The 144179-nt window shown below is 42.8% G+C and overlaps 1 protein-coding gene across 3 annotated transcripts; it reads left to right on the forward strand.

Moving 5' to 3' along the window:
• Positions 1 to 29721: 29721 nt before the first annotated feature.
• On the forward strand, positions 29722 to 115492 carry MFSD2A (MFSD2 lysolipid transporter A, lysophospholipid). Of its 3 annotated transcripts, none has more exons than XM_070764658.1 (14): positions 29722 to 30465; positions 36870 to 36995; positions 41401 to 41525; positions 67777 to 67900; positions 70241 to 70319; positions 76390 to 76562; positions 80576 to 80666; positions 85726 to 85847; positions 90369 to 90452; positions 101373 to 101456; positions 103846 to 103958; positions 107790 to 107933; positions 109269 to 109445; positions 114738 to 115492. In XM_070764658.1, the coding sequence occupies exons 1-14, from the start codon at positions 30376 to 30378 to the stop codon at positions 114796 to 114798; spliced, it is 1593 nt and encodes a 530-aa protein (XP_070620759.1). In that variant the 5' UTR covers positions 29722 to 30375; the 3' UTR covers positions 114799 to 115492. The 3 variants fall into 3 exon arrangements, with proteins under 3 accessions (XP_070620759.1, XP_070620762.1, XP_070620761.1); XM_070764661.1 differs by lacking the exon at positions 29722 to 30465 and adding an exon at positions 30811 to 30979; XM_070764660.1 differs by lacking the exon at positions 29722 to 30465 and adding an exon at positions 30915 to 30997.
• Positions 115493 to 144179: the final 28687 nt, after the last annotated feature.

Here is a 144179-nt window from a genome sequence, read left to right on the forward strand (position 1 = left end):
CTCCCAGGGGAGTTGGTTCCAGAGGGTCGGGGCCCGCCAAACAACATTGTTTAGTCCAGAGGTCCCCAACCGCCGGTCCGCGGACCGGCACCGGGCCGTTGGGGGTTTTCAGCCGGTCCGCGGCGCCAGGGCCCCCTCGGCCTTTCCGCACCACCAGCGGCGCTCCCCCCGCCAGCCAGCCAAGCCCCGCACCCGCCGGAACCGGCTCCTCGCTCTCCCCCCGCCGCCCGCCGCGTTTGCAGGAGGTGGGGAGGGTCGGGCGGCCCGCCAAGGCCAGGAGGGACGCCGCTGCCCCCCCTTCCCTCTCTCCACCCGCCGCTGCGCCTCCTTGACGCCGAGAGGAAATGCCGGCAAAGGCTTTTCTCAGCGGAGGTCTTCAATGTCGGGGGCGCACGGGCGGTTGCACGCGCTCCCTATCTCCCTGCTAGCCCACTCGGAGTATTCAAAATAAGAAAAACCTTTGCCGGCGAAGGCTTTTCTTATTTTGAATATTCCGAGTGGGCTAGCAGGGAGATAGGGAGCGCGTGCAACCACCTGTGCGCCCCCGACATTGAATATCACCTTCGCCGGCCCCACCTCTCCTGCAAACCCCCTTGCTGAGAGCCCGGGGCGAAAGTGCTCTCGCAAAGGTGAGGCGGGCAGGGCGTGCGCGCGTCACCGCTGAGAAGAACGGAGAACGAGAGTGAGTGAGAGCAACAGACAGCAAGATAGAGAGAAAGTGAGAAAGAGAGAGTGAGAGAAAGGGGGGGAGAAAGTGAGAAAGAAAACAAGAAAGAGTGAGAGAGAGAGAAAGCAAAAGAGACAGAAAGAAAACAAGAGAAAGTGAGAAGAAGAGAGAGAAAGAGGGGGAGAGAGAGAGAAAGAGAGGGAGAGGGAGAAAGAGAGAGGGAGAGGGGGGAGAGATAGCAAGAGAGGGAGAGAGAGAAAGAGAGAGGGAAAGGGGGAGAGATAGCAAGAGAGGGAGAGAGAGAAAGAGAGAGGGAAAGGGGAGAGAGGGGGGAGAGAAAGAGAGAGGGAGAGAGAGAGGAGATAAAGGAAGAGGAGAGAGAGAAAGGAAGGAAGAGAAAGAAAGAAAGAGGGATAGAAAGAGAGAGAGAGTGAGAGATGCTCAGTGAGCCTTTCTTTGAAGTTGCCTTTCTTTCTTTCTTTCTTTCTTTCTTTCTTTCTTTCTTTCTTTCTCTTTCTTGCTTTCTTTCTTGCTCTTTTTCTTTCTCTCTTTTACCTTCCCTTCCTCTATTTCTTCTTTTCTTTCTCCTTCCTACCTTCTTCCCTTACTCTCCCCTTTCATAAGTTTCCTTGCTTCCTTCCTCTGTTCCTGTCCCTTCCCCCTTCTTTCTTTCTTTCCTTCCTTCCTTTCCTCCCTCCATTTCTTGCTTTCCTTTTCCTTCCTCCCTTCTTTCCTCCCTCATTCCCTTCTTTCACTCCTTCCTCTCTTACTCTCCCCTTTCACACCTTTCCTTGCTTCCTTTGCACCCTTCTTCTGTTCCTGTCCCTTCCCTCTTTCCTTCCTTCCTTCCCACCCTCCGTCCATTCATTCACCCATTCCTCTCTTGATCGCCCCTTTTACGGCGCCGCTGACAGCTAGCTCTCCTCCCCCCACCGGGCCATGGAAAACTGGTCTAGCTTAAAGCCGGTCCCTGGTGCAAAAAAGGTTGGGGACCTCTGGTTTAGTCGACGGGACCCGGAGAAGGCCAACTCTGTGGGACCTTATCGGTCGCTGGGATTCGTGCGGTAGCAGGCGGTTCCGGAGGTAATCTGGTCCAATGCCATGTAGGGCTTTAAAGGTCATGACCAACACTTGGAATTGTGACCAGAAACTGATCAGCAGCCACTGCAAGCCACGGAGTGTTAAGAAACGTGGGCGAATCTTGGAAGCCCCACGATGGCTCTCGCGGCTACGGAAAAACATCTTCCCTACAGACACAATCTGTTCTCCGACATTCCCAAGAACAATTTTTCAAGCTATACCACATTTTCCCTCATCTCGATCTCTTGACTCATCAACTGAAACCAGTTTGTTCACCAGGAAGAGGCTGTGAGAATTAAGCAAGCTTTATGTCATAAAGCGTGAGCATAAGGGAGGGTCAGTGCTGTTGAACAAGCTAAGATTGTTCAATATTCAAAGTTGCAGGAAGGGAGGCATTTGAATCTGGAAAAAGTTAGAATGTGAAGAGTGAAAGCTGCACAATAAGAGCATAGTCTTGCTAAGGGAGTGGAAAATCTTTTGTCAACAGCAAAAGAGGTGAACATATCTTGCACAGTCTAGACCGGTGTGTCTATGTTTCCTTGAAGGAGAAGCTAATCGGTTTTCAAGTTGGAATGTTATTGATTGTTACATATCTTGAAGTGTACTACAAACCCAATTTCCTGGGAAATGTTCACATCAGACAGAAGGACCAAAGTCTACGGAGTCTACGGAGAGGGGTGGCATACAAATCTAATTAATAATAATAATAATAATAATAATAATAATAATAATAATAATAATAATAATAGATGGATAGATGATAAATTGGACTATTTATTCACAGTCTAAGACTAAGCATCAAACATAACAGTTAAAATACATATTAAAGCCCACTGCAACAATATCGCCAAAAAGGCTTCTAGAGTTGTTAACCTGATCCTACGTAGCTTCTGCTCCGGCAATCTCACACTACTCACAAGAGCCTACAAAACTTTTGCCAGACCCATCCTTGAATACAGCTCATCTGTCTGGAACCCATATCACATCTCGGACATCAACATCCTTGAAAACGTCCAAAGATATTTCACCAGAAGAGCCCTTCACTCCTCCACTCGAAACAGAAGACCCTACGAAAATAGACTAACAATCCTGGGTCTAGAAAGCTTAGAACTACGGCGCCTAAAACACGATTTAAGTATTGCCCACAAGATCATATGCTGCAACGTCCTACCGGTCAATGACTACTTCAGCTTCAACCGCAACAACACAAGAGCACACAACAGATTCAAACTTAATATTAACCACTCCAAACTTGACTGTAAAAAAATATGATTTTAACAATCGAGTTGTCGAAGCATGGAACTCGTTACCGGACTCAATAGTGTCAACCCCTAACCCACAACATTTCTCCCTTAGACTATCCATGATTGACCTCTCCAGGTTCCTAAGAGGTCAGTAGGGGGCGTACATAAGTGTACTAGTGTGCCTTTCGTCCCCTGTCCAATTGTCTTTCCTTTATCTCATATATCATATATATTTTCTTCCTTTCATATATCTTCTGCTCTATTTTTACATATTATCTTTATATATATTACTTCATGTCTATTCTCTTCCATATGTATTGTGTATTGGAGAAATGAATAAATAAATAAAAATAAATAATGAAAATGACATTTTAAAAAGAAGAAATGCACAACAAGCTGAAACCCTTATATAAGGGAGACATTAAAATGGTCACAAAATGAGGAGAATTGTCACATTTGGAATACTGGGTTCAGTTCTGGAGACCTCACCTACAAAAAGATATTGACAAAATTGAACGGGTCCAAAGAGGGGCTACAAAAATGGTGGAAGGTCTTAAGCATAAAACGTATCAGGAAAGACTTCATGAACTTGATCTATATAGTCTGGAAGACAGAAGGGAAAGGGGGGACATGATTGAAACATTTAAATATGTTAAAGGGTTAAATAAGGTTCAGGAGGGAAGTGATTTTAATAGGAAAGTGAACACAAGAACAAGGGGGCACAATCTGAGGTTAGTTAGGGAAAAGATCAGAAGCAACGTGAGAAAATATTATTTGACTGAAAGAAGAGTAGATGCTTGGAACAAACTTCCAGCACACGTGGTTGGTAAATCCACAGTAACTGAATTTAAACATGCCTGGGATAAATATATATCCATCCTAAGATAAAATACAGAAAATAGTATAAGGGCAGACTAGATGGACCAGGAGGTCTTTTTCTGCCATCAATCTTTTATGTCTATGTCATAAAAGGAACCACATTTTCTAACAATAGGTTTGTAAGATCTGTTTGCCATTGTGTATGGAGAAGGCTGTGGCCTAAAATGTCATAAGTCTCTAATCACTGCCTTTTGGTGGATACCAATTTGGGTATGTTCTTTGGCCTCTCCAACTTGTCATCATCCATAAACACCTTATATTTTTATAACTGTTTAACATAATACTGTACTCCTTTATATAGATTTATTGTTTCCTTTTTTCTACCCAATTATAAAATTCCTTCCATGCTTTATAATATTTAGATTCATCCTTATTTTTTAATTCTTGTGTCGTTTTATCTAATTCTGCAGCAGAGATTTTTTTAATAGGCTTAATACTGTTGGTACAATTAATTAATGCACTGAATAAGGTAGGTGATATGATGACTGTGATTCTGATTCCCTGCCCTACATGATTTGATTTTATTCTAAATTCTTTTTCCTTTTAGAATGAATGCATATATATCAGAAGCTGGCCTTCTGCAAAGCAAAATGCAATGAGTATCTTTCTCCCTTTAAATCAGTGATGAAATCCTTTTTTTCCTTACTACCGGTTGTGTGGGCGTGGCTTGGTAAGCGTGATGTGGTTTAGAGGGCGTGGCTTGCTGAATGTGGCGGGGGAAGGATACTGCAAAATCTCCATTCCCTTCCCACTTTGGGTCCAGCCAGAGGTGATATTTGCCAGTTCTCTGAATTACTCAAAATTTCTGCTACCGGTTCTCCAGAACCTGTCAGAACCTGCTGGATTTCAGCCCTGCTCCAAATGCTTCTGGGCTTACATGCCCCTCAGAGGCATTTTTAGGTAATAAAACTGTAGTTAGTTATAGCCCGGGCTAAGAGGAACACATTCTCTAAAGAGGGGAGAATGGCCATGAACATCCCACCCTCTGGTCCAGGGAATCCCAACCATGGCAACTTTAAGATGTGTGCACTTCAACTCCCGGAATCCTAAAACTCAAATCCTACTCCTCCTCCTAAAACTCAAATCCTATGGCATCTCAGGATCCCTCCACAGCTGGATTACAGCATTCCTGTCAAACAGGCAACAAGTGGTCAAAATAGGAAGCACCATATCCACCTCCGTCCCAGTTAAAAGCGGTGTTCCCCAAGGTAGTGTACTGGGACCAACGCTCTTCATTCTCTACATCAATGACCTTTGTGATTACATCACAAGCAACTGTGTCCTTTTTGTTGACGATGTAAAACTCTTCAACATAACACAACTACAGTGGTACCTCATGATACGAACCCCTCGTCTTACGAACAACCCGAGATACGAACCCGGGGTTCAGAAATTTTTGCCTCTTCTTACGAACTTTTTTCTTCTTACGAACCCGCCGCCGCCGCCGAGAAGCCCCGCCGCCCAGCTGTCACCTTTTAAAACAGCCGGGGGGCTTCCCAGCAGCCTCCTGAACCCGAACGCCAAACCCGAACTTCTGGGTTCGGCGTTCGGGAGGCCGCTGAGAAGCCCCCCGGCTGTTTTAAAAGGTGACAGCTGGGCGGTGGGGCTTCCCAGCGGCCTCCCGAACCCGAACTTTTGCCGAACTTCCGGGTTTGGGGTTCGGGAGGCCGCTGGGAAGCCCCGCAGCCCGGCTGTCATCTTTTAAAACAGCCGTGGGGCTTCTCAGAGGCCTCCCGAACACCAAACCCGGAAGTTTGGGTTTGGTGTTCGGGTTCAGGAGGCTGCTGGGAAGCCCCCCGGCTGTTTTAGAAGGTGACAGCCGGGCTGCGGGGCTTCCCAGCATCCTCCTGAACCCGAACTTTTGCCGAACTTCCGGGTTTGGGGTTCGGGAGGCCGCTGGGAAGCCCCGCAGCCTGGCTGTCATCTTTTAAAACAGCCGGGGGGCTTCTCAGAGGCCTCCCGAACGCCAAACCCGGAAGTTTGGGTTTGGTGTTCGGGTTCAGGAGGCTGCTGGGAAGCCCCCCGGCTGTTTTAGAAGGTGACAGCCAGGCTGTGGGGCTTCCCAGCATCCTCCTGAACCCGAACTTTTGCCGAACTTCCAGGTTCGGGGTTCGGGAGGCCGCTGGGAAGCCCCGCAGCCCGGCTGTCACCTTTTGTAACAGCCGGGGGGCTTCTCAGCAGCCTCCTTAACGCCGAACCCAGAAGTTCAGGTTTGGCGTTCGGGTTTAGGAGGCTGCTGGGAAGCCCCCCGGCTGTTTTAGAAGGTGACAGCCGGGCTACGGGGCTTCTCAGCGGCCTCCCGAACCCGAACTTTTGCCGAACCTCCAAGTTCGGGGTTCGGGAGGCCGCTGGGAAGCTCCGCCGCCCAGCTGTCACCTTTTAAAACAGCCGGGGGACTTCTTGGCAGCCTCCCGAACGCCGAACCTGGAAGTTCGGGTTCGGCGTTCGGGAGGCTGCTGGGAAGGCCCCCGGCTGTTTCAAAAGGTGACAGCCGGGGGCGGCGGTTTTTTTTGCAGGGATTTTTTTTGGTTGCACGGATTAATTGACTTTACATTGGAAACAATGTTTCGTCTTACGAACTTTTCGTCTTACGAACCTCCCCCGGGAACCAATTAGGTTCATAAGACGAGGTATTACTGTACTCTCCAAAAAGACCTGAACTCTGTTTCTGAGTGGCCTAACACATGGCAACTCCAAATCTCAACTAGCAAATGCTCTGTCCTACACATTGGGAAGAAGAATCTGAACTCCAAATGCGAACTGAATAATCAAATAATTACAGTTAACCCTCACTCGGTTAAAGACCTCAGTATACTAATAACAAAAGATTTAAGTGCCAAAGCCCACTGCAACAACATAGCCAAGAAGGCTTCAAGAGCTGTAAACCTAATCCTATGTAGCTTCTACTCTGGCAATCTCTTACCAAAGCTTACAAAACGTTCGCCAGACCCATCCTTGAATACAGCTCATCTGTTTGGAACCCATATCACATCTCAGACATTAACATTCTTGAAAATGTCCAAAGATACCTCACCAGAAGAGCCCTTCACTCCTCCACTCGAAACAGAATACCTACGAGACTAGATTTTCAATCCTGGGCCTAGAAAGCTTAGAACTAAGACGCCTAAACAAGATCTAAGACGCCTTAAACAAGATCCACAAGATCATATGCTGCAACGTCCTGCCTGTCGGCGACTACTTCAGCTTCAACCACAACAACACAAGAGCACACAACAGATTTAAACTTAATATTAACTGCTCCAAACTTGACTGTAAAAAATATGACTTCAGTAACCGAGTTGTCGAAGCGTGGAACTCATTACCGGACTCCATAGTGTCATCCCCAAACCCCCAACACTTTACCCTTAGATTATCTACTGTTGACCTATCCAGATTCCTAAGAGGTCAGTAAGGGGCGAGTACAAGTGCACTAGAGCAGTGTTTTTCAACCAGTGTGCCATGAGACATGGTCAGGTGTGCCGCGAAGCTCAGAGAGAAAGAAAGCAAGAGAGAGAGAAAGCAAGAGAGAAAGAAAGCAAGAGAGAGAGAAAGAGAGAAAGAAAGCAAGAGAGAAGGAAAGAGAACGAGAAAGCAAGAGAGAGAGAGAGAGCAAGAGAGAGAGAGTAAGCAAGATAGAGAGAGTAAGAGAGGGAGGGAAGGAGAGAGAAAGACATAGAGGGACATAGGGAGGGAGAGAGAAAGAGAGCAAAAAAGAGAGGAAGGAAGGAAGAGAAAGAAAGAGGGATGGAGAGAGAGAGAAAGAAAGAGGAAGGAAGGGAGAGAAAGAGGGAGGGAGAAAGAAATAAAGCAAAGGGGAGGAAGAGAGAGAGAGAATTATTTTGTCCAAACTTTTTTTAGCCCCCCCCCCCTCAATGTGCCCCAGGGTTTCGTAAATGTAAAAAATGTGCCGCGGCTCAAAAAAGGTTGAAAATCACTGCACTAGAGTGCCTTCCGTCCCCTGTCCTATTGCTCTCCTATATCTCCTACACCTTTCTTCTATTCCTATATCTCTTCTTCTATTCTTTCATTGATATGTTTTATTCTTATATCTTCTCTTCTATTCTTTCTTAGATATATTTTACTATGAGTATCTCCTCCATAACCTTCATTATGTATTTTACTATGTGTATACCCACTAAAACCCTCATTGTGTATTGGACAAAATCAATCAATCAATAAACAATAAACAATAAATCCCCCTGCCAGCAGATCCTACAAGGGTTGGTTCCACTTTCCTTCTCTATCAATTTGCATCACGTCGGAAGTATGTGTGCCTATGTGATGCCAGGGAAATTTTATTTATTTATTTATTTATTTATTTATTTATTTATTTATTTATTTGTTTGTTTGTTTGTTTGTTTGTTTGTTTATTTATTCCAATACACAATGAGGGTTTTAATGGGTATATATCTATATACACATAGTAAAATACATGATGAAGGTTATAGAAGAGATACTCATAGTAAAATATATCTAAGAAATAATAGAAAAGAAGATATAGGAATAGAACATATCAATGAAAGAATAGAAGAAGAGATATAGGAATAGAAGAAAGGTATAGGAGACATAGGAGAGCAATAGGACAGGGAACGGAAGGCACTCTAGTGCACTTGTACTCGCCCCTTAGGAATCTGGATAGGTCAACCATAGATAATCTAAGGGTAAAGTGTTGGGGGTTTGGGGATGACACTATGGAGTCCGGTAATGAGTTCCACGCTTCGACAACTCGGTTACTAAAGTCATATTTTTTACAGTCAAGTTTGGAGCGATTAATATTAAGTTTAAATCTGTTGTGTGCTCTTGATGAAATGATCCTCTGAGCATGTGCAGAAGCCTTTGCGCATGTACAGAGGGTTCTTTGCCAACCACTTTCAAAGAGCGGCAACCAGAGGACTGGTTCGGGGGAATGGCCAGCCAGCCATCGCTGCCGGTTCCGTGAGCGGGGGCAAATTTCCACCACCAGTTCGGGCAACCCATTGTCCTACCCTTGTGAAGGGTCAGATCAGATTGCCCAATAGAAAAGTCGTACAATTTCTCTGCAAGGCTGATTCACTGGTGATCATCCAGATAGTAAACATTCCTTCCCGTCCTCTGGACTACATAAAGATATACATAAATAGTGTTCTTTTCATCTCGTCTTCTGCTTGGAAATCTGCACCTTTTCTTTCAGTGCCGGGAACGTGCAAGATCGGTAGTAACGATATTCTTATTTCCTGCATTACGACAATGGGACACACGTTATGTAAATCTACAACTTCTTCCTTTTGGTGACGTCTTTGCCCAATACCCATTTAGCAGGAAATGCTTAAAATATTCCATCGCAGAGAGGATGAGAGGTCTGATTTTTAACTTCCTGCCTGTATCCCTTCCTTTCCTCTCATTTGTTTGATGTTTCTACCTAGCAATATATTCTGATTTCTGCACCAAACATTCACTTGGCAGTACAGTGGGGCCTCTACTTAAGAACTTAATTCGTTCTGTGACCTGGTTCTTAAGTAGAAACTTTCTTAAGGAGAAGCAATTTTTCTCATAGGAATCAATGTAAAAGCAAATAATGCATGCAAACCCATTAGGAAAGAAATAAAAGCTCGGAATTTGGGTGGGAGGAGGAGGAAGAAGAGGAGGAGGACTGTCGCTGCTGAAGAAAGAAGGTGAGGTGAGGAGAATCAAAAAAAAAATCCAAAACTTTAAGGCTTAAAAAAAAAAGAGGGACTCTGAGGCAGCACCCAAAGAAAGGAAAATGCTCCGTTTGCTCTGGGCTGATGAGAGCGAAGGGAATGTTTATTTTCTCTGGGCCCTGGCAGAGGTTTATTCCCTCTCCAAGCACCCAGAGAAAGGAAAATGCTTTGTTCGCTCTAGACTGCCAAAGCCTCCTTAAGCGCCACTGAAAGGCTCCTATGGCAGCCCAGAAAAGACCGAGATGGCTGGGATTAAAGGGGGAAGGGCAGGAAACTGGCCGGGCCTTTGTGCTGCTCTCAAATTTCCTGGGAATTTTTTCCGGGCTTGGGTTCTTAAGTAGAAAATGGTTCTTAAGAAGAGGCAAAAAAATCTTGAACACCTGGTTCTTATCTAGAGCGGTTCTTAAGTAGAGGCGTTCTTAGGTGTTCCATTGTATTATTATTGTTGTTGTTGTTGTTGTTGTTGCTATTATTGTTGTTGTTGTTATTATTATTATTATTATTATTATTATTATTATTATTATTATTATGTCAATACAACACAGCAAATGAGATCACTATGCTGGATTTCGTATTTCATCACCAGTCGGGCGCTTCCCAAGCACCTAGGACTGCGTGATGTAGCGGCGAATTATGTTTGCCAATCCCAGTAAAGCGGCCTTTTGCAACTGACAGATGGAGATTTTGTCAATTCCGATGGTTTTCAAATGGCTGCCGAGATCCTTTGGCACTGCGCCCAGCGTGCCAAGTACCATTGGGATCACTTTCACTGGTTATGCCAGAGTCGTTGCAGCTCGATTTTTAGATCTTCATATTTCACTAATTTCTCTAGCTGCTTCTCCTCAATTCTGCTGTCTCCTGGGATTGCGATGTCGATGATCCATACTTTCTTTTTCTCCACAATCAGGATGTCTGGTGTGTTATGCTTCAGAATTCGGTCAGTCTGAAGTCAGAAGTCCCACAGTAGTTTTGTTTGCTCATTTTTTACCACTTTGTCGGGCTTATGATCCCACCAGTTCTTTGCCACTGGTAAATGGTAGTTCCGGCACAAGTTCCAGTGGATCATCTGTGCCACAGCATCATGTCTATGCTTCTAGTCAGTCTGTGCGATCTTTTTGCAGCAGCTGAGTATCTGATTATTATTATTATTATTATTATTATTATTATTATTATTATTATTATTATTATTATTTTTAAAACTCCTTAAAACCCACCTTTGTCGTCATGCATGGAGGAACTGAAATATCTCCCCTGGGCCTATACAATTTATGTATGGTATGCTTGCATGTATGTCTGCTTAATAATGGGGTTTTTTTTTAATATCTTAAATTGTAAATTATTAGATTTGTTATAAACTGTTTTTTATTGTGTTGTGAGCCGCCCCGAGTCTGCGGAGAGGGGCAGCATGCAAATCTAATAAACATAAACACAAACATAAACATATTATTATTATTATTATTATTATTATTATTATTATTATTATTATTATTATTATTTTCCAGGCAGAATGGTGCTGCCTTCTCTTCTCTCCAGACAAAAATCTGAAGGATTGTTTGGAGGAACAACTGCTGGGAAAGAGAAGAGCCCAGCTGGGTGACAAAAGGTCAAATGGAAATTCAGACTCCCTAAGGGAAGTGACATATCCATATGAGAAAAGGCATCCGATCTCTAAGCCCAACAGGTGGAAGGAGAATCGATAGGATCACCAAGTTTCAAAGATCTAGGCTGAAAGATCACCCAAGTCAAGCTCTTCACTCAGATTCTTGGGCTCTAATCCATCTGTCAGCCCTCAACATTTTCCAGATAGGATTTTGATGCTTAACTCATTGAAAAGGCAGGCCCAGGGTTACTCCCAATTCAGAGTACCATATTTTTCGGAATACAAGAGGCGCCTTAGTTTTTGGGGAGGAAAACAAAGAAAAAAGCCCTCTGCCTCCCAGCAATTTGCCAAACAGCAAACAGTACAGATGAGATACACTATTTGCTGTGTATTTCTGTGCATGTCTGCTTGACCCATAGAAATAGCAAAGAATTAGAGAAATGTACATTATGGCAGTATATTAATGCCAGAAAGTTTTCTTAAATGTAATGACACTAATTCCTCCCAATTATTTAAATAGATCTATTCCAAACATGATTATGTCAGTTGATCCCTCTGGAATCAACCCCCCCCCCCGGAGATTAGGAATGCCCCCACCCTCCTTGCCTTTCGCAAACTCCTAAAAACCCATCTTTGCCGCCAGGCATGGGGAAATTGATTCCCCTCGGCCCCTCCGTTTTATGTATGGTTTGTTTGGGTTGTATGAGTCAAGGGTTTTTAACTGTTTTGCTTTTCTAATCATTGGATTTTGAATTTTTTTGCTGTTGTGAGTGGCTCTGAGTGTTCGGAGCGAGGCGGCATACAAATTTAATTAATAATAATAGTAATAGTAATAATAATAATAATAATAATAATAATAATAATAATAATAATAGTGTTCTGTCGGGCTCTCTGGTACACTCCTCCCAAAAATTCGCAGGTACAAATTTCAGACACACACACGTTTGAAAATTCAAAACAATGTTCTTTATAATGAAAATTCACTTAACCTAAGCCCTCTTTTGGGATAGCAAAGAGCACTGGTCTCCAAACAAACTGGTAATTTGTACAAGTCCCTTATCAGTTCTGTGATACTTAGCTTGCAGCTGTGAGGCAATTCATAGTGCTTCTTCTTTCACAAAGTGAAACACACTTTGCTCTGGTTTAGTTTCAAAGCGGAGAAAAATCAGCACACAAAGTTCGAAGTCAGCAAAGCAGGCACGAAACACCAGGATCAGATAATCTTCCAGAATGGCCAAACCCACAGGCTGGTATTTATAGCAGCCTCACTAATTACCAGAGCCCCACCCAACCACAGGTGGCCTCATTTTCTTTGATAATAATCTCTCATTTGTTGTTGCCTATGCATCGCTCTCCTCATGCGTGGCTGTATCATTAACTCTTGTTCCGAATCCAAGGAGGAGCTAGATAATTGATCTCCTTCTGAGCTGTCTGCCCCACTCTCCTCCTCCCTGTCACTCATGTCTTCTTGGTCAGAGGAGCCTTCATCAGCAGATTCCACCGGAGGCAAAACAGGCCTGCAGCACGTGGATGTCTCCCCCACATCCACAGTCCTTGGGGCAGGAGCTGGGCCAGAGCTAACCACAACACAAGCCGAGCAGCAATGGGTTAGTGCAACGCACAGTAAGAGCCACTAAAGAAGCCCTGGGACGAATAGGCCCAAATGACTGGCAAGCCCAAATTGACAAACTTTTAGCAACTCAATAAATAACCTCTAGCACAACCACGGGCAAAAGCCGAGCTCCTAATGGGTAGGAAGCTCTTGTCTGTCCTGGATAGATTAAACAAAAATTACCACAACATAAGCTCCTGGCAGGAAGAAAATCAGAACATTCCAAATAAGTGATCTAATTTACGCAAGGAATTTTGCCACGGGGCTCCTATGGCTACCTGGGGAGACTGCTGAGGAATGGCACAAAATGGCGGCGGCATGTGGACCAATTACAAGGCCGCCACCTGCTTAACAATGACTGGGAAAGAGGCCCGAATCCTAACCATTTCCTTCCTACAGCTATAACTGAAATCCGACAGCTGTAGCAACAATGATGAGCCCAGTCCAGCCGAGGCCAATGCCTCAAACTCGATGTTTCAGCAAGTTCTACAGAGGGAGCCCGAGAGAGAAAACACGTCCTCTACGAATCTAGCCAACGTCCAGCCAACGCGCAGGTCAACTAGAGCAGTATCGTGCCCCACATACCTAAATGATTACGTATGCAAAATTATGCGCTGAACTAAAGTGGGACGGATGTTATGTCCTAAGAAGCTGGGGAGCTTTCACTCCAGTCCGACCGGGAACTCAAGCAGGTAAATTCTGATTGGCTCCTGAGTTAAAGACAGTGTGGGCTCCTATGGGTATGGTCAGGTACACAAAACCAGTAGAAAACTTTTGATTTTTTTCCCTTTTTTTCCCTTCTGGGCTCTGGGTATGTGTTTCCTATCACAGTAAATGAGCTTGAATGTGTGTAATTTTAGAAGATCTGTGCGTGCGTCTGTGTATATACACATCCAGTTTATATAGTAGATAATGTATATTTTTGTGTGCCTGTGTGTAATATGTATGTACACATATGGCATATATACATAGAATTAAATAGTATATTTTGGATGTTCAGTAATAGTAAATAGAGAGGGAAATTGTATCTCTTTGAGCGAGGAGAGGCCAGGCACCCTAACCCAAACCTTTGACGTGAGTGACGTCAAGTTGGCCACCTTTAAGCCAGTCACATGACCTTTAAGCCACTCCCAGTCACATGGTCGTCAAGCCACTCCCACCTGGTCACATGGCTAGCAAGCCACACCCACAAAATAAGCCATATCCACTGTGTAGTAAAAAGTTTGCAGCCCTTAACTGGTTAAAGGGCTCCCTATTTAAACCTCTGCCTATAGCAGGACCTCACTGATGTTTGCTCACTATGACAATAAAGAACTAAACCATCTCCTGCCTCTTCGGCAGAGGGACTTAACAATTACCACATTAGGGACTGGAAAACTCACTGTTAGTGCAGATTTAAATGATTTTACAAGCTTTCTTTCTTTCTTTCTTTCTTTCTTTCTTTCTTTCTTTCTTTCTTTCTTTCCTTTCTTTCTTTCTTTCTATCTTTCTTTCTTTCTTTCTTTCTTTCTATCTTTGTTTGTTTGTTTGTTTGTTTGTTTGTTTGTTTGTTTGTTTCTTTCCTTTCTTTCTTTTTTGGCCATGATCTTTAAGCAAATTACATGGTTCCCCCAACTGATCAGCCAGCAATAAGAAATATCCCTCTGCAGCAGTTTACAGACTCCAAAATTCACAACAGAAGCAATAAGTGTAAATATAGTCAAACCAGTGGAACAGTGATTTTTTTTCAAGAATGGACAGATTCAGAAATGATGGAGAAATTGATACTGATGTGTAGCAATGGACAAATATGTTGTCTGTCCACATTTGAATTAGTTACAGTAGACAAAGGGACACGCAAGGGAAAAATATCATACAGAGAGCATTCCTTTTGAAATACGGAGTGACATTATTTCTTTACATTTGTTATAGCAAAACGTACGCAAACTCAGGGCAGCTTACAAAATCCAGATACTGTACAGTAAAAGCTGCTTAAAGCATAAAATAAGAATCTGGACTGAACCCAGGATGGGGCCCCCCAGAAATGCATCAATCCCAGGCCTGAGACCAACGCCAGATCTTAATTGTGCTGTCCTGCGAGAGAAGGTGCCTCCATATCATACCTCCGGAACCGCCTGCTACCGCACGAATCCCAGCGGCCGATAAGGTCCCACAGAGTTGGCCTTCTCCGGGTCCCGTCGACCAAACAATGTCATTTGGCGGGCCCCAGGGAAAGAGCCTTCTCTGTGGCAGCCCCGGCCCTCTGGAATCAACTCCCCCCAGAGATTAGAACGGCCCCCACCCTGCTTGCCTTTCGCAAATTACCCAAGACCCACCTTTATCGCCAGGCATGGGGGAACTGAGACATCCTCCCCCAGGCGTTTATATTTTATGTTTGGTATGTATGTGTTGTATGGTTTTAAATTGCTGGGGTTTTAGATATGTTTTATTTTAATATTAGATTTGTTTCACTGTTATATTGTTTCTATTACTGTTGTGAGCCGCCCCGAGTCTTTGGAGAGGGGCGGCATAGAAATCTAATAAATAATAATAATAATATCAGGGGTGGGGCTGCTGAGGGTTCGCAGGGGGTCGGGAGAACCCCTAGTTAAGATTCTGTGCAGTTTGGAGAGCCCCTGAATTCCACTCCTGGCTCTCCCCTCCCCCCCCAGTGCCTCCCCACCCCTGGCCTTTCCAGGAGTCCCCAAACAGCCTGTTTTGGATGCAGGCAGCGGTGGGCAGTAGGCAGGATGGGGTGGAACGCAGTTCCACCAGCGGAAATGAAGTTGTGTGTCCAGCTCCAACTGACTATACCCCCTCCCATCCTCATTCTCCACCTCGGAAAGAGGCAGGGAGACCAGCACCGGCAGGAGTTGCAGGGGGCCCATTTCCTCCCAAATCTTTTCTCAACAGCTGATCGACACCCGTTCGCCTAGCTACTCAACCCAGCCTGCGGAGGGGGGGGTGCCACCGAGGAAGGAGAGGACACGAAATGCGAAGCAAATTGTCACCCCAGAGAGCGACACTGGTGACGTTGTTAGTCGAGGACTTAACAGTTCACTTGAACGATGATGATCGCTCAAGCCACTCCCACCTGGCCATGTGACCATCAAGCCACACCCACAAAATAAGCCACACCCACAGTGTGGCAGTAAAAATTTTGGCTGCCTATTACTGGATGCAGGTGAGTGTACATGGGCAAAAAACAGGGCTACCGGAAGTTCAGGAAGACCGGAAATTGGCCGTTTTTGGCCTCCGGAGGACTTCCAGAGCCTGGGGAGGCTGTTTTTACCCTCCTGGAGGCTCGAAGAAACACTCTGGAGTCCAGCGAGGCCAAAAATGCCTCCCCCAATGATGCAGGATGCTGATTAGGCCATGCCCACCATGGCCAAGCAACCAGACATGGAACACCTTGCTAAAATTTTTGATGTCCACCAGGGGCGGATAGCCATTACTGCCACTACCGATGCGCTGCATGTGCAGCTTCAGTTCTTTTGCATAGGGCATGCGTGTCCCAGCGTGTTTTTGCTTCTGCGTATGTGCAGGAAGTAAAATCTCACGAGGGGATGCACGTGTGTGAGATTTCACCGATTTTTTGGCTTCTGTGCATGCATACGAGCAAAAAAAAAATAGCTGAAATTTCTCTCGTGCACATCCCCTCATAAGATTTTGCTTCCTGCGCATGCGCAGAAGCACAAACAGGCTGGGACACTCGCATGATATGCATGTGCATGAACCAAAAATACGGAAAAAAAGATGGTGACGCCCACAGGACTGGCACTGTAGCGGCCATGTCAGGGGTGGGCAGCAGGCAGAACAGGGTAGAACACAGTTCCACTGGAGGAAATGAAACTGTATGCACAGCTCCAGCTGACCGGCGGCAGTAACTTCCTGGATTACTGGTCTCAGCTTGGCTCTCCTTTTTTCCCCCTGCTGCTGCTGCTGTGTGCTCCTCGCTTTTCTCCTCTTTCCTCCTTCCTGGCCTCAGACGAGCTTCCCTCTCTCTTGCCCAGCTCCCCTCCAGCCTCACATGGCCACTTCCCAAGGCCAGGAGAGCCGCGCCATGCAGTCTGGGCTGCGGTCTTTTTCTTCTCGCGAAGCCCTCACTCTGCCCATCGCTAAGATGAAAAGGCATCCTGCGGCAATGACAGTTCACTTGAATGATGATGATCATTCAAGCCACTCCCACCTGATCACATGGCTGTCAAGCCACTCCTACCCAGTCACGTGACCATCAAGCCTCACCCACAAAATAAGCCACACCCACAGTGTAGCAGTAAAAATTTTGGCAGCCCATTACTGGGCCACATCCAAATTGCACAATCTGGTAGCTGCTCCCGGTTCGCCGTCCCCTACTGCAGGGTTTCCCAACCTTGGCAACTTGAAGATATCTGGACTTCAACTCCCAGAATTCCCCAGCCAGCATTTGCTGGCTGGGGAATTCTGGGAGTTGAAGTCCAGATATCTTCAAGTTGCCAAGGTTGGGAAACACTGCCCTACTGTACCGGTAGTAACCCACTGCTGAAGCCCACCCGTGCTCCATATCTCAACCACAACGCCTGAGGTCAAAGCAATAATCTCAACTGATTTTAAAAAAAACACTAACCAGCAGAGCTCGCTTAACCTCTTACCACAAGCACCTGAGGGATATTTCAGTGGTCTTTGATGTCTTATGAAAACCGTAAGAGGATCAAACCATCTCGATTTCCAGAGGGACATTGTTCCAGAGGACAGGCACTGCCCTGAGAAATAAATCACAATTCCTGGATGTTTTCCATTTCTCTTTGCCAAGGGTTTGTCCACGTCACCCCTTAAATCATTGTTTCTCACATGCAGCAACTTTACTTATGACTGTACGATGGTAACTTGTTGCTTGTATCCTTAAGATTTTTATTCATATTGATTGTTTCCTGGTGGCTTATTTGACCCCTATGACAATCATTAAGTGTCAATATAGATTGACAAATCTATATTTTCTTTTATGAACCCTGAGAGCCTATGCACCAAGACAAATTCCTTGTGTGTCCAATCACACTTGGCCAATGAAGAATTCTAGTCTAGTCTAGTCTAGTCTATATTCTATTCTATTCTATTCTATTCTTATTTATTTATTTATTTATTTATTTATTTATTTATTTATTTATTTATTTTGTCCAATACATAATACATATTGAAGAGAAAGATATGTAATAATATAAGTAAAGAAAAGAATAGAAGAAAAGATATAAAAGTATAGGTGAACATATTTGAAAGGAAGAAAAGATAAATGAGATAAGGAGAGGCAATTGGACAGGGGACGGAAGGCACACTGGTGCACTTATGCACGCCCCTTCCTGACCTCTAAGGAACCTGGAGAGGTCAATCGTGGAGAGTCTAAGGGAATTAATTTTGAATCTGTTCCATGCTCTTGTGTTGTTGTGATTGAAGCTGAAATAGTCACTGACAGGTAGAATGTTGCAGCATATGATCTTGTGGGCAATACTTAGATCGTGTTTTAGGCGACGTAGTTCTAAGCTTTCTAGACCTAGGATTGATAGTCTGCTTTCGTAGGGTATTCTGTTTCGAGTGATATTCTATTCTACTTGCTGGTGGGAATCCAACTTCCAGAATCTGCCAGCTTTAAATTTGCATAGGTTGAGAAACACTGCCTTAACAGCGCTTGCCCCAGAAAGATCTAGGGCTCAGGCAAAAAACAACTTTAAAGTTGGCATAAAGGGTTTGACACAACCCACTTGTCCAACATTCATCTAAGGAAAGAGGTGGTGGAAGAGAATGTTCCCAGATCCAGGTGTCCCAAGAAAGAAGGATAGTCTCTATTGATAAAAGACCATTTCTCAAGGACATCACATTGTTTAGGATACTATTTCTCAACCTTGGCAATTTTAAGATTTATTTGTTTGTTTGTTTGTTTGTTTGTTTGTTTACTTACTTACTTACTTACTTACTTACTTACTTACTTACTTATTTACTTTTTCGATTTCTAGGCCGCCCTTCTCCAGAGATTCAGGAAGGCTTACAACATAAACATACAAAAACAGGACACAATAGAAATCGAAGTTAAACTAAACCAATCTAAAATTAAAATCCTAAAAACCAGTAGGTGTACCAAAATCCAATTCAACAGACCTAAGAAACCCCATATTGTTTTAAACCATTCAATAACATTTATCCATGTCCCTGTTATAAGATGGGGAGCACTTCAACTTATTTGTTTGTTGTTTGTTTGTTTGTTTATTTATTGTGCTTACACGCCACCCAACTCCCAAAGGGCTCTGGCCGGCTTCCAACAAGCAAAAACAATTCTTAAAATGACATAAACATTCATTGAGCAATTCTAAGAAACAACATTACAAAGGCTAGTTAAAAACCCTGCTAAAACCCACACACTCTCTCTGTCATTCATCATTCATGGCCAGATCTAGGTCTCAATCAATGGCCTTGGGCCTGATGGAAGAACCAGGTCTTTATAGCCCTGCAGACGCCCGGTAAGGTGGGGAGGACATGAATCTCTGGAGGCAATTGGTTCCATAAGGGCCGGAGCTGTCACAAAGAAGGCTCTTCCCTGGGGGCCCGCCAGTCGACATTGTTCGGCTGACGGGACCCAGAGAAGGCCGAGTCTGTTGGTTCTTATTGGTCGCTGGAGACATGCTGGCCAGGGAATTCTGGGAGTTGTAGTCAATAGAATAGAATAGAATAGAACACAACACAACACAATACAATTCTTTATTGGCCAAGTGTGATTGGACACACAAGGAATTTGTCTTGGTGCATACGCTCTCAGTGTACATAAAAGAAAAAGATACACTTGTCAAGAATCCTGTGGTACAACACTTAATGATTGTCATAAGCGTCAAATAAGCAATGAAGAAACAAAATATTAATAAAAATCTTAGGATACAATACATCATAAAGTTGCCAAAGTTTTCTGGCTGAGGAATTCTGGGAGTTGAAGTCCATACATCTTAAAGTAGAGGTCTCCAAACTTAGCAACTTTAAGACTTGTGAATGTCGATTCCAATAGCTGGCTGGAGAATTCTTGGAGTCGAAGTCCACAAGTCTTAAAATTGCCAAGTTTGAGGAGCCCTGTCTTAAAGTTACCAAAATTGAGAAACATTGTTTTAGGATCTTGTGCATCACAAGCAAATCCTGAAGTTGACTTAGTTGGCATGATGCAACTTGCACATGGCCAGGTACCAGACTGCCATATTCTGCTCATCCTCCAGACCAAGGCAACCTCGCATTAAGAAGTTAATTATAGGCCACTGCATCAGGAGTGACCTTGAGCATTGGAAAATGCCTGCCACCTTTCTTCTCTGTCGCTCAGTTCCTTCCAGTCTATCATATGTCTACATCAAATGCCTCTAGTATTTACCCTTGCTGATCACAGCCCAAAGGAAAAATCAGCCCTTTTTTTTTGTTGTAGGGCTGAATTCTGTGGAACTTAGTAACTATCTCCAGATTCAAAATCCAAAGGTATCTTTTCTTTCTTCCTCCCAGTCTATATAGCTTTGCTATTTCTACATTATCAGGGGGGAAACTGTTGCCTTAATTATTCTGATTGCCATGGAAATAATCTGTTTCCTTTCTGATCTTGTCAAATTTGTCCTTGTCTCTTTTTTTAAAATCTTCCAGTACCTTCTTCTCTCTCTGCACCTTATCTAGTCTTCAGCCCAGGAAAACAAAATTATCTACTATCTTTGCTTCTTTACTATCAATTTTAATTCATTAAAAGGTTGGTTTTACCTTCATTGTTTTTATATTTAACCAACCCCATGTTTGGGTTTTTTTGGCTTTACATTTTCACTCTCCAAAAAAAGGAATTATCATCAGCTTTATCTCAATTTTTTAGGATTCTGGCATCCAATTCTGACAAGTTGTCATCGCTTCCTGTTTTGTAATTGTTATATTTGCCGAAGAAGACAACATGCCTTTCTTATCTACTATCTCCCTATTTTTAAATGCTTTTTTGCCCAATTCTTTACATTGTGAAGATTCCTCAAAAGAATAATCAAGACTTCTGACATTAGAAACCTACAAACCTAGAAGATTGAAGGCAGAAAAAGACCTCATGGTCCATCTAGTCTGTCCTTATACTATTTCCTGTATTTTATCTTAGGATGGATATATGTTTATCCCAGGCATTTTTAAATTCAGTTACTGTGGATTTACCAACCACGTCTGCTGGAAGTTTGTTCCAAGCATCTACTACTCTTTCAGTAAAATAATATTTTAGTCCATTAGTCCTATATCTCAAATTTTGGCAGCTAGTCCTCAACTATATGCAATGAAGTCACTCATTTAGTGACCTTTCAGAGTTATAATTGCCCTGGAAAAAGTGACCTATGACCGGTCCTCACACTTAGGCCTGTTGCAGCATAGTTGCAGGTGTGTAATAAAAATTCATATTTATGATGACTGCAGCATCCTAAGGTTATTACTTGATCACTATTTGCAACCTTCCCAGCTGGCTTTCCACAAGCAAAGTCAATGGGAGAAGTCAGATGACTGCGTGGTTCGCTTAACAACTGTGGCAAAACAGGGTTCCATCCTGGGCCCTGTACTCTTCAATATTTTCTTTTTTTTTTAAAGTATTTTTTAATTATATTTTCACATTGAAGAAAATTCAGATCACATTTTGTTCCGTTTTTACAGATCACAAACCTTCTTTGTTAGTGAGTTACATTATTTTTTAACCTACTAAATTCATTAGTGGGCATTATTTCTTATACATTTGTTGTCTAATATTTATTACAATTCCTGAATGATAAATAAAAATATTTACAAGGTATCTGTCGTTCATTTCAATTGTACTGTTGCCTGTTATTATATTATTTCTCTATTCTCTTTTGAATCCATTCATGCCATTTTTGCCATGTTCTTTTTTTTTGATTTGTTGATTTTATTTCCCTTAATTGAATTAGTAATTTCGTCCATTTCCACACAATTCTATATTTTATCTATTATTAAATTTTCCGTTGGGGTCTGTTCGTTCTTCCATAATTGTGCTATTGCTAATCTTGTTGCTGTGCTTATATGGGTTATAAGAAGTAAGGTTTGTTTGGAGTAATGTCTCCTCCAGATTCCTAACAACATACCTTCTGGGGTATATTCTATTTCTTCTTTGATTATCTCAGTGAGCCAGTTATGAATTATTTTCCAATTTTTTTGTATTTTAGGGCATGACCACCACATATGAAAAAAGGTGCCTTTTTCGTTTTTACATTTCCAATACTCTTCAATATTTTCATTAATGACCTGGACGTGGGAGTAGAATGGGAACTAATCAAATTCGCAGATGACACCAAGCTGGCAGGGGTAGCCAACACCCTACAGCAGTGGTCCCCAACGTTTTTTCCACCAGAGACCAGTTTCAGCAAGACAATTTTTCTATGGCCCAGTGGGGGCGGAAAGGGGCGTGGTTGGGGGCGGGATTAAGCATAGGGGTGCTGGTCCTCCCTACCCCTCTTTCCCGCCATCGTCCTGTGGCCGGCAGAACCTGCCTCCCAAGCCCTCTTGCCCAGCGGGAGCTAAGCGCTGGAGAGAGGGGGTCAGGCTGTCCCTCCTGCCTCCCCCCAGCCAAAAACGCAAAAGCGCCCCGCGGCAGAAGCCAAAAGAGGCTTGAGTCTCTCGGTCCTTCCCGCCCCTCTGTCCCATCCATCGTCCTGTGGCTGGCAGAACCTGCCTCCCGAGGCCTCTTGCCCGGCGGGAGGCGAAGCGCTGCAGGGAGGGGGTGGCGGCATGAGGGCCGGCAGCTGCTGACTCCACGGACCAGTGCAACATGCCCCGCGGCCCGGTATTGGTCCGCGGCCTGGTGGTTGGGGACCCCTGCCCTAGAGGACAGGCTCAAAATACAGAAAGATCTAGACAGATTAACACTATGGGCCCACAATAACAACATGATGTTAACGTCGACAAGAGCAAAGTCCTTCACCTTGGTAAAAAAAAAACCTAGACACACATACAGCCTGGGAAAACCCCCACTTAGCAGCAGTAACTGCAAAAGAGATCTTGGAGTCTTGGTGGATAATCAACTAAACATGAGCCAGCAATGTGCAGCAGCGGCCAAAAAAGCCAACACCATCCTAAGCGGACTCAACAGAGGGATACACTCCAAGACCAGGGAAGTATTAATACCACTCTACTACGCCCTGGTCAGACCACATCTGGAGTAGTGCATCCAGTTCTGGTCACCACACTTCAAAAGAGACATTGAAACTCTGGAGAAGGTGCAGAAAAGAGCAACCAAAATGATTAGGGGACTTGAAACCAAGACTTACGAAGGGAGACTGCGGGAACTGGGCATGGATAGCCTTGAGAAAAGGAGGGCCAGAGGGGACAGGATAGCTGTATACAGATATATGAGGGGTTGCCACAGAGAGGAGGGGTTGCCACTCTATTCTCCAGAGCACCAGAGGGCCGAACGAGGAACAACGGCTGGAAGCTGACCAAGGAGAGATTCAACCTAGAAGTAAGGAAGAACTTCCTGACGGTCAGAGCGATCAACCATTGGAACAACCTGCCTGCGGCGGTTGTGAACTCCCCAACTCTGGACACTTTCAAGAGGAGATTGGACTGCCCTTTGGCTGGGGTGCTTTAGGCTTCCTGCTCAGGCAGGGGGTTGAACTTGATGACCTGCATGGTCCCTTTCAACTCTAACAATAAATAAATAAATAAAGAACATTCCTAAAATTGAATGTGATCCACTTAACAATTGCTTCGCTTAGAAATAAAACTTCTGTGCTTTTTTTGTGTGATTTTAAACAAAGGGTTACTTGTACCGAATCCAAGGCCTTGGTGTGGCCAACGAAGCACAGGAAATGTATTCTCTTGCTCTTTCCATTATCTCTCTTATTTTAGCTGTCATCTTGATTTCTCCCTTCAAGTCTCGGAAAGGAATTAATTGAAGGTGACCTTCTAAGGTCATCTAATCCAATTCCTTACCTAGAGTGAGAATCCAGGAGCACGGTGACCAGCCTCTGTCCCAACCTCGCTGCTTCAAAACACAGAATGTTCCATTGTTACACAACTCACATTATTCACTATTTTTTCTTGAAGTCTAATCATACCTTGTAATTCAAACCCCTCATTTCTTGACCTTCCTTGTGGAATGATTCTGAACAACTCCACTCTTCTCCCTGACACACTTTCAGATGCTAGAAGGCTGGGATCAATCATCAATCATCTGGATTCTTCTCCTCTCCAGATGAAGTCGTTCCTGATTCTAGGCAGTTGTACTCATCTCTGTTTCTACGCCGAAGAGCCAGTGCTGTCCGAAGACGTCTCCGTGGTCATGTGGCTAGCGTGGCTAAGTGCCAAAGGCACACAGAACGCTGTTACCTTCCCACCAAAAGTGGTCCCTATTTTTCTACTTGCATTTTTATGTGCTTTCAAGCTGCTAGGTTGGCAGAAGTTGGGACAAGTGATGGGAACTCACTCCGTTACGCAGCGCTAGGATTCGAACCGCCGAATTACCAGCCTTCGGATTGACAACCTCAGTGTCTTAACCACTAAGCCACTGAGCCAGACTAATAATAATAATAATGATGATAATGATAATGATAATGATAATGATAATGATAATGATAATGATAATGATAATGATAATGATAACGATGATAACGATGATAACGATGATAACGATGATAACGCTAACAACGCTAACAACGCTAACAACGCTAACAACGCTAACAACGCTAACAACGATAACAACGATAACAACGATAACAACGATAACAATGATAACAATGATAACAATGATGATGCTGATAATAATAATAATAATAATAATAATAATAATAATATAATAGATTTGTATGCCGCCCCTCTCCAAAGACTCAGGGCGGCTCACAACAATAATAAAAACAATGTTATAGCGAAACAAATCTAATATTAAAAAAGAAGCATATAAAACCCTATCATATTTAAAAACCAAACAACACATACATACCAAACATAAAATATAAAGAGCCTGGGGGAAAGGTGTCGGTGGGTCTTGAGTAGTTTATGAAAGACAAGGAGGGTGGGGGCAGTTCTAATCTCCGGGGGGAGTTGATTCCAGAGGGCCGGAGTCGCCACAGAGAAGGCTCTTCCCCTGGGGCCCGCCAAACGACATTGTTTGGTCGACGGGACCTGGAGAAGGCCAACTCTGTGGGACTTTATCGGCCGCTGGGATTCGTGTGGTTGCAGGTGGTTCCGGAGGTAATCTGGTCCAATGCCATGTAGGGCTTTAAAGGTCATAACCAACACTTTGAATTGTGACCGGAAACTGATCGGCAGCCAATGCAGGCCACAGAGTGTTGTAAAAACGTGGGCAAATCTGAGAAGCCCCACGCTGGTTCTCGCAGCTGCATTCTGCACGATCTGAAGTTTCCGAACACTTTTCAAAGGTAGCCCCATGTAGAGAGTATTGCAGTAATTGAACCTCGAGGTGATGAGGGCATGAGCGACTGTGAGCAATGACTCCCTGTCCAAATAGGGCCACAACTGGTGCACCAGGCGAACCTGGGCAAACGCCCTCCTCGCCACAGCCGAAAGATGATGTTCCAATGTCAGCTGTGGATCGAGGAGGACGCCCAAGTTGCGAACCCTCTCTGAGGGGGTCAGTAGTTCCCCCCCAGGGTGATGGACGGACTGATGGAATTGTCCTTGGGAGGCAAGATCCACAGCCACTCCGTCTTGTCTGGGTTGAGTTTGAGTTTGTTGACACCCATCCAGGCCCCAACAGCCTCCAGGCACCGGCACATCACTTCCACTGCTTCGTTGACTGGACATGGGGTGGAGATGTATAACTGGATTAAACATAATCCAGACTAAATATAATAGCAATAGCACTTATATACTACTTCACAGTGCTTTACAGCCCTCTCTAAGCGGTTTACAAAGTCACCATATCGCCTCCAACAATCTGGGTCCTCATTTTACCCACCTCGGAAGGATGGAAGGCTGAGTCAACATTGAGCTTAGTAAGATTTGAACTGGCGAACTACAGCCAGCAGTCATCAGAAGCAGATTGCAGTACTGCGCTCTAACCACTGCGCCACCAAGGCTCATAATCCAACTGTTCTTCATAAGGTGCCTCATCCTACCCCCTAAAGAGCAAATTTAACATTAAAATTAACAACTGTTAATGTTCTTCCAAAAATGGAGTGCCTTGAATTGGCCTCAAAATTCTGAATGTGGCTGAACTACTGCAGAATGGAGAAGATCAGTGACTCGCTTGAATTTGAGATTATGCTTCTGCTGACACAACTGAGAACCTTTTTTAAAATCATCTAATCATCCTATTGATTTTGGTTCCATAAAAGACCCCAAGATCCTGTTCTGTCGGGCTCTCTGATAGACTCATCCCGAAAATTCACAAGTACAAATTTCAGACACACACACGCTTGAAAATTCAAAACAATGTTCTTTATAATGAAAATTCACTTAAACCAAGCCTTCTTTTGGTATAGCAAAGAGCACTGGTCTCCAAACAAACTGGTAATTTGTACAAGTCCCTTATCAGTTCTGAGATACTTTGCTTGCAGCTGTGAGGCAATTCACAGTCCTTCTTCTTTCACAAAGTGATACACACTTTGCTCTGGTTTAGTTTCAAAGTGGGGAAAAATCAGCACACAAAAGGTCAAAGTCAGTAAAGAAGTCACGAAACACAAGGATCAGATAATCCTCCACAATGGCCAAACCCACAGGCTGCTATTTATAGCAGCCTCACTAATTACCACAGTCCCACCCAACCACAGGTGGCCTCATTTTCTTTGATAATAATCTCTCAGTTGTTGCTGCCTATGCATCACTCTCCGCATGCGTGGCTGTATCATTAACTCTTGTTCTGAATCCAAGGAGGAGCTAGAAAATTGATTTCCTTCTGAGCTGTCTGCCACACTCTCCTCCTCTCTGTCACTCATGTCTTCTTGGTCAGAGGAGCCTTCATCAGCAGATTCCATTGGGGGCAAAACAGGCCTCCAGCATGTGGATGTCTCCCCCACATCCACAGTCCCTGGGGCAGGAGCTGGGCCAGAGCTAACCACAACAGATCCTTTCTTCAAAGATTGGCATCCAATTTAGTCCAACCAATTCTATAATGATGCATTTGACGTTCCCTCCTTAAAAGTTGAGTTTTGTTTTTCCCTTGTTGAATTCTACCTTCCTACTGTTTGTCCAATGTTCCAGCTTGTCAAGATCCCTCCAACCTGTTTGCTCCCCTTGTTTTTATGTTTCCTGCAAATTTTATAATCGTGTTTTTCGAATTCCACGTCCAAGTCACTTATAAATAGAGGCAGAAAAATATCTAATATTACATATTACGACTGCAACCAGAATTACCTTTGCCCAATATTGGAAAAATACAGAAATCCCCTCAGAAAAAGCAATAATTAATAAAATATATAATTGTCCTGAAGTGAATGGAATTGAGGGGCCAAAAAGATTCTGAGTATCATGAAATAGGGGCAAAATGGCACAGATGGATTGAGTTAAGAAATAGAAATAAAAATATCACAAAACATATATAACGATTAGTAAAATAAAGAATATAAATTTGTAAATATGAATGATTTGAATAGGGACTTTGTGATTGTGTGAAATAATATGAATATTACTATAATTAATTAATATGCATATTATTTTAGGATTTAATGACATATCTGATGTAGAAAATGCAGAAATACTGAATGTTTGCTGATATCACAATTTTTGTTGTTGTTGCTGTTGTTTCCCCCCCCCCTTTGTCTGTCTTTTGTTGGTATTTATTTGTCTGTTTTAAAATATATTCGAAAGCTAATTACTTACTTGATTTATGACCATTGGTTTAACGACAGTTGGAAATTACAATGGCACTGAAAAAAGTGACTTATAGCCAGTCCTCTCATTTATGTCTGGCTCTGTTAAATGTGCTATTGCTAACATTTCTTCGGAGAGGGGCGGCATACAAATCTAATAAATTATTATTATTATTATTATTATTATTATTATTATTATTATTATTATTTTGTTGTTGTTGTTGTTGTAAGCCGCCCTGAGACTAAGGAGAAGGTCGGCATAAAAATAAAATCAATCAATAAATAAAATAAATACTTATACACACCAAGCATTCTAATAGAGCCAGGGTGGCGCAGCAGGTAGAGTGCTGTACTGCAAGCCACTGAAGCTGACTGTAGATCTGAAGGTCAGCGGTTCAAATCTCATCACTGGCTCAAGGTTGACTCAGCCTTCCATCCTTCTGAGGTGGGTAAAATGAGGACCCGGATTGTGGGGGCAATATATATGCTGGCTCTGTTAAGAAGTGCTATTGCTAACATGTTGTAAGCCACCCTGAGTCTAAGGAGAAGGGCGGCATAAAAATCAAATGAATGAATGAATGAATGAATAAAAAAGAAAGAAAGAAAGAAAGAAAGAAAGAAAGAAAGAAAGAAAGAAAGAATTCGGCCATGACTACATTTAGTTAACTCTCATGGCCCCCGGGCCTGTCAGTAAAGTCAGGTCTTCAAGGTCTTTCGAAAGCCAGTAGAGTGGGAGCAGTACGGTCAAGGATGATCTGTACACTGCGACTTAACTCTATAATGTATATTCAATGCTTCCTTCCAGCTTGACACAGAACAAGTGATGGGGATAATGGAGCAACCAACTCTGTATTCATTTAATGGTAGCATAATCCAGTCCACATTTGACTATGTTCTCTCCTAGGATTTCAGCAGATGGCTTTACCATGGTGGCGCAGCAGTTAGAATGTGGTGTTGCAGGCTAACTTTGCATTCCTACTGCCAAGAGTTTGATCCTGACCGGCTTGAGGTTGACTCACCCTTCCATCCTTCTGAGGTGGGTAAAATGAGGATCCAGATTGTTGGGGGCAGGAGGATGACTCTGTAAACCACTTAGAGAAAGAAAGAAAGAAGGAAAGAAAGAAAGAAATCTTTAAGACTTGTGGACTTCAACTACTTCAGCTTCAACCACAACAACAAAAGAGCACACAACAGATATAAGCTTAATATTAACCACTCCAAATTGGACTGTAAAAAATATGACTTTAGTAATCGTGTTGTCGAAGCATGGAACTCATTACCGGACTCCGTAGTATCTTCCCCTAACCCACAACATTTTACCCTCAGACTATCCACAGTTGACCTCTCCAGATTCCTAAGAGGTCAGTAAGGGTCGTGCATAAGTGCACTAGCATGCCTCCCGTCCCCTGTCCTATTGTCTCTCCTATATCTCATATATCATATCTACTATTCTTCTATTCTAATCCTCTTATACTACTCTCTAATATCCTTCTATTCTCTAATTGATATTCTATTCCTAAATTTTCACTTCTATTCTTTCTCTAATATATTTTACTCCAGTATAACCTCTATAGCAGTGCTTCCCAATCCTGGCAACTTGAAGATATCTGGACTTCAACTCCCAGAATTCCCCAGCCAGCGTTTGCTGGCTGTGGAATTCTGGGAGTTGAAGTCCAAGTATCTTCAAGTTGCCAAGGTTAGGAAACACTGCTCTATAGCCTTCATTGTGTATTGGACAAAATAAATAAAATAAATAAAATAAATAAAATAAATAAAATAAATAAAATAAATAAAATAAATAAAATAAATAAAATAAATAAAATAAATAAAATAAATAAAATAAATAAAATAAATAAAATAAATAAAATAAATAAAATAAATAAAATAAATAAAATAAATAAAATAAATAAAATAAATAAAATAAATAAAATAAATAAAATAAACTCCCGGAATTCTCCAGCCAGCTTTGCTGTCCCTTTGAACAGTCACTAAAGGAACTGTTATAAGTGGAGGACTCCCTACCTCTCAGAAAAGGCTGCATTCTTTGCATTTTTTTTAAAAAAAGGCAAAAGCCAGAAAGGAGAAGTCACATTTTTTGCAAGGCGAGACGCGCCAGCTGTCCGAAGTGGGAAAGGCGAGGGTGTTTTCAGTGGCGCAGCTCCTGATTGGTTGTCTTAAACACATCTAAATTTTTTTGGGGGGGGAGGAGGAGGGGGTGTTTCTAATTCGGGCCGAGCCGAGTGGGCCGGGCCACCAGCGCCCTCCCCCGTTCCTGGGGAGGAGGGGCCCCGGCTGGGCCACGCGAAAGAAATCCCGTCCGCCTGAGAAAGGGGCGCATTCATTCATTCATTCTGCCTCCCGCTCAGGCCGGGCCGTTCGGGGCGCGTCAACCTTCCTGCCCACCCGCCCGCCTGGACTGTCCCGCCGCTGCTCTCGCCAGGAGAGAGTCAGGCTTCCCGCGCCGGGACAGAAACGCCTGCAAGCGAATCGAGGAGAGGAAAAAAAGAAAGGAAGGAGGGAAAAGAGGAGAAAGAGGAAAAGGAAAGACAGAAGGGGAAAAGGAAGGAAACTTTCCAGTGGATTAACCCAACCCGATCCCCTGGAGGAAAAGAAAGGGAAAGGCAGAAGAAGGGAAAGAGGAAAGGAAAGGAAACTTTTGAGCGCGGAGATCAAGTGGATTAATCGGACCCGATCCCCTGGAGGAAAGGAAAAGGAAAGGGAAAGGGGGAAGCAAAGGAGGGGAAGAGAAAGGAGAGGAAAGAAGGAAAGGAAAGGAAGGAAAGGAAAAGAAAGGGAAGGGAAACTTTCGAGCGCGGAGACCGAGTGGATTAACCGGAGCCGATCCCTTGGGGCTTGCCAATGGCCAAAGGAGAAGGAGCGGAGAGCGTCTCGTCGGCTGGCCTCTTGCAACCGATCATTTTAAACCCGGAGGACCGGATCCGAGCCAAGGTAAGGCGAAAAGTCAGCGGCGACAGCGGGAGAAGGCGAAAAAAGAGGGGGGGGGGAACGAGTGTGAACCAAGGCGCAGAGGGGGCTGGAAACCGCGCGCAAAGCTGGCTCCGCTTGGGAGCCAGAGCAGATTTCCTCCCGTGGAAGCCCGGCTAGAAAGCTTTGGCGACCCACGTGCAGTCGATCCACCGGGGAGGGATCCCCAGAGATCCCAGAAAGCCCCGAATGGATCTCTGTGTGTGTGTGTGTGCGCGCGCTGCTCGCTCCCCCCTCTTCCCAAGCAGAACCGGGGGGAAGGACATGAAACGCCCCGTCCCCAAAATCCAAACGGGGGTCCATGGAAGCCAAGTTCGGCGGGAGATCCCTCCGGATCCCCGGTCCGGATCGGGGCGGAGGTGGGCGGGAGGAGCCTTCCCTTATAAGGCTGGGAGCCCTTCAAACGAGAGCGGGCTCGTGGGAGCGATCCACCATGGCTGCGCTGCAGACGCTGGCCGGCCTCTGGCGTCGGCTCAAGGTGAGACCTGCCCGGGAGGTAAGGTCGGGGCAGCGAGAGAGTAGCCAAGGGGACGGAGGAGAGAGAGAGAGGGAGGGAGAAGAGGGCTTGACTTACACCCCGCCAGGAAGACCCTTTGCCTTTTTTTAAAAAAAAAAATTAAAAGCCCCCGAGTTTTGGGGCGAGTCCGCCTTGGAGTTGGTCCTCCCGCCTGTGCGAAGTGAGCTTTGCCCTGTTTTACAACTTTCCCCGGTGCCGTTGTTAAGAGAAGTTGAACCATCGCAGTTGAGAAGTTAGTAACCTCGCTCGTTACGAGGCCTCGTGCAGTTCAAGTTCATTCATAAACGGGGAGAGGAAGGTACGGCCCCCTCGGCGCCACTTCCTCTTTGGAAAAAATATACATGTACATATATAAAGCAGAAAAGCGCAAATGAGGGCTACTCGGCTTGTTTTTTCTCCCCAGCCCGTTTATTTAAAAAGTGGGCAATTTTTCCCCTTGGAAGTCCCTTTTTTCAAGCTTCGTGGCTGTGTGTGTGTGTGTGAGAGAGAGAGAGTGAGTGGGCTTGTGTGTCTTTCTGCCTCTTTAAGAAACAACTCAGTCTAGCACTGAGAAAGATATACAGTACAGTATATTGAAACTATTGAAGGGGGCAGTTTACCCCCTTTTTCAAGCTTTGTGGTTCTGTTTCTCTCTCTCTGTGTGTGTGTGTGTGTCTGTGTGTGTGTCTGTGTGTTTCTGCCTCTTTTAAGAAACAACTCAGTACAGAGAAGTCTGCAGCTGTTCCAGAAAGATATACAGTATATTGAAATTATTGAAGGGGGCAGTTTCTCCCCTTTTTCAAGCTTTGTGGCTCTGTTGTGTCTGTGTGTGTTTGCGTGTCTGTGTGTGTGTTTGTCTGTGTGTGTGTGTCTGTGTGTTTCTGCCTCTTTTAAGAAACAACTCAGTACAGAGAAGTCTGCAGCTGTTCCAGAAAGATATATATTGAAATTATTGAAGGGGGCAGTTTCCCCCCTTTTTCAAGCTTTGTGGTTCTGTTGTGCCTGTGTGTGTGTTTGTGTGTCTGTGTCTGTCTGTGTTTCTGCCTCTTTTAAGAAACAACTGTGGAGCATTAACAGAGAAATCTGCGGCTCTTCCAGAAAGACTTGGGGTGAGGCTTCAAGGCGAAGGTGGCTTCTCAGAGTTTGGCTGCTTCCCTTGGGGCTGTGGGTGGCCCGAATGCCTGGAGCTTTTTCTCGCGTCAGGTAGGGAAGTTACACCTGGGAGAATGGGAGCCTGGGACCTGGAGCTCTTTGGAAGAAGGGATGGATGGATTTCAGGGCTGAAAATCGTCTCTTGCCCAGTTTCCAACTTCTGACCAGGATGATCTAGAAACAAACCATCATAGAAAAGGACAATTCAAGTCTGGGGCTTCTCTCTTAAGACTTGAATAGAAGTCTTTGGGGAAGTCAATGACTATTTCAGCTTCAACCGCAACAACACAAGAGCATGCAACAGATTCAAACTTAATATTAACCGCTCCAAACTTGACTGTAAAAAATATGACTTCAGCAACCGAGTTGTCGAAGCGTGGAACTCATTACCTGACTCAGTAGTGTCAACCCCTAACCCCCAACATTTCTCCCTTAGACTATCCACGATTGACCTCTCCAGGTTCCTTAGAGGTCAGTAAGGAGCGTACATAAGTGCACCAGTGTGCCTTCCGTCCCCTGTCCAATTGTCTCTCCTTATCTCATTTATCTTTTCTTCCTTTCAAATATGTTCACCTATACTTTTATATCTTTTCTTCTATTCTTTTCTTTACTTATATTATTACATATCTTTCTCTTCAATGTGTATTATGTATTGGACAAAATAAAATAAATAAATAAATAAATAAATAAGTCTCTTCTGTTCTCTCAGGCTTATTGATTTATTGATTTATTGATTTATTGATTTATTTATTGATTGATTGATTGATTGATTGATTGATTGATTGATTGGATTTGTATGCCGCCCCTCTCCGAAGACTCGGGGCGGCTAACAGCAATAATAAGACAGCATATAATAATAATCCATGCTTGCTGTTGGTCATCTGTAACCAGAGCACTGAATAATGGTGGGATTTTGAGGAAGAGTTTCTTGGGGTCTGTTAGAAGGATTTAGGGTGACCACATTATGGCTTAAAGTGAATGGCCTGTTTCAGGGGTGGGTTCTAATTTACCTCGCTGCCAGTTTGGTTCCTCCCGTGCCACGTGGGCACCCCATGCACAGTGGCAATTAAAAAAAATTAAAAATTCAACCAACCAACACCCCCCAACCCCCCCCTACAAGATGGTGATGCATGTGCAGTGCCGGAAACTTGTTTTCTGTGTATGTTCAGAAGGGGGGAAAAACCTGGGAACCCCCCCCCCCCAAAAAAAAAAAATTCAAAAAATAAATCCGAAAAAATGTATTTAAAAAAAGATGGTGGAGCCTACAGGATTGAAAGGGTTCTGGGACATCATCGTGGCATCACCAGCAGTTTGCTACCAGTCAAACTGATCCGAACTGGGAGGAACCCACCTCTGGCCTGTTTCATACAAAAGGCTAAACAATAGCTAGATTCACCAAATGACTGAACATATAACTGCACTTTAGTCTAGCCATGCAAACATGGTGTAACCATTGAATGTAAGCCAGAGTTCAGGGCAGAGCACTTGGTTAGGCCAGGGGTCTGCAACTGGAGCTGCATGTGGCTCTTTCATCCCTCTGCTGCCGCTCCCTGTCACTCAAAATATGCATCACAACTGTCAATGTCGACACCCACCAGCATGCAATTTATTGAGCTTTTTGATCCATCTTTTTTTCGGAGTTCAAAATGTTTTTGTTGCATGCAGAAATCAAAATTTGCTTTCTCTGTAGCAGTTCATTGATTTCACAAATGCAACACATTAGAGGTTCTTTTATACTTAGCATAAAGGTAAAAAGCAATATATATACAGGGTTGTCTTCATTTTAGATGTCAAGCGGGTTTTGTGGCTCCTGGTGTTTTCTTTTTTGTGTGAAATGGCTCTTTGAGTGTTTACGTTTGCTGACCCCTGAGCTATGCATTACGGTACCACCTGGTATTTTGAATTTAAATACCCATTCAGCCTTAGCCAACAAGTACAGTGGCAAGAGAATGCAGGACTGTGTCCAAAATACCTGGAGAACATCCAATTGTCCACCTCTGATTAAGAATGGTGTGAAGATAGTCTTTGTGTCTGGATGTCTCTCGTTGTAACACACCTTTGCAGTAGTAGGATCTCACTACTCTCTCACTTGTAACATGCCTTTGCAGTAGTAAAAACTGAGCTGTTTTTAATAGGAAAGTGAACACAAGAACAAGGGGACACAATCTGAAGTTAGTTGGGGGTAAGATCAAAAGCAACGTGAGAAAATATTATTTCACTGAAAGAGTAGTAGATCCTTGGAACAAACTTCCAGCAGACGTGGTTGGTAAATCCACAGTAACTGAATTTAAACATGCCTGGGATAAACATATATCCATCCTAAGATAAAATACAGAAAGTGGTATAAGGCAAACTAGATGGATCATGAGGTCTTCTATGTTTCTGTTTCTATGAGCTGAATTTCAGGAAAGAAGTCTAGTTAAATCAGGAATTGCAAACTGTTTCATAACAATGCACAGTAGCATGGATTGAGTCTAAAAAGCACTCCCCTGATTTCCACTGATATATTTATGATGATCAAATGCAAGGTCACATCGCTTGCATTCCACCAGCTGGTTTCATTGGGTGTGTGATTACTGCAGCTTATTGGAGATGGTGCACAATTGCTTTGCTCACCCAATATACATAATCAACTCTGGTAAAAAAATCTAGTGGTGTTCAAAAACCTCAGCTTTAATTTCTTGATTAGATCCAACAGGGGGGAAGAGGACCTCAAAGCTGAATGATTTAATGCAACATCTCAACTTTTTCAGTTGTAATAATTATTGATAGCACTTCCAGAATTGTTTGAGTGGGTGGGGAGGGCTATTACACACATACACCTTCCTGACAGTGTGAGAAAGTCTTCCATTGTTGTTGTTTCACCCCAATTGGGTTGAAAGCTTAAACAAGCACCACATTTTTTTTTTGGACTAGTTTCTACTTTCTGTCCTTGGTGGGATTTATCGCCTGTTTGAGCTGGGATGTTTGCTAAGGATGAACAAAGAAAGTTGTTGCTAGAAAGCAGGAGTGATAAATACCTCGGGAAGATATGTGCAAATACTGCTAAGGAGTCTAGATTAGAAGGTGCAAAATTCTCCCTTGCTGAAACTAAGTACAGACCAAAGCACTGGGTCAATTTCTTGTTCAGTGTATTGTGTGAATCCATAAAAAGAAGTTAATTCCATAAACTGGGATGGGTGAGTTTAAAGATGGATTGAATTTGTGGAGCATAGAGCAGTCAACCTTGGTAACTTTAAGACAGAGGTATATAAGTATATTATTTTTCATGATTTTTCTTTAAAAAAAAACACATAAAGAAACTTAATTAATAATTTTAATTTTAAAAATTTATAACTAAACTTAACAATAATGTAATCTTCAAGTGTGGTTTTTCTGCTTAGATCTGATAATAGTTAGAGTTTTTTATATTTTGTATTAGTTAGACTTCTATGATAAGCGGAGCAATGGTAGCTCCTTAAATGTTCAATGTTGTATGTCTTTGTTTGTTTTCTTTTGAAAATAATAAAAAATATTTTTTTAAAAAAATAAGACAGAGGTCTTCAAACTCTCAGAATTTTGGTGGTTAAGAATCCACAAGTCTTAATGTTGCCAAGTTTGGGGGGGGGGCTTGATTTTAACTCCCAGAATTTCCCAGCCAACTTATTTTTATTTTTATTTATTTATTTATTTTATTTATTAGATTTGTATGCCGCCCCTCTCCAAAGACTCGGGGCGGCTAACAACAATGAAAAGACAATGAAAACAAACCTAATATTAAAAATAATCTTTAAAAACCCCAATTTAAAGAACCACTCATACATACAAGCATACCATGTATAAATTCTATAAGCCTAGGGGGAAGAGAAATTTCAATTCCCCCATGCCTGACGACAGAGGTGGGTTTTAAGGAGCTTGCGAAAGGCAAGGAGGGTGGGGGCAACTCTGATATCTGGGGGGGAGCTGGTTCCAGAGGGTCGGGGCCGCCACAGAGAAGGCTCTTCTCCTGGGTCCCACCAAACGACATTGCTTAGTCGATGGGACCCGGAGAAGGCACACTCTGTGGGACCTAACCGGTCGCTGGGATTCCCGCACATCTTAAAAGTTGCCAAGGCTCAAGGATTATCTACGCGCAAAACTGGAAAGGGGAAGATATCCCCAAAGAAGAGGGAGTTATTGCAAAAATATTAGACTGCGCGGAAATGGACATGATGACAAGACGCTTGAATGATCAGGAAGAAACCAAATTTTATGAAACATGGAACAATGTTTATGAATGGATAGATAAGAATAAAAAATAAAGAAAGAAGAGTAATAATAAGTATAGATACTTTAGATAATTTTTTTTCATTGAGATTTATATTAGATTTAGTTTATATATATAGAATATAAATTTTCTTTTTTTTTAAAGATTTTTTGACTTGAAACTAGTTAGAAATTTTTTCATGATATCAATTTTTTCTATTAGATATTTTTTGTATTAGTAGCATTGAATTAGGTATCTAATCATGTATTCCTTTTTCTGTATCTGCATTTATACTTTTGAGAAAAGCAGGGATGATACATCCCTACACTGTATGTTAAATGTTTGTAAGTCTGTATGTTATTTTAAAGAAAATTAATAAAAAAAATTTTTTTTAAAACAAAGTTGCCAAGGCTGAGACCCACTGAGGCAGAGCGAGTCCTTGTTTGATTGTCCTTCTGGAGCTCTTGACCATTGTTTCCAAATTCTCTTTTCCAGAGAGAAAGCAAAGCGAGGCTATCGATATGCAGCAAAGTATGTTACGCCATTGGTGGAGCTCCCTATCAGATCACTGGTTGCGCCTTGGGATTCTTTCTCCAGATTTACTTACTGGATGTGGTGCAGGTAAGTCTTAACATGGCTTTGGACCTTTCTTTGAGGCTGGGGGCTGGTGGTCAAATCAAAACTTATTATTATTATTATTATTATTATTATTATTATTATTTATTAGATTTGTATGCCGCCCCTCTCCATAGACTTGGGGCGGCTCACAACACAATAACAAATCTACTAATTTACAATTTAAAATATTTAAAAAACCCCATTATTAAGCAGACATACATACAAACATACCGTACATAAATTGTATAGGCCCGGGGGAGATATCTCAGTTCCCCCATGCCTGACGACAAAGGTGGGTTTTGAGGAGTTTACGAAAGGCAAGGAGGGTAGGGGCAGTTCTAATCTCTGGGGGGAGCTGGTTCCAGAGAGTCGGGGCCGCCACAGAGAAGGCTCTTCCCCTGGGGCCCGCCAACCGACATTGTTTAGTTGACGGGACCCGGAGAAGGCCCACTCTGTGGGACCTAATCGGTCGCTGGGATTCGTGCAGCAGAAGGCGGTCTTGGAGATACAGTATTGGGAACTCCTGTTGGAGTCAACTCTAGGCTGTGCCACGTCTAAAGATTTGTACCCACTATAGATTTTCTTTAAGAGCTGTTTTCTTTGGGTTATTTATTCATTTTATTTATTTATTCTATTTTTATGCCGCCCTTCTCCTTAGACTCAGGGCGGCTTACAACATGTTAGCAATAGCACTTTGTAACAGAGCCAGTATATTGCTCCCACAATCTGGGTCCTCATTTTACCCACCTTGGAAGGATGGAAGGCTGAGTCAACCTTGAGCCGGTGATGAGATTTGAACCGCTGACCTACAGATCTACAGTCAGCTTCAGTGGCCTGCAGTACAGCACTCTATCTGCTGCACCACCCCCAAAGTTCCCCAAAGTTTTTCTTGCATTGCCAAATTTCCTACATGGTCCACTCTGTGTAGAACCACCATCCCTTTTCAAGGAAGCTTCTTGCCCTAGCCAAGTGATGGTGAACCTTTTTTTCCCTCTGGTGCCAAAAAAATGTGTGTGCGCGCTGTGGTGCATGCACGAGTGCCCACACCCATAATTCAATGCCTCAGGAGGGTGAACAACAGCAGCAACAACAACAACAACAACAATAATAATAAGCCGTTCTGGCTAGCAGACCACCACCAACCCTATGGACAGCCCACCTTCATGCAACCCCTTGTTGAGCTCAGGCTCCAAGGTTCTCTGCTGGGTAAAGGTAGCCTTCGACTTAAACTGCTCTGGGAGGGCGTTTTTGGCTTCCAGGGAGCCTCCAGGGGAAATGGGGGAGGGCGTTTTTACCCTCCCCCAGCCTCAGGGAAGCCTTTGGAGCTTGGGGAGGATGAAACACAAGCCTACTGGACCTACCAGAAGTTGGGAAACAATCTGTTTTGGTCCTCTAGAGGGGCTCTGGGGGTGGGGGGCGCTGTTTTCGCCCTCCCCAGGCATTGAATTATGGGTGTGGGCACTCACACATGCACGATAGTGCACACACGTGCTCTTTCAGCACCCAAGGAAAAAAGGTTCACCATCACTGGTGTAGGGACTTCTGTTTAAGTTGGGAGTTGGACTAGATGACCCAAACTTGACAACTTTAAGACCTTGTGGACTTTTGAAGACCTCTGTCTTAAAGTTATCAAAAAGTTGAGAAATACTCCAGCAGAGGTGGCTGGAGAATTCTGGGAGTTGAAGTCCATAAAGGTTGCCAAGTTTGAAGACCTCTGACCTCCTGTGAACCCAACCAAGTGCCCCACTTCTAGCCTGATACACGCCCAGATTGTTGAAGGCATTGTTCCGTCCATTTTTACACGCTCCTGGCAACTGTTCTCAAATTAAGAACATCTTGTTTTCTCGTGGTGCATCGCTTGCCTCGATTATATGTTCTCGGTGGCATTTTGCTTTCAGTAAATAACTCCTGCTGAGAACAGCGGCACATTTTCTATTGCTTGGTAACTCATTGACTTGGAGTTCGCACCATCCCACAAAGCCCTGGTTTTGCTTGAACAGTAATTTGTTAAATAAACCACACTGGTTTGGTTCGACAGTCCTCCAAGCTCAATGAATGATATGTACAACTTTTGACATGTGCTTGTGGCCCCTGGAATGTCCCTGGAAACCTGCATAGCATTTCGAAGTTCATAACTTCAGGTGAAGAAATCAGCTACTCAACATTTCAAAATTTGAGGGGTGGCGGACCTAAAAAAAATGCAATTAATGGGATCATGGAGATTCTCAAATCATCCAGGCCACAGTTGTCCTAAAAGGCAGCTAGATTTTCTTGGAGGGTTTTTAGTCTTTGAAAACTTTTCGCTTCTCATTCAAAAGAGGTTCGCCTGGTGCACCAGTTGCGGCCCTATCTGGACCGAGACTCACTGCTCACAGTCGCTCATGCCCTCATCACCTCGAGGCTCGACTACTGCAACGCTCTCTACATGGGGCTACCTTTGAAAAGTGTTCGGAAACTTCAGATCGTGCAGAATGCGGCCGCGAGAGCTATCATGGGGCTTCCCAGATTCGCCCACGTCTCTCCAACACTCCGTGGTCTGCACTGGCTGCCGATCAGTTTCCGGTCACAATTCAAAGTGTTGGTAATGACCTTTAAAGCCCTACATGGCATTGGACCAGAATACCTCCGGGAACCGCCTTCTACCGCACGAATCCCAGCGGCCGATAAGGTCCCACAGAGTTGGCCTTCTCCAGGTCCCGTCGACCAAACAATGTCATTTGGCAGGCCCCAGGGGAAGAGCCTTCTCTGTGGCGGCCCCGGCCCTCTGGAACCAACTCCCCCCGGAGATCAGAACGGCCCCCGCACTCCTTGTCTTTCGCAAGTTACTCAAGACCCACCTGTATCGCCAGGCATGGGGGAACTAAGACAACTTCCCCAGGCTTTTTATATTTCATCTTTGGTATGTATGTGCTGTATGATTTTTAATTGTTGGGATTTTTATATATTTTTTATTATTAGATTTGTCCCATTGTTACACTGTTTCTTATTACTGTTGTAAGCCACCCCAAGTCTTCGGAGAGGGGCGGCATACAAATCTAATTAATAATAATAATAATAATAATAATAATAATAATAATAATAATAAAGCTCATCCAAAACTGAAGAAGATAATTGGATTTAGAAGTGAAACATTTTTAAGGGGGAATCGCAAGAAAATCCAGTTGTTATTTTTCTTTCTTTCTTTCTTTCTTTCTTTCTTTCTTTCTTTCTTTCTTTCTTTCTTTCTTTAAAAAAAGCACATTTGGGATGATTAATGGAACTTCCCTGTCTGATACAGCCTCTCCAAGGTTCCTCAATTCCAGGCTTTAGCTAGAAACGAATTTGAACCACTTAGAGAAACTCAAGAGAAAAATATCAAAACCACAGAGTGAGTCACGCAGGTAGCCATGGTGGCACAGTGGTTAGAGTACAGCCCTGCAGGCTACTTCTGCTAAACAATGCCGGCTGGCAGGACCCAGGGGAAGAGCCTTCTCTGTGGTGGCCCTGGCCCTCTGGAATCAGCTCCCTCCAGAGATTAGGGCTGCCCCCACCCTCCTTGCCTTTCGAAAGCTCCTGAAAACCCACCTATGTCGCCAGGCATGGGGAAACTGATATACCCCTTAGCTACTATGGTTTTTTATGTATGGTGTGCTAGGTTGTGTGATTGTATTTTATAATAAGTGTTTTAAATTGTTTTTTAATATTAGATTTGTACATTGTGTGTTACTGTTGTGCGCCGCTCTGAGTCCTCAGAGAGGGGCGGCATACAAATCTAATAAATAATAATAGAAACATAGAAACATAGAAGACTGATGGCAGAAAAAGACCTCATGGTCCATCTAGTCTGCCCTTATACTATTTTCTGTATTTTATCTTAGGATGGATATATGTTTATCCCAGGCATGTTTAAATTCAGTTACTGTGGATTTATCTACCATGTCTGCTGGAAGTTTGTTCCAAGCATCTACTCCTCTTTCAGTAAAATAATATTTTCTCACGTTGCTTCTGATCTTTCCCCCAACTAACCTCAGATTGTGCCCCCTTGTTCTTGTGTTCACTTTCCTATTAAAAACACTTCCCTCCTGGACCTTATTTAACCCTTTAATATATTTAAATGTTTCGATCATGTCCCCCCTTTTCCTTCTGTCCTCCAGACTATACAGATTGAGTTCATTAAGTCTTTCCCGATATGTTTTATGCTTAAGACCTTCCACCATTCTTGTAGCCCGTCTTAATAATAATAATAATAATAATTGTTGTTGTTGTTGTTGTTGTTGTTGTTGTTATTATTATTATTATTATTATTATTATTATTATTATTATTACCACCGTTCCGGTAGAAGGCCATCACTGGACTTACGGTGAGAGAATGAACTCTTGTGCTCGAGTTGATCGGAGGTTCTTCCCTTCTCCTTCTTCTTTTTAACAGATGGACCCCTTCTACGCATCCATCATCCTTTTCGTGGGACGGGCGTGGGATGCCATCACTGACCCCCTGGTGGGTTTCTTCATCAGTAAAAGCTCCTGGACTTGCTTTGGACGCCTGATGCCCTGGTAAGCATGCCCGGATGCAGTCTGGTGGGGGCCACTCTCGAGCAGAATTTCACGATGTAATGCAGGGGGGGTCAAACTCATTGAGGGCTGCATCAGGACTCTGGTTGACCTTGGGGGGGACCGTCTTGGTGGGTGTGGCCAGCTTGACCCCATTCCCCAATTGCTGACATGTTTCCTCTTTGCGTTGGGTAGACGCAAGGCGACAACGGGCCAACCCGCTACATTTCCCAGGACAGCCCCCATGGGCCGGAGAGTATCATGTTGTTGACCAGGGGGCTTCTGTTTGACACCCCTGATGCAGGGTGACATCTGTAGAGTTTTCTAGTTACAATTTTCTGGTGGCAGGGGTAGTTTTTTCATCACTTTATCCAATAGCCTGGTGTCTCTTGGGTACGAGAACGAGCCAGCCTTGTTTAGCTTTTGGAAGACCAACCAAGGTTGCCTCGCTTCCTCGGCTTCCTGTGATGAAACTTAAGGAAGCTCAATTACAGCTGGTCACAAGAGCACATTTTTGTGCTGTTCTTGGTAACAAAAGAGGTTTGTCCATTACTTTGTGGGATGTTTTATATTTTCCAATACCCAGAACCAGTCTTCACTTTGGAAAGCTGGACAGAGATGCTTCTGTAGCCGTTAATAGAATAGAATAGAATAGAATAGAATTTTTATTGGCCAAGTGTGATTGGACACACAAGGAATTTGTCTTGGTGCATATGCTCTCAACGTACATAAAATAAAATATACATTTGTCAAGAATCATGTGGTACAACACTTAATGATTGTCATAGGGGTCAAATAAGCAATGAAGAAGCAATATTAATAAAAAATCTTAGAGTATACGCAACAAGTTTCAGTCATACAGTCAACATGGGAGGAAATGGGTGATAGGAATTATGAGAAAAACTAGTAGAATAGAAGTGCAGATTTAGTAGAAAGTCTGACAGTGTTGAGGGAATTATTTGTTTAGTAGAGTGATGGCGTTCGGGAAAAAACTGTTCTTGTGTCTAGTTGTCTTGGTGTGCAGTGCTCTGTAGCGACGTTTTGAGGGTAGGAGTTGAAACAATTTGTGTCCAGGATGTGAGAGGTCAGTAAATATTTTACCCGCCCTCTTTTTGACTCGTGCAGTATACAGGTCCTCAATGGAAGGCAGATTGGCAGCAATTGTTTTTTCTGCAATTCTGATTATCCTCTGAAGTCTGTGTCCGTCCTGTTGGGTTGCAGCACCAAACCAGACAGTTATAGAGGTGCAGATGACAGACTCAATGATTCCTCTGTAGAACTGAATCAGCAGCTCCTTGGGCAGTTTGAGCTTCCTGAGCTGGCGCAGAAAGAACATTCTTTGTTGTGCTTTTTTGATGATGTTTTTGATGTTAGGTGACCATTTTAGGTCTTGAGATATGATAGAACCTAGAAATTTGAAGGCCTCTACTGTTGATACTGTGTTGTCTAGTATTGTGAGAGGTGGAAGGGTGGAAGGGTTTCTCTTAAAGTCTACCACCATTTCTACGGTTTTGAGTGTGTTCAGTTTTAGATTGTTCTGGTCACACCACAAGGATAGTTGTTCAACTTCCCGTCTGTATGCGGATTCATCATTGTCTCGAATGAATCCGATCACTGTTGTATCATCTGCAAACTTCAGTAGTTTAACAGATGGATCGTTAAGTCAAGGTCACTTAAAATCAGTCTCGACTTAGCCCAGTGTTTCTCAATTATTATCTGTTACCCCCACCCCACCCCCCAGTAAGAAGTAAATATTTTGTGCACCCCAGAACTCTCCACTGGGACAATTGTGTGCAATATTTGGCATGTTTTAGCTGAAAAATCTCAAACATGATTGGAGTCTATTGTGTTTAAGTGACAGTGGTACCTCTACTTAAGAACTTAATTTGTTCCGTGACCAGGTTCTTAAGTAGAAACATTTTTAAGTAGAAGCAATTTTTCCCATAGGAATCAGTGTAAAAGCAAATAATGCGTGCAAACCCATTAGGAAAGAAATCAAAGCTCAGAATTTGGGTGGGAGGAGGAGGAGAGTTGCTGCTGAAAGAAAAAGGTGAGGTGAGGGGAATAAAAAAATCCAAAACTTTAAGGCTTAAATATATCAGGCTGCAAGGAGGAGCACGCGCCTCCAATACACCCAGCACGAAGCTGTCTCCCATACACTGCCTCCCATACACTGGCGGCTGCTGCTGCTACCTGCTTCCTTCCCATGCTGAAGGACTCCCCACTCCTCTCGCTCGCTCTGTAGCCGGCACCTTTCCTTCACTGTGGTGACTCCTCGGCTGCCCAGAGCAAAGGGAGCGTTTCTTTTCTCTGGGTGCTGGCAGAGGTTTATTCCCTGTCCAAGCGCCCAGAGAAAGGAAAATGCTTTGTTCGCTCTGGACTTCCAAAGCCCCCTTAAGCGCAACGCAGATTATTATTATTATTATTATTATTATTATTATTATTATTATTTATTAGATTTGTATGCCACCCCTCTCTGTAGACTCGGGGTGGCTAACAACATGGTCGGGATTAAAGGGGGAATGGCAGGAAACTGGCCAGGCCTTTATGCCGCTCTCACATTTCCTGGGAAATTTTTCCGGGCTCGGGTTCTTAAGTAGAAAATGGTTCTTAAGTAGAGGCAAAAAAAATCTTGAACATCCGGTTCTTATCTAGAAAAATTCTTAAGTAGAGGTACCAGTGTATTTGGCTTCATGCTGTCCGCTGCCAACATTTTTTAGACACAGTAAATATACCGGTCTTTCCTTGTCTCCCACTGTAGTCACAGTGAAGCCAAGCGCTACATATACTTAATCATATTTCCTCATCGTAACTTTTGGGAGACTTACGTTTGTCTCATGATCTCCGTCTCTCTCCTCCTTTCTTTTCATCCCTGTTAAATATTTTTCCATGTGGTTTCTTAAGGGTTTGTTATTTGCACTTCATATCTCCTGCTGTGTGCTGTTGTTTGGTACTTACATACTCCCTGCGGCAAAAAAAAAAAAAAAGCAACATGTTCCCTGGGGGTCACGTGCCCACCTCGGCGTCGCTTTGCGCCTCCCCAGGAGGACTCGCCCAAGTATTTGAGAAGCACTGACTTAGTCACAAGTGCTGGGGATTGGATTTATAGACAGATTTGTATCCCTGTTGTTTGCACTTCTTGATTGGAGAATGTCAAAAGCCCCAGGAGGGTTTAGATTCCTGGTGACTTGATGAGTTGGAAAATTGGACTAACTGCAGGTCCCTTTCTCCACTTGGGCTGTTAGAGGAAACTTATTAAAAGTGGAGGAAGCGGCGTTGGTGCGTATCCTAAGTGAGCAACATTCAAGGGGTGGATTTGAGGGTACCAGTAATACTGGCAGTCCTCGGAGAGGGGCGGCATACAAACCTAATAAATAATAATAATAAAATAATTATGTCTCCTAGTTTTGTGACTGTGGCATTGTGCCTTCTGCCGCACGAATCCCAGCAACCAGTTAGGTCCCGTCAACTAAACAATGTCGTTTGGCAGGATCCAGGCGAAGAGCCTTCTCTGTGGCGGCCCCGGCCCTCTGGAACCAACTCCCCCCAGAGATTAGAATAGCCCCCACCCTCCTTGCCTTTCATAAGCTCCTTAAAACCCACCTCTGCCGTCAGGCATGGGGGAACTGAGATATTCTCTTCGCTTCTACAATTTATGCATGGTATGTTTGTATGTATGATTGGTTTTATAACAAGGGTTTTTAGCTGTTTTAGTATTGGATTTTTACATGCTGTTTTTATCATTGTTGTTAGCTGCCCTGAGTCTACGGAGAGGGGCGGCATACAAATCCAATAAATAAATAAATAAATTGTGGATCAATTCTGCTTCTTCCTGGGAGATAATTTTGGAGTCCTTGTAGAACTATAGGAAGAAGGTGACTTGGTGGAATTGAGACATCTATTGCATGGTTTGAGCTTGTGACACAAAAAGTCTGTAGATGTTCTCAGCCATCCAGGTCATGGTTGTTCCAAAGATACATTTTTCAGGAGGCAACTGGACTTTCTCGGGGGGTTTTCTTGACTTCTCATCCAAGAGCTCTTCAGCTCTGACTGGATGGTGGGCAACGGGAGGATTATATCTAGTGATGGGCTCCTACAGGTACGGTCAGGTACGCAGAACCGATAGAAAAAGTTTGAATTTGTTTTCTTTTTTTCCCTTCTGGGCTCTGGCCGTGTTTTTCCTATCGCAGTAAATGAGGTTGAATGTGTATAATTTTAGAAGAACTGGGCATGTGTGTGTGTGTACATACACATAGAGTTTATATAGTAGATAATGTATATTTTCTGTGTGCCTGTGTGTAATACATATGTACACATATGGCATATATACATAGAATTAAAGAGTATATTTTGGATGTTTAGTCTTCTGCCGCATGAATCCCAGCGGCCGATAAGGTCCCACAGAGTTGGCCTTCTCTGGGTCCCGTCGACCAAACAATGTCGTCTGGCGGGCCCCAGGGGAAGAGCCTTCTCTGTGGCAGCCCCGGCCCTCTGGAATCAACTCCCCCTAGAGATTAGAACTGCCCCCACCCTCCTTGTCTTTCGTGAATTGCTTAAGACCCACCTATATCGCCAGGCATGGGGGAATTAAGACATCTCCCCCAGTCTTATATAGTTTTATGTATGGTATGCTTGTGCTGCATGTTTGGGGTTTTAATGTGTTTTCTTTTAAACATCAGATTTGTCACATTGTGCATTGTTTTATTATTGTTGTGAGCTGCCCCGAGTCTGCGGAGAGGGGCAGCATACAAATCTAATAAATTATTATTATTATTAATAGTAAATAGATTGGGAAATTGTTTCTCTTTGAGGCAAGGAGAGGCCAGGCACCCTAAACCTAACCCAAACCCTTGATGTGAGTGACGTCAAGTTGGCCACCTTTAAACCAGTCACAGGACCTTTAAGCCACCCCTTTGTCACATGATCATCAAGCCACTCCCATTTGATCCCAGGGCCAGCAAGCCACACCCACAAAATAAGCCAGCCCACAGTGTGGTAGTAAAAAAAGTTTTGCAGCCCTTCACTGATTATATTCTTTGCAGATACAGTGATCCCCCGATTATCGCGAGGGTTCCGTTCCAAGACCCCTCGCGATAATCGATTTTTCGGGATGTAGTGGTGCGGAAGTAAAAACACCATCTGCGCATGCGCACCCCTTTTTCCATGGCCGCACATGCGCAGATGGTGGAGTTTGCGTGTGGGCAGCGGGGAAGACCCAGGGAAGGTTCCTTCGGCCGCCCAACAGCTGATCTGCTCCGCAGCGCGGCAGCAGCGAGGAGCCGAAGATGGGGTTTCCCCGTTGCCCAGGCAACGGGGAAACCCCATCTTCGGCTCCTCGCTGCTGCCGCGCTGCGGAGCAGATCAGCTGTTGGGCCGCCGAAGGAACCTTCCCTGGGTCTTCCCGCCGCCCAGGCAAAGGGGAAACCCCAAGATCGCTTGCCGCTTGCCCGTTCACCCGCCCGCCCGGCTGCTCGCTTGCCCGTTCACCTGCCCACCCGGCTGCTCGCTTGCCCGTTCGCCCGCCCGGCCGCTCCGCTTGCCCGTTTGCCCGCCTGCCCGGCTGCTCGCTTGCCCGTTCACCCGCCCGCCCGGCCGCTCCGCTTGCCCGTTCACCCACCCGCCCGGCTGCTCGCTTGCCGCTCGAGAGCAAGAGGGGGAGAGATAGAGAAAGAGAGAGAAGGAAAGAAAGAGATGAGAGAGGGAGGAAGAGAGTGTGAGAGAGGAAGAAGCAAGATAGAGAAAGAGAGAGAGAAAGAAAGATGAGAAAGGAAGGGAGTGTCGTCATCGGGTGGAAAAATCGCGATATAGCGTTTCGCAAAGATCGAGATCGCGAAACTCGGGAGATCACTGTAGTTGGTAATTTGCATCTTTAGAAGGTTGTTGAAGCACTTGGAGGTTTATCTGTATCCTCAGGGTCACCTGATTACTGCTCCTCATTCCTGGTTGAGAAGCAAAGGTTGTGTTTTGGTGGGTCTTAAGGAAGTGGTCAGCTAGCCCTCGTCCATGAAAGTTTTGTACGTGTAGATATATTTTTAAAACCACAATAGGTAACACATTTGTTCAAGCTACATTTTCTTCCTGGATATTCCATTCTTCCTCCGATGTTTGCTCACCACCCCCATTTCAGCTGTTGGTGAGCATTTTAGAGATAGCAGTGCCCCAAGATAGCCTGGGGAACACCTGTTTTCTTAATTTATAGCAAGCATGGTGGGCAGAAGACTTTTCAGGATTGTTCCAGATCTGGAAATCCATCTTGTTGACCATATTCATGCTGGTTGGAAAATGGCCTACAATGGTGTTGTTTAACCTCAGCAACTTTTAAGATGTGTGGACTTCAACTCCCAGAATTCCCCAGGAAACATGCTGCGAGTTTATTTTATTTATTTATTTATTTTGTCCAATGCACAATAATACACAATGAAGGTTATAGAGGATATAGTAGAGAAGAAATAAGAGATATAGGAGAGACTATAGGACAGGGGACGGAAGGCACTCTAGTGTGCTTATGCACGCCCCTTACTGAATCTGGAGAGGTCAACCGTGGATAGTCTAAGGGTAAAATGTTGGGGGTTAGGGGATGATACTACGGAGTCTGGTAATGAGTTCCACGCTTCAACAACCCCTATTATTAAAGTCATATTTTTTACAGTCAAGTTTGGAGCGGTTAATGTTAAGCTTGAATCTGTTGTGTGCTCTTGTGTTGTTGTGGTTGAAGCTGAAGTAGTCTTTGACAGGCAGGACATTGCAACATATGATCTTGTGGGCAATACTTAGATCATGTTTAAGGCGTCGTAGTTCTAAGCTTTCAAGACCCAGGATTGTAAGTCTAGTTTCGTTGGGTATTCTGTTTCGAGTGGAGGAATGAAGGGCTCTTCTTGTGAAGTATCTTTGGACATTTTCAAGGGTGTTAATGTCTGAGATGTGATATGGGTCCCAAACAGATGAGCTGTATTCGAGGATGGGTCTGGTGAAAGTTGAAGTTGAAATTCAGGCATCTTAAAGTTGCTTAAGGTTGAGATACATTGATCTAGCCGAATCACTTGCTCAATTCAGAATCCACTAGATTCTAGATCAATAGTTCTCAATCTAGGGTTCAGGATCCCTTCGGGGTTCGAATGACTGTTTCACAGGGGTTGCCTAAGACCAAGGGAAAAGACAAAATTCCCATGGTGTTAGGAACTAAAGCTTCTATTCTGGCCCCTTGGAACATATTTTAACAATCCGACCAATCAGGCGTTTACAGTGGGCATGTCCATCTGACCTTCCTGCCAATCAGCTTAAAGCTCTTTTGGGAGATTTGGTGCTAGACTTATGGTTGAGGGTCACCATAACATGAGGAACTGTATTAAGGGGTTGCGGCATTAGAAAGGTTGAGAACCATTGTTCTGGATTCTAGAACATCTGAAAGTTGACCAGCCAACACTTAATTTGAACCCTGAAAGAAAAGATAATTCTTAATTTCACGAGACAATCTTCCCTTGATTGACAGCTGATCCAAGTCAGGAAATTTGTTCTGATATCTACCTGGAGAGGTCTGTAAATGGTATAAAGAGTATGACTCAAAGAATGAGAAAGTAAGCGAGAAAACCTCCACAGGATATTATAAAATGGGAATGTACAATGCCAAGTGATCCTATGGTTGTAGTCCAAAAATTGTTGCTTGATGCCAAGACAGTCAAACTTAGAGCTGATTTAAATTACCTTTATATAATTGAAACTTATAGTTCAGAACAATCAGCAGAGAGAAAATTTGCCCATTCGGCATGAAGATTAACTATTGGTAAGAAATGGCCCACGATATTTTGTAATCATAATTGATCCAGAAATTATGGATTTGTTGGGGGTCATAAATTAAAAGCATCATGTTACTATTTATAAAATGGTCAGATTTTTTTTAAGGCTCAGCATGTGTTTGATCTCAAAAGCCTGAGATTTCCACTGTTCAGCCAGCAAAGCGGGAACTTTTCATAATTGGCTGGAATAATTTAGTTGTCTGGCAAGAGTCATGTGTGTTTTCTTTGCATAAATTGGCCTTTAAAAGGAAAAAATTATAAGAGCAAAGAGAGTGTGAATAAATGAGCTCATTCAGCCAAGCTTTAGGGATTCTTTTTGAGAGGAGTTTTTTTGTGAAAGCTTTTCCTGACTCTGGGTTCAGACAATCACAAACACTGGAATCCTATCATACGCAAACCCTCACCTAACCCCAAAAATGAATTGCGTTTTATTTATGTTGGCTTGGGAAATCTGGGAGTTGAAATCCATGTGGCTAAAGGTTTGTTTGTTTATTTATTATTTATTATTTATTATTTATTATTTATTATTTATTATTTATTATTTATTATTTATTATTTATTATTTATTATTTATTATTTATTATTTATTATTTATTATTTATTATTTATTATTTATTATTTATTATTTATTATTTATTATTTATTTATTATTTATTATTTATTATTTATTATTTATTATTTATTATTTATTATTTATTATTTATTATTTATGTATTCATTCATTCATTCATTCATTCATTCATTCGTTTATTTATTATTCATTCATTCATTCATTCATTCATTTATTTGATTTCTATGCCTCCCCTCTCCGAATACTCGGGCCGGCTTACAACATGTAATAAAAACAATAAAATACAATGGCAAATCCAATTAATTAACTAAATAACTGACCTAAAAACCCTAATATTTTAAAAATCAATCGTACACATTCAGACCTCAGCCATACATAACATTCATCGGCCAGGGGGCCTGAGATTTAATGGCCCCAAGCCTGGTGATATAAATGAGTTTTAAAACTGTTACAGAAGGCAAGGAGGGTGGGGGCAGTGTGAATCTCCGGGTGAAACTGATTCCAGAGGGCCGGGGCCTCCACAGAGAAGGCTCTTCCCCTAGGCCCTGCCAAGTGACATTGTCTGGTTGACGGGCCCTGGAGGAGGCTGACTCTTTGGGACCTAACTGGCCGCTGGGACTCATGCGGCAGAAGGCAGTCCTGTAAATAATCTAGTCCGATGCCATGTAGGGCTTTATAGGTCATTGTTAATATTCTGAATTTTGTCCGGAAACCAATCGACAATGCAGTCCAAGGAGTCTTGGAGAAATATGGGTATGTCTGGGTAGCCCATAACCGCTCATGTGGCTGCATTTTGCATGATTTGAAGTTTCCGAACACTCTTCAAAGATTGATGAAATACTGGTCTTACAGATAGACCACAACCATTTCTTTAGCAAAAAATGACATAAGACTGGTTAAGATGGTCACTTGCGTGACCATCGCAACATCCCCATGGCCAAGTGAGGATTGCACTCGGGCAGTGATGCAAACCTTTTTTGGTTCATGTACCAAAAGGAGGGAGCCTGGGGGGGATCACAGGTGCATGTGGCCACACCCATAATTCCATGTGCCCCCCTGTGCTTGCGTGTGTGACACACACACACACACACTGCTGGCACGCGATGACACACCCATTTCCCCCTCTCCTTAGCTTCAGAGGCTTTCTAGGAGCCTGGGGAAGGTAAAAAAAGCCTTCCCCATCCCCACCTGGAGGCCCTCTGGAGGTCAGAAATGGCCCATTTCCCAACTTGAAAGGGGCCATTTCTGGCCTCCGGAGGCCCTCCGGGGAGGTTGGGGAAAGCTGTTTTCACCTTCTGCAGGCTCCTAGATAAGTTCTGAAGCTTGGGGGAGGAAAAAAACAACAACCAGGACTTCCAGTCCAACCAGAAGTTGGCAAACGGGCCATTTCTAGACTCTGTAGGATCTCCGGTGAGTGGGAGAGGCCATTTTTGCCCTCCCCAGGCTCCTAGAAAGGCTCTGGAGCCTGGGGAGAGCAAAAAACTGGCCTCTACCACCCCCTCAGGAGGCTGGAAACAGCCTGTTTCCCGACTCCCAGTGGACCCAGAAGGCCCCAAAATCAACTGGCTGGCATGCGCCTGTGCGCTGGACCTGAGCTCGTGTGCCCACTGATGTCATTTGTCATGTCATGTCATTTGTGGCACGCGTGCCCTCGTTTCGCCATCACTGCACCAGGGGTAATCGGCACGTATTTACAATCTTGGCATTCGCCCAGGGTTCTTGTTGGCAGAGTTGCCTCCTCTGGAAGGCCTGAAATAGCCCCCTTACCAGCTGCTAAATTTAGTGTCCCCTGACGCAAGAAGAATCTGGGATTTTAGGAGGTTGTGTCCTCAGGCCTCTGCTCAAGTGGCTGTCCTTAGCTCTGCAGGACACCTTGATGCACGTTGCAGCCCAATCCTTTGAGAACGGCCACCAGCTCGGTTTTTTCTCCTCCTCTTCCTGCAATTCAACCATGCCAGGGTTTTTTTGCAGCACTTTCAGGTGCATATTCCTCAAAGTTACTGTATTTTTTAAGTTGCACCTTTCCCCCCCCTAAAAGAGGCTGAAAATTTGGTTGTATCTGTATGTAGCTTTTACTAAGCTTTTTTTAGCCCTAACAAGGTGCTAATGCAATCTTCCGTGCTTTGCTAGCTAAGCAATCTTCCCTTTGCCTGCTTCCTTCACTGCTGCTCCCTCCAACAATCAGCTGAGCCTTTTTTCAGCCCTAACCAGGTGCTAACAGTGAAGCCATCTTCTGTGCTTTGCTAGCAAACGATCTCCTATTGGCCTGATTTTCTCATTGTTTCTCTCTCTGAAGAGAGAGAGAAAAGTGAAGTGTTTTAGAAACTGTTTTTCATCCCTAACCAGGGGCTAAAAAGCAAACAGGTGAGCTCAAAACTAGCAAACTAATCAATTTTTTTTACTACCACACTGTGGGTGTGGTTTATTTTGTGGGTGTGCTTTCCAGCCATGTGACTAGGTGGGAGTGGCTTGATGATCATGTGATCGGGGGTGGCTTAAAGGTCATGTGACTGGCTTAAAAGTGGCCAACTTGGCGTCACTCACATCAAGGGTTTGGGTTAGGGTGCCTGGCCTCTCCTCGCCTCAAAGAAACACAATTTCCCTATCTATTTACTATTACAGTGGTACCTTGTGATACGAACCCCTCGTGATACGAACCCCTTGTGATACGAACCCGGGGTTTGGAAATTTTTTGCCTCTTCTTATGAACTTTTTTCTGCTTACGAACCCACCGCAGATCGCAAAATGGCACTTCTCTGGGCAGCGGTGCCCGGCTGTCACCTTTTAACACAGCCGGGGGGCTTCTCGACATTCTCCCGAACCCAAACTTTTCGGGTTCGGGAGGCCGCCGAGAAGCGCCGCCGCCCGGCTGTCACCTTCTGAAACAGCCGAGGGGCTTCTTGGCGTTCTCCCGAATGCCGAACTCGGAAGTTTGGGTTCGGGTTCCAGAGGCTGCTGAGAAGCGCCTGGCTGTTTCAGAAGGTTACAGCCGGGCGGCGGCGCTTGGCGGAGCGTCGTTTTTGTGATCGGTGGCGGTGTTTTCGGCCGATCTGGAGGCTGGAAAGGAGGTGGGGAATCCCAATAGGGAATTCCATGGGTGGAACTTTGACGTTTGGGTTCGGGTTCGGGTTTGGGAGAATGCCGAGAAGCCCCCCGGCTGTTTTAAAAGGTGACAGCCGGGCAGCGGCACCCAGCGGAGCGCCATTTTGCGATTTTTTTTTCTTTTTGCACACATTAATCGCTTTTACATTGTTTCCTATGGGAAACAATGTTTCGTCTTACGAACTTTTCGCCTTACGAACCTACTTCCGGAACCAATTAAGTTCGTAAGACGAGGTATTACTGTATATCCAAAATACACTATTTAATTCTATGTATATAATGCCAGACGTCTACATACATATTACACACTGGCACACAAAAAAAATACTTTATGTATTATATAAATTGTATGTGTATGTACACACACACACACAGCTGTTCTAAAATTATACACATTCAACCTCATTTACTATCATAGGAAAAACATAACAAGAGTCCAGAAGGGGGAAAAAAATTTTCCTACCAATTCTGCGTACCTGACCAAAATGTTTCTACTGGTTCTGCGTATCTGACCTTACCCGTAGGAGCCCATCACTGATAATGTGATGAAGCTGACAAGACTAAGGACTAGCCACATGAATACCTGGTAGGCAGATTATTTTTTCCCTATCTTCCTCCCAATAACTAAGGTGCATCTTATACTCTGAAAAATACTGTAGTTTGCCCTCCCATCACAGGTCGTCCTGCACTTACACTGTAATTGAGCCCACAGGTCGTGAAGATGGTTCTGAGATTGATCCAGGTTTATGACCTTTTCTTTTTGTGGAGGCCATAAAGCAAATCCATTGTCCTCTACGGGGCGTCGTTTTGCCGGTTTCCGGCAAAAATGTCATCAATTACAGCCGTGTGACTGTGGGAGGCTGCAAACAGCCATTAAGGCCGGTCAGTTGCCGAACATTCCAGAGATGACAGCTGCCCACCCTGGTCATGTGAAACAGCCCCCTTAATCACAGGACTAGGGTGATCAGCTGTGAAAACTTCAAATCTGGATCGTAAGTGGCTATTTTGCATTCCACGGAATTTTATTTTATTTTTAAAATATATTTTATTGGTTTTTGCAGACACATAACACAATACAAACAACAGACAACAGTGCTCTGTGCATGTGTCCCATCACCCGACTAAACATACATTCCCCACCACCAATTGGGGGGGTTCAATTATTTATGAGTATATATAGAAACATAGAAACATAGAAGACTGATGGCAGAAAAAGACTTCATGGTCCATCTAGTCTGCCCTTATACTATTTCCTGTGTTTTATCTTAGGATGGATATATGTTTATCCCAGGCATGTTTAAATTCAGTTACTGTGGATTTACCAACCACGTCTGCTGGAAGTTTGTTCCAAGGATCTACTACTCTTTCAGTGAAATAATATTTTCTCACGTTGCTTTTGATCTTTCCCCCAACTAACTTCAGATTGTGTCCCCTTGTTCTTGTGTTCACTTTCCTATTAAAAACACTTCCCTCCTGAACCTTATTTAACCCTTTCACATATTTAAATGTTTCGATCATGTCCCCCCTTTTCCTTCTGTCCTCCAGACTATACAGATTGAGTTCATTCAGTCTTTCCTGATACGTTTTATGCTGAAGACCTTCCACCATTCTTGTAGCCCGTCTTTAGACCCGTTCAATTTTGTCAATATCTTTTTGTAGGTGAGGTCTCCAGAATTGAACACAGTATTATTCCAAATGTGGTCTCACCAGCATTCTATATAAGGGGATCGCAATTTCCCTCTTCCTGCTTGTTATACCTCTAGCTATGCAGCCAAGCATCCTACTTGCTTTTCCTACTGCCCGACCACACTGCTCACCCATATTCTGTTATTTCCTCAGCTCTGATTTGCATTTATTTACAATTCAAAGAGTGATTTGAGTTTATTTTTCACCTTTTCGTCGCAAATTTTACTTAACATATAATCCCTCACCTTGTCCCATCGTTCCATCAGTTTCTCCAGTTTGTTTTCATTAAAGTTGTTTAATCTTATTTCCATCATTTCAAAGTGAATGTGATCCACCATGTACCAGTACCAATTCTGTAATGCCTCTTTCCAACCCAATACCACTACTGCTTGAGCGCTTGCCAGTGCTGCAGTTTTAATTTCTTTAAAATCTCTCCGTTCTCTTGGTTTAACTAATACCGCTATTTCTTTTGTAATTATCCACTTAATGTTTAACATCTTGTTTATTTCATTCTGCACTTCCTTCCATGGAATTTTGAAAAAGTTTCTAACCAAGGTCAAGAACTACCTGTACATGGGGGGAGACATTATTCCATTCCGGTAACAAAAATTAATTAATTAATTTTAATCAAATTTATTCGTTTGTTTGTTTGTTTGTTTTTTTATTTTTGATTTGTATGCCGCCCCTCTCCCAGGTCATCAGCGGGTGGGCACATGCGTAGGAGCAAATCTCACACGAGGACACATGGGAGTGCGAGATTTCAGTGATTTTCACCAATTTTTTCTTTCCATCCATGCATGGAAGCAAAAAAAAAATCACCTAAAATCACCAAAATCTCACGCTCGCACGCGTCCTCATACGCATATTCAGGAAGCAAATCTCGCTCTGACGTTTATTTATTTATTTTATTTATTTATTGGATTTGTATGCCGCCCCTCTCCGTGGACTCGGGGCGGCTAGCAACAGTGATAAAAACAGCATGTAACAATCCAATACTAAAACAACTAAAAAACCCATACAAGCATACCATGCATAAATTGTAGAGGCCTAGGGGGGGGAAATATCTCAGTTCCCCCATGCCTGACGGCAGAGGTGGGTTTTAAGGAGCTTACGAAAGGCGAGGAGGGTGGGGGCAATTCTAATCTCTGGGGGGAGTTGGTTCCAGAGGGCCGGGGCCGCCACAGAGAAGGCTCTTCCCCTGGGTCCCGCCAAACAACATTGTTTATAGTTGACGGGACCCGGAGAAGACCCACTCTGTGGGACCTAACTGGTCACTGGGATTCATGCGGCAGAAGGCGGTCCCAGAGATAATCTGGTCTGGTGCCATGAAGGGCTTTATAAGTGATGACCAACACTTTGAATTGTGACCGGAAACTGATCGGCAACCAATGCAGACTGCGGAGTGTTGGTGTGACATGGGCATATTTAGGGAAGCCCATGATTGCTCTCGCAGCTGCATTCTGCACGATCTGAAGTTTCTGAACACTTTTCAAAGGTAGCCTCATGTAGACATGCACACATCAGGGTTTCAGAGCTGCGCAGGAAGTGCACCAGTAGCAACAGGAAGTAGAATCCGCCCCTGCTGTGTGCATGTTCTTTCTGAGATACTTGGATCAAAGCGAGTGGACCAACAGAGCACCCTTGCCAGGATATTTCATGCTCTTTTGTGGTGTGCAAAAGTTTTGCAACGGTTTCAAGGAAGCCCAGGCAGGTTGCTTCTTTGTCAGACAAGGATAAGGAGAGGCATCCAGGCTGTGGAAACTCAGTGGTGAGGTTTGCACAACCTGCTAGACCTGGTTATGGTTTTATGGGTGGATACGTACCAGTAGTAGGTTTCACTTACCTTCGCTACCAGTTTGAATCTCTGAACGCATGCGCAGGGTGCTTCTGCGCATGCATAGATAGTCCGTGATGATGTCCAGACAGATGGGAGGAGCCTCCTGCCATTGCCGCTACCAGTTCGCCCAATTTGGGGCGAACTGGTAGCAACCCACCACTGATATGTACCCAGTTGGCCATTCACGTTATTGAGTGGTTTAGAGCAGTGTCCCCAACGTTTTTTCCACCAGGGACCAGTTTCAGCAAGGCAATTTTTCTATGGCCCGGTGGGGGCAGAAAAGGGTATGGTTGGGGGCGGGATTAAGCATGGGGGTGCTGGTCCTTCCCGCCCCTCTTTCCCGCCATCGCCCTGTGGCCGGCAGAACCTGCCTCCCAAACCCTCTTGCCCGGCGGCAGGTGAAGCGCTGGAGGGAGGGGGTCAGGCCGGCCCTCCTGCCTCCCCCCCCAGCCAAAAACGCAAAGGCGTGCCACGGCAGAAGCCAAAAGAGGCTTGAGCCTCCCGGTCCTTCCCGCCCCTCTGTCCCGTCCATCGTCCTGTGGCCGGCGGAACCTGCCTCCCGAGGCCTCTTTCCCAGCGGGAGATGAAGCACTGGAGGGAGGGGGCGGCGGCAGGAGGACTGGCAGCTGCTGACTCCACGGACCGGTGCAACATGCCCCGCGGCCCAGTACTGGTCCGCGGCCCGGTGGTTGGGGACCCCTGGTTTAGAGCACAAGGTGTTTGTTTGTTTGTTTGTTTATTTATTTATTTGTTTGTTTGTTTGTTTATTTAGTCCAATACATAATACACATTGAAGAGAATAGATATGTAGCAATATAACTAAAGAAACGAAGAAAAGATATAAAAGTATAGGTGAACATATTAGAAAGGAAGAAAAGATAAATGAGATAAGGAGAGACAATTGGACAGGGGACGGAAGGCACACTGGTGCACTTATGCACGCCCCTTACTGACCTCTAGGGAACCTGGAGAGGTCAATCGTGGATAGTCTAAGGGAAAAATGTTGGTGCTTAGGGGTTGACACTACTGAGTCAGGTAATGAGTTCCACGCTTCAACAACTCGGTTACTGAAGTCATATTTTTTACAGTCAAGTTTGGAGCGGTTAATATTAAGTTTGAATCTGTTGCGTGCTCTTGTGTTGCTGCGATTGAAGCTGAAGTAGTCATTGACAGGTAGAACGTTGCAGCATATGATCTAGTGGGCAATACTTAGATCGTGTTTTAGGCGTCGTAGTTCTAAGCTTTCAAGACCAAGGATTGATAGTCTGCTTTCGTAGGGCATTCTCTATTATGTGTGACGCAATCCCCAATGGGGGAAATTCACTCAACGTGTTGTTTGAATCTGGTTACTGAACAAAGCCTTTGTTGTGGGAATTGAAACTGGAGGTTGCAGAGTTAAGGACATTGCCTTGAGCTCTTGAAGGAAAGACCAGAAATAAATCCAGCCATGAGTTGCTTTTTCTTCCCACTTCCGTTTTACACGGAAGACTTTAGCATTAAAAGTTTCCAAGCCGTTGTTATGCAAGCCATGGAGCTTTTGGCATTTTAAAGTTCTTTTATGATTCCCTCAGCCCTTTGTGCATTGTAGTCCAGTTCGTCAAAATTAGGAGAAAAGGCCAGTTGTTGGGCATGGAGAAAAAGGAGAAGAAGGAAGGAATGAAGGATAGGCGTCTCGAGGGAAAAATTAGCCCAGCCCGTGCCAGGATATCTCACTGCAAATCCCGTGGCTTATGACATCCTTGTATCCAGACTACTAAGGTGGAACCGTGACATGTGCTCGCCCCTGTAGCTTTGAGTGCTAGTGGAGTCCAGCACAATTCTGCTACTGCACCTGGGCAGGTAGCGAAATCGTGCGCGGACACATGGACATGCAGCCTAGAACTGTGTTGGCTTTTTTGGCAACTGCTGCACACGGCTGGCTCATTTTTAAATGGTTGTCGACTAGGACTCCAAGATCCCTCTCCCAGTTACTACTGTTGAGCAATGTACCCCATATTACTCTACCTGTGCATTTTGTTCTTCTTGCCTAAATGTAGAACCTTATATTTTTCACCATTGAATTTCATTTTGTTAGATAGCGCCAATTGTTCATGTCTGTCAAGATCCTTCTGTATTTTGTGCATATCTTCTGGAGTGTTGGCTATTCCTTCCAGTTCGGTGACATCTGCAAATTTGATAATTCAATTCAATTCAATTCAATTTATTAGATTTGTATGCCGCCCCTCTCCGAAGACTTGGGGCGGCTCACAACAATAATAAAAACAATATTCCAGCGAAAACAAATCTAATTTTAATATTAGTTCCCCATCTATCCCCTCGCCCAAGTCATTGATGAAGATGTTGAAGAGTACAGTGGTACCTCTACTTAAGAACTTAATTCGTTCCGTGACCAGGTTCTTAAGTAGAAAAGTTTGTAAGTAGAAGCAATTTTTCCCATAGGAATCAATGTAAAAGCAAATAATGCGTGCAAACCCATTAGGAAAGAAATAAAAGCTCAGAATTTGGGTGGGAGGAGGAAGAGGAAGAGGAGGAGGACAGTCGCTGCCCAGAGCGAAGGGAGCGTTTCTTTCCTTGGCCACTGGCAGAGGTTTATTCCCTATCCAAGCACCCAGAGAAAGGAAAATGCTTTGTTCTCTCTGGACTGCCAAAGCCTCCTTAAGCGCCACCAAAAGGCTCCTCTGGCAGCCCAGAAAAGCCCGAGATTGCGGAATTAAAGGGGGAATGGCAGGAAACTGGCTGGGCCTTCATGCTGCTCTCAAATTTCCTGGGAAATTTTTCCAGGCTCAGGTTCTTAAGTAGAAAATGGTTCTTAAGAAGAGGCAAAAAAAAATCTTGAACACCCGGTTCTTATCTAGAAAAGTTCTTAAGTAGAGGCGTTCTTAAATAGAGGCACCACTGTACTGGGCCCAAAACAGAGCCATGGGCTACTCCACTGCATACATCCCCTCTTCAGTTTTCAGCCTTCCTTTGGAGCTGTGCACCGCTTCCCTTTCCCAGGACGGGAAACAGTTAAAGGCGGCAAAGTTATGCAAGGGGTGTGTGCGGGGAGAGAGAATTGTGGTGCAGGAAGGGGGGCCGTGTGTGTAAAACACACCATCCCCAAACAGCCAATGGGGAGGCAGGGCGTAGTGTGCATGCTAACATTCCATCTGGCTTCCTTCCTCCTCCGGCGGGACTCCGAGCCACGCCTAGGAGGTTACTCCGAGTCAAATGATTCAGTCACCCTTGTGGGGTGAGTGGGATGGAAGACGGGCTGGGCTGGGTTGGGCTGCAATTTGCTCTCCTTTTCTCTCTCTCTCTTTTTTCCTTTAATTAAAACTGTCTAATAGAAGTGAAAATAAAAATAATGGGCAGGTGAGAAAACGGAAGAGGAAGAAGGGGGAGAAAAAAACCACCATGGAATTCCAACTTTTTTCAGCGGCGTCAGAATTTGTACTGCTTCAGCATTTTGTATCAGCGTAATAAATCCTAATCATTTCTACGGTTAGAATGCAGCCTTGCGGGCAAATAAATCAAGCAATTAAGGAGAAGCTTCCTAACAGTGGGAATAATTAACCAGTGGAACAGCTTTGCCTTCAGAAGTTGTGGGGGCTTCATCCCTGGAGGCATTTGAGAAATTTTGGACAGACACTTGTCTGAAATGGTGTAGAGCAGAGCAGTAGAGGTTTCTAAAACCCATTACGCACGCACTTGCTACCGGTTCTAAGAACCGGGCCGAACTGGGAGTAACCCACCACTGGAGGGATCTCCAACCTTGGCAACTTTAAGACTTGTGGACTTCAATTCCTAGAATTCCTCAGCCAGCTTTGGAATTCTGGGAGTTGAATTCCACAAATCATAAAGTGGCTGAGGTTGGAGAGCCCTGGTATAGGGTCTGCGGCTTGAGCAGAGAGTTGGTCTAGAAAAACATCAAGGTTTCTTCCAACCCTATTTCGGACTCTGCCCATAACCTAAAATTCAGTCCTGATGGGGCTCAAGGTTGACCCAACCTTCTATCCTTTCGAGGTTTATTTGTTCATTCGTTCATTCATTCATTACTGCAACGCTATCTACATGGGGCTACCTTTGAAAAGTGTTCGGAAACTTCAGATCGTGCAGAACGCAGCCGCTAGAGCCATCGTGGGGTTTCCAAGATTCGCCCACGTTTCTTCAATACTCCATGGCTTGCATTGGCTGCTGATCAGTTTCTGGTCACAATTCAAAGTGTTGGTCATGACCTTTAAAGCCCTACATGGCATGGGACCAGATTACTTCCGGAACCGCCTGCTACCGCACGAATCCCAGCAACCGATAAGGTCCCACAGAGTTGGCCTTCTCCGGGTCCCGTCGACTAAACAATGTCGTTTGGCGGGCCCCAGGGGAAGAGCCTTCTCTGTTGTGGCCCCAGCCCTCTGGAACCAATTCCCCCCGGAAATTAGAACTGCCCCCACCCTCCCTGTCTTTTGTAAACTACTCAAGACTCATTTATGCCGCCAGGCATGGGGGAGGTAAGATATTCCTTCCCCCTAGGCCATTACAAGTTATGCATGGTATGTTTGTGTGTATGTTTGGTTTTATTATAAAGGTTTTTAGTTGTTTTATTAATTGTATTTCTACATACTGTTTTTATCATTGTTGTTAGCCGCCCCGAGTCTGCGGAGAGGGGCCGCATACAAATCCAATAAATAATAATAATTCATTCATTCATTCATTCATTCATTCATTCATTCATTCATTCATTCATTCATTATTTTGTTTCATATAGTAGATAAAGGATACAAAAATAAACATGATTTTGAATAAAAGAAATGGATTTGAATATTAGGGCAGGGACGGTAGGCACATTGGTGCGCTTATGCACACCCCTTACAGGCCTATGAGGAATAAGGTGAGGTCAACAGTAGACAGTCTAAGGTTTTGAGGTTTGGGGATGAAACCACAAAATCAGGTCACGCATTCCAGATATTGACAATTCTCTTGCTGAAGTCCTATCTTCTGCCATTTGAGTTTGGAGCGAAAAATGATGACAATTCTGGGGAGCAATATGCTTGATTCGGTAAACCGTTCAGAGAGGGCTGCTGGAGCACTTTGCAGTGGTATATAAGTGCTATTGCAATAAGCAACTACTTCGATCACCAAAACCGAAAGTCAGAGTTGAATTTTATTTTATTTTTTCCGTCCTGACCACACGAAGTTCAAAAGCAGTTTCTAGACAGAAATAAAACTGGATATTATTCTTCGCTGTGGCTGCCGTTTGCTCTTGAAGAGCTCTGCTCCTGCTCTCGTGGACGGCGTCTTTGGCTGGAGGGATTCCCGGAAGGACATTTAATTCCTTCCCTTCCCCTGAGCAAACCACGTTTTCAGCATTGGCCACGTCAGTTCCCTTTCTTTTCCGATCTAAGCGCAGTTTGTAAAGATAAGCGAGCCGAGAAAGACCATGGAAAGACTGAGTAACTAGCAAGCCCTACGTGTATCAGAGGAGGAAGAGAGAGAGAGAGGGCTGCTCCGGGTTGAAGCCTGGTGCAGCTGCCACCTGGGGTTGTTTCATTTTTAAAGGACACGTCATTTTTGTCTTCCACTTCACTGGAAAGAATAAGCCGGGAGGGAAAATCCACATTTCCAGGATCTTCCTGTTTCTTTCAGCTTACCTCTTGCATTTTATTTATTTATTTATTTTGTCCAATACCTAATACACATTGAAGAGAAAGATATGTAATAATATAAGTAAAGAAAAGAATAGAAGAAAAGATATAAAAGTATAGGTGAACATATTTGAAAGGAAGAAATGATAAATGAGATAAGGAGAGACCATTGGACAGGGGACGGAAGGCACACTGGTGCACTTATGCACGCCCCTTACTGACCTCTAAGGAACCTGGAGAGGTCAATCGTGGAGAGTCTAAGGGAAAAATGTTGGGGGTTAGGGGTTGACACTACTGAGTCAGGTAATGAGTTCCACGCTTCGACAACTCGGTTACTGAAGTCATATTTTTACAGTCAAGTTTGCAGCAGTTAATATTAAGTTTGAATCTGTTGCATGCTCCTGTGTTGTTGCGATTGAAGCTGAAATAGTCATTGACAGGTAGAACGTTGCAGCATATGGGCAATACTTAGATTGTATTTTAGGCGACGTAGTTCTAAGCTTTCTAGACCTAGGATAGTCTGTTTTCGTAGGGTATTCTGTTTCGGGTGGAGGAGTGAAGGGCACTTCTGGTGAAGTATCTTTGGACATTTTCAAAAGAAATGAGAGAAAGACCACCAGTGTGGTGGGATACAGGGTAGCCCACGACTTTCAATAGTTCATTTACAACGGCACTGGAAAATGGGACCTATGACCGTTTTTCACATTTATGACTGTTACAGCATCCCAACTTAAAACTCTTAGAAATTTGTAAGGCCGATTGACTTGAAGAAATGTAGATATTCTGGGATTCTGGGAGTTGGTCTACACATCTTCAAAATGGCCAAGTTTGAGAAACGTTGGACTAGAGAGCACCATGCTTAACTGAACTCCCTGGATCTTGGAAATATAGCTTCAGTTAGAGATAAAAGTTTAGTCTTGTCCGATTCATTCATTCATTCATTCATTCATTCATTCATTCATTCATTCATTCAATCATATTTCTATGCCGCCCTTCTCCTGGGACCCAGGGTAGCTCACAGTAAACATGTACAAAATATAAAGAAATCTAATATTAAAATACATTAAAATCTCAATAATAAAACAAATAACTATCACACATAAGTGGCGTGCATAAGTGCACTGGTGTGCCTTTCGTCCCCTTCCTTTCTCTCACTTATCATATATATTTTCTTTCTTTCATATATCCTCTCCTCTAAGTTCACTTTACCCTTATATATATTACTACATGTCTATTTTTCTTCCTATGTATTTGTGTATTGGATAAATAAATGAATGAATGAATGAATGAATGAATGAATAAATAAATAAATAAATAAATAAATAAATAAATAAATAAATAAATAGATAAATAAATAAAAAGTTGTACTCTAAAACCCCTAAATACTTAAGAAGCAATCATTCCCATTCATTCCATCATTCTTCACTTATGGGCCAGGGGTGGATGCTAACGTTTCAGTTGCCCCAGGCCTGTCAGCAGAGATGCTTTTTCAATGCCTTAAGGAAGGCTGGGAGGATGGAGGTGGTAAGAATCTCTGGGGGGAGTTGATTCCAGAGGGCCGGGGCTGCCACAGAGAAGGCTCTTCCCCTAGGCCTCACCAGACAGGCCAACTCTGTGAGACCTAACTGGCCGCTGGGATACATGAGGTTTTATTTCATTTGGGGGGCTTCCTAATCATGGCTTCCTAACCACAGATAAGAGAGAGGTAAATTTACAGTTTAAATTTACCTCTTTAAATTAAACTAGACACAAGAACAGTTTTTCCCCGAACACCATCACTCTGCTAAACAAATAATTCCCTCAACACTGTCAAACTATTTACTAAGTCTGTGCTACTTTTACTACTAGTTTTTTCTCATCATCGCTATCACTCATCTCCTCCCACTTAGGACTGTATGACTGTAACTTGTTGCTTTGTATCGTTAAGATTTTTATTAACATTGATTGTTTCCTCATTGCTTATTTGAACCCTATGACAATCATTAAGTGCTGTACCACATGATTCTTGACAAATGTATCTTTTTCTTTTATGTACACTGAGAGCATCTGCACCAAAGACAAATTTCGTGTGTTTATAAACACACTTGGCCATTTGTAGTCTATTTTATTCTATTCTATTCTAACAGTAGGCATCTTAACATCTTCCAGGTGTTTGGGTAGGCCTCTCTTACAGTCCTTTTCTGCTGGCCATGATAGTTGGGGTCGGGAGGAGCTGAAGGCCACAACATCTGCAAAATAACAGATACTGTATGGTTTGGGAAGAGGTTGGAGAGTGGCTAAGCCATTGATTGATTGATTGATTGATTGATTGATTGATTGATTGAGTTAGTTAGTTAGTTAGTTAGTTAGTTAGTTAGTTAGTTAGTTAGTTAGTTAGTTGATTTTTATGCCGCCCTTCTCCTTAGACTCAGGGCGGCTTACAACATGTTAGCAATAGCACTTTTTTTAATAGAGCCAGCCTATTGCCCCCACAATCCGGGTCCTCATTTTACCCACCTCGGAAGGATGGAAGGCTGAGTCAACCTTGAGCCGGTGATGAGATTTGAACCGCTGACCTTCAGATCTACAAGTCAGCTTCAGTGGCCTGCAGTACAGCACTCTACCTGCTGCACCACCCCGGCTCATGGTGAACCTTTGTTCCAAAAGTGCGTGCACACACATTATCGCTCCTGTGCGAGTGCCCACACCCATAATTCAATGCCTGGGGAGGGCAAAAACTGCCCTCTGGAGGCCATTTCTCAACTTCTGGTATGCCCAGTAGGCCCGTTTTTCACTGTCTCCAGGCTCCAGAGGCCTCCTTTGAGCCTGGGGAGAGCAAAAACGCCCTCCTTTATCCCCCTGGAGGCCCTCTGAAAACCAATAGCACCCTCCCAGAGCCTCTGTGTGAGCTAAAAATCAGCTGGCCAGTGCACACATGCACGTTGGAGCTGAGCTAGGGCAATGGCTCGTGTGCCGGCAGATATGGCTCCGCGTGCCACCTGTGGCACCCGTGCCCTAGGTTTGCCATCATTGCACTTTGCGAGTTAGAACAATGACTCAAATCCTACAGAGCCCAAAGCCAAGAATCCCATGCCAAGTTTGATGTCATCCTAGGTCTGTTGAAAGCTGCACTCAAAGGTGGAGAGAGGCTTGTCTTGAGTGGACAAGGAGATTTAAGAGGTACATTAGGTGCTTGAGGCTCTTGAAAGTTTTAAGAGATTAATTTTGCAATGGGGAAAAAAAGACCAACGTTTTAAGGGCCCCGAAAAGGATGTTCATAGACCATCGTCTTGTTTGTTTATTCCTACGTCAAGTCAGAAAGAAGCAAACCACTTCACGGCCTCAGGGCCATCAGTGAATGCTGAGTGTATGCATAAGAGGGAGAGAGAAAAGGAAGAGAGAAGCTGAGTTCACATACTTGACAGGATTAAGCCAAGTAGAGTTGGCTACTGTATGGTTTGTGGATTCTCAGCTGTTGTTTAGCATGCTGGACAATTAAGCCATCAGGATAAGCCACCATATGGTGTATTTCTTTGGGGCTGGCTTCGGAAGCAGTTTATATTGTGTTAGCCCAGGTTGGGCATTGTGAGAAAATTGGCATTGGGAAGAAACCCGAGAGAGTGTGTTGTGTTGGTGGTTTTTCTTAAATCTAGTCCAAAACATTCTTTTTTTAAAAAAAATAAATTTTATTGATTTTATAAGTTTACAGAAAACAAACATATAACAGTGCACAGTGCATGTGCCCATCACCAAACAACACACACACCCCGTCACCCCCACCACCCCTATAGAAGGATTCAAAGACTTTAAGTTATTTGTCTATCTATTGATCCTTGGCTCTATCTTGAACAATTTTTACTAAAAGAGTGATTGTAATTTATTTTTCGTATTTACATCACAGATTCTACTTAACATATAATCTTTTACCTTGTTCCATCGCACCATCAGCTTCTCTAGTTTATTCTCATCAAAATTATTTAATCTTATTTCCATAATTTCAAAATGTATGTGATCCACCATGTACCAGTAAGTCCAAAACATTCTTAAAGATCCATCTCATACTGGGCACCCTTTTTTTTTTTAAACTGCAGTGTTCCCTCGATTTTCGCAGGTTCGAACTTTGCGAATAGCCTATACCACGGTTTTTCAAAAAATATTAATAAAAAAATACTTCACGGTTTTTTTCCTATACCATGGTTTTTCCCACCTGATGACACCATATGTCATCGCCAAACTAATAATTTTTGCAAATAAATAACAAAAACAATAATTATTGTTAATAAATAATTATGTTTATAAATATCAGGATCACTAAGTGTCTTGTTCAATGGTTAGTACCAGTAATAATGGTGAGTAAATGGTTGTTAAGGGAATGGGAAATAGTAATTTAGGGGTTTAAAGTGTTAAGGGATGGCTTGTGATACTGTCCATAGCCAAAAATGGTGTATTTATTTCCGCATCTCTACTTCGCGGAAATTCAACTTTCGCGGGCGGTCTCAGAACGCATCCCCCGCGGAAATCGAGGGAACACTGTACAGTATTACCATCTGGCAGACGGTACAGGATAATAAAAACAAGGACAAATAGGCTGAAAAACAGCTTCTATCCCAGGGCAGTAACTATATTGAATTCTACGATATAGTGCAATATAAATGGGACCCAAGGGAATCCCGTATGCCTCCACCAAAATAATGATGATGATGATGATGATGATGAGCCGGGGTGGCACAGCAGGTAGAGTGCTGTACTGCAGGCCACTGAAGCTGACTGTAGATCTGAAGGTCAGCGGTTCAAATCTCATTACCGGCTCCAGGTTGACTCAGCCTTCCATCCTTCCGAGGTGGGTAAAATGAGGCCCCAGATTGTGGGGGCAATATGCTGGCTCTGTTAAAAAGTGCTATTGCTAACATGTTGTAAGCCGCCCAGAGTCTAAGGAGAAGGGCGGCATAAAAATCGAACGAATGAATGAATGAATGAATGAATGAATGAATGAATGAATGAATGAATAATAATTTATTATATTTGAATGCCACCGCTCTCCAAAGACATAGAGGCGGCCCTTGGACATAGAATAGAATAGAATAGAACAGAACAGAATAGAATAGAATTCTTTATTGGCCAAGTGTGATTGGACACACAAGCAATTTGTCTTGGTCCATATGCTCTCAGTGTACATAAAAGAAAATATAGATTTGTCAAGAATCATGTGGTACAACACTTCATGATTGTCATCGGGGTCAAATTGAGGAAACAATTCATATTAATAAAAATCTTAGGATGCAAGCAACAAGTTACAGTCATACAGTCCTAAGTGGGAGGAAAAGGATGATAGGAATGATGAGAAAAAACTAGTAGAAATAGAAGTGCAGACATCTTGCCATGAGAGATATTGAGAGATACAGTATGGCTTTTACTAAGGTTTTGAAATTATTTGTTAAATTGTTCTTTTAAATATTGTTTTCATTTGTTATAAGCCGCCCAGAGTCCCTGAGAAGTTGGGCCGCATATAAATTAAATTAATAAATAAAATTTTGCAGAGATCATGCTGATTGGTCCACCTTAAACCAACATAACACATGTTGGAATGATGTGACCTCTCAACCCTGCCTTTCTTTGTCTTTTCTCTAAGCACCCCAATATATTAACTCTTCCATTCCCCCAACAGGATTATCTTTTCCACTCCCTTTGGTGTGATCTCCTACTTCATGATATGGTTGGTGCCCGACATCTCTCAGGGCCAAGTGATGTGGTACCTCTTCTTCTACTGCATTTTTCAGACCCTCATAACGGTGAGTACCTTTCGTGGACACAGAGTTTTGTGCCTTCCTCTTCTCTGCCTTCCCTTCCTTGGTCCTGCCCTTGCTTGCTTTGATCTTCTGCTCCATACAGCCCCTTCAATGGCTATCATAAAACCGGCATCTGAGTTAAAATGCTGGGTTTAAGGTTGTCAAGATGGGGAGAGAGCTCAGATAAGTAAGAAAGGAACATTTTAGCAAGGAGAAGCAGAGTTGAATTGACTCCGCTGTGTATATATTGTAGGAGTCCCCAAACTTGGCAACTTTAAGACTTGTGTATATATTGTAGGAGTCCCCAAACTTGGCAACTTTAAGACTTGTGTATATATTGTAGGAGTCCCCAAACTGTGTATATATTGTAGGAGCTGTGTATATATTGTAGGAGTCCCCAAACTGTGTATATATTGTAGGAGCTGTGTATATATTGTAGGAGTCTCCAAACTGTGTATATATTGTAGGAGCTGTGTATATATTGTAGGAGTCCCCAAACTGTGTATATATTGTAGGAGCTGTGTATATATTGTAGGAGTCTCCAAACTTAGCAACTTTAAGACTTGTGGACTTTAACTCTCAGAATTCTCCAACCAGCTATGCTGGCTGGAGAATTCTGGGAGTTCAAGTCCACAAGTCTTAGAGTTGCCAAGTTTGAAGACCCCTGCTCTGATACATTGCTTATAGAATGTATACCTCTGACAACCTGTTTCTAAGATTCTAGTCCTCCTTGTTCTATTGCAAATACATCCACTTGTCCGGGTTCCAGGTAACATCCAAACTAAATCAGAGTCCGAGTCAAAGTACTCCTCAAAGTTCCAATTTGTTCCCGGAGCCATCCTGGTACCTACGCTGAGAAACCAGAATCTGAGTTTCCCACCCAGTTGAGAGTTCACATCCCTGGTCCCCCGGCCACAAACTTGTCACGTTTCCCACTCAGATTGTGTCCTCCTTCCGCTTCCGCCCAGGTGGATAGGCATAGGATGTCCTTGAACCACCCAAAGAATGCTTTGTGGCTGCATCTGTTCCCTCCTGAAAATCACCCCTCCCAAGTTCCCATAAACATCAGGCCTTCTATAGATAGTGTGTCAAGCCGTTAATTTATCACCAACTTCTGCACTGGATTGACACCACTCTTATCCCACTGCTTGGAATCTCTTGACTTTTTTTCCCCAATTGTAGGGATATTTTCTAGTCCTTGTAAGTGTGTGTGTGTAGGATCACACACATGTGTTTGTCACATTTTTGCCATTGAAGGATCCCAATTGTCAACATACCCTGATAAAATCTGGATCAGATTCCATGTGCTGAATAGGCTCTGAAATCTTCCCACATATTTTTAGAATTAAATCCGGCCTGTTGTTTCTCCGTCCTCGTAAAGTCCCAAAGCTGGTTTCTTTCCTACCCATCCCCAAATTATTTCTTTCAAAAATGTTATTCCTTTGCATGTGTTATATTAAATCAAATACAGTGATACCTCGTCTTACAAACGCCTCGTCATACAAACATTTCGAGATACAAATCCAGGGTTTAAGATTTTTTTGCCTCTTCTTACAAACTATTTTCACCTTACAAACCCATCGCCGCCGCTGGGATGCCCCACCTCCAGACTTCTGTTGCCAGCGAAGTGCCCATTTTTGCGCTGCTGGGATTCCCCTGAGGCTCCCCTCCATGGGAAACCCCACCTCTGGACTTCCATGTTTTTGCGATGCTGCAGGGGAATCCCAGCAGGGGAATCCCAGCAGCGCAAAAACGGGCGCTTTGCTGGCAACGGAAGTCCGGAGGTGGGGTTTCCCAGCGAGGGGAGCCTCCGTGAAATTGCAGCATCGCAAAAACACAGAGGTCCGGAGGTGGGGTTTCAAGGACTTAGGTGTTTTTGCGCTGCTGGGATTTCACTGATGCTCCCTTTGCTGGGAAACCCCACCTCCAGACTTCCATTGCCAGCGAAGCGCTTGTTTTTGCGATGCTGGGATTTCCCTGCTGGGATTCCCCTGCAGCATCGCAAAAACACAGAAGTCTGGAGGTGGGGTTTCCCATGGAGGGGAGCCTCAGGAGAATCCCAGCAGCACAAAAACGGGTGCTTCGGCTGGCAAAAGGGGTGAATTTGGGGCTTGCATGCATTAATTGCTTTTCCATTGATTCCTATGGGAAACATTGTTTCGTCTTACAAACTTTTCACCTTAAGAACCTCGTCCTGGAACCAATTAAGTTTGTAAGACAAGGTATCACTGTATCTAGATTGCGGCCACAGCCCAGCATAATATCCTTTTATATTTTGCATTTACGAGCGGAATTTTTGTATGTGCAAGCTCAGCACCTTTTTTCTCCTTTTCTCCTTGGCAGTGCTTCCATGTTCCTTATTCGGCCCTCACCATGTTCATCAGCAGAGAGCAGAGTGAAAGGGATTCTGCCACAGCCTACCGTAAGAACCGCCCCCCTCCCCATTCCCATTCATGCAAAACTAACATCAAACGGCTTCCACCCTGCTAACTGAGATATTCTTTCCCCCTAGGCTTTTACAATGTACGCATGGTATGTCTGTATGTATGTTTGGTTTTCATAATAAGGTTTTTTTTAGTTATTTTAGTATTGGATTGGATTGTTACATGTTGTTTTTATCATTGTTGTTAGCCGCCCCGAGTCTACGGAGAGGGGCAGCATACAAATCAAATAAATAAATGAATGAATGAATGAATGAATGAATGAATGAATGAATAAATGAAGAATGAATGAATAAACAAACAAACAAACAAACAAAACAAACTGTGGAAGCTGACTCTTCCCCTGCTGATACACTGAACTGCAAAATACTACAATTTTTGTGTGTGTGCATTTAAATTTCTATTTGTCTGTCTGTTCATCTATCCAATGGTGGGTTCTGAATCTCATTGCTACTGGTTCACACATTCTCTCTCTCTCTCATGGCAACACTTCTGCACATATGCAGAAGCGTCCAAGCCAGGTGGTGGGAGCCTGCTGCCGCTACCAGTTCACCGAAACAGGCCAAACCAGGAGCAACCCACTGCTGCATTCGTCTATCTACCTATCTACCTACCTACCTACCTACCTACCTATCATCTATCTGTCATCCATCCACTATATCTGTCTGACTACATACTTACTTACCTACCTACCTGTCTATATATGTACAGTGGTACTTCTACTTAAGAACGCCTTTACTTAAGAACTTTTCTAGATACCGGGTGTTCAAGATTTTTTTGACTCTTCTTAAGAACCATTTTCTGCTTAAGAACCCGAGCCCGGAAAAATTTCCCAGGAAATTTGAGAGCGGCACGCCCGGCCAGTTTCTTGCGATTCCCCCTTTAATCACGGCCATCTTTTTTTTTTTAAGCCTGAAAGTTTTGGATTTTTTTGATTCCCCTCACCTTCCTTCGACAACTGTCCTCCTCCTCTTCTTCCCTCTCCTCCTACAAATTCCGAGCTTTTATTTCTTTCCTAATGGGTTTGCACACATTATTTGCTTTTACATTAATTCCTATGGGAAAAATTGCTTCTACTTACAAACTTTTCTACTTAAGAACCTGGTCACAGAAAGAATTAAATTCTTAAGTAGAGGTACCATTATATCTTATATCTACATCTATCCATTTATCCATCCATCCATCTGTCTGTCCGTCTGTCTATCTACATCCATCTATTTATCAATCTATCCATCCATCCATCCCTCCATCCACCTACTTACCTACCTACTATTTATCTATTTGTCATCCATCCATCTATATCTGTCCATCTACCTACATACTGTATCTCTCTATCTATCTATCTATCTATCTATCTATCTATCTATCTATCTATCTATCTATCCATCTATCCATCTATCCATCTATCCATCTATCCATCTATCCATCTATAGATCTATCCATCTATCCATCTATCCATCTATCCATCTATCCATCTATCCATCTATCCATCTATCCATCTATCCATCTATCCATCTATCTATCTATCTATCTATCTATCCCATTCTCAATATACAGTATATGTAGGCTTGCACATCTGTGGGCAAGATGGCCTTGTGGGAGATCTGCTAACTCACTGGTGATTGTCTGTGGTTGCAGAAACATGCATAAAATTCCATGGTTGAACCCAAGGAAGATGCTAGGGAGTTACAAGTTTTTCCAGTCTATCCGTTCTTTTTTTTTCCACTGGCGGTTTTTAATATTTGTCCCAGTGATCTAAAGAAATCTAAAGGAGAAGAAGGACAGTTTGATCTCGTTGTGCTGAAATCGTTTTGTGCTTCATGCAGTGTTTAGCTTTCTTGGGTACCAAGTTTAGATTAAATGGAAGGGATAGGAAGACGTCTGCTTGTGGAGTTCGCCAATTCTTATTCTTATGCCAGTGTTTCCCAACCTTGGCCACTTGAAGATATTTGGACTTCAACTCCCAGAATTCCCCAGCTGGCTGGGGAATTCTGGGAGTTGAAGTCCAAATATCTTCAAGTGACCAAGGTTGGGAAACACTGCCTTATGCCTCCTTGCAAAACTCCAGGATGTAATACATGAGCACGCTGATGGTGAATCTTTGGCACACGAGCCAGAGTTGGCACTCAGAGGCCTCTCGGTGGGTACGCCAGCCATACTCCGCTCCACCATGCATGCTTGTCTGTGCCTCCCACCAGCCACCTTATTTTCAAGATGCGCAGAGGGGCAGAGCGCATGCGAGAGATGAGTGTCCATGCGTGGGCAGTCACATATGTATGTGTGGGGGAGAAGGAGTCAAACATGCACACGGCGGTGCAGTGCCCCCTCACGCCAGTTTTTGGCCCCTGGAGGCTGCAGGCAAACCTACTAGGCCCAAAATGGGGCGCAGGGGGATTGTGCGCACAAGCATGGGGGCAGTAATGGGCAGCCAAAATTGTTACTGCCATACTGTGGGTGTGGCTTGATGGTCATGTGACTGGGTAGGAGTGGCTTGCCAGCCATGTGATCAGGTGGGAGTGGCTTGAACGATCATCATCATTCAAATGAACTGTTATTGCCACACGATGCCTTTTCATCTCAGCTGTGGGCAGAGTGAGGGCTTTGCGAGGCGAAAAGGACCGCAGTCCAGACTGCTTTGGCGTGGTTCTCCTGGCCTTGGGAGGTGGCCGCGTGAGGCTGGAGGGGAGCCGGGCAGGAAAGAGGGAAGCTCGTCTGAGGCCAGGAAAGAGGAAAAAAATGAGGAGCGCACAGCAGCAGCAGCAGCAGCAGGGAAAAAAAGGAGAGCCGAGCTGAGACCGGTAATCCAGGACGATACTACTGCTGGTCAGCTGGATGTATGTTTTATATATTGGGGTTTCTTTTTAGATTTTTATATGCATAATTGTTATTTTAGATTCTAATTATTAGATTTGTCATTAGGTATTGTTTTTATCGCTGTTGTGAGCCGCCCCGAGTCTGCAGAGAGAGGTGGCATACAAATCTAATAAATAATAATAATAATAATAATAATAATAATAATAATAATAATAATAATTTCTGCCGGTGGAACTGCGTTCCACCCTGTCCTGCCTGCTGCCCACCCCTGCATGGGGGGCAGGGAGAGTGCAGGGTGGGTGCATGCACAGCAAATGTGCAGGGGGCATAGAGGTCATGCTCACATGTGCAGGGGTGCATTGCATTATGGGTTACACCAATGCATACAAGCGTTTTCAGCACGCGGTGACGAAAGGATTAGCCCTCATTTCATTAGCACATCTAAAGTAGCACTTATGGGCTATCTTGAATCGTTCACCTGGCAATCCACTCCACTTATCTATTGTGCAAAGAGCAGGTCATTGTAGTCCTTTCTGACCACAAGTCAAAACTTGATCTCTGTCAATGGTGACATAGCAAGTAACGGATTTGAGGCTTACGACTAAGAATCCCACCTCTTTCCCTGTTTTGTAATTCACAACTTGGATCTCATTTTCTCCCTATTTGGGGAAAGAATATGACCTAATACAGTGATGCCGAACCTATGGCACGCATGCCACAGGTGCCACATGCAGCCATATCTGCCGTTGCCCTAACTCAGCTCCAACGTGCATGTGTGCGCCGATCAGATGATTTTGGGCTGATACGGAGGCTCTGAGAGGGCGTTTTTGACTTCCAGAGGGCCTCGGGGGGGCATTTTCGCTCTCCCCAAGCTCTGAATTGTGGGTGTGGCCACTCACATATATGCCATAGTTGGTTATGACCTATAAAGCCCTTCATGGCACCGGACCAGAATATCTGCGAGACCACCTTCTGCCGCACGAATCCCAGCGGCCGGTTAGATCCCACAGAGTTGGCCTTCTCTGTGTCCTGTCAACTAAACAATGTCGGCTGGTGGAACCCAGGGGAAGAGCCTTCTCTGTGGCGGCCCCAACCCTCTGGAACCAGCTCCCCCCAGAGATTAGGATTGCCCCCACCCTCCTTGCCTTTCGTAAACTCCCTAAAACCCACCTCTGCCGTCAGGCATGGGGGAACTGAGATATCTCCCCTTGCCTATGTAGTTTTATGTATGGTATGTTTGTGTGTATGATTTTTAAATAATGGGGCTTTTAGGCTTTTAATGTTAGATTTGTCATTGTATATTGTTTTATCACTGTTGTGAGCTGCCCCGAGTCTGCGGAGAGGGGCGGCATACAAATATAATTAATAATAATAATAATAATAATAATAATAATAATAATAATAATAATATGCTTTCGGCACCTATGGCTGAAAAAGGTTCACTATCACTGACCTCATAGCTAAGACAGGAATGGCGAACCTTTTTTCCCTTGGGTGCATGGGTGTGCTATCGCGCATGGGTGTGCTCACACCCATATTTCAATGTCCCCTACACACCCTGCCTTCCTGTGCATGTGCCTGTGAACCTTCATGCTGTCCCATCCCCAAGCATGCGTACATGACTCCCTCACTGCCTGATTTCTGGTGGGCCTGGGGAGGGTGAAAATTGCCTTCCCCCACCCTCCCGGAGGTCCTCTGGAGGACAAAAACACCCTCCCAGAGCCAAAGGTCAGCTTGCCAGTGCGCACATGCGCATTGGAGCTAAGGTGCGTGACACTTATGGCACGCTTGCCATAGGTTCGCCATCGTGGAGCTAGGAGATGGATGAGAGATAGAGTGAATTATTTTCTTTGATGTTTGAGAAGCCCCTCATTAAGAAGTGTTTCCTTCCGTGGCTATCAAGATGCTTTCACATTGCTGCATATTGCTAGGAACACCTTGACTAGGTTTGCCTATCAGCTAAGCCAGTGTTTCCCAACCTTGGCAACTTGAAGATATCTGGACTTCAACTCCTAGAATTCGCTGGCTGGGGAAGATAACTTCAAGTTGCCAAGGTTGGGAAACACTGAGCTAAGCCACAAACCTGGTTAACAAAATATAAGGTCTGCCTTCACCTAACATTCTAGCCCCCACCCCAATGAAGCATATTGTAGCTGAGCAGCAGGGCTTGGTTGAAGTTGGTGATTATTTATTTATTTATTCATTCATTCATTCATTCATTCATTCATTCATTCATTTATTTATTAATCAGATTTGTATGCTGCCCCTCTCCGCAGACTCGGGGCGGCTCACAGCAATAATAATACAATGTAAACAAATCTAATATTTAAGTTAGTTTAAAACCCCAATTTAAAAGCCAATCATACATACTAACATACCATGCATAAATTTTATAAGCCTAGGGGGAGGGAAAGTCTCAATTCCCCCATGCCTGACGACAGAGGTGGGTTTTAAGGAGCTTACGAAAGGCAAGGAGGGTGGGGGCAACTCTGATATCTGGGGGGAGTTGGTTCCAAAGGCCACCACAGAGAAGGCTCTTCCCCTGGGTCGCACCAAACGACATTGTTTAGTTGACGGGACCCGGAGAAGGCCAATTCTGTGGGACCTAACCGGTCGCTGGGATTCGTGCGGCAGAAGGCGGTCCCGGAGATATTCTAGTCCGGTGCCATGAAGGACTTTATAGGTCATAACCAACATTTTGAATTGTGACCGGAAACTGATCGGCAACCAATGCAGATTGCGGAGTGTTGGTGTAACATGGGCATATTTGGGGAAGCCCATGATTGCTCTCGCAGCTGCATTCTGCACAATCTGAAGTTTCCAAACACTTTTCAGAGGTAGCCCCATGTAGAGAGCATTACAGTAGTCAAGCCTCCAGGTGATGAGGGCATGAGTGACTGTGAGCAGTGACTCCTGGTCCAAATAGGGCCGCAACTGGTGCACCAGGCATTTACTCATTGATGAACCAAAAACGTCACCGTGTTTCAGTTGAGCCTGTTGGCCAACCATTGGGTGTTTATGAACCTAGCCTTGACATGTGTAGATTATGCTTCATGAGTCGGTGTTATAATGGAACGAGATTGGATGAACCCACAGCTAACGTAAAGCATAGTTTAGTTTAAAGTGTGAAGGTTGTTAGTCAGATGCTCAATGGGTTACAACTAGCACGTACCACTACTTTGGAAAGAGGACCCAGCCTATGTTTTATTTGCTCTAATCTCTCTTTTGTTTCTACAGGCATGACCGTCGAAGTGCTTGGCTCTGTCCTAGGAACAGCCATCCAAGGACAGATTGTGGGGAAAGTCAACACGCCTTGTATTCCTGACCCACCTTTCTTGAACACGAACAATTCTTCGGTGGTCTTAGAAGAAGTCAACGTCACCCGTGACACCGGTTCGCTTTCTGATACGGTACGGACCCTTATAGAGAATTCCGTCTTCTCACTACAATGCGGTAAAGCCGTCTTTCTCAACCTCAGCAAATTTTAAGATGAGTGGATTTCAACTCCCACAATTCCCAGCCGGCCTTGTAAGAGACTCTAGAGCAGTGGTGGCAAACCTTTTTTTCCTCGGGTGCCGAAAGCGCACGCATGTCTGCTATCACACACAAACATGTGCCTACACCCATAATTCAATTATTTTTATTATTATGTCAATACAACACAGCAAACGAGATCACACCAACACTCCGCAGTCTGCATTGGTTGCCGATCAGTTTCCACTCACAATTCAAAGTGTTGGTTATGACCTATAAAGCCCTTCATGGCACCGGGCCAGATTATCTCAGGGACCGCCTTCTGCCGCACGAATCCCAGCGACCAGTTAGGTCCCACAGAGTTGGCCTTCTCCGGGTCCCGCCGACTAAACAATGTCAGTTGGCGGGACCCAGGGGAAGAGCCTTCTCTGTGGCGGCCCCGACCCTCTGGAACCAACTCCCCCTAGAGATTAGAATAGCCCCCACCCTCCTTGCCTTTCGTAAGCTCCTCAAAACCCACCTATGCCGTCAGGCATGGGGGAATTGAGATAATCTTCCCCCCTAGGCTTCTACAATTTATGCATGGTATGTTTGTATGTATGTTTGGTTTTATAACAAGGGTTTTTAGCTGTTGTAGTATTGGATTTTTACATTCTGTTTTTTGTCACTGTTGTTAGCCGCCCCGAGTCCATGGAGAGGGGCGGCATACAAATCCAATAGATAGATAGATAGATAGATAGATAGATAGATAGATAGATAGATAGATAGATAGATAGATAGATAGATAGATAGATAGATACATAGATAGATACATAGATAGATAAATAAATTTCGTATTTCATCACCAGTTGGGTGCTTCCCAAGAACCTAGGACTGTGTGATGTAGTGGCGAATAATAATAATAATAATAATTATTATTATTATTATTATTATTATTAGTGATATTGATATTGATATTAATATTATTTAGATTTGTATGCCGCCACTCTCCGAGGACTCGGAGCGGCTCCCAGCAAACAATACAATACAGTCTACAAATCCAATGTTAAAAAGCAGAACAATTAAGAAACCCTTATTAAGAACCATCACACAACTCAACATACCATATGCTCCCCATGCACCTATCCCTGTGCATACATGCATGACATACCCCCTACCCCCCCCCACGCATGCACGCATGACCCACTCCCTCACTTCTAGTGAGCCCGGTAGGCCGATCTAAGTACTGTGTGGGCCGGATCTGGCCCCCAGGCCTTGAGTGTGATACCCCCGTCATACAGTATCTTCTCCTAGGGAACAAGAATGGGGCAGAGCTGTGGGTCCGACTTCTTGGTTCATTCGAAGAGGTAGTTGGGACCAGATCAAACCAAGAGGGAAGATCCAATCTTCTATGAGTCTTGGTTGCCAAAAGCTGTTCTGGTAAGCTGCGCCCATATAAGATGCTTCAAGTGGCTCTTAAGTCAACCTCTTATTTGAGATTTCTACATCCCTTGAACCCAGAGCTAATTAAATGGGCTAACCCACGTTAAAATGGATCCTACTTAAAGGCTTATGCCGTGACTGGGTGTGCCACTGACCTGATTAAAAGTTGTTTTTAATCATTGTTGTAAGTGTGAGTCCCTTGCGATTGGGTTAAATTAAATTTTGGTCAGTTTACAATTGTTGTCAAGCTTTCATGTGTGAAACAAATGGAATTTCTATCAAAAGGAAAAAGAAAGCATCTGAATTTATTCCAGGTTATTAAAATATACATGTGTAAGGTATAAAATCTCGTTGACCCTAGAGACCTTTGACGTAGGACCACAGTTGAGCCCAGAACTTATGTTGCTGAGTGAGAAAGTTGCTAAGTGAGTTTTGCCCCATTTTACAACTTGTCTTGGCAAAGTTGTTAAGCGAATCACCACAGCTGTTAAATCGGTAACACGGTTGTTTCGCATTGACTTCACTTGTCGGAAAGTTGCAAAATGTGATCACGTGGGGTCACCAGGACACTGCAACCGTCATAAATATGAACCAGTTGCCAAGCTTCCAAATGTAAATCACGCGCCCATGTCAATCGCGGTCATAAGTGTGAAAAATGGTCATAAGCCGCTTTTTTCAGTGCTATTGTAACTTCGAATGGTCACTAAATGAACTGCCTGTATTATAAGCACAGAGAGTTTTGAAGTATCTTAGTTAGTAATCTGCAGATCTTGTAACATCAATACCAGGATGTCTTTCTTCTAATCAGAGTTTGATTTTATCTGGAAGAATTGTTGGTATTCTGGGATTATTGATACTGATTAATAGTTTAATTTGTAAAACACTACAAGATGCAAAACTCCACCTCCTAATGGTTCTGGGTACAACCATTCAGCTAAAATGTTACTAACCCAAAGCAGGTGACTATGAATTGTGGAACTAATCATGTTTAAAAGAAAACCAGGTTTACTTCCATGTGTGAAACCGACCAGGGTGTTTGTTGTGTTGCTATAATTTTGTATTGTACCCCAGTCAAATTCTTATATACATAGGAAACTGCTTTTAACTGAATGTCTTTGAGATTGTGGGATGGTTTCTGCCTGCAGGCCATAATGAATGAAAATCGAAATTGACATTGCTTTGGGAAGGAATCTTATACTGTCACTGTTAATGAAATAAATTAACAATTAATATTGTTGTTGTTAATATAGCAATAATGGCAGTTGAAAGCTGTTCTCCTTTCCACTAGATCAGTGATGGCAAACCTTTTTTTCCTCGGGTGCCGAAAGAGTGTGGGTGCACACTATCACACATGCGCGAGTGCCCACACCCATAATTCAATGTCTGGGGAGGGCGAAAACAGCTTCCCTCACCTCCTGGGGGCTCACTGGAGGCCGGAAATGGCCTGTTTCCCAACTTCTGATGGGCCCAATAGAGGAGCCAGGAAGGGTAAAAATGCCCTCCCTGATCCCCCCAGAGGCTCTCTGGAAGCCAAAAACACCCTCCTAGAGCCTCTGTTTTAGGCAAAAATCACCTCGCCGGCACACATGCACATGCATGGGCCTTCTCCGGGTCCCGTCAACTAAACAATGTCATTTGGCGGGACCCAGGGGAAGAGCCTTCTCTGTGGTGGCCCCGGCCCTCTGGAACCAGCTCCCCCCAGAGATCAGAATTGCCCCCACCCTCCTTGCCTTTCGTAAACTTCTCAAAACCCACCTCTGCTGTCAAGCATGGAGGAATTGAAATATCTTCCCCAGGCCTATATAATTTATGTATGGTGTGTTGTGTGCATGTTTTTTAAATTATGGGTTTTTAACTTCGTATTGTTAGATTTGTATTGTACATTGTTTCTATCACTGCTTTGAGCCGCCCCGAGTCTACGAAGAGGGGCGGCATACAAATTTAATAAATAAACTAAAATAAATAAATAAAATAAATATGGCTCTGCGTGCCATCTGTGGGACCCGTGCCATAGGTTCACCATCACTGCACCAGATCATAAAAGTTTTTTAATCCTTCATGGCCAAGGAGAGAGAGAGAGAGAGCCCTCAATTTATGATGACTTGTTTAACCACAGTCCAAACTTACAATAGCACTTTAAAAAATGACAGCTCAAAGCTATGACCGCCATGCCACATGACTGCAATTTGCGAATGCTTGACAGCTGATTCGCTTTTACAACAGTTGCAGCATTAAGTCATGGAATCAGTTGACTTCCAACAAGCTGTGAAGCAAGAATTATTATTTAACGGTTGCATGATTCACTTAGTGACCCCCATGATTTATCAACCACCATAAAAATGGTCATAAAATTGGCCTAAGCATCAACTTAGTGATCAAATTTCCATTCCCCACTGTGGCTATAATTCGAGCCACACTTCGAAGCATCCAGTGTTGCTTTTCTACAAAATATTCTGCATGAAATATTGATCTCATTCGAAATGTCCCCTCCCCCTTTTTTTAAACCGTTCTTTCTATCCTTTTACAGAAAAATGCCTATATGATTGCAGCCGGAGTCATTGGTGGGATTTATATTCTTTGTGCTACCATTCTGTCTCTGGGCGTGCGGGAAAGGCGAGGTAAGCCAAGTGAATTAACTCACATCGTGTAAATATTATGTATTATGTATTCTCAGCCATTGGCGACTCCTACGTGTGTGGACTTCAATTTCCTAATAGCAGGCACAAATAACTTATTGAGCATAGAAGAGTTTAGTAATTCTATTGCTCCTTGTACACAAGAATCCAGTCAACAATTGGTCTAAGCTAATTAAGGGACAATGGAATTCAAGAAGGGGCTGGTCTGGGATCTTTTGTGGCAATGCAAGGACTTCAAACTTATGACACATTTAACCCCACCTCCTTTTTCAGCCTGCTCTTCTCCTACACCCAAATTCCTCAGTTGGCATTGTCCTTGCTTGGAATTCTGGAAGTAGAGTAGAAGTCCATACAAATTGTAATGATTGGGATAAACTGGCTTAGCTACCTCTCTCTAAAAGGGCAAGAATCTTGAAGGTGAAAGACACGGCCCATTTGGTTGGGTCATTGAGGTCAAACGGGTGAATCCACAATTTGAGTTGAATCATCTGCTAAAATAATATATTGCATCAATGAGGGATAATGTGGCATGGGTGAACACCGCTGTAGAAGCCTATTAATACCCAGGCCATCTAACCTTTTCTTTGTTAAATATGCCTTTACTTTAAAAGAATGAAATTAATAGGAATTTAATCATGCCAACAATTATTTATTTCCCTCCTGCCTTACCTTGGAATGTGTAAAGAATGTTACATAGGAGTTGCCCCTAAGAATATTTCCACAGCTACAATCCTGGAAAGTAACCTGTGTCCTCAAAAATAAGACCTCACCAGAAAATAAGCCCTAGCATGATATTTATGTAGCTTACAGAACAAGGTAAAACTGTCCCTCCAGAAGTGTTCTCTGGCTCATAAAATGCACCCTGATGACATTATTCTAATTAAGGATGGGTTATTATTGGGGATTTTTACTGGATACCGGAGGTGTGTTCAGTATCACTACTCCTACTGATTATGTCAAACAGACTCATCCAAGGGATACAAAAGTCGCTTGCTTGCCTCTTGCGACAAACGGATGGTAACTTTCTCCCCAGCGGCTGTTCCTGTTTTAATACCTGAGTGAACACTGAGGGAGAAAACGAGACTCTTGTGCAAGAGTCAAGGATTGCATAAAGCTGCCAGGCCAGGCCTCGGCTTTCCTCTCATGAAGCAACACCACATTCTGGTTCTAACCAGTCATTGGGAAGCAGAAGTTGTCTCACTCCTGGGACGTGTTTCTTTGCTTTGTCTTCTGAGGGGACGTGACATCCTCTTCGGCCTCCTGAAGGAAAGCACCCTCTCAGGCCCCCGGTGACAGGGAGGCTTTGTCTGGAGGACGCTTATCAAAAGAGCCACTCCTCCTCAGCAAATATTACCTGAGGCCTCGCCCTTGTCCACACACTTCACCTCTGAAAAAATCTCCTCAGTGTTCCTTCAAGAGAAAAGCCTTATCACCTCACACATAATATTAAGATTAGCTGAGAGAGGAAGTTCGGTGGAAGTTCCAAAGATAGGATGAAATCATGAAAGGACAAAGCTCCATCATCTGGCTCATATTATTTATTTTATTTATTTGTTTGTTTTGTCAAGTACTTATTAGTGGTATACAAAGATATAATAATTTGTTTTCGTAGATTTTCACGGGTAAAGGTATGAAGGTCTTGGCATATTCAGGTTTCTTCCCGTGTAAGTTTCAAAGATTTCTGGTGACGTTTCGACGAGGTCCCACTCGTCATCTTCAGGCTGGTGCTTTAGTCCTTGTGCCAGGGCAAACAGGATATAACATAATATTTATATACATGATACTAGTAAGATAGAAACATTAGGACAGGGGACCGAAGGCATGCTGGTGCACTTAGTCACGCCCCTTACTGACTTCTTAGGAATTGGGAGAGGTCAACAGTGGAGAGTCTAAGGATAAAGTTTTGGGGGTTAGGTGATGACACTACAGAGTCAGGTAGTGAGTTCCATGCATCAACTACTCGATTACTAAAGTCGTATTTCCTGCGGTCAAGTTTGGAACGGTTTACTTTAAGTTTGTTTCTGTTGTGTGCTCGTGTGTTGTTGTGGTTAAAGCTGAAGTTGTCGTTGACAGGAAAGATGTTGTAGAAGGTGTTTACAGATTAGCAGACATTAGCTAACGCTAGCACACATTTGCTCCACTCGTTCCTGACTCACAATCGTTTGTTTAGCAACCGTTTGGAGTGATGGCGACACTGAGGAAAGCCACTGACAGCCAGTCATTGCGTTGAGGAGGGGTTGTAATTTCCCCTCATAAATGGCCGATGGTCACGTGATCAAAATGGAGGCGCTTGGCAACCAACTAGAACGGGGGGAAACGCCACATTGGTAGCGAAAATGGAGCTACACGTGCAGATCTGGGCGAGAGGCAGGCAGGCGTGTATTTTGGAGCGAGATTTGGCTTCTGCGCATACGCAGGAAGTAAAATTTTAGGAGAGGACATGGGTGCATGAGAGATTTCAACAATTTTTGGTGATTTTTTTTGCCGAAATCTCACACGCCTGCGTGTCTTCTCGCGAGATTTGCTTCCTGTGCAGAAGTCAAATCTCACTCCAACACGCATGCCCGCCGGTCACCCAGAACTACATCAGCCCTAATAGTGGCGGTAAGTTGGAACCCCCGCCTGCAACCAGCATGTTTCATTCCTCCACTCGAAACAGAATACCCTACGAAATTAGACTTACAATCCTGGGTCTAGAAAGCTTAGAACTACGATGCCTTAACATGATCACAATATTGCCCACAGTATTGCCCACAAGATCATATGCTGCAACATCCTGCCTGTCAACGACTACTTCAGCTTCACCCACAACAACACTATAGCACACAACAGATTCAAGCTTAATATCAACCACTCCAAACTTGACTGTAAAAAATATGACTTTAATAATCGAGTTATCGAAGCATGGAACTCATTACTGGACTCCGTAGTGTCATCCCCTAACCCCCAACATTTTACCCTTAGACTGTCCACGGTTGACCTCTCCAGATTCCTAAGAGGTCAGTAAGGGGTGTGCATAAGCGCACTAGTGTGCCTTCCGTCCCCTGTCCTATTGTGTCTCCTATATCTCATATCTCTTCTCTTCTATTCCTATATCTTTTCTTCTATTTTCTCATTGACATATTTTAGTCCTATATTTTCTCTTCTCTTCTTTCTTTGACATATTTTACTTCGAGTGTATCCCCTATAACCTTCATTGTATATTAATGTGTTTTGGACAAAATAAATAACTAAAATAAATAAAATAAGTATTCACAAAGATTGCAAGGTCCTGAGGGTCGCACAATCGCCATTTGTGACCATCCGACAAGGAAGTCAATGGGGGAAACTGGATTTATTTAACAAGCATGGCAAATAAAAAGGGTAGCAAAATCTAGCATGATTCACTTAACAACCATACTGGGACATTCTGGTTCCCATTGTGGTCATAAGCTGAGGACTGTCTGTTTCTAAATGTCTATGTTGGTTGTCAATCATCATGGTTGGCCCCAAGGTGCCTTTCCAAAAGACAACTAGAGTTTTTTGCTTGAAAAGGTTTCTCTCCTCATTCTTCATGAACTGAAGAATGAACTAAAGAAGGTTTTCGGATGAGAAGGGAAATGTTTTCAAAGGAAAAAAACCCAAGGGACTACCTGTCCCAAATCTTTTTGCATTGATTCATCGTAATATCAGCTTGGTGCTGATATTTTGCACCCATAAAAAGCTTGGAAAGAACTCTACATCCTGCTTTGTTTCCCCCTGCGGTAGAGAAGGGGATGGGCTGAAGGAAATGAACAAATACAGTTAAGGGAAAACCCTTGACCAGCCCTGTTGAATCATACTTAGGCTTAAATTTCTGATTAGTGAAAGTTTCTACTGTGTTTCCCCCAAAATAAGACCGTCTTATATTTTTTTTAACCCTGAAATAAGCGCTTGGCCTTATTGCCATGCCCTCAAAAGCCCGATTGGGCTTATTATCAGAGGATGTCTTGTTTTGGGGAAAATAGAATAGAGATAGGAATAGGAATAGAGAATAGAATAGAATAGAACAGAATTCTTTATTGGCCAAGTGTGATTGGAAACACAAGGAATTTGTCTTGGTGCAGATGCTCTCAGTGTACATAAAAGAAAAAGATACATTTGTCAAGAATCATGAAGTACAACACTTAATGATTGTCATAGGGGTCAAATAAGTAATCAGGCAACCATCAATATTAATAAAAATCTTAAGGATACAAGCAACAAGTTACAGTCATGCAATCATAAGTGGAAGGAAGTTGGTGATAGGGATGATGAGAAAAAACTAGTAGTAACAGTAGTGCAGACTTAGTAAATAGTTTGATAGTAAATTATTTGTTTAGCAGAGTAATGGCGTTCATGAAAAAACTTTCTTGTGTCTAGTTGTCTTGGTGTGCAGTGCTCTCTAGTGATGTTTTGAGGGTAGGAGGTGAAACAGTTTATGTCCAGGATGCAAAGATAGAGGTAGATATACTGTGTTTCCCTGAAAATAAGACCCTGCCCTATATTTTTTTGAACCCTGAAATGGGCACTTAGCCTTATTGCCATGCACTCAAAAGCCCGATTGGGCTTATTATCAGGGGGTGTCTTATTTTGGGGAGAAACAAGGTATATTTCACTCTAGATTTATGACAAGCAGATTCTCCCATGAAACTGCTGATTTGAGCTCTTCCCTGCAAGAGAAGAAGGGCTCGCTCGAGGCAGTTGTCCTTTCAAACATTCTTGGATATCCTTCTCCTCTGGATATTAAGTTAAATTATGCAAACAAGAAAAATTATGGAAGTACTATATGTATGAAAAACAACAAATGGTGTGCTATAGAAATAGGGTAGCAAAATACTTATGATCCAGAACAGGGGCCTCCAACCTTGGCAACTTTAAGACTTGTGGACTTCAACTCCCAACTTCAACTTTGCTGGCTGAGGAACTCTGGGAGTTGAAGTCCACAAGTCTTAAAGTTGCCATGGTTGGAGTCGGAGACCCCTGATCCAGAACATCCCTGGAAGGTAAGAGAATCACCTGCTCCTTGTGCTTTGCTCCACAGAGTCTTGTGAACTTCAATCGGCTGAGCCGGTTTCTTTCTTTGAGGGTTTGAAGCTGGTTATGAAACATGGACCCTACATCAAGCTGATTGCCGCTTTCCTCTTCACCTCCCTCGCTTTCATGGTGAGCGTACTTCCAATCTTTCCTATCACAACTTCTAGACTTCTTCATTCACACTTCCATCCATTTAAATTTAAACAAAAAAAACGGAACAAAAGCTTGAATCCCCATCCACCTGGTCCTTGAACTCACCTGGAACACATTTAGTAGAATACGGGTAGTCCTTGACTCAGCAGTAGTGTTGGGCGAACCCAACGAAGTTTGGGTTCGGGTTCAGCACCCGAACTTTTGCCGAACTTTTGAGTTCGGCGCTTGAGAAAGCCCAAGGAAGCGCCACCGCCCAGCTGTCACCTTCCGGAACAGTCGGGGCACTTCCCGGCACTCTCCCGAACCCGAACTTTTGCCGAACTTCCGGTTTCGGCGTTCAGGAAACTGCTGAGAAGTGCCCTGGCTGTTTCTGAAGGTGACAGCTGGGTGGCGGCACTTCCCAGAACAGCCGGGGAGCTGTCGGCCGGTCAGGAGGCGCAAAAGGAGGTGGGGAATCCCACGAGGGGATTCCAGGGGCGGAGCTTTGATGTCACTGAGACGTCCTTCCTGGAGTCCCCATTTCAGCCGGCCAGGAAGGACATCTCAGTGACATCAAAGCTCTCCCCCTGGAATCTCCTTGTGGGATTCCCCACCTCCTTTTTCACCTCCGGACTGGCCAATAGCTCCCCGGCTGTTTCGGAAGGTGATAGCTGGGCGGCGGCGCTTCCTGGCACTCTCCCGAACCTGAACTTTCGCCAAACTTTTGCCAAACTTCGGGTTTGGGTTCGGTATACCGAACCGTGCAAAGTTCGGTACGAGCCCAGATTCGGTTCGCCCAACACTACTCAGCAGTGAAACGTATTTACCTTGCTTCCTGGTTTGGAAGCGTGAGCTTTGCTCCCTCTGCACATGCGCAGAAGGGTTTGCACAGGTGCAGAGGGTGAAAAACAACCGATTCTCTAACCCACTGGCGGCTGTCACTACCGCAACGCCTGAACCGGGCTGAACCAGTAGCATTTCACCACTGGCTTGACCTACAACCATTCATTTAGTTTAATGTTACAGCAATGCTGTAACTTACTTTGTAAGTGACTTACAATTGGTCCTCACACTTAACAAATGTTGCAGCATCCTCACAGTCGTAGGATTTATTTATTTATTTATTTATTTATTTATTTATTTATTTATTTATTTATTTATTTATTTATTTATTTATTTATTTATTTATTTATTTATTTATTTATTTATTTATTTATTATTTGGATTTGTATGCCGCCCCTCTCCGAAGACTCGGGGCGGCTCACAACAAGTGAAAAACAATCCAATACATAATCCAATTAATTAAAATATTTATAAATTTAAAAAAACCTTATACTAACATACACACACACAAGCATACCATGTATAAATTCAACGTGCCCAGGGGGAGATGTTTAGTTTCCCCATGCCTGACGGCAAAGGTGGGTTTTGAGGAGTTTACGGAAGGCAGGAAGAGTAGGGGCAGTTCTGATCTCCGGGGGGAGTTGGTTCCAGAGAGTTGGTGCCGCCACAGAGAAGGCTCTCCCCCTGGGGCCCGCCAACCGACATTGTTTAGTTGACGGGACCCGGAGGAGGCCCACTCTGTGGGACCTAATTGGTCGCTGGGATTTGTGCGGCAGAAGGCGGTCTCGGAGATATTCTGGTCCGATGCCATGAAGGGCTTTAAAGGTCATAACCAACACTTTGAATTGTGACCGGAAACTGATCGGCAGCCAATGCAGACTGCGGAGTGATGGTGAAACATGGGCATACCTGGGTAAGCCCATGACTGCTCTCGCAGCTGCATTCTGCACGATCTGAAGTTTCAGAACACTTTTCAAAGGTAGCCCCATGTAGAGAGCATTACAGTAGTCGAACCTCGAGGTGATGAGGGCATGAGTGACTGTGAGCAATGAGTCCCGGTCCAGATAGGGCCGCAACTGGTGCACCAGGCGAACCTGGGCAAACGCCCCCCTCGCCACAGCTGAAAGGTGGTTCTCTAATGTGAGCTGTGGATCGAGGAGGACGCCCAAGTTGTGGACCCTCTCTGAGGGGGTCAATAATTCCCCCCCCAGGGTAATGGACGGACAGATGGAATTGTCCTTGGGAGGCAAAACCCACAGCCACTCCGTCTTATCCGGGTTGAGCTTGAGTCTGTTGACACCCATCCAGGCCCCAACAGCCTCCAAGCACCGGCACATCACTTCCACCGCTTCGTTGACTGGGATGACAATTTGAGCACTTGGTAACCAGCATGTACCGTATTTTTCAGAGTATAAGATGCACCGTTTTCTCCCCTAAAAGAGGCTGAACATTTGGGTGTGTCTTATACTCCAAAGGTATAAGGCTTTGCAGGCTTGTTTTCATTGCTAATTGCTCTGAAGAATGTTTTTTTCCCAGCCTTAATGAGGTGCTAAGATCTCTTCCTGCTTGCAGGATTTTTTCATCCCTACTACTTCCAAAGAATTTTTTTCCAGCCCTAACGAGGTACTAACGATCTTCCCAGCTTGGAGGATTTTTTCATTGCTACTCCCTCCAAAGAAGTTTTTTTCCAGCCCAAAGTCTTTCCACACTTGTTTTCATTGCTATTCCCTTCAAATAAGATTTTTTTTCAGCCCTAACCAGGGGATAAAATAATGTGCTGAAGCTGACCAGACTAAGGAAGCTAGACAGATGAATACCTGGTAGGCAGATTTTTCCCCCCTATTTTCCTCTCCGAAAACTAAAATGCATCTTATATTCTGGTGTGTCTTATACTCCAAAAAATATGGCATTTACAATGTTTGTAGTTGTCTCTGGGATCAAGTGATCCCCATATGTGACCTTCTTATCTGGCCCTTCTGGCGAAGCCAGTGGAGGATTGCCGATTCGCTTAACAATTTGCCTGATTTACTTAACGCCCATCGCAAAAAGGGTAAATAAAATGGGGCATGTCTTATTTAACAGCTGCCTTGTTTAGCAACGGAAATTCTTGTCCCAATTCTGGTTGTAAAATCAATGACCGCCTGCATCTTGAGTATTTCCTAAATGGATCCCAGATCTTTCTTCTCGGTGTTTAACCTAGGAAATGTCTAAGTTTTTGTTGATCAGCCTGTTTTGATTGTCTGGACAAAGTTGAAGGACCTTACATGTTCTGAAATCTACATGCCCACGGCTTCAACATTTTGGAGAATGTCCTGGCCAAATATCAGGAGTGATTCTGAGGTCACCCCTGAATACATCTGTTCTGTTGTTTGCTTCTAATTCAATAATGGACAATGAATTCCCACTCTTCAGCTCTTATTTACTTACTTTTTTATTTTATTTTATTTTATTTTATTTTATTATTTTATTTATTTTATTTATTTTATTTATTTTATTTATTTTATTTATTTTATTTATTTTATTTATTTTATTTATTTTATTTATTTTATTTATTTATTTTATTTATTTTATTTATTTTATTTATTTTATTTATTTTATTTATTTTATTTATTTTATTTTATTTATTTTATTTATTTTATTTTATTTATTTTATTTATTTTATTTATTTTATTTATTTTATTTATTTTATTTATTTTATTTATTTTATTTATTTTATGTATTTTATGTATTTTATTTTATTTTATTTTATTATATTTATTTTATTTATTTTATTTATTTTATTTTATTTATTTATTTTATTTATTTTATTTATTTATTTTATTTTATTTATTTTATTTTATGTATTTTATTTTATTATATTTTATTATTTTATTTATTTTATTTATTTTATTTATTTTATTTATTTTATTTATTTTATTTATTTTATTTATTTTATTTATTTTATTTATTTTATTTATTTTATTTATTTTATTTATTTTATTTATTTTATTTATTTTATTTATTTTATTTATTTTATTTATTTTATTTATTTTATTTATTTTATTATTTTATTTATTTTATTTATTTTATTTTTTATTTTATTTTGTCAAGTACATATTAGTAGTAGATATATATATATATATATAACACTGTTTATATACATGAGACGGGTACTAATAAGAGGGAAACATTAGGACAAGGGATGGAAGGCACACTGGTGCACTTATGCACGCCCCTTACTGACCTCTTAGGAATTGGGTGAGGTCAACAGTGGACAGTCTAAGGGTAAAGTTTTGGGGGTGTAAATGAATATTTGTTGCCTCTGCCTTTCCCCTTCTCTGTGCCAATTCTCCAGTAACTTGCTCTTCTCTGCTTCCCTACCCAAGTAGTCAAAACAAAGATCTCTATTCTTTCGGGGTTTTGCTTCTGGAATTTCAGAAATGCTGAAACAGCATTTCTCAACCTTGGCATTGTTAAGATGTGTGTAGACCTTCAACTCAGCAGAATTCTCGGGCTGGGGGATTCTGGGAGTTGAAGTCCATCTGTCTTAAAATTGCCAATGCTGGAGAAACATTGTGGAGGACTTTATTTTGATAAGGTGTTCTGTTTTTTTCCCACGCTTGCCACCTTGTTGTTTTTTTCCCCTTGCCAAAATACTCCTGCTATTTTCGACTGACGTGTGTTGTTTCTTCCCAGCTGCTGGAAGGAAACTTTGCCTTGTTCTGCACTTACACCTTGGGGTTCCGCAACGAGTTCCAGAACATTCTGCTCGCCATCATGGTATGTGTTCTGCAATGACCTCTCTCCCTCCCTCTCTTTCTCTTTCTTTCCCTTTCTTTTTTCTCTTTTCTTTCTCTCTTCTTTCTTTCTCTCTTTCTTTCTTTCTCTCTCTTTCTCTACCCCCTTCCTCCCTCCACTCACTCTCTCTCTCTTTCTTTCTTTCTTTTTCTCTCTCTCTCTTTCTCTTTCTCTTTCTTTCCCTTTCTTTTTCTCTCTCTTCTTTCTCTCTTCTTTCTTTCTTTCTTTCTCTCTCTCTCTCTCTTTCTCTTTCTTTTTTCTTTTTTCTTTCTCTCTTCTTTCTTTCTCTCTTTCTTTCTTTCTCTCTCTTTCTCTACCCCCTTCCTCCCTCCACTCACTCTCTCTCTTTCTTTCTTTCTTTCTTTCTTTCTTTTTCTCTCTCTCTCTTTCTCTTTCTCTTTCTTTCCCTTTCTTTTTCTCTCTCTTCTTTCTCTCTTCTTTCTTTCTTTCTCTCTCTCTCTCTCTTTCTCTTTCTTTTTTCTCTTTTCTTTCTCTCTTCTTTCTTTCTCTCTTTCTTTCTTTCTCTCTCTTTCTCTACCCCCTTCCTCCCTCCACTCACTCTCTCTCTCTCTTTCTTTCTTTCTTTCTTTCTTTTTCTCTCTCTCTCTTTCTCTTTCTCTTTCTTTCCCTTTCTTTTTCTCTCTCTTCTTTCTCTCTTCTTTCTTTCTTTCTCTCTCTCTCTCTCTTTCTCTTTCTCTTTCTTTTTTCTCTTTTCTTTCTCTCTTCTTTCTTTCTCTCTTTCTTTCTTTCTCTCTCTTTCTCTACCCCCTTCCTCCCTCCACTCACTCTCTCTCTTTCTTTCTTTCTTTCTTTCTTTCTTTCTTTCTTTTTCTCTCTCTCTTTCTCTTTCTCTTTCTTTCCCTTTCTTTTTCTCTCTCTTCTTTCTCTCTTCTTTCTTTCTTTCTCTCTCTCTCTCTCTTTCTCTTTCTCTTTCTTTTTTCTCTTTTCTTTCTCTCTTCTTTCTTTCTCTCTTTCTTTCTTTCTCTCTCTTTCTCTGCCCCCTTCCTCCCTCCACTCACTCTCTCTTTTTCTTTCTTTCTTTTTCTCTCTCTCTCTTTCTCTTTCTCTTTCTCTTTCTTTCCCTTTCTTTTTCTCTCTCTTCTTTCTCTCTTCTTTCTTTCTCTCTCTCTCTCTCTCTTTCTCTTTCTCTTTCTTTTTTCTCTTTTCTTTCTCTCTTCTTTCTTTCTCTCTTTCTTTCTTTCTTTCTCTCTCTTTCTCTACCCCCTTCCTCCCTCCACTCACTCACTCTCTTTCTTTCTTTCTTTCTTTCTTTTTCTCTCTCTCTCTTTCTCTTTCTCTTTCTCTTTCTTTCCCTTTCTTTTTCTCTCTCTTCTTTCTCTCTTCTTTCTTTCTCTCTCTCTCTCTCTCTCTTTCTCTTTCTTTTTTCTCTTTTCTTTCTCTCTTCTTTCTTTCTCTCTTTCTTTCTCTCTCTTTCTCTACCCCCTTCCTCCCTCCACTCACTCTCTCTCTTTCTTTCTTTCTTTTTCTCTCTCTCTCTTTCTCTTTCTCTTTCTCTTTCTCTCCCTTTCTTTTTCTCTCTCTTCTTTCTCTCTTCTTTCTTTCTTTCTCTGTCTCTGTCTCTTTCTCTTTCTCTTTCTTTTTTCTCTTTTCTTTCTCTCTTCTTTCTTTCTCTCTTTCTTTCTTTCTCTCTCTTTCTCTACCCCCTTCCTCCCTCCACTCACTCTCTCTCTTTCTTTCTTTCTTTCTTTCTTTCTTTTTCTCTCTCTCTTTCTCTTTCTTTCCCTTTCTTTTTCTCTCTCTTCTTTCTCTCTTCTTTCTTTCTTTCTCTCTCTCTCTCTCTTTCTCTTTCTCTTTCTCTTTCTTTCCCTTTCTTTTTCTCTCTCTTCTTTCTCTCTTCTTTCTTTCTTTCTCTCTCTTTCTCTCTCTCCTGCTCCTCCCTCTCTCCCTCTTCCTCTCCCCCTATCTCCCTCTCTCTCTCTTTCTTTTTCTCTCTTTTCTTCGTACTCCTTTTTCTACATTTATTTATTTATTTATATTTATTTATTTGTTTTGTCAAGTACACATTGGTGTTATCCAAAGATATAACAATGTTTATATACATGAGATGGGTACTAATAAGAGGGAAATATTAGGACAGGGGATGGAAAGCACCCTGGTACACTTATGCACACCCCTTAGGAATCGGGTGAGGTCAACAGTGGATAGTGTAAGGGTAAAATTTGGGGGGTTTGGTGATGATACTACAGAGTCAGGTAGTGAGTTCCAGGCATCAACTACTCGGTTACGTGGGCTCAACTGTCCCTGGCTTGAAGAGAGGGAGTTACGGAGGGAGGTTGGCTGGGGTCCAGATTATCTGCCATTACAAGCTTTCAAAGGGAGCTGGAGAATCCAGTTTATTATTCCATCTACCCCATTTTTCCAATGTGAGAACACGATGCTCCTTTACTTCAAAGGATTATTATCACCTCAAAGGTTTAGCTGAGCCAGTTGCAGGCCTCACCGCTGATGTTATATCTAACCTACCAAGCTTGCTTGGTTAGTTTTCATGTGGTTTAATATGTTGGGTAATTACTATACTATACTATAGTATAGTATATACTATATACTTATAGTACAGTGGTACCTCTACCTACAAATGCCTCTACTTTCAAACTTTTCTAGATAAGAACTGGGTGTTCAAGATTTTTTTTGCCTCTTCTCAAGAACCATTTCCACTTACAAACCCGAGCCTCCAAAACTGTAACCGGAAAAGGCAGGGAGAAGCCTCTATGGGGCCTCTCTAGGAATCTCCTGGGAGGAAACAGGGTAGAAAAGGTGGGGAGAAGCCTCCGTGGGGCCTCTCTAGGAATCTCCTGGGAAGAAATAGGGCCAGAAAAGGTGGGGAGAAGCGTCCGTGGTGCCTCTCTAGGAATCTCCTGGGAGGAAACAGGGTAGAAAAGGTGCGGAGAAGCCTCTGTGGGGCCTCTCTAGGAATCTCCTGGGAAGAAATGGGGCCAGAAAAGGTGGGGAGAAGCCTCCGTGGCGCCTCTCTAGGAATCTCCTGGGAGGAAACAGGGTAGAAAAGGTGGGGAGAAGCCTCCGTGGGGCCTCTCTAGGAATCTTCTGGGAGGAAACAGGGTGGAAAAGGCGGGGAAAAGCTCTTAAGAACCTGGTCACGGAATGAATTAAGTTCGTAAGTAGAGGTACCACTGTATATTGAACTATAAAATGATTAGTTTATAGTTCTATATACTTTTTATTTATTTATTCTTTGTCCAATATACAATACATATGGAAGAGAATAGACATTAAGTAATATATATAAAGATAGAAAGTAAAAAAGAAGAGAAGTAGATGGGAGTGAGAGAATATATATGATATAAGAGATAAGGAGAGAATATATAAGTATATATGATATATATATAATAGATAGATAGATAGATAGATAGATAGATAGATAGATAGATAGATAGATAGATAGATAGATAGATAGATAAGGACTCAACTCTAAAGTTGGATTGTTTATTTACTGCCAATATTTATTCTTGTGGACGTTGAGTTGGGCCATCAAATCGTAAAACTTAACACACGAAAATAAAAATGCAATGAAGACCCCATAATGAGGCCTCTAAAGGAAAACCTACAGCCCAAAGCAAATGCAAACAGAAGTGTTTAAACAGATTTGTCAAAATCTCGCTTAAGCAATGGAAATTGTTCATGGCTCCACCGTGGTCGTAAGTCGAGGACCACCCCTAAATTGAAATCAAGGGCGTCGTTGCGGGTGAGGTTTTTCAGGCTGTCAGGTTCTGCAAGGGAACCGGAGGACATTAAGGGGAAACATGGGGCTACCTGGGGCTACCTTTGAAAAGTGTTCGGAAACTTCAGATCATGCAGAATGCGGCTGTGAGAGCAGTCATGGGCTTACCTAGGTATGCCCATGTTTCACCATCACTCCGCAGTCTTCATTGGCTGCCGATCAATTTCCGGTCACAATTCAAAGTGTTGGTTATGACCTTTAAAGCCCTTCATGGCATTGGACCAGAATATCTCCGAGACCACCTCCTGCCGCACGAATCCCAGCGACCGATTAGGTCCCACAGAGTGGGCCTTCTCCGGGTCCCGTCAACTAAACAATGTCGGTTGGCGGGTCCCAGGGGAAGAGCCTTCTCTGTGGCGGCACCGGCTCTCTGGAACCAACTCCCCCCGGAGATTAGAACTGCCCCTACTCTTCCTGCCTTCCGAAAACTCCTTAAGACCCACCTTTGCCGTCAGGCATGGGGAAACTAAACATCTCCCCTGGGCACGTTAAATTTATATATGGTATGTTTGTGTGTGTGTTTGCTATTACATGGGGTTTTCTTAAATCGTTAAATATTTTAATTAATTGGATGGTTGTGACTGTTTTACTTGTTGTGAGCCGCCCCGAGTCTTCGGAGAGGGGCGGCATACAAGTCCAACAAACAAACAAACAAACAAACAAACAAACAAACAAATAAATAAATAAATAAATAAATAAATAAATAAATAAATAAATAAATAAAATAAAATAAAATAAAATAAAATAAAATAAAATAAAATAAAATAAAATAAAATAAAATAAAATAAAATAAAATAAAATAAAACCGTCCTTCAAAGGAGGCTAAGCAAGCCCAGGCAATTAACCCTCTTTCTGGGATGATGGAGTCGGTGATCACAAGCGAGGCTTTCTTTGTGCGCTTTGAGAGACGGTTGTGAAAAGAGACGCGGAACAAAAACCAGGCTGGCCTTTTGTCCAGGGGCTGCCATTTTGTCTCCTGTCGGCCCTTAATCACGAGAGAGAGAGAGAGAGTAAAGTCCGTCTTAATCAGGACGGGGCTCTGAATGGAATTCTTGGAGGAGCCAAGTTGTCTGAGAAGCCACAGGAGATGGGAAAGAAGAAAAGATCGGATTCTCTGGCAAGACAGAAAGGGATAGAAAATCTCACACACACACCCGCCTCCATCTTTCCAAGCACTGAGCCCATTTGAATAGAATAGAATTGAATTTTATTGGCCAAGTGTGATTGGACACACAAGGAATTTCTCTTGGTGCAGATGCTCTCAGCGTACATAAGAAAAAAAGAGACATTTGTCAAGAATCATGTGGTACAACACTTAATGATTGTCGTAGGGGTCAAATAAGCAATGAAGAAACAATCAATATTAATAAAAATCTTAAGGATACAACACAACAAGTTACAGTCACACAGTCCTAAGTGGGAGGAAAAGGATGATAGGAATGATGAGAAAAAACTAGTAGAAATAGAAGTGCAGATTTAGGAAAAAGTCTGACAGCGTTGAGGGAATTATTTGTTCAGTAGAGTGGTGGCATTCGGGAAAAAACTGTTCTTGTGTCTATTTGTCTTGGTGTGCAGGGCTCTGTAGCTACGTTTTGAGGGTAGGAGTTGAAACAGTTTGTGTCCAGGATGCGAGGGGTCAGTAAATATTTCCACGGCCCTCTTCGGAACTGTCTTCTGTTGCACGAAGCCCAACGACCGATAAGGTCCCACAGAGTTGGCCTTGTCCGGGTCTCGTCGACTAAACAATGCCGTCTGGTGGGACCCAGGGGAAGAGCCTTCTCTGTGGCGGTCCCGACCCTCTGGAATCAACTCCCCCCAAAGATTAGGACCGCCCCCACCCTCCTTGCCTTTCGAAAGCTTCTGAAGACCCACCTTTGTCGCCAAGCATGGGGAAACTGATATACCCCTAGCTATTATGTTTTATGTATGGTCTGTTAGGTTGTGTGATTGTTTTCTTTTTATTATAAGGGTTTTAAATTGTTTTTAACATTAGATTTGTACATGGTTTATTGTTGTGAGCCGCTCCGAATCCTTGGAGAGGGGCGGCACACAAATCTAATAAATTATTATTATTATTATTATTATTATTATTATTATTATTATTATGTCAATACAACACAGCAAACGAGATCACTATGCTGGATTTCGTATTTCATCACCAGTCGGGCGCTTCCCAAGCACCTAGGACTGCGTGATGTAGCGGCGAATTATGTTTGCCGATCCCAGTAAAGCGGCCTTTTGCAATTGACAGATGGAGATTTTGTCAATTCCAATGGTTTTCAAATGTCCGCTGAGATCCTTTGGCACTGCGCCCAGCGTGCCAAATACCACTGGGACCACTTTCACGGGCTTATGCCAGAGTCATTGCAGCTCGATTTTTAGATCTTCGTATTTCACTAATTTCTCTAGCTGCTTCTCCTCAATTCTGCTGTCCCCTGGGATTGCGATGTCGATGATCCATACTTTCTTTTTCTCCACAATCAGGATGTCTGGTGTGTTATGCTTCAGAATTCGGTCAGTCTGAATTCGGAAGTCCCACAGTAGTTTTGCTTGCTCATTTTCGACCACTTTTTCGGGCTTATGATCCCACCAGTTCTTTGCCACTGGTAGATGGTAGTTCCGGCACAAGTTCCAGTGGATCATCTGTGCCACAGCATCATGTCTATGCTGGTAGTCAGTCTGTGCGATCTTTTTGCAGCAGCTGAGTATGTGATCGATTGTTTCATCTGTTTCTTTACAGAGTCTGCACTTTGGATCGTCTGTTGATTTTTCAATTCTGGCTTTGACAGCATTTGTTCTTGTGCCGCCAGTATTAGTCCTTCTGTCTCCTTTTTTAGTGTTCCACTTGTAAGCCTTGACCAGGTCTTTTCTTTATCCACTTTGCCTTCAATCTTCTCCAAGAACTGGCCATGCAATGCTTTGTTCCGCCAATTATTATTATTATTATTATTATTATTATTATTATTATTATTTAATTATTTCCTATTTTAAAAGTAACGGAGGATCATACTAAGGTACTAGAGAAGGAAGGACAATTTTAAAAAAACTATTAAGTATTCAATAAATAGTGCATAAACTTACTACCCCCACTGCGTGTGTGTCCCCCTTCCCCTTCTGTGGGGACTAAGAGGGAGAGCCTAATATGTAAGTTTTCTGCATGCAAAGCAGCTGCCGTCTTCGCCACGGGAGACTTTTGGCCCTCCAGAATTCTGAGATGCTATTAATATGCAGAGCAGCCTTTGGGGAGAAGCCGAGGCGGAATGAGAAAAGCAACTTCAAAGTGGCCATTTTTAGCTCATTCATACGGACGTCAGCGGCTGGACTTTTATATTTTAGGTAGTCTGGTCATGAAGGGAAGGGAAGCCTGTGGAGGGACGCTTAAGCCCTTTCAGCCAGAGAGCCCTCGCCATCCCCAGCCGCCGCCACGCACACCCACACTGCCGTGCTTCTCTGGGGGATTAAGACTTTGTCTGGGGGGAATGAAAAGAACGAGGAGGGCCGGTCATCGGAAGCCGCCTTGCATTATTCAAAGAGTAGATGGCCAATCTCTTCTCAGGCTTTTGGTTTTGGGTTTTTTTTTTAACCCCTGGATATTTCCAAACAAAGCTTTGCTTTGCTAACAGCTGCTATTTATATATAAATGATTTATAAATGATGCTAGCTAGGCCTTAAAGGGGGAGGAGGGGATGGCTTTGAACTGAAGCGCATCTCTCGGCTCCACCTGCTGTTTGTGAGAAGTTTTGTGGGTTTTATTTTTCCTGTGGGAAAAGAAACTTTTCACCAATAGCAGGTAGAACGGAGAGATTGGCAAGCCCATAAAAGGAGGCTGGAATATAAGGATGCTCCCGGGGAGCCACGTTGCTTTCCTGCTTCAGCATACAGCCCTTGTGACTTCAGCGTCAAGCACCTTCTTACTGTATTCTCATAACGTCCTGCACCAAGTGCCTGGATTAGCCCGTTTCCTCAGTTGCCAGAATAGAATAGAATAGAATAGAATAGAACATAGGGGAGGAATGGAATGGAATGGAATGGAATAGAATAGAATAGAACAAAACATAGAGGAGGAATAGAATGGAATGAAATAGAATAGAATAGAATAGAATAGAACAGAACAAAATATAGAGGAGGAATGGAATGGAATAGAATAGAACAGAACATAGAGGAGGAATGAAATAGAATAGAATAGAACAGAACAGAACAGAGCATAGAGGAGGAATAGAATGGAATGGAATAGAACAGAATAGAACAGAATAGAACAGAACAGAACATAGAGGAGGAACAGAATGGAATGGAATGGAATGGAATGGAATAGAACAGAATAGAATAGAACAGAACATAGAGGAGGAATAGAATAAAATAGAATAGAATTGAATAGAATTGAATTGAATTGAACATAGAGGAGGAATAGAATAGAATAGGATGAAATAGAATAGAATAGAATAGAGCATAGAGGAGGAATAGAATAGAATGGAATGGAATGGAATTCTTAATTGGCCAAGTGTGATTGGACACAAGGAATTTATCTTTGGTGCATATGCTCTCGGTGCACATAAAAGAAAAGATACATTTGTCAAGAACATCAACTAAGACTAAAACTAAAAATAAGGAAGAAAAAGGCAAAGCTAATTGTGAACCGCTGGCTCCCTCATGTCATCAAACTTAAATTCCTTCTTTGGAGAATCTAAACCTGCTTCTGCTTCTACAGAAGTCCTCAACTTATAAACATTTATTTAGAGTCCGTTTGAAGTTACAACAGCACTGAAAAAAAAGCGACCTATGACCATTTTTCACATTTATGACCGTTGCAGCATCCTCATAGCCATGTGATCAAAATTCAGACACCCCTTCCCAGAAAATAATCAAAATAATCATTAAAAAATTAAAGACTGCAGCACCCACAGATGGGCACCGACAAAACCGGCTTTGTGATGTCACCACCGGTTTACTAACGGTTCTCCCAAACCAGAGGTAGGAACCCATCTCTGGTTTGGGAGAACCTCTAGCTAAGATTCTGTGTAGTTCGGATGGTCCCATCCTCCACAGAGTCCCCATTTTGGATGAAAAAGTGCAGGTCGCACGCAAAGACTTGGGGTGGGTGAAAAACGGGCCTACAGGAAATTTGGGAAACAGGCCCATTTCCAACCTCCAGAGCCTGAGGAGGCCGTTTTTGGCCTCCCGGAGGCTCAAAGAGAGCTTTTGTTTGTTTGTTTATTTCCTTATTTGTTTATTTAGTTATTTAGTTATTTAGTTAGTTAGTTAGTTAGTTATTTAGTTAGTTATTTAGTTATTTAGTTATTAGATTTGTATGCCGCCCCTCTCCGAAGACTCGGGGCAACTAACAACAATAAAAAGACAATGTAAACAAATCTAATATTAAAAATAATCTAAAAAACCCCAATTTAAAGAACCACTCATACATACAAGCATACCATGTATACATTCTATAAGCCTAGGGGGAAGGGAAATTTCAATTCCCCCCTGCCTGACGACAGAGGTGGGTTTTAAGGAGCTTGCGAAAGGCAAGGAGGGTGGGGTCAACTCTGATATCTGGGGGGAGCTGGTTCCAGAGGGTCAGGGCCACCACAGAGAAGGCTCTTCTCCTGGGTCCCACCTAATGACATTGCTTAGTCGACAGGACCCAGAGAAGGCCAACTCTGTGGGACCTAACCAGTCGCTGGGATTCGTGCGGCTTTCAAAAGCCCCCAAGTAGTATACACTCACCATAACTTGAGATTATCTCTAGTCAATTGTTTCAGCCTGTCTGTTTCTCTTCTTTATGATGGAGTAGGAAGTGAGGCAGATTTATTGTTATATGGAAATTTCTTTATTGTTATATGGAAATTTCTAACCAGGCTAGGTCAAAGAGTAGGAAGTCTCAAATGGGTGCGTGAAAGTTTATATTAGCTGTTCAATGAGGAAAACTTGGTTCCCTGTTTGTGTATGCAGTTAATTGTTTTATTGCATTATAAAAATGCAAATGATATGTTAAAAGAATGCAAATAGTAGCTCAGTAGAGGGGAAAATGTCAAATATAAATTAGAAGTTAACAGTATGCTAACTTAGATAATGTAAAGCTTTAAAGATAAGGGGAAGGAAATCTATATCAATGCTAGCTATAATTCTGAGATATTAATGAACTTAAGATTGCTTAAATTGTACAATTAAAAATAACCAGCATTGATAGCCTGGTGCAAAACGTGTGCAATTATTTTATAACATAATAAGGATTTGTAGCTTGAGCTTGGTGCATAATACTGAGGTCTCCACTGTAATATTATGTGTTGTTGTTTATGAATATTAAAAGTGATAAAAGAACGATATGAAGAAAAAAAGAAATGGGGGGAAATGCTTGGGAAAAAAATAGATAACTTCCTCTCTATTTTATTATCTTTTTGTTTTGGGTGCCTTGGAGTCAGTTTTTGTCTCCTGGTTAACTTTCCTGGATAAGTCCCTGCAGTTTTCTTAACAAGATTTGCAGAAGTGCTTTTTCCATCACCTCTGCATGTGCAGCTTTGCCGAAATCTCTCACACACGCGTCCTCTCACAAGATTTTGCTTGTGAGAATGGCCGGAAGCAAAGAAACTGGGAATTTTTGCTGCCGGAGAGAGATTTCGGCTGCAGCACATGTGCAGCAGCCGAATCTCGCTGCAACGCCTAGAGCAGCAACTGGGGTTGGCAACAAAAATGCCCTGTCCCAGCTCCGGCTGCGTGGCCTGCTCTTTGATCTCCCAGGCCACAGAAGAGATGCCTGTGGCACAGGACAGCCTAGAGCAGGCCGCGCGGCCAGAATTGGGGCCACCCAGCCTGCTCCCTGTGCCATGACCCCTGCAAGAGGTGATCAAGTAAGCAGGGGTGCGGGGCGCAACAGGGAACCAGTAGGGGAAGCAAGGGCGAGCGGCGCGCAAATCTCGCCAGGACATGCACACATGCATGCTGGTCAGCCAGAGCTGCGTGCACATTGCCGGTTTTACTACTGGTGTGCAGTGTGGCCCGTACCGGCTAGCAACCCAATACTATACGTTTGTATATTTTGTGTGTATATTATGTTGCTTTTAAAATTACTCAGTAAAAATTATTTTAAAAAACAAAACAAATAGCAGGTATAATTAACTTTCTTTCCTTTCTCTGTTGCGGTTCTTTTGCAGCTCTCAGCCACGCTGACCATCCCTTTCTGGCAGTGGTTCCTTACACGTTTTGGGAAGAAAACTGCTGTTTACATTGGCATCTCGGTGAGTGAATACCGATAGTCCTCACCTTATGACCGGTCGCTTAACAACCATTCAAAGTTACAACAGTTGCCCCCGAAAGATACTTTTGGACTTAATTTCAATCTTACGATAACTGCTCCCACTCCTACGGGAATAGGACTGCATTTGGGGCGTTTGATAACTGGCCTGCATTTATGATAGTTTGCAATGCTCCCAATCAAATCGTTTGCGATTTACAACTTCTTTCCCCTGCCCCAGAAACCAGAGTTTTACTTTCAGTTTCCAGCAAAAAAAAAAAAATGCTCAGGGGCTAAAATGGATTTGCTTAACAACTGCTGTGTTCATTTTATGACCATGGTGTTTGCCACCGCTGTAAAATAAAGTCGTAAAAGCAGGCATGGTCACAGGGTGATCCACTTAATGACTGGCTCTCAATTATGGTCATAGTGGGGAAATGATGTAGTCCTATTACTTACTTAGGTAACTTCTGAAAGAGGCCGCCATGAAAATTGTTCAAGAGAAGGGAAGAGAACAGAAAAGAACAGAATAATAATATAGAATAGAATAATAATAATATAGAATAGAATAATAATATAGAATAGAACAGAACAGAACAATAATATAGAATAGAATAATGATATAGAATAGAATAATAATATAGAACAGAATAGAATTCTTTATTGACACACAAGGAATTTGTCTTTGGTGCATATGCTCTCTTCTCAACCCATGGTTGTATCTGAGAAAGTATAAGGAAGCTGCTCTTAATTATGATTACCATATTTTTGGAGTATAAAATGCACCTTCTCCCCCCCCCCCCCAAAAAAAGAAGCTGTGCGCATCTTATACTCTGAATGTAGCTTTTTTGAAGCTTATTTTTTGGCCCTAATGAGGCGCTGACGATCTCACCCCCTGTTCCGGGCGTGCAGGCTTGTTTTCATTGGTATCCCTTCTGAAAAGTGTTTTTTCAGACCTAATGAAGTGTTAACTATCTTACCAGCTTTTTCCAGCTTACAGGCTTTTTTCATTGCTAATTGCTGGGGAGGATGTTCTTTCCAGCCCTAACAAGGTGCTAAGATCTTCCCCAGCTTGCAGGATTTTTTTTCATCTCTACTCCCTCCCAAGAAGTTCTTTTTTCAGCCCTAACAAGGTGCTAACGATCTGGCCAGCTTGCAGGCTATTTCATTGCTACTCTCTCTGAAGAATGTTTTTTCCAGCCCTAAGTCTTTGCAGGGTTTTTTTTCATTGCTTACTCTCTGCAAAGAATGTTGTTTTAAGCCCTAACTAGTGTTTTGCCTGACTGGGCTCAGGCAATTCGTAACAGTACAAGGAAAAGAAATCAAACACACATGTGCTGTTCTAATCAGCAAACTTGTATTAAACAAACAAAAAAGGGTTAACCAAAACAGTCCTTAGTGTCAGGAAATAATGATAGTGCAAAGCGTAATTCAGCCAAATACAAAACACAGGAAAAAGCAAACATGGAGCAGAAACGTTTCGGGAGTCCTTTGAATCTTTAGAGCAAACAGCAAGTCCCAGAGGTTTCACCTCCCATGTGCCTGAAAAGGCTGGGTTGAAATCCAAAGGCACGGAACAGAAACTTCAGAGCAGGAACCACAAAGTAACACAGATAAACAGCCACAGTTTGCCTTGTGCCTCTGTTCCCTTTTATACCTTTAGCCCTCATTAAGGGAACCACACCCAGCCCTCAGTATAAGAACCACACCCAGCCCAGGTGCTACTCTGATCACCTGTAATAATCCTTCAAGTGAGCCCTCCTTTGCATGGCTCTTCGGCTACGCATGTCTATGAATTGGTCTGCAGAGGAATCCAAGGAAGAGAGACTGTCTGAGGGACTGCATGCCAAATCCCCTGGGCTGTCTGCTGGGTCCTGCGTGCTGTCTGCCAACTCCTCTGAACCAGTGGCCTCATCCTCATGGCTGTCTGCCACGTCTTCCTGGCTGTCAGCCAGGCTTTCGCACTCACTTTGTGCCGCATCTCTCCCATCTGTGGGAGCAACGGCTGGCCCAAGCCCAAACACAACAACTAGGGGATAAAATAATCTGCTGAAGCTTACCAGACTAAGGACGCTAGACAGTTTAATACCTGGTAGGCAGGTTTTTCTCCTCAAAAAATAAGGTGTGTCTTATACTCCGAAAAATACTGTAGGTTCTCATGGGCAACCATGGGCAAAAAGAGAAAGAAGCACCCACAAAAACAAAGGGTATAAGTTTCCCTTAATGATCAAGTCATTCTTAGCTCTCAAGCCAGCTCAATTTTCTGTAGACCCCCTTTGTAGCCAAAGCCCCATTTCTATTCTGTTGTCTTAAAGTGCAAAGTTGCATGAAAGTCCATTCAACTCCAAACCCAAGTGATCTTCCTAACCCCGTCTTCTCTTCCCACTCTCCAGTCTGCCACTCCTTTCCTCATCTCGGTGGTGATTTTGGAAAGCAACCTCATTATGACCTACGTGGTGGCCGTTGCAGCTGGAATAAGCGTGGCTGCCGCTTTCCTCTTGCCGTGGTAAGTGAATTGCCGAGCATCTGTGCCTGTTTTCAGAACTCAATATACAGTAGAGCAGTGGTTCTCAACCTGGGGGTCGGGACCCCTTTGGGGGTCGAACGTCCATTTCACTGGGGTCGCCTAAGACCAGGGGAAAAGACAAATTTCCCATAGTGTTAGGAACTAACGCTTCTATTCTGGTGCCTTGGAACATATTTTTACAATCTGACCAATCAAGTGTTTGCAGCGGGGGTGTCCCTCTGACCTTCCTGCCAATCAGCTTAAAGCTCTGTTGGGAGAATGGGTGCTAGACTTATGGTTGGGGACCACCACAACGTGAGGAACTGTATTAAGAGGTCATGGCATTGGAAAGGTTGAGAACCACTGCAGTAGAGGTAGGTAGGTCTCGACTTACAGCCGTTCATTTAGGGACCATTCAAAGGGAAAAAAGGGGGACTTACGACTGTTGTTCACGTGACCGTCGCAGCCCCCTTGTGGTCACGTGATCAAAATTCAGTTGCTTGGCAACTGACCTGTGCCGTATTTCGCACCTTTCCCCCTGTAAAAGAGGGTGGAAATGTCAGTGCATCTTATATACTGAATACAGCCACTTTTGCCCTCCCAAAGCCCTGGCCCTCACATTCCATTTTTGCAAAATATGGGCCCGTTTTCTTGGGAAAATGGGATGGGCAGAGGGTTTTGGAGCTGCAGAGGGCTCCTGGAGGCTGAGGGAAAGCAAAAACAGCCCTGTTTTGTGAAAAAAAGTGGGCAAAAACTGGCCATTTTTCACAAAAACAGGGGTGGTTTTGCCTTCCTCCAGCCCCCAGGAGCTCTCTGCAGCTTCCCAAACCCTCTGCCCATCCCATTTTTACAAGACAACGGGTCCATTTTTGCAAAAAATTAGGTGCACAGGGGTTTTGGGAGACTTGCAGAGTGTTTGTTTGTTTGTTTGTTTGTTTGTTTGTTTGTTCATTCATTCATTCATTCATTTATTTATTGGATTTGTATGCCGCCCCTCTCCGCAGACTGGGGTCTGGGGAGGACAAAAACTTTTTGTCTTACTTACCTCTTTGAAATCTTAGTGCATCTTGGCCAATAAAATTCTATTCTATTCTACTCTATCTTATATACAGGTGCGCCTTATAGTCTGAAAAATACAGTATTTATGACAGTTGCAAAGTCCTGGGGGCATGTGACAGGAAACGTCAATGTGGGCGCCAGATTCGCTTACAATAACATAGTGTTTCCCAACCTTGGCCACTTGAAGATATTTGGACTTCAACTCCCAGAATTCCCCAGCCAGCGAATGCTGGCTGGGGAATTCTGGGAGTTGAAGTCCAAATATCTTCAAGTGGCCAAGGTTGGGAAATACTGCAATAACAACTGTGTTACTAACTTAACCCAGTGCTTCACTAGACAACTGTGTCATAAAATGGGGCAAAAGTCACTTAACAACTGTCTCACTTAGCAACAGACATTTTGGGCTCAATTGTGGCCGTACGGTTGAGGACTAGTTGCATAGTTCTATTCCTGTCCCACTTCTCTGAAAAAAAAAGGCAGGGTGGTGCAGTGGTTAGAGTGTAGCACTGCAGGCTACTTCTGCTAACTGCTGGCTGTAGTTCAGCAGTTCAAATCTCACCACATATCAAGGGGGAACTCAAATCCTCATGAATCTCAAAGTCCCTATAAAAGGTTTTAATGCCCTAATAGGTTTGGGGGCTACTCTTTAGGAGAGATCAGCCTTCCATCCTTCTGAAGTGGTCAAACGAGGACCCAGATTGTTGGGGGCAATGTTCTGATTCTGTAAAGCTTAGAGAGGGCTGTAAAAGCACTGCAAAGCCGTATATATGTCTAAATACTATTGCCATTGCTATCCAAAGGGAAAAAAAACAGGGATCTCTCCTAAAGAGTAGCCCCCAAACCTATTAGGGCAGAGGTACCCAAACTACGGCCCGCGGGCCACATGCGGCCCGCTGAGGCAATTTATCTGGCCCGCCAGTGAGTGACAAGAGCACAGGGAAAAGAGAGAGAGAAAGAAAGAAAAGGGAAAGAGAGGGAGGGAAGGAGAAGTGGAGAGGAATGAAGGAGGGAAGGAAGGAGAAATGGAGGGAACAAGGAAGAAAGGAAGGAAGGAAGGAAGGAAGAATGAAATGAATGGAGGGACAGAGGAAGGAAGGACTGTTTTTGGGGGGGGGTAATTTTTTTAAATTTTTCTCTCAACATGCATTCAAATTACACAGTGTACCATCTAATTTTCCATGAATAACATGCAGTATTTTGTTAGTAACTAATATCAATCATCAAAAAAGTTGCAAAAGTTTTTTTTTCTAATTTTGTCATCCAGTTACATTCATTTTCTTTTAATTAAATTTCCTCCTTAATGTTCCTTCAAAAAGTGCAACACCAATTATATTTCTAACTTATTAACCATTATGCAAAAGTGCTTCCTTCTTTCTTTATACATTTTTCATAAGCCAAGAAAACCTTGTATAGCCAATCAGATGTCAACAAAAGAAAATTAAAAACAAAACATAAACATATTTGAATTTCAGACCTTCTCCCCCCTCTAAATAGTACATTCCCATTTTGTTTTTTACTTTAAAACAAGGTATGTGCAGTGTGCATAGGAATTTTGTTCATAGTTTTTTTTATAGTCCGGCCCTCCAACAGTCTGACGGACAGTGAACTGGCCCCCTGTGTAAAAAGTTTGGGGACCCCTGTATTAGGGCATTAAAACCTTTCAAAGGGACTTTGAGATTCATGAAGATTTGAGTTCCCCCTTGATATGTCGTTTCTGTTGGGTTTTGATTGATTTACCAGTTGGTCGTTACATCGAATTTCAATTCTTTTATCTTGTTTCCCTCAAAATAAGATAATATCCCCTAATAAGATAATATCCCCTAATAATATAATAAAATAAAATAATATCCCCTAATAATAAGTCCAATTGGGCTTTTGAGTGCACGGCAATAAGACCAAGCACTTTTTTCAGGGTTCAAAAAATATAAGTCAGGGTCTTATTTTCGGGAAAACATGGTACAGTGGTACCTCTACCTAAGAACGCCTCTACTTACTAACTTTTCTAGATGAGAACTGGGTGTTCAAGATTTTTTTTGCCTCTTCTCAAGACCCATTTTTCATTTATACACCCAAGCATCCTGAACTGTAACTGGAAAAGCAAGGTGAAGCCTCCGTGGGGCCTCTCTAGGAATCTCCTGGGAGGAAACAGGGCCTCCACCCTCCCTGTGGTTTTCCCAATCACACCCATTATTTTCTTTTACATTGATTCCTATGGGTAAAATTGCTTCTTCTTACAAATTTTTCTACTTAAGAACATGGTCGTGGAACAAATTAAGTTCGCAAGTAGAGGTACCACTGTACTATATATTGAAGGATAAGCTGGTCCATAAGTCCCCAAACTTGGCAACTTTAAGACTTTAAAGTTTAAGACTTCAATTCCCAGAATTCTCCAGGCAGCTACGTGGAGACGCAATGGATTCTCAGTCCATTGTAGCTTCTGTTAATGTTTTAAGAGAAGATGGAAACAGTCTAATTGAGAAAATATAGTTTGATGTCAAACTTCTGACAGAACGGAAAGGGTTAGGAATAGAATTTTGAAGCAATTAAAAACAGTTCAACTCATTTTTCGCTGTGTGATTTCCAGAGCCTGACCGGAGTTGGGGGGATTATAAATCTAACAAATTAAACTAAATTAAATTACATTTTTACTCACGTTCAAAACAGTCCTTTGGTGCCCGTTTTTAGGAAAGCTCTGGTTCGTATCTTGTTCCTTAGTGAACCTCCTTATGGCTAAACTGATTAGTTGGCTTCTGTCTTGTCTCCTTCCGTTAGGTCTATGTTGCCAGATGTTGTGGATGACTTCAACCTTCAGAACCCAGGTTGCAGAGGCCACGAAGCTATTTTCTTCTCATTCTACGTCTTCTTCACCAAGTTTGCTTCTGGAGTATCTCTGGGCATCTCCACGCTCAGTTTAGAGTGAGTTTTCACTGTCACCCTATTGGCTAATAGGATTCAGAATCCCAGCTCTTTCGGGATCCATAAATTTGCAATCCTTGGTAAATCTTTTGAAAAAAGGAATCTCTCTACTATTGCTCCATTATGTTTATTACTATTCCATTCCATTCTAATTGTTATTCTATTTTCTAATTACTTATTCTTATTTCTATTTTATTCCATTCCACTCCACTGTACTCCACCCTACCCTACTCTATTTATTGCCATTCTATTCGAATGACTCCTCTTTTATTACTATTCTCTTTTATTACTATTTTATTACTATTACTATTTACTCCTCCCGTTTATTACTATTCCATTCCATTCTGTTCTGTCGGGCTCTCTGGTAGACTCCTCCCAAAAATTCACAGGTACAAATTTCAGACACACACATGTTTGAAAATTCAAAACAATGTTCTTTATAATGAAAATTCACATAAACTGAGCCCTCTTTTGGTATAGCAAAGAGCACTCGTCTCCAAACAAACTGGTAATTTGTACAAGTCCCTTATCGGTTCTGTGATACTTAGCTTGCAGCTGTGAGGCAATTCACAGTCCTTCTTCTTTCACAAAGTGAAACACACTTTGCTCTGGTTTAGTTTCAAAGCGGGGGAAAATCAGCACACAAAAGGTCAAAGTCAGTAAAGCAGTCACGAAACACGATCAGATAATCCTCCACAATGGCCAAACCCACAGGCTGCTATTTATAGCAGCCTCACTAATGACCACAGCCCCACCCAACCACAGGTGGCCTCGTTTTCTTTGATAATAATCTCTCAGTTGTTGTTGCCTATGCATCGCTCTCCGCATGCGTGGCTGTATCATTAACTCTTGTTCTGAATCCAAGGAGGAGCTAGATAATTGATCTCCTTCTGTGCTGTCTGCCTCACTCTCCTCCTCCCTGTCACTCATGTCCTCTTGGTCAGAGGAGCCTTCATCAGCAGATTCCACCCGGGGCAAAACAGGCCTGCGGCATGTGGATGTCTCCCCCACATCCACAGTCCTTGGGGCAGGAGCTGGGCCAGAGCTAACCACAACACATTCTAATTGCTATTCTATTTTATTCCATTCCATTATACTCCACTCCACCCTTCCCTACTCTATTTATTGCCATTCTTCATTTTATTTTGTTAGAAGGAGCACGTTTTTTTCTCATATCATATACATGTTGTTTTTGTGATGGTTTCTTTTCAAATAAGGCTGCAAAAAAGTGAACACCTGGTCCACTTGACAAAGAATGACCCTTACCACAATGAAGTGGTTTGAGCTCTTGCCACTGCTCCCTTTGTCCAACCTCCCCTGTTTAATTCATTGCAGCTTTGCAGGATACAAGACTCGAGGCTGCTCCCAACCGGAGGAGGTGAACCTGACTTTGAAGATGCTCGTCTCTGCCGCCCCGGTGGCATTGATCATTTTTGGGCTGCTCCTCTTTAAGCTCTACCCCATCGATGAGGATAGGCGGGAAAAAAACAAGAAAGCCCTGCAGGATTTAAGGTGAGAGGTCTGACCACAGGCAGGGAAGGAGGGGTGGGCAGCTGGCCAAGAGAGGAGGTGGGCTGGGATTTGCATATAATAATTTAATTTAATTTAATAATTTAATTTAATTTAATTTAATTTAATTTAATTTAATTTAATTTAATTTAATTTAATTTAATTTAATTTAATTTAATTTAATTTAATTTAATTTAATTTAATTTAATTTAATTTAATTTAATTTAATTTAATTTAATTTAATTTAATTTAATTTAATTTAATTTAATTTAATTTAATTTAATTTAATTTAATTTAATTTAATTTAATTTAATTTAATTTAATTTAATTTAATTTAATTTAATTTAATTTAATTTAATTTAATTTAATTTAATTTAATTTAATTTAATTTAATTTAATTTAATTTAATTTAATTTAATTTAATTTAATTTAATTTAATTTAATTTAATTTAATTTAATTTAATTTAATTTAATTTAATTTAATTTAATTTAATTTAATTTAATTTAATTTAATTTAATTTAATTTAATTTAATTTAATAGACTTGTATGCCGCCCCTCTCCGCAGACTCGGGGCTAAGTGTAGCAAATCTAATATTAAAAACAAATCTAATATTTTAAAAAATGTTTGGGGAAAAATAGATAACTTCCCCTCTATTTTATTATCTACAGTGGTACCTCTGCTTAAGAACTAAATTCATTTTTTGACCAGGTTCTTTAGTAGAAAAGTTTGTAAGTAGAAGCAATTTTTCCCATAGGAATCAATGTAAAAGCAAATAATGCATGCAAACCCATTAGGAAAGAAATAAATCTCAGAATTTGGGTGGGAGGAGGAAGAGGAAGAAGAGGAGGAGGAGAGTCGCTATCGAAGGAAGAAGGTGAGGTGAAGGGAATCAAAAAAATCCAAAACTTTAAGGCTTAAAAAAAAAAAGAGGGACTCTTAGGGGCGAGGAGAAGAACGCGCCTCCCATACATCCAGCACGCGGCTGCCTCCCATACACTGCACATGAGAGAGAAACCCAGGGCGAATGGTAAGGAACTGGCCGGGCCTTCGTGCCGCTCTCAAATTTCCTGGAAATTTTTTCCGGACTCGGGTTCTTAAGTAGAAAATGGTTCTTAAGAAAAGGCAAAAAAATCTTGAACACCCCATTCTTATCTGGAAAAGTTCTTAAGTAGAGGCGTTCTTAGGTAGAGGCACCACTGCATATCCAACCATCAGCTGTGCGTCAATCAGATGTGCCATGCGATCTAGATTAGCTAGAAAGCTGATCCCCCCCCCCCACTGTTCTACTCAACCTTTTTGAATACTGATGGCTTCAAAAATGCTCCTTTGTCAACACTGCACATTAGTGCCTGTGTCACGCAGGCATGCTCAAAGCGTGCGCAAAGCCAAACCGGTAGCAGACTTTAGAGCAGTGTTTCTCAACCTTGGCTGTTTAAAGATGTGTGGACTTCAATTCCCAGAATTCCCCAGCCAGCAACGCTGGCTGGGGAATTCTGGGAGTTGAAGTCCACACATCTTCAAACGGCCAAGGTTGAGAAACACTGCTTTAGATGATTTCACCTTTGCCTCTTATGGGTAGCGTTTGAAATCCTGACACCCCCCCAGGCCCTCCCTTCAAGAACATCCTTTCAATTTAATTGCCAAAACTTAAAATAGAGCTGATGCTTCTGGCTCTGAGACAAGTGACTATCACGTTTCTCTGATGTAGCACTTTTGCACCAGATGGGTGAGCATACAGTAGGACACTAAATATAAAATGCTGAGTGTTCGTGTACTTTAGTTTTGCAGATAGAAGTCTTCCTGATAGCTTCCTGATTGTCAGACCCAAACCCAGAGATGACACAGGGAAATCCAAGCAAGTCCAGCCCTTTATTTAACTATAGACAGAATCTTGTCAAACTAAAGCTATGATTTTTAAAAAAATTAAACTACTAGATACATCTTGACAGATTCTCAGGTGTCACCAGAGGTTGGCTCCTAAGGTGGAACGGTGAGGGAATGGGACTTTTTGCCTCCGCCAGTTGGATGAAGCTCTTTCCTCCGCAGCAGCTGATCGGCCGCTGCCTTCACTCCCTCGCCCAAAGGCCCCAAAGACTGAGAAGAGGGGTCATACTAGATGGCCACCGAGGTCCCTTCCCTCTCTATCATTCTGTGAGTCTCCTGAATTAGAAAGTGGGTCAGACTACATGGCCACTGAGTTCCCTTCCCTCTCTATCATTCTGTAAGTCTCCTGAATGAGAAAGTGGGTCAGACTAGATGGCCACTGAGTTCCCTTTCCTCTCTATCATTCTGTAAGTCTCCTGAATGAGAAGGTGGGTCAGGTCAGACTAGATGGCCACTGAGTTCCCTTTCCTCTCTATCATTCTGTAAGTCTCCTGAATGAGAAGGGGGTCAGACTAGATGGTCACCAAAGTCCCTTCCCTCTCTATCCTTCTGTAAGTCTGCTGAATGAGAAGGGGGTCAGACTAGATGGCCACCAAGGTCCCTTCCCTCTCTATCATTCTGTAAGTCTCCTGAATGAGAAGGGGGTCAGACTAGATGGCCACCGAGGTCCCTTCCCTCTCTATCATTCTGTAAGTCTCCTGAATGAGAAAGTGGGTCAGGCTAGATGGCCACCGAGGTCCCTTCCCTCTCTTATCATTCAATGTGTGTGTTTGTGTATGAAAGAGCAAACTGTCCCATTCTTTCCTTCCAAAAGTAGCATTTTGTAACAACCGTTCTGATTGGATGGTGGCGAAGTGTCCCACGTGGCCAAAAGGCTGTGGCTGAATGTGGATTTTTGTGACCAAAGGGCTGGGGGCAAGAGCTAGGGGCCTTTGGGCGAGGGAGAGAAGGCAGCAGCCGATCAGCTGCTGTGGAGGAAAGAGCTTCATCCAACTGGCGGAGGCTAAATGTCCTAAACCCAACGGTGATGTGTGCTCGCCCCTGTGGCTCTGAGTGGTAGTGCAGTCCAGCGCAATTTTGCTACTGCACCTGGGCAGGTAGCGAAATCATGCGCGGACATGCAGGTTTGCCTATGGCGCCCCTGCGGTCCGTGCATGATTTCGCTTCCTGCCCAGGTGCCGTAGCAGAATTGCGCTGGACTCCACTAGCACTTAGAGCCACAGGGGCGAGCACACGTCACCGTCCCACCTTAGCAGCCCACCTCTGAGTGTCACTATCCTTATCCTCTTTCCCGTTTCAGCACAGGACTGCTTAGTCTCTTCATGTGGGTCACTCTATGGGAAAGCTCTATGTTAGGAGAGCAATAGGACAGGGGACGGAAGGCACTCTAGTGCACTTGTACTCGCCCCTTACTGACCTCTTAGGAATCTGGATAGGTCAACCGTGGATAATCTAAGGGTAAAGTGTTGGGGGTTTGAAGATGACACTATGGAGTCTGGTAATGAGTTCCACGCTTCGACAAGTCATATTTTTTACAGTCAAGTTTGGAGCACTTAATATTAAGTTTAAATCTGTTGTGTGCTCTTGTGTTGTTGTGGTTGAAGCTGAAGTAGTCGCCGACAGGCAGGACGTTGTAGCATATGATCTTGTGGGCAATACTTAGATCTTGTTTAAGGCGTCTTAGTTCTAAACTTTCTAGGCCCAGGATTGAAAGTCTAGTTGCCCAAAGTCCCCCACCACCACTTCTCCTGCAAGTACATTAGTAGTGGGTTGCTACCAGAATGGTAAAGGACACCGCACCAATAGCAAAAGTTGAGCTGCAGCCCTCCCAAGCTCTGTTTTTGCTGGCGGAGCCACCACAGACCAGTCCTTGCTGTTTCCAGGACTGCCTTGCAGGCCAGATCTAATCACCCCGCGGGCTAGATCCGGCCCCCAGGCCCTGGGTTTGACCCAGTCCCTGAATCTCTGCTTAGAGATAATTGCTCTTCTCCCCAAGATGCACCTTCTGGGTATTATACCAGATAATTTTGATAAAGAAGAGACATGTTTAATTATACATATTATTACAGCAGCTAGGATTGTATATGCACAAAGTTGGACATTGAATAGGATACCAACAGAAAGGGAAGTTTTGAGAAAATTATGGATTGCGCAGAGATGAGTAGATTGACTTTGAAACTTAAAAATAAACAAGACTTGGATTATTATAAAATTTGGGGGAAGTATTATGATTGGATAGAAAACTAAGAGATACGTATGTATTAGTAATTGGTTAATTTTGGGAAAAATTGAAATATGAGAATTTGATTTAAATTTGCGAAGCCAGATGGTGAAGATAAGAAATGGGGGTAGCACTATATAATGATATAACACAAATTTTACTCGTTGTTTAGATTTGAAACATACAGAACTTTATTTTATGAAGTAGATAATATATTATGAATAGTTTCTTTTATTAAAGCTATATAATTTTTTACTAGCTATATGATACAATATTAACATTTAGATAAAAGAGATTTTATTAATGTTTGCATTGATGTAAGGTAACTTTTTATAGTAAGACGGAGAAGAAGAATTTTTATTTAGACTTTTAAGAATTGACAATGTTGTATAAAATTAATAGAAATTTTTAGACGAGGAGAGATAAGAGCCTCCATTGAGTAATAAGAAAATAAAAGTTTATATATGATTGATTTTAAGTATTGCTGTTGTGTTTATAACTATACAGTGATACCTCGTCTTACGAACTTAATTGGTTCCGGGATGAGGTTCTTAAGGTGAAAAGTTTGTAAGACGAAACAATGTTTCCCACAGGAATCAATGGAAAAGCGATTAATGCGTGCAAGCCCAAAATTCACCCCTTTTGCCAGCCGAAGTGCCTGATTTTACGCTGCTGGGATTCCCCTGAGACTCCCCTCCATGAGAAACCCCACCTCCAGACTTCTGTGTTTTTGCAATGCTGCAATTTTGCTGAGGCTCCCCTTGCTGGGAAACCCCACCACCAGATTTCTGTTGCCAGCGAAGCGCCCGTTTTTGCGCTGCTGGGATTCCCCTGCAGCATCACAAAAACACAGAAGTCTGGAGGTGGAGTTTCCCATGGAGGGGAGCCTCAGGGAAATCCCAGCAGTGCAAAAACGGGCGCTTCGCTGGCAACGGAAGTCCGGAGGCGGGGCATCCCAGCAGCGGTGGTGGGTTTGTAAGGTGAAAATAGTTTGTAAGAAGAGGCAAAAAAATCTTAAACCCCGGGTTTGTATCTTGAAAAGTTTGCATGACGAGGCGTTTGTAAGACGAGGTATCACTGTATATTGTTTTATTTTATGGTGGAAAAAATAAAAGTTCTTATACCCGAGATAATTGCTCTTCTCAAGACGTTGTGCTTATTACTTTTCTATATTTGGATTCTTTCCAGAGATGAAGAGAGCAACAGTAGCACAGAGACAGATTCCACAGAACTAGCCAGTATTGTTTGACCTTACCTTTGTCTTGGTTTAACCCCCTGGGATCCTGTAAACATGGGGCCACCATGACATCCACTGTGAAAGACTTGCTTCCTTGGGGAGAGCACTTGTGAAGCCCTTAAAAGACTGCTCTGGAAATGAAATATTGATCGGCGTTGTGCCTTAAGTGGGATCCATGGATCACCGATCGTCAAGCATACTTTAACTTTTGGTACTCCAATAAGATACCTCTAATGAGAACAAGCATCATCTCAGTGTGTCCTTTTAGCAGAATCGGTTTGAAAAACCTCTGTTGTGTTGTGATATCTTTTAAACATATGCTATTTATCACTAATCCACCCACGGAATGGTGCAAACCTGTTAAGTGCATTTTGGTATGGTTTTTTTGTCCTATTCAATATTGCATTACATATTTTATTATCATGGACCCAGATGGTGCTTTTTGGTGTATATTACACCGGTGGCTTGACCTTGTCAAAATATGACCTTGTACTGTTTTTTCCCCCCTGTAAATAAGATGCAACTAATGAACTATCCTGTGAGGTTCCTGTTTATATATAAGTATATATTTGTATATATCAAGAAGCTAATTAAAGTAACTTAATGCTGTACATATAAAAATATCATGTTTTCCTATTTTTATTGTGTACAGAAAGAAAACTATGGATTTGTTAATAATTTACATTAAAATGGAAAAATATCACTAGCACGGCTGTTTTTCTTTAATGTTTCTTTAAAATGTAAGTGAAGTACAGTATAACAAACAAGGTAAATACACCAATCATTAAAATCTAAATTCCATACCCAGGTTAATGTTCTGTCGGGCTCTCTGGTACACTCCTCCCAAAAATTCACAGGTACAAATTTCAGACACACACACGTTTGAAAATTCAAAACAATGTTCTTTATAATGAAAATTCACTTGAACTAAGCCCTCTTTTGGTATAGCAAAGAGCACTCGTCTCCAAACAAACTGGTAATTTGTACAAGTCCCTTATCAGTTCTGTGATACTTAGCTTGCAGCTGTGAGGCAATTCACAGTCCTTCTTCTTTCACAAAGTGAAACACACTTTGCTCTGGTTTAGTTTCCAAGCGGGGGAAAATCAGCACACAAAAGGTCAAAGTCAGCAAAGCAGTCACGAAACACAACGATCAGATAATCCTCCACAATGGCCAAACCCACAGGCTGCTCTTTATAGCAGCCTCACTAATTACCCCAGCCCCACCCAACCACAGGTGGCCTCATTTTCTTTGATAATAATATCTCAGTTGTTGCTGCCTATGCATCGCTCTCCGCATGCGTGGCTGTATCATTAACTCTTGTTCTGAATCCAAGGAGGAGCTAGAGAATTGATCTCCTTCTGAGCTGTCTGCCACACTCTCCTCCTCCCTGTCACTCATGTCTTCTTGGTCAGAGGAGCCTTCATCATCAGATTCCACCGGGGGCAAAACAGGCCTGCAGCATGTGGATGTCTCCCCCACATCCACAGTCCTTGGGGCAGGAGCTGGGCCTGAGCTAACCACAACACAATCAGTATTAATAAAAATCTTAAGAATACAAGCAACAAGTTACAGTCATACAGTCATAAGTGGGAGGAGATGGGTTATAGGAATGATGAGAAAAAACTAGTAGTAATAGTAGTGTAGACTTAGGAAATAGTTTGACAATATTGACGGAATTATTTAGCAGATTGATGACGTTTGGGAAAAAACTGTTCTTGTGTCTAGTTGTCTTGGTGTGCAGTGCTCTGTAGCGACGTTTTGAGGGTAGGAGTTGAAACAGTTTGTGTCCAGGATGTGAGGGGTCAGTAAATATTTTCACAGCCCTCTTTTTGACTCGTGCAGTCTACAGGTCCTCAGTGGAAGGCAGGTTGGCAGCCATTGCTTTTTCTGCAGTTCTGATTCTCCTCTGAAGTCTGTGTCGGTCCTGTTGGGTTGCAGCACCAAACCAGACAGTTATAGAGGTGCAGATGACAGACTCAATGATTCCTCTGTAGAACTGGATCAGCAGCTCCTTGGGCAGTTTGAGCTTCCTGACTTGGCACAGATAGAACATTCTTTGTTGTGCTTTAACATTTAGAAGTTAAAGTTACATCTGGAAGTGTTATATCCAAGATACAGCCTATATTAAAATTATAATGCAAATATTAAAATTATATTAAGCATAATAAAATCTAAAATTACAACAAAGTAATAGTATTACTAATGATATTTGTATCTAGTAGCTTGATATTTTAAAATATAAGTACGATGGCAATAATAATAATAATAATAATAATAATAATAATAATAATAATTTATTAGATTTGTATGCCGCCTCTCTCCGAAGACTCGGGGCGGCTCACAACAACGATAAAAAACAATATTATAATAGCACAAATCTAATATTAAAAAAAACTAAAAACCCTATCATAATTAAAAACCAAACAGCACATACATACCAAACATAAATTATAATAAGCCTGGGGGAAAGATGTCTCAAATCTCCCATGCCTGGCGGTATAGGTGGGTCTTAAGTAGTTTACGGAAGACAAGGAGAGTGGGAGCAGTTCTAATCTCCGGGGGGAGTTAATTCCAGAGGACCGGGGCCGCCACAGAGAAGGCTCTTCCCCTGGGGCCCGCTAGACAACATTGTTTAGTCGATGGGACCTGGAGAAGGCCAACTCTGTGGGACCTTATCGGCCGCTGGGATTCGTGCGGTAGCAGGCAGTTCCAGAGGTATTCTGGTCCAATGCCATGTAGGGCTTTAAAGGTCATGACCAACACTTTGAATTGTGACTGGAAACTGATCGGCAACCAATGCAGGCTACGGAGTGTTGTAGAGACATAGCAGGCAGAGCTAGAAAGTGGAGTTAAAGATGTCATCAGTTTAGAGTCCTTGTGTTACCACAAGGGCAGTGATGGGTTGCTACTGATTCACCCTGGTTCAGGTGAACCAATAGCAGTGTGAGGCTCCACCCACCTGCCTGGACATCATCACAGACGATCCGCCTGGAAATGCATGCACAGAAGCAGCGCACGTGCCCGCAAGCAAAGCGCACATGCACGCACATCTCAGTAGCAAAGGTAAGTGAAACCCATGACTGCTCAAGGGATCTGTTGTGACCCGGGTTGGGCTACTGCCCGGACGGGGGGGCACAGTGGGGTAGCAAAAATGGAGCTCCACCCCAGAGCACCCAACTTGCACTGAAAGATGTTGAAAGTAGACACAGGGCACCCTGCATAAGCCACGCCCACAGTGTGGTAATAAAATTTTGGTAACCCTTCACTGGTTGTGCCACAGCTACGGACCAGAGAAAACGTAGCCCACACACAGTTTGTTCAAACCTATATTTAATTGATTAACCACTACTAATAAACTGGTTTAGTAGTGTCCACACACAAAGTCCGTGGAGAGGGGCGGCATACAAATAAATAAATGAATGAATGAATGAATGAATGAATGAATGAATGAATGAATGAATGAATAAATAAATAAAAAATAAATCTTAAATCAGTCTTTTCTTGAAAAAAAAACAGTTGTTAATGATATGGCATTAAAAGCTGGTATAAGTCTGTAAAGTCATAAAGCAAAGATAATTATTCCTGAACATAGCAGGAAGCTTACGGGGGTTGGCAAGATGCCTGGAACCAGTCCACAAAACAAAAGCCAAAACAGATAAGACGAGCAGAGGTTTTCCAAACACAAGGGAACAAACTATGAAAACAAGTTGTTTCCTGCAGAGATTTTTTTCGTTATCTCTTAAGTAAGCTTGGGGAGTGGCCAATTAGCCCCAAGCCTACTCTGGAGTGTTCTGCCAGCGTGTTTCAACCACCCGTAATTACAGGGTAATTAGTCCAGGAAGACACACACCACACGATAAAAGGAAAACCCTAAAGTTTTTATAAACAGAAAAGCAGAAACAGCTCCCTTTTTAAATGTCAAAGGGATTTTCTGGTACACACAAGGCACAGGTTAAATGCAATCCAATTGCTCACCTAATAACTGGGAAATTGAGTCCAATTCTAGAGTCCAGAGAGTCCACACACAATCTTGAACAGCACAAAAACCATGATCTTGACGAAACAATGAATCAGATAAACTGCCATGAGGCTAAAACACCAAGCTGCACTTTTATCTATAGCACTACTTACAGCATCCCCACCCAACCACAGGTGGCCTCATTTTCTCTTGTAATAATCCTTCAGTTGTTGTCTCCTATGCATCACTCTACGCATGCATGGATGTGTCATTAATTCTTGTTCAGAATCCAGGAATGATACAGATGATTGATCTCCTCCTGGGCTGTCTGCCAAACTCCTGTCTTCCCTGTCACTCATGCTTCCTTGGTCAGAGGAGGCTTCGTTGGCAGATTCCATCAGGAGCAAAACAGGCCTGCGGCATGTGGATGTCTCCCCCACATCCACCTGCACATTTCTTGGGGCAGGAGCTGGGCCAGAGCTAACCACAACATCGAGGAGACCTCCACCTGAGTAGCCATTCCTGCCTTTTGGCAGCTCTGCATGCTCATGTGTTAAGAAGAGGCTCCTTCTCTTCTTCGTCATCACGGGATGGGATGGGATGGGATAGGAATGGATAGGATAGGATAGGATAGTCAAAGGCAGCAGTATGTTGCTCCCGATTTGGCTTGGTGAACCAGTAACAGTGTCAGGAGGTTCCGCCCACCCACTCGAGACACTTATGCACATGTGTAGAAGTGCCATGCATACACATGCGCACACACGCAAACTGGTAGCTACGGGATTTACAACCCACTACCGGTCCCAGGGTACAAATAAGAGAGAAAACTTTCCAATGGTTGGGTGTTTCTGCTGTGTAAGATAGCTGGCAGCAGTGGCAATATATCAGTTGTGTACTGGTGACAAGGAAGCGGTGGAGGACTTTTGTCCCAGGTGTGCAAAACAATCTGTCAGGGAATGTTTCAGTCTCCAAACAAAATGTTCTGAGTTGTCTGGAAGGGGTCCAGCCTTGTAATGGATTGTTTTCTGGATACTGAACAGCAAAAGTCACTTTGGTTTAGAAACATAGAAACATAGAAGACTGACGGCAGAAAAAGACCTCATAATCCATCTAGTCTGCCCTTATACTATTTTCTGTATTTTATCTTAGGATGGATATATGTTTATCCCAGGCATGTTTAAATTCAGTTACTGTGGATTTATGTACCACGTTTGCTGGAAGTTTGTTCCAAGGATCTACTACTCTTTCAGTAAAATAATATTTTCTCATGTTGCTTTTGATCTTTCCCCCAACTAACTTCAGATTGTGTCCCCTTGTTCTTGTGTTCACTTTCCTATTAAAAACACTTCCCTCCTGAACCTTATTTAACCCTTTAACATATTTAAATGTTTCGATCATGTCCCCACTTTTCCTTCTGTCCTCCAGACTATACAGACTGAGTTCATGAAGTCTTTCCTGATACGTTTTATGCTTAAGACCTTCCACCATTCTTGTAGCCCATCTTTGGACCCGTTCAATTTTGTCAATATCTTTTTGTAGGTGAGGTCTCCAGAACTGAACACAGTATTCCAAATGTGGTCTTACCAGCATTCTATATAGCAGGACCATAATCTCCCTCTTCCTGCTTGTTATACCTCTAGCTCTGCAGCCAAGCATCCTACTTGCTTTCCCTATGGCCTGACTGCACTGTTTTTCACCCATTTTGAGACTGTCAGAAATCACTACCCCTAAATCCTTTTCTTCTGAAGTTTTTGCTAACACAGAACTGCCAATACCATACTCAGATTGAGGATTCCTTTTCCCCAAGTGCATTATTTTACATTTGGAAACATTAAACTGCAGTTTCCATTGCTTTGACCACTTATCTAGTAAAGCTAAATCATTTACCATATTACAGACGCCTCCAGGAATATCAACCCTATTGCACACTTTAGAGTCATCGGCAAATAGGCAAACCTTCCCTTACCAAACCTTCCCCTATGTCACTTTAAGGCGCCAGTCTAGAACCTAGGAGAGTGGGGATTCACGCAGGGATGTGTCACATGCAGGCTATGACCACGCCACCCCTACGAAGGGGGGAAATGTTGTAAAACGTCACATGAGAGCAATATGATGCCCCGCCTGAGCATAAACTAAATAAATAATTTTAGCAGCTCCAGAAAGATTTCATAATCTTCATAATTTCATAATTCTATCTGCAAATCCTGGGACACATGGTGGCACAACAGGTAGAGTGCTGTACTGCAGGCCACTGAAGCTGACTGTAGATCTGTAGGTCAGCGGTTCAAATCTCATCACCGGCTCAAGGTTGACTCAGCCTTCCATCCTTCCGAGGTGGGTAAAATGAGGACCCAGATTGTGGGGGCAATATGTTGTCTCTGTTAAAAAGTGCTATTGCTAACATGTTGTAAGCCGCCCTGAGTCTTAAGGAGAAGGGAGGCATAAAAATCAAATCAATAAATAAATAAAATCTGTGTAAGAGGTCAAACAAATCAGCAAAGCAATTTAAGACAGACAGCTCCATCTTCTCTCGGTTTTGCATATATTCTGATAAGGTCCCAGTTATCTGAAACTAATCAGGAAAAAGTTATGGGATCATAAGAGGTAATTCCGGGAGGAAATTGACTCAACCTACAGCAGCGATAAAAAGGGCAAATTCCATATTGGAGTCATTTGTTAATCTACCAAAAAGAATATTGCAATGTTGACTCAAGGGTACAGTTTGGATTGCCATGTTGGAAAAGATATAATAGAGCTGGGGAAAGTGCAAAAGACACAACCACAGTGACCCGAGGCCTGGAATGCCTTCCATCTTTGGACAACAGAAAATACCTGTACAGTGATACCTCGGTTCTCGAACGCCTTGGTTTTCGTACATTTCAGATACCGAACAAAATTTTCTGCAAAAATTTCCTTCAGTATCCAAACGAAAATTCGGATACTGAACAGAAAATTTTGTTTACTATCTGAAATGTGCGACCAGGGCAGCTTTGCAAAGCAGCTGCCACAAGATCTGAGGGGACGGAGTGAGAGGGAATGGGAGTCGGGATCTGAAACGCCCCTCCTGGCCACCCTCTTAACAGCCTCCCAATCTCTACCGTCTAACTGCTCCAAGCTGCAGGAGGGGTAGGGCTGGCTGCAATACCAGCAGCTTCGGGGGCTCCTTTCCTCAGCGGTTCAGTTCATTACCTCCAGGCAGCTGCCCCAACTTTTTCTTTCCTGGCGGCGGGGGCAGCTCCGGCGGCTTCCCTTTGAGGAGCAGCAGCAGCGTCGGAACGTCACGTGGTTCAGTTCGTTACCTCCAGGCAGCTGCCCCAACTTTTTCCTTCCCAGCGGCGGCGGCTCCGGCGGCTTCCCTTCATCACATGACGTTCCTGACGCTGCTGCTGCTCCTCGAAGGGAAGCCGCCGGAGCCACCGCCTGGAGGTAATGAACTGAACTGCTGAGGAAAGGAGCCCCCGAAGCTGCCGGTATTTCAGCCAGCCCTACCCTTCCTGCAGCTTGGAGCAGTTAGATGGTAGAGACTGGGAGGCTGTTAAGAGGGCAGCCAGGAGGGGCGTGTCGGATTCCGACTCCCATAAAGAACATTGTTTTCAATTTTCAAACGTGTGTGTGTCTGAAATTTGTACCCTTGAATTTTCGGGAGGCTCATACCAGAGAGCCCGGCAGAACATATATATACATGATCCGGGGTGGCGCAGTAGGTAGAGTGCTGTACTGCAGGCCACTGAAGCTGACTTGTAGATCTGAAGGTCAGCTGTTCAAATCTCATCACCGGCTCAAGGTTGACTCAGCCTTCCATCCTTCCGAGGTGGGTCAAATGAGGACCTGGATTGTGGGGGCAATAGCCTTGCTCTGTTAAAAAGGGCTATTGCTAACATGTTGTAAGCCGCCCTGAGTGATGTTTCGGTGAAATCACATTCACCATCATCAGGCTGAAGTTTCCAAGCTTCGTGCTGTTGTCACATTTTTTTTGCTGAATTTGAAAATTAAGGGAGACTAGGATAAATCTATTTCAGCCTTATTCCGCCTCATCAGCTAGCCATAGCCACTGGGACTTGAACCTGCAACCTTTGCCTTGTATGGCAGAGAATTATCCTCTAGGCTACAGTATCCAATCCCTTCAGCTTTATATATATACAAATTGATTTTTATAGATTTTTATAGATTTTTATAGATTTTATAGATTTTAAAAATATATTTTTTTAAAAGATGGTGGTCCTGCCAGGGTTTGCCCCCATTCTGGATGTGGTTAGGACCAGAGGTGGGTTGCTAAGGTGGAACGGTGACGTGTGCTCGCCCTTGTGGCTCTGAGTGCTAGCGGAGTCCAGCGCAATTCTGCTACTGCACCCCTGGTGCCCCTGCATGTCTGCATGCAATTTTGTTCCCTGCCCAGGTGCAGTAGCAGAATTGCGCTGGATTCCGCTAGCACTCAGAGCCCCGAGGGCGAGTACACATCACCGTTCCACCTTAGCAGCCCACCTCTGGTTAGGACCCGCCCTGAACAGCACCTAACATCAACTTATCTGTGAATTCACATGACCGAACATGAGAACAGGAGCTTCAGGCCATTTCGATTTTTAAAAAAATTAATATTGGGATTCCCTGGCTGCTGTTTTAATTCAATTCAATTCAATTTATTAGATTTGTATGCCGCCCCCTCTCCAAAGACTCGGGGCGCCTCACAACAATAATAAAAACAATATTCCAGCGAAAACCAATCTAATATTAAAAAGTACATAAAACCCTATCATATTTTAAAAAGCAAACAACATATACATACCCAAACATAAATATAAAAAAGCCCGGGGAAAAGGTGTTTCAACTCCCCCATGCCTGGCGGTATAGATGGGTCTTGAGTAATTTACGAAAGACAAGGAGGGTGGGGGCAGTTCTAATCTCCGGGGGGAGTTTATTCCAGAGGGCCGGGGCTGCCACAGAGAAGGCTCTTTCCCTGGGGCCCGCCAAACGACATTGTTTGGTCGATGGGACCTGGAGAAGGCCAACTCTGTGGGACCTTATCAGTCACTGGGATTTGTGCGGTAGCAGGCGGTTCTGGCGGTACTCTGGTCCAATGCCATGCAGGGCTTTAAAGGTCATAACCAACACTTTGAATTGTGACCGGAAACCGATCGGCAGCCAGTGCAGGCCGCGGAGTGTTGCAGAAACATGGGCGAATCTAGGGAGCCCCACGATGGCTCTCGCGGCTGCGTTCTGCACGATCTGAAGTTTCCGAACACTTTTCAGAGGTAGCCCCATGTAGAGAGTGTTGCAGTAATCGAACCTCGAGGTGATGAGGGCATGAGCGACGTTTTAAGTGATGCTGCCGTGTGGCTGACCAAGGTGTTCAGGGTTTGCTTTCGTGATCTTTCACATTCAGGCTTGAAGTTAATATCTTGCTTTCCCGGTGGTGAAAAGGGACTCTGAAGTCAAGAGTTCTCCCTTTCTTTGCAGCAGCGTTAGAATCGTTCTGGCGCCCCTCCAAACGCACTTTGCAAGCCAAAAGTTCAAGAACGAGACATGAGCCTTAACAGAGCATCGTTCTCAGAAGTAGATGGGAAGATTCGCACAAAGAATGAATGACTCATGCCCAGCTTGTCAACTGAAGAGAGACTGGGAGCCAGGAGGAGGTAGTGGGTTAAAAATAATAAAAGGGATTATGTCTCGGGTAGAAAGAAATGCTTTTTTTTCCTATCTTCCCAAGAAAACAGTCTGAAAAATAGTTGCGGATCTGGAGCCAAAGGCAGGCAACTTAAAGGAATGGCTTACGATGTGAATCAAGAAGTGAAAGACATCTGGGATTGTTAAAAGTGGCGGAGATGGCAAAATTGGCTGCTTTAACCAAAGAGTTTATCTAGTTTTATTTCCATATGGAAACCATTTCTGGATGTTTGTTTGTTTGTTTGTTTGTTTGTTTGTTTGTTTGTTTGTTTGTTTGTTTGTTTGTTTGTTCGTTCATTCATTTATTTATTTATTGGATTTGTATGCCGCCCCTCTCCGCAGACTCAGGGTGGCTAACAACAATGATAAAAACAGCATGTAGAAATACAATTAATAAAACAACTAAAAACCCTTATAATAAAACCAAACATACACACAAACATACCATGCATAACTTGTAATGGCCTAGGGGGAAGGAATATCTTAACTCCCCCATGCCTGGCGGCATAAATGAGTCTTGAGTAGTTTACGAAAGACAGGGAGGGTGGGGGCAGTTCTAATCTCTGGGGGGAGTTGGTTCCAGAGGGCCGGGGACGCCACAGAGAAGGCTCTTCCCCTGGGGCCCGCCAAACGACATTGTTTAGTCGATGGGACCCGGAGAAGGCCAACTCTGTGGGACCTTATCGGTCGCTGGGATTCGTGCGGTATCAGGCGGTTCCGGAGGTAATCTGGTCCCGTGCCATGTAGGGCTTTAAAGGTCATGACCAACACTTTGATGTAATTGAACCAAAATTAAATTTTTAAAAACCCTTGGATTTTAGGTTTTTGACAACTAGAATGACTTCATTGTTATAGAGATGGCTTGTAATTCTTAGATGTGTAACACAAAAAGTTAAGATTGCTAACTTTTTTTTTAATCTATGGCACTTAAAAAGTGACATTTCTTCTTCTTCTTCTTCTCCTCCTTCTTCTTCTTCTTTTATTTTATTGTCAAGTACATATTGGTGGTATACAAAGATATAACAGTGTTTATAGACATGATACTAGTAAAATAAAAACATTAGGACAGGGGACGAAAGGCACAGTGGTGCACTTATGCACGCCCCTTACTGACCTCTCAGGAATTGGAAGAGGTCAACAGTGGATAGTCTAAGGCAATGTTTCCCAACCTTGGCAACTTGAAGATATCTGGACTTCAACTCCCAGAATTCACCAGCCAGCATTTGCTGGCTGGGGAATTCTGGGAGTTGAAGTCCAGATATCTTCAAGTTGCCAAGGTTGGGAAACACTGGTCTAAGGGTAAAGTTTTGGGACTTAGGTGATGAAATCCATTCTTCTTCTTCTTCTTCTCCTCCTCCTCCTCCTCCTTCCCCTTCTTCATCTTCTTCTTCCTTTTTTTCCAACGGCTCTTTTTTCTCCTCTAACTTTCTTAAGTTTCATTTCAATTTCTAGCCAATCTTTATTATAAGTTTAACCATTTCTTTTGAAAAGAAGTGACGCCAATTCCCTTCAGCTCAGGCAACCTCAGAGGCAATTGCAGCACGACCAATAGAGTCGCTTGTTCAGTGGTCCTCAGTTTTTTGGGTAAAAAGTACATGAATTATGGGTCTCTTCATCTATTGGGCAAAGAGCTGACTGACACCCCATATGCGTATGGCCTGATCCATTGGCTCAATTAAAGCTCCTTCCTCATTAAAAAAAATAAAAGGAGAGAGAAAAAAACCCACCAGGAGTTGAGGGGGCTGCTAACGAAAAGGGGTTTTCTGGCGTGGGAAAATAATCGAGGGGGCTATCTTGCCATTTGGATGAATGGCTGGGCGGAAACAAGGAGACAAAGGCAGCCCCGATAATGCCTCCTTGAATAGACCAAGGAAGGCAGGCAGCTTCCAAATCAATGCCTGTGTGTGAAAAGAATGGGAGGGGGACATGGTTCGCCCCCTCCCCACCAGCCCCATGGAAGGAAAGAAACAACCAGGCCATTCACCCACAAGTCCTTTGTGCACCAGGCCATTCACGCACAGGTTCTTTTGCACTTGACAAAAAATAAAATAAATAGAAATAAATAAAAATAAATGATCTCCTCTGGAGAAGAAATGGGGAATGAGGTCAGGAAGTGGAGTGAATGGACAGCAGCGCTGTTTAGATCCGCAGCTGGCCACGTGGATGGTTCTCACCATGTTTGAGAGCAGAGCGAGCTGCAGACGGTCCATGCACTTGGCTTATTTTAAAGGTTTGTTTCAGCCTATCCCATACTGGGACTCTTCTCTTCTTCATGTGTTGGGACTTCAGCTCCCAGAATTCTCAGGAATTTCTTTTTTTTTGGGGGGGGGGGGGGTAATTTTTTTTATATTTTTCCTCCATACAAACTTTTTTCCATACATTTCAAAATAAGTTCTCAGGTTTTATTTGTTTGTATTTATATGCTGCTCACTCCAAAAATAATTGTAATAAATACAATAACAATTTTAAAAATATAGACATAAAAACAATAGAATAATAAGATCATTAAAATCCTTTTTTTTTAATTTAAAAAATAAAATAAAATAACCAAATCAACAGCATACAAAGAAAACATCATAAAAATGTTCTACAGGTGGCATATATCACCATCAAGACTAGCCCAAATTTATCCTAAATTAAAACCAAATTGTTGGAGATACTCCAACACCAACGGAACGTTTTTCCACATGTGTTGGACTTGTCCAAAAATTAAAATAATATGGAATAAAATCAGAAAATGGATACATGAAATTACCAAAGTTAAACTGCAACTCAAACCAGAGATCTTCCTACTAGGTATCATAGATATGAGAGTTAAAAAAAGAGTACCATTTAATACAACACTTAATTATGGCATTCAGGATTATTATAGCACAAAATTGGAAGAGAGAAGATTTACCAACGGAAAGAGACATGATTAAAAAATACTCGATTGTGGAGAATATGACACACTAACACAAAAACTTAAAAACAATAAACAAATACGAGATAAAGACACATGGAAAATCTTTTATAATTGGGTCAAAAACCAAAAAAAGAATAGCTGTACATAATGTCAAAATAAAAAGCAAAAGAAAATATAAATATAATCCAAATATAGATGAACAATACTTTACTTATTTGCCAATAGATTCTTTTTACTTCTATTATTATTATTATTACTATATGTGTATAATTACGCTGATACGAATGACCGTGAATCTACAACGAGATAAGCTGTAGAAGAAACAGTGAGGGAGGGGGGAGGGAAGGGGATATATGTTGTACTGTCATATAACAGACATCTTACAGTTGTACTTACAAATAGATATTACAATGTACTGTTTCTGTGTTTTTAATATGTATATAATTTAATAAAAATTTATTTTAAAAAAATAATAAGATCATAAAAACCCATGCATGCTACAGCCAGTCCTAATTCCAGGCCTACCAGAAAAGCCAGGTCTTAACCTCTTTCTGGAAGACCAGTAGGGTGGAGATAGTACTGAGGCAGTTGATTCCAAAGGGCCGGAGCTGCCATAGAGAAGGCCCTTCCCCAAGACTCCACCAGCCGACACTGCTTGGTGGACGGGACTGGAGAAGGCTGACTTTGTGGGCCCTTAGTGGCCGTAGTGAGGTTGTATGAGGCAAGAGGCAATCCGGTAAATAATCTGGCCATGTGCCATTTAGGGAATTGGTGGGATGCTTGGGGATGTTGAGGTCTATCAAATCAAAAGAGAGAGAGAGAGAGAAGAAAAGAAGCGGGCTAGTGAGCGAGACAGCCGAGGAGCAAAGCGAGAGAAAGAGAGAGAGAGTGAGAGTCGAGGAGTGAAGTGGGAGACCAAGTGAGACAGCCAAGGAGCGAAGTGGGCAGGTGAGCCATATACAGTAGAGTCTGGATTATCCAATATTTCTGACTATCCAACTATCAGCCCGCCCATTTATGTCGGATAACTGAGACTCTACCATATCTCTATTCCAGCAGAATGAGAAATAGAGGCCTGCTGTTAAAATAATCATTTCAAGATGTAGTTAAAATAAGCAGCCAATCTTTCTGATGCAATGCAAATGAAAGGCTAAACCAGAGGTCCCCAAACTTAGCAACTTTAAGATTTGTGGACTTGTTGGACTTCAACTCCCAGAATTCTGGGATTCATAGCTGACTGGAGAATTCTAAAAGTTGAAGTCCACAAGTCTTAAAGTTGCCAAGTTTGGGGATCCTTTGGCTAAACAGTCCACTCTTCTCTCCTCAAACACCAGAAATGCATCATTCTTGCCAACCACAGTAAGAAATATTGAGCAGCTAAGCAGGGTTTTGGGGTGTTTTGTTTACATTCTTGTATAATGATCCATATATTAGTTGTTGAAACATGGAAAGAGAATCCAAAATGCCAAAGGAATTCAAATAAATGTCATATCTGGAGCATGGAATTATTTTTTGTTCAAGAAATCTTAGCATATGCTATAGATGATGAAATGAGAAACATGAACGCAGGAATGTTTCTTTTTATAGGAGAAGGGAAAGAGAGAGAGAAAGGGAGAAATAATGTACATGCAAAGCTGGATTGCTGTTCTGCCTGGCTCTCGACACGAGCCCCTAATTAAATGCAAAGGTAGAAAAAGCAGACACACACACACACATGAAAAGTCAAGAATAATGTCTTTATCCAAATAAAAATAGAAGCAAAACACCCTTTTGGTAGTCAAAGGGCTCACCGTCAAAGCAAACAGACTTGAATGCAGTGAAAAAACAAACAAAACAAACTCAAAGCAATTAACAAGTAGCTGTGAAGTCGCCACAGCTACTCTCCTTCAAAAGGTTTCCAACTCACACGTTTGACTATGATTTAAGTTCAGAGTCCTGATATCAAAGCACAGAGTCCTTGGAGAATCCGGAGAGTAAAGCCACATTCACTATCACGAACAGATAAACTTCCACACTGCGAGGCCAGCACGCTGCCCATTTAACAGCAGCCCTAATTAGTTGAATCACACCCAACCACAGGTGAACTCTCTTGTCTCTTGTAATACCTACATAGCTGTTCTTTTCTACTCATGGCCCTTCGCCTACTTATGTCAATAAATGCTTCTTCATCAGAGTCCAGCGAAGATAAGGAGGAGGATGAATTGCTTCCTAATGGGCTGTCTGCCATGACCCCCTCTGAGGGTCCCATTTCACAGTCATTCCCTGCTTCCGACGATACTTCGCTGTTCGAAGCAGTCGGCAGTAAAACAGGCCTCTGACACTGGGAGGATTCACCCACATCCACCCCCACAGTCCATGGGGCAGGAGCTGGTCCAGAGCCAACCACAACAGATTGCCATTGTCATAAGCCAAAAGTCAGGAATCTGTGATCCTTCAATGCTACTATAACCAACAATAGATTTCTCATCATTGATCCTGTTGGCTATGACTGCGGAATATCCAGAAATATATGAAAAGCCCCAAATTTCTCATACTTCATGTTAGGTGGACTTCAGCACCCAGAATTCTCTAGCTTGCCATTCGATCTGGGGAATTCTAGGATTTCAAATCCATATATCTTAATTACAGTGGTGGGATTAAAAAAAATTACTACCGGTTCTATGGACGTGGCTTGGTGGATTTGGCTTCGCTTGGTGGCCACGGCTTGGTGGGCGTGTCAGGGGAAGGATACTGCAAAATCCCCATTTCCTTTGGATTTTGAGACTGAGACCCTCTGCAGAGGGATGAAAGAGCTACATGCGGCTGCAGAACTGCTGGTTGCTGACCTCTGAACTAGACCTGGGGACCCCAAACTTGGCAACTTTAAGACTTGTGGACTTCAACTCCCAGAATTCTCTAGCCAGCATAGCTGGGGAAATCCTTGAGTAGTTCCATCTGAAGATTCCTGATTTCAGCCTAACCTCCCTGCTTTATCTCCATGAACATTTCTGCAGAATCAGAAACACTGTGCAATATTCTGAGCTCTTTGAATTAAGCGAAGAGCATGGGAAACAGCATCTGAAAATTATTTTTGGAGGGAAAAGTTCGCATCTTGGCTCCTGCCCATATGCTAATATACTGCTGAAAAAAAATAAAGGGAACACTCAAATAACACATCCGAGATCTGAATGAATGAAATATTCTCATTGAAAACATTTATATATGTTAAAGGGTTAAATAAGGTTCAGGAGGGAAGTGTTTTTAATAGGAAAGTGAACCCAAGAACAAGGGGGCACAATCTGAGGTTAGTTGGTCAGAAGCAAGGTGAGAAAATACTATTTTAGTGAAAGAGTAGTAGATGCTTAGAACAAACTTCCAGAAGACATGTAACTGAATTTAAACATGCCTGGGATAAACATATATCCATCCTAAGATAAAATACAGCAAATAGTATAAGGACAGACTAGATGGACCATGAGGTCTTTTTCTGCCATCAATCTTCTATGTTTCTATTGAATACATTGTTCTGTACGAAGTTGAATGTGCACAACAGCATGTGAAATTGATTGTCAATCAGTGTTATTTCCTAAGTGGAGAGTTTGATTTCACAGAAGTTTGATTTACTTGGAGTTATATTCTGTTGTTTTAAGTGTTCCCTTTATTTTTGGGGGCAGTGTACATTCCACTGAATATGAGAAATACAATATTTTCCCTTGAAGTCATCTAATTATGAGACACGACAGAAATTAGTATTGCATAACAGGCTATTCTTTTTTTAAATTCTGGTTTGACTTCTATTCCTTCTTTAGGCATAATAGTAACCAACCTCTCTGTATTTCTGGCCTTCCTCAGGACTATTTCGAGGACTGGAAGAAGCACGCCACCTCCTGGTTTATTTGGAAAATGACATGCTTTCAAACTCGGTTGTCAGGCACTTTTAAAGGCATTTATATTGAAACCTCCCAATTTCGATATGTTTGGCGTATTATGAATTATGAAGTGTGAAAAATGGTCATCGATCACTTTTTTCAGTTGCCATGGTAATTTTGAACACTCACTAAATGAAAGGTTGTCAATCGAGGACTACTTGTACAGCTTCCTTGTTATTGATTGATTGATTGATATGCCACCCCTCTCCAAGGACTCGGGGTGGCTTACAACATATGAAAGACAATTAAAACTTCTGAAATCCAATTAAATTTAAAACTAATTGGTCTACGGAGAGGGGCGGCATACAAATTTTAATAATAATAATAATAATAATAACAACAACAATAAATTTTATTATAATTATAATTAATTATAATAATAATAATAATAATAATAATAATAATAATAATAATAATAATAATAATAATAATAATAATACCTAAGTACAGTGGTACCTCTACCTAAGAACACCTCTACTTAAGACTTTTTCTAGATAAGAAGCAGGTGTTCAAGATTTTTTTGCCTCTTCTTAAGAACCATTTTCTACTTAAGATCCCAAGCCAGGCAAAATTTCCCAGGAAATTTGAGAGCGGCACGAAGACCCAGCCAGTTTCCTGCCATTCCCCCTGGGTTTCTGCCTCTGGCACAGTGTATGGGAGGCAGCCTCGCGCCAGGTGTATAGGAGGCACATGCTCCTCCTTGCCACCTAAGAGTCCCTCTTTTTTTTTAAGCCTTAAAGTTTTGGATTTTTTTTATTCCCTTCACCTTACCTTTTTCCTTCGGCAGCGACTGTCCTCCTCCTCCTCCTCTTCTTCCTCCTCCTCCTCCCACCCAAATTCCAAGCTTTTATTTCCTTCCTAATGGGTTTGCACGCATTATTTGCTTTTACATTGATTCCTATGGGAAAAGATTGCTTCTACTTACAAACTTTTCTACTTAAGAACCAGCAGTGTGGTCTCCTTTTTTTCTCTCCACAACAGCCCTGTGAAGTAGATCGGGCTGAAAGAGAGAGGCTGACTGGCTTTTGACTCCCAGTTAATACTCCAGCGCCTAAGCACTGTCAAACTGGTATTATACTGTTGTTCTTTCAGATAGTCCTCAATTTATAACCACAATTGAGCTCAAAATGTCTGTTGGTAAGTGAGACAGTTGATAAGTTAATTTCCCTCCTTTTTCTGACCACTCCTGCCCCAGTTGATAAGTGAATTATTACAGTTCTTAAGTTAATAACACGGTTGTTGAATGAAGCTGGCTTCCCCTTTGATTTTGTGTGTCGGTAGGTTGCAAAAGGGACGCTGTTCTGTCCCAGCAACAAACCCCCCAAGAAATAGGCCCACACACGCTGATTTTACAAGATTTAAGCATGTAATTCTAATATTTTAGGAGCAGGGAGGTTTGGATTTAGAAATCCAGCAAAAAGCAAGAAACAAGTCTGTTTGGTGCCAGTTGCTAATTAGAGCCCAAAACATATTTTCTTTGATCATGCAGCTCTCATTAACTAACTCACTCTAAGCTGGCAGGAAGCCTGGAAATAATGATCCCAACTCCCCAATTTGTAATTTATCATTGAAAAAATAATATCCCAAGAGAGAAATCCGAGCGAACAACTGGAACATAATGAAAGTTGAGTTCCACACTGAAGTGTCACATGGTTCAACCTTAAATAGCCTAAGGGCGTGGCCAATTGTTCTAGAGATCTATTCGTGCCTCCTCTTGCTTAGCCACTCCTGCCTTCTAGCAGCCCTGCACGCCCTAGCATCAAGAATAGGCTCTTTTTCTTCTCATGAATCATGTGCACCTTGGAAGGTGCAGAAAGCCGTGGTTGGCTTTCAGCCTCTGACACCACATCCTCTCCAACCTTCTCACTATCAGACTCGGGTGCCAGGTAGCAGGCCACAACCGTCTCTCGATCCTCGGGATCTATGACCAGCTGTGCGGGACGCAAACGGGCCACAATAGACACTGCAACCCTCATAAATATGAACCATTTGCCAAGTGTCCGAATTTTGATCAGGTGACCATGGGGATGCTGCAATGGTAGTTGTGTGAAAAACAGTCATAAGTCAATTTTTTCCAGTGCCATTGTAACTTCATATGGTCACTAAATGGAACTGTTCTAAGTTGAGGACCACTTATCTTGTCATTGTCGTTCGGTATATAGAATGAGCCTCATGGAGGCTGCCACAAGCTTCATGAAGGAAGAGCACTACGAAATATGACCATAATCCTTGTGTCAGCACGCCAAATAGCATCTGAGAAATAAATCAGATCCCAGTCCATTTTTCTCATCCAAGGTTCAATTATTAACAGAGCCATGTTGGTTAAACTGTAGCCATTCCGATACTAACTTCCTTCCAGTACTCCACCCATGTTAAGGTTCACCCCTTGTCCCCACACCCACAAGTTCATCATGTGGACCAGTCCGGTTGTGGGAATTCCACCAACCTTCTTCATACATCTGTTCCACTGACCTTCTTCATACTTTGTTGATGCAGAACAAAAGATGACCTTATTTATTTATTTATTATTTATTTATTGGATTTGTATGCCGCCCCTCTCCAGAGACTCGGGGCGGCTAACAGCAATAATAAAGCAGTGTACAATAGTAGTCTGATGTTAGAAATAATTAAAAGCCCATTAATATAAAAAACCAAACATACATACATACATACATACCATGCATGGAATTGTAAAGGCCTAGGGGGAAGAGGGTCTCAATTCCCCCATGCCTGACGGCAGAGGTGGGTTTTAAGCAGCTTACGAAAGGCAAGGAGGGTGGGGGCAATTCTAACCTTTGGGGGGAGTTGGTTCCAGAGGGCTGGGGCCGCCACAGAGATGGCTCTTCCCCTGGGTCCCGCCAAGCGACATTCTTTAGTTGACAGGACCCGGAGAAGGCCCACTCTGTGGGACCTAACCGGTCACTGGGATTTGTGCGGCAGAAGGCGGTCTCGTAGATACCCTAGTCCGGTGCCATGAAGGGCTTTATAGGTCATAACCAACACTTTGAATTGTGACCGGAAACCGATCGGCAACCAATGCAGACTGCGGAGTGTTGGTGTAACATGGGCATATTTGGGAAAGCCCATGATTGCTCTCGCAGCTGCATTCTGCAAGATTTGAAGACCTTGGACTCTAAGAAAGGAATTTGTTTTGACTAGTAATTTTCCCTCTCATACAACCATCCCTCCCAGTACCCATGATACTATTCTACTGTGGTAAGCCAAAGCCTCTAACTCCAAATGATGGCTTCGGCCTGACAGACGGCCCCCCTTTGCAAAGCAGAAATGACTCCTGAAACAATAGAATAAAACACACAGAGGTTAATATCGCTACCCTGCTATTCTCTTGATTATATTATTCCTTTCCGCATAATAGAAGGCTGGTGTTTAGAAGCTCACTCACAGCTCAGGCAAAACAATGGGGCAGAAAATAACAGTACAGTGTTCCCTCGATTTTCGCGGGTCCGAACTTCGCGAATAGCCTATACCACGGTTTTTCAAAAAATATTAATTAAAAAATACTTCGCGGTTTTTTTCCTATACCACGGTTTTTCCCATCCGATGACGTCATACGTCATCGCCAAACTAATAATTTTTGCAAATAAATAACAAAAAGAATAATTATTTTATATAATTAGGTTTATAAATATCAGGATCACTAAGTGCCTTATTCAATGGTGAGTACCAGTAATAATGGTGAGTAAATGGTTGTTAAGGGAATGGGAAATGGTAATTTAGGGGTTTAAAGTGTTAAGGGAAGGCTTGTGATACTGTCCATAGCCAAAAATGGTGTATTTACTTCCGCATCTCTACTTTGCAGAAATTCGACTTTCGCGGGCGGTCTCGGAACGCATCCCCCACGGAAATCGAGGGAACACTGTATTACAAGAAATGCATCCAAAGTACTGGAAAAATAAAATCCTAAGAAATAAGATTTGAAAGGAAACTTCAGATATTTTTATCAGATAGAATTCCAGAATACATAAATGGAAAACTATAATTTACTAAGATATACAATATGTTGACAGAAGCCAAGAACAGACTTGGCAGAACTGTGCAAAAGAGATTAGAAGGCTAAAATTGAAGAGTATATACAGCAATGGCAAAATTGACGGAATATATCCATAATAGAAGATGAACCATGTTCCAGCAGGCGTAGTTCCGTCACACAAAACACATTACACACTGCAGGGAAAATTTAGACATTGGCAGATGTTTGGGAAACTTAAATAGAAACCATGAACAATCTTTGACATCTATAACTTTGACATCTATTTGGACCGGGAGTCACTGCTCACAGTCACTCATGCCCTCATCACCTCGAGGCTCGACTACTGTAACGCTCTCTACATGGAGCTACCTTTGAAAAGTGTTCGGAAACTTCAGATCGTGCAGAATGCAGCTGCGAGAGCAATCATGGGCTTTCCCAAAAATGCCCATGTAACACCAACACTCCGCAGTCTGCATTGGTTGCCGATCAGTTTCCGGTCACAATTCAAAGTGTTGGTCATCACCTATAAAGTCCTTCATGGCACCTTCTGCCGCACGAATCCCAGCGACCAGTTAGGTCCCACAGAGTGGGCCTCCTCCTGGTCCCGTCAACAACAAAACAATGTCGTTTGGCGGGGCCCAGGGGAAAAGCCTTCTCTGTGGCGGCTCTGGCCCTCTGGAACCAACTCCCCCCGGAGATTAGAATTGCCCCCACCCTCCTTGCCTTTTGTAAGCTCCTTAAAACCCACCTCTGCCATCAGGCATGGGGGAACTGAGATATTCTTTCCCCCTAGGCCTTTACAATTCATGTAGGGTATGTTTGTTTGTATGTATGGCTGTTTTGTTTTACAATAAGGGTTTTTTAGTTGTTTTAGTATTGGATTTACATGCTGTTTTTTGTTACTGTTGTTAGTCGCCCCGAGTCTATGGAGAGGGGCGGCATACAAATCCAATAATGTATTGCCCACAAGATCATATGCTGCAACGTCCTGCCTGTCGGCGACTACTTCAGCTTCAACCACAACAACCCAAGAGCACACAACAGATTTAAACTTAATATTAACCGCTCCAAACTTGACTGTAAAAAATATGACTTCAGTAACCGAGTTGTCGAAGCGTGGAACTCATTACCGGACTCCGTAGTGTCATCCCCAAACCCCCAACACTTTACCCTTTGATTATCTACGGTTGACCTATCCAGATTCCTAAGAGGTCAGTAAGGGGTGAGTACAAGTGCACTAGAGTGCCTTCCGTCCCCTGTCCTATTGCTCTCCTATATCTCCTATTCCTTTCCTCTATTCCTATATCACTTCTTCTATTCTTTCATTGATATGTTCTATTCCTATACCTTATTTTCTATTATTTCTTAGATATATTTTACTATGAGTATCTCCTCTATAACCTTCATCATGTACACTGATCTCTCGGTTAGCGCGGGGGTTACGTTCCAAGACCTCCCGCGCTAACCGATTTCCGCGTTATACTGGATGCGGAAGTAAAAACCACCATCTGCGCATGTGCGCCATTTTTTTCATGGCCGCACATGCGCAGATGGTGGAGTTTGCGTGTGGGCGGCGGGGAAGACCAAGGGAAGATTCCTTCAGCCGCCCAACAGCTGATCTGCTCCGCAGCGCGGAAGCAGCGAGGAGCCGAAGATGGGGTAAAGGCAAAGGGGAAACCCCATCTTCGGCTCCTCGCTGCTGCCGCGCTGCGAGCGGATCAGGTGTTGGGCGGCTGAAGGAACCTTCCCTTGGTCTTCCCGCCGCCCAGGCAAAGGGGAATCCCCAAGATCGCTTGCCGCTTGCATCCTACTCATGCAGGAAAACAGAAGACCATTTCTTCCAGTTTCTGGCACTGCCGTATGCACGAAGGCCAGCTGATCGTTGTGTGCGCATGTCCACCACAAATACAGAAGAGGAATGGGAAACACTGCACGTGCCAGGCAGGTGAGGTGTCAGCGAACCAAATAGCATCTGAGAAATAAATCAATTTCCACTCCTGTGTGTTCTGTCGGGCTCTCTGGTAGACTCCTCCCAAAAATTCAGAGGTACAAATTTCAGACACACACATGTTTGAAAATTCAAAACAATGTTCTTTATAATGAAAATTCACTTAACCTAAGCCCTCTTTTGGTATAGCAAAGAGCACTCGTCTCCAAACAAACTGGTAATTGGTACAAGTTCCTTATCAGTTCTGTGATACTTAGCTTGCAGCTGTGAGGCAATTCACAGTCCTTCTTCTTTCACAAAGTGAAACACACTCTGCTCTGGTTTAGTTTCAAAGGGGGGAAAATCAGCACACAAAAGGTCAAAGTCAGTAAAGCAATCACGAAACACAAGGATCAGATAATCCTCCACAATGGCCAAACCCACAGGCTGCTATTTATAGCAGCCTCACTAATGACCACAGCCCCACCCAACCACAGGTGGCCTCATTTTCTTTGATAATAATCTCTCAGTTGTTGTTGCCTATGCATCGCTCTCCACATGTGTGGCTGTATCATTAACTCTTGTTCTGAATCCAAGGAGGAGCTAGATAATTGATCTCCTTCTGAGCTGTCTGCCACACTCTCCTCCTCCCTGTCACTCATGTCTTCTTGGTCAGAGGAGCCTTCATCAGCAGATTCCACCGGGGGCAAAACAGGCCTGCAGCATGTGGATGTCTCCCCCACATCCACAGTCCTTGGGGCAGGAGCTGGGCCAGAGCTAACCACAACACTGTGCATTCACACACGGTTCGATTTATTAACAAAGCCATTCTGGATTCAGCACGGTCATTCCAACTCTAAAATTCCCTTCAGATCACATCCAGGTTAAGGTTCATATCACATGCCCACAACCACAAGTGCAATCACGTGGACCAATCTGGTGCAGGGATTTCTGGTTTCTTCCTTTGTTCAGTTGACCTTGGACTCTGCGTAAAGGAATGTGTGGTGGTATAAATCTCTCTCACTCCCCCCCCCCCCCCCCGTTTCTCTATCGCTGTTAACTGTGTCAGGCAAAACCTCTAACCTCACATAGTGGGTCTTCTCCGGGTCCCATCAATTAAACAATGCCGCTTGGCGGGACCCAGGGGAAGAGCCTTCTCTGTGGCGGCCCCGGCCCACTGGAACCAACTCCCCCCAGAGATTAGAATTGCCCCCACTCTCCTTGCCTTTCGTAAGCTACTTAAAACCCACCTCTGCCGCCAGGCATGGGGGAATTAAGATTCCTTTTCCCCCTAGGCCTTTACAATTTTATGCATGGTATGTTTGTATGTATGTTTGGTTTTTTATATTAAGGGGTTTTTAATTCGTTTTTAGTATTGGATTATTATTGTACACTGTTTTATGATTGCTGTTAGCCGCCCCGAGTCTTCGGAGAGGGGCGGCATATTAATCCAATAAATAATAATAATAATAATAATAATAATAATAATAATAATAATAATGACTTTGGGCCTGACACGAGGGTTCCACTTACTGGCTGCTATGGGTACATCCTCTGGGATTGTCGTGGGCGTGGGCGCGTCTGGTGGGCATGGGCATGCCTGTCAGCATGAGGTTTCACTTCTGTGCATGCGCAGCAAGCAAAATCTCTCGTGAGGATGCTCTTGTGCATGAGATTTTACCGATTTTCGGTGATTTCTTTGCTTCCACGCATGCGCGGAAGCAAAAAAACCACCAAAAATTGGCGAAATCTCTTGCGCAAGAGTGTCCTCATGTGAGACTTTGCTTGCTGTGCATGCGCAAATGCGAAATCTCACACATGCACGCACCTGCATGCATCGGGGGCATGGAAATACATGCGCATCTCCATTTCCGCCACCAGAACTCCGATCCCAGGCGTACCGGCTGCAATCCATTACTGGTGTCAGGCAATATTTTATTTTATTTTATTTTATTTTATTTTATTTTATTTCATTTATTTTATTTATTTATTTATTTATTATTTTATTTTATTTTATTATTTTATTTTATTTTATTTTATTTTATTTTATTTTATTTATTTTATTTTTTATTTTATTTTATTTATATTTTATTTTATTTTATTTTATTTTATTTATTTATTTTGTCCAATACACAATACATATTGAAGAGGATAGACATGAAGTATTATATATAAAGAAAAGATATGAAAGTAGAGGAGAAGATATATGAAAGAAATAAAAGATATATGATATATGGGATAAGGAGAGACAATTGGACAGGAGACGAAAGGCAGGCTAGTGCACTTATGTACGGCCCTTACTGACCTCTTAGGAACCTGGAGAGGTCAATCGTGGATAGTCTAAGGGAGAAATGTTGGGAGTTAGAGGTTGACACTATTGAGTCCGGTAATGAGTTGCACGCTTCGACAACTCGATTGCTAAAGTCATATTTTTTACAGTCAGGCTTGGAGTGATAAATATTAAGTTTGAATTTGTTGCGTGCTCTTGTGTCGTTGCGGTTGAAGCTGAAGTAGTCATTGACAGGCAGGACGTTGCAGCATATGACCACTTCAGGCACACGTGCCATAGGTTTGCCATCACAGTTCTATAATATAAGGCCTGTTGGCTGGGAGCACACATGGAAGGGAAGGAGAGAATGTGTTATTAGAAAATATTTCATATGCAATAACAATTTACAATCTTACAATCTTTCTTATGTATTGCACTGTATCAACAGTAAAAACATTTCCTTTTCAAAAAAAGGATAATGTTACTTTACTCTATTCGACTTTTAACTCAGGGAATTATTGACCAACACATTAAAGCATTGGCTAAGAATCACAAAAAGTTTCAAAATACTATATGTTAATTTTGTAAAATGTTTTCTAAAATGTTATTTAAAATTTTTGTATTTTATATAAAATATCAAAATAAGATGTTAATTTTATTAATGTATTTACATAACAGAAGGAATCCTATACCCCTTCTATGCATAAAAACAATTGTACCAATTGTAAAGATTGCCGTTTCAGAGCTGTTGTGTCATAAATACTTTATATTTTATTTAGCCAAGTGTGGTTAGACACACAAAGAATTTGTCTCTGGTAGAGAAGCACTCAATGTGGTTGCAAAACAACAGAATATAATTGTAATAATAATAGCACTAAACTGTACAGCCAATAAAATAATAATAATAATAATAATAATAATAATAATAATAATAATAATAATAATAATCCTTCCCAGATGGGTAAAATGAGGATCCGGATTGTGGGGGCAATATGCTTGCTCTGTTAAAAAGTGCTATGTTGAAAGATGCCCTGAGTCTAAGGAGAAGGGTGGCATAAAAAAAGAAGGAAAAAGAGAGCGGGGGGAGGGAGGGGGAGGGAGAGAAAGAAAGAGAGAGAGAGAAAGAAAGAGAGAGAGAGAAAGAAAGAGAGAGAAAGAAAGAAAGAGAGAGAGAGAAAGAGAGAGAGAAAGAAATTAAGAAGGAAGGAAAGAGAGAGAGAGAGAGAAAGAAAGAGAGAGAGAGAAAGAAAGAAGGGAGGGAGGAAAGAAAGAGAGAGAGAGAGGAAGAGAAAGAGAGAGAGGAAGAAAGAAGGAAGGAAGGAAAGAAAGAGAGAGAAAGAGAAAGAGAGAAAGAAAGAAGGGAGGGAGGGAGGAAAGAGAGAGAGAAAGAAAGAGAGAGAGAGAGAAAGAAAGAAAGAAGGAAGGAAGGAAGGAAAGAAAGAAAGAAAATCTCACTGACCACTTATCTCCAATATGATGTGACTGTTCTTGAACTGACTGGTTTTAAGCATATTATTACTCATGAGAGCAATAATTCTTTGAGGAAGTGGAGCAAAGAGGTGGGCTAGTCAGCTAAGCTGAGAAAAGGAAATATTTTGCATCCTTTTGCAATCAGGTGCTTGAGAAATTGCCTAAGAATGGATGGAAGGAATTTCTCTATCCACCTACCCATTTCCGGGATAAGAAGATAATAAGGATTCATCTAGTTTTGTTTCCATTTTGGAAACCACTTCTACATTTTGTGCTTGAAGCTAACCCAAAAAAACCTAATTTTAGATTTTGACGATTAGAATGACTTTGTTGTTATAGAAACAGCTTGTAACATTTAGAAGTGCAAAGCAAAAGGTTGAGGCTGTAACTCTTTGCATTCTCCTGCCTTCAAAATGTTAGAAAACTACTTTTTCATCCTTTTTCATTTCTTTCTGCAATTTTCAAGTTTCTTAATTTTTGTTTTTATTTGCATTTTATTCTACAATAAAAATTACTCTTTCATTTTTTTCCATTTCTTTCTGCACTTTTTACGTTTCTTAATTTTTGTTTATGTTTGCATTTTATTCTGGAATAAACTTTATTTTTTTAAAAAAAATAAAAATAAAAATAAACCTACCATGAATTTCATCGAGTTAGCTTGGCAGGAATGTACTTGTATATTTAAATGCACACATAAGCTGACAGACTCCTTAATCTGTCAGCGTTGTTATTCAGGATGTCAATATTTTAAGTTAAAAATTATTTTATCCAAAGTATTAAAACAAAGGGGGAAAACGCTGCAACTCACATTAAAGTATGAATTGTATGGCAATAGTTTAAATCATAAACCAATTACTTAATATTAAAATATCAATTGAATTGTTGCTTAATATAGGTAGTCCTTGCTTACAACAGTTTAGTTAGTGACCATTTAAAGTTACAATAACACTGATAAAAGTAACTTATGACCATTTTTCACAATTAAGAACATTTCCAGCATCCCCATGATCATGGACCTCCGGAACCGTCTTCTGCCGCATGAATCCCAGCGACCAATTAGGTCCCACAGAGTTGGCCTTGTCCGGGTCCCGTCAACGAAACAATGTCGGTTGGCGGGTCCCAGGCGGAGAGCCTTCTCTGTGGTGGCCCCGGCCCTTTAGAATCAACTCCCCCCAGAGATTAGAACCGCCCCGACTCTGCTTGCCTTTCGCAAATTGCTAAAAACCTACCTACGTTGCCAGGCATGGGGGAATTAAGATACCCCCAGGCATATATAGTTTATGCATGAAATGATTGTGTTACATGGTTTTAATGTTGGGGTTTTAATTTTTTTTTAATATTAGATTTGTTATACTGTGTTATTTTGTTGTGAGCCACTCCAAGTCCACAGAGAGGGGCAGTATACAAATCTAATAAATTATTATTATTATTATTATTATTATTATTATTATTATTATTATTATTATTATTATGTCAGTACAACACAGCAAACGAGATCACTATGCTGGATTTCGTATTTCATCCCAGTTGGGCGCTTCCCAAGCACCTAGGACTGCGTGATGTAGTGGCGAATTATGTTTGCCGATCCCAGTAAAGCGGCCTTTTGCAATTAACAGATGGAGATTTTGTCAATTCCGATGGTTTTCAAATGTCCGCTGAGATCCTTTGGTATTGCGCCCAGCGTGCCAAGGACCACTGGGACCCCTTTCACCGGCTTATGCCAGAGTCGTTGCAGCTCGATTTTTAGATCTTCGTATCTCACTAATTTCTCTAGCTGCTTCTCCTCAATTCTGCTGTCTCCTGGAATTGCGATGTCGATGATCCATGCTTTCTTTTTCTCCACAATCAGGATGTCTGGTGTGTTATGCTTCAGAATTCGGTCAGTCTGAAGTCAGAAGTCCCACAGTAGTTTTTCAACCACTTTTTCAGGCTTATGATCCCACCAGTTCTTTGCCACTGGTAAATGGTAGTTCTGGCACAAGTTCCAGTGGATCATCTGTGCCACAGCATCATGTCTATGCTTGTAGTCAGTCTGTGCGATCTTTTTGCAGCAGCTGAGTATGTGATCGATTGTTTCACCTGTTTCTTTACAGAATCTGCACTTTGGATCGTCTGTTGATTTTTCAATTCTGGCTTTGACAGCATTTGTTCTAATGGCCTGTTCTTGTGCCGCCAGTATTAGTCCTTCTGTATTATTATTATTGTTGTTGTTGTTGTTGTTGTTGTTGTTGTTATTATTATTATTATTATTATATCAAAATTCAGATGTTTGGCAACTGCTTTACATTTATGACCACTGTTGCATCCCAAGATCAAAAAGGAAGCCAGGATCCCTTCATAACCATGTTACTAACTTAACACCTGCAGTGATTTACTTAGCAGCAGTGGCAAGAAAAGTTGCAAACGGAGGAAAATTCACTTAACAAATGCCTCACTTAATAACATAAATTTTGGGCTCAATTTTGATCATAAGTCAAGGACTACCAATGAAAAAATAAATAAAATCTAACTAATAAAGGTGTAAGACCACACTTGCATCCAGTTTTGGTCCCCACACTATTAAAAAGTTGTTGAGACTTCTAGAACAGTGATTTGTTTGTTTGTTTGTTTTAATTATATTTAATTATCTTTCACAAGAAGAGTCCTTCACTCCTGTTCTCACAACAAAATACCTTACTCCGCCAGACTTGAAATTTAGACAACTTACAACTCCGTCGTCTCCGTTCCGACTTAATTATAGTTCATAAAATCATGTACCAAAATGTCCTACCTGTTAACGACTACTTCACCTTCAACTGCATCAACACACGAGCCTTCTCTGTGGCTGCTCTGACTCTCTGGAACTAGCTACCTCCCGAGATTCGGACTATTCCCAACCTACTGGCCTTCCGGAAAGCTGTAAAGACCTGGCTTTCCCATCAGGCCTGGAGGCTGTTGATCTGATGGTGTACCATCAAGGTCCGGCCATAAATGGTATGCATGTTTTTTAACTGTTAATTTTAAATTGTTTTTTTAGAGATTTAATATTATTTGTATGCTCTGATTTTAATTGTGAGCCTCCTAAGGAGATGGGCTACTAATTGAATGAAAAAATAAAATAAAATAAAATAAAATAAATAAAATAAATAAAATAAATAAAATAAATAAAATAAATAAAATAAATAAAATAAATAAAATAAATAAAATAAAATAAATAAAGTTGCCAAGTTTGAGGGAACTCTGGTGTAAGGTCTCCTGCCTGAGCAGGGGGTTGGACTAGATGACCTTACAAGGACCCTCCTTACTCTTACTCTATTCTAAA

Source organism: Erythrolamprus reginae, chromosome 11 (assembly GCF_031021105.1).
Source record: "Erythrolamprus reginae isolate rEryReg1 chromosome 11, rEryReg1.hap1, whole genome shotgun sequence".
In the NCBI taxonomy this organism is placed as follows: domain Eukaryota; kingdom Metazoa; phylum Chordata; class Lepidosauria; order Squamata; family Dipsadidae; genus Erythrolamprus; species Erythrolamprus reginae.

What these genes read in the sequence shown, in the direction of transcription:
- MFSD2A (XM_070764658.1), top strand. Translation starts at nt 30,376, where the DNA reads ATGGCCAAAGGAGAAGGAGCGGAGAGCGTCTCGTCGGCTGGCCTCTTG. An exon ending in ACTTACTGGATGTGGTGCAG is followed by an intron (nt 36,996 to 41,400) that starts GTAAGTCTTAAC and finishes TCTTTTTAACAG; the next exon opens with ATGGACCCCTTCTACGCATC. An exon ending in GGGCGTGCGGGAAAGGCGAG is followed by an intron (nt 80,667 to 85,725) that starts GTAAGCCAAGTG and finishes TTTGCTCCACAG; the next exon opens with AGTCTTGTGAACTTCAATCG.